General features: G+C 39.1%; 5 protein-coding genes across 7 annotated transcripts; 3 read left to right on the forward strand and 2 right to left on the reverse strand.

The window, feature by feature from the left end:
* Nucleotides 1-1,808: 1,808 nt before the first annotated feature.
* Nucleotides 1,809-3,726, reverse strand: hsd17b1 (hydroxysteroid (17-beta) dehydrogenase 1). Its single transcript, XM_063470788.1, has 6 exons — nt 3,630-3,726; nt 3,202-3,363; nt 2,938-3,117; nt 2,696-2,789; nt 2,420-2,603; nt 1,809-1,961 (listed from the first exon to the last, which is right to left on the reverse strand). The coding sequence occupies exons 1-6, from the start codon at nt 3,724-3,726 to the stop codon at nt 1,809-1,811; spliced, it is 870 nt and encodes a 289-aa protein (XP_063326858.1).
* A 21,045-nt stretch (nt 3,727-24,771) lies between these two features.
* Nucleotides 24,772-36,376, forward strand: stk17al (serine/threonine kinase 17a like). Its single transcript, XM_063472235.1, has 7 exons — nt 24,772-25,098; nt 28,482-28,694; nt 32,129-32,273; nt 33,104-33,230; nt 33,342-33,390; nt 33,687-33,866; nt 34,580-36,376. Exons 1-7 carry the CDS (start codon nt 24,986-24,988, stop codon nt 34,863-34,865), a joined length of 1,113 nt encoding a protein of 370 aa, XP_063328305.1. The 5' UTR covers nt 24,772-24,985; the 3' UTR covers nt 34,866-36,376.
* Nucleotides 36,377-46,504: 10,128 nt separating this feature from the next.
* atp6v0a1a (ATPase H+ transporting V0 subunit a1a) lies at nt 46,505-59,203 on the reverse strand. 2 transcript variants are annotated; one of them, XM_063472236.1, is made up of 22 exons: nt 59,096-59,203; nt 57,880-58,051; nt 57,347-57,425; nt 57,072-57,169; nt 56,857-56,985; nt 55,950-56,032; nt 55,614-55,740; nt 55,447-55,529; nt 55,271-55,364; nt 52,660-52,872; nt 52,206-52,356; nt 51,801-51,940; nt 51,497-51,663; nt 51,301-51,391; nt 51,013-51,131; nt 50,699-50,915; nt 50,488-50,595; nt 50,289-50,396; nt 49,717-49,734; nt 49,105-49,222; nt 48,802-48,973; nt 46,505-47,500 (listed from the first exon to the last, which is right to left on the reverse strand). In XM_063472236.1, exons 2-22 carry the CDS (start codon nt 57,994-57,996, stop codon nt 47,407-47,409), a joined length of 2,526 nt encoding a protein of 841 aa, XP_063328306.1. In that variant the 5' UTR covers nt 57,997-58,051; nt 59,096-59,203; the 3' UTR covers nt 46,505-47,406. The 2 variants fall into 2 exon arrangements, with proteins under 2 accessions (XP_063328306.1, XP_063328307.1); XM_063472237.1 differs by lacking the exon at nt 49,717-49,734.
* Nucleotides 59,204-62,861: 3,658 nt separating this feature from the next.
* Nucleotides 62,862-79,663, forward strand: cavin1a (caveolae associated protein 1a). The gene is made up of 2 exons (XM_063470789.1): nt 62,862-63,668; nt 76,954-79,663. Exons 1-2 carry the CDS (start codon nt 63,168-63,170, stop codon nt 77,716-77,718), a joined length of 1,266 nt encoding a protein of 421 aa, XP_063326859.1. The 5' UTR covers nt 62,862-63,167; the 3' UTR covers nt 77,719-79,663.
* Nucleotides 79,664-80,152: 489 nt separating this feature from the next.
* On the forward strand, nt 80,153-92,216 carry stat3 (signal transducer and activator of transcription 3 (acute-phase response factor)). 2 transcript variants are annotated; one of them, XM_063472238.1, is made up of 24 exons: nt 80,153-80,376; nt 82,887-83,036; nt 83,361-83,604; nt 83,695-83,787; nt 83,881-83,962; nt 84,058-84,158; nt 84,464-84,615; nt 84,850-85,008; nt 85,248-85,340; nt 85,501-85,560; nt 85,672-85,701; nt 85,798-85,891; nt 85,977-86,024; nt 86,202-86,285; nt 86,798-86,896; nt 87,033-87,168; nt 87,265-87,317; nt 87,408-87,502; nt 87,866-88,005; nt 88,100-88,321; nt 88,459-88,501; nt 89,894-89,953; nt 90,816-90,913; nt 91,184-92,216. In XM_063472238.1, exons 2-24 carry the CDS (start codon nt 82,909-82,911, stop codon nt 91,222-91,224), a joined length of 2,355 nt encoding a protein of 784 aa, XP_063328308.1. In that variant the 5' UTR covers nt 80,153-80,376; nt 82,887-82,908; the 3' UTR covers nt 91,225-92,216. The 2 variants fall into 2 exon arrangements, with proteins under 2 accessions (XP_063328308.1, XP_063328309.1); XM_063472239.1 differs by lacking the exon at nt 89,894-89,953.
* The last annotated feature ends 31,475 nt before the right edge of the window (nt 92,217-123,691 follow it).

Here is a 123,691-nt window from a genome sequence, read left to right on the forward strand (position 1 = left end):
GTTCAAAAAACTTTTTAAGGTTTCAGAGATCAAGCCAACTCCAGTCCAGGAAAGCACATGCTGTGCGCACATGATGAACTTGGACTTTAATACAGAGTAATAAAGGTAAAGTTCACAGTGACTGTAGAGGTAATGTTTAATGTAGAAGTAGGCTAGCTTTGGCAGAGGAGAAAAACTAGATTTAGTTTTCATACATTATACAACAGCTGTTGCCTAATTCTTACTACACAGATCTCCATAATACAGCTGACACTTGAAAGTCAGCATGCCTTTAGGTATTGCTGAATTAAGTGGCTATGAGGTAACACAGCGAGAAGAGGTGGTGCAAGATCCAGTTAAGTATCTTCGAGAGTGGAATTAGGGCACTTGAGAAGGGAAGGGTTTAAGAAGCACCATTAGTCTTATTAAGGACAGGTCAGAAACTTCTAGGTGCAGACAAGATAACCTGTCTCATGTTAGAATAGGAACTACTCATGGGCTTAACAACCCCAGACTGAGCCAGACAGAACGAATGGATGCTGTGCCAGCTGGTCCTCCTTCAGTCTTTATACATTTAACTTTACAGAGTTCATTGCTTTAAAAGCTAAACGTCAGTATGTTAAGATTATCCCTGTAATCTATTATAACACAACAAGATTTCTTTATTTTCCTTAGTATTTAAAACTCCTAAGATTTCATTTAAAATGGAAAGCCACTCAAGGCCGTTCTTTGTTTCCCTGATCCTGAAACATAATTTCTATTAGCCTTTGTCTTTTTTAATGTCACTGCTGTTTAAAAATTTCACTGAAATAGTATTTTTTGTACTTGCATTTTAGTAGCTATATATAATCGTTGACAAGCCTGTAGTCAATCAGCTGATAGATATTATCATAAACCCTTTGTAATGGGTACATAAGAAAATTTGCCTACAACATACAGGCTTCTGGGATAAAACACACTTGTTAAATTTCCAGTGTTATGATGTAATTATCTATAAATTAGGTCATTTGTTTGTTTTCTGTGGGAATACATATGATCAGTGGACAGAGTTAGTCAGAACTAGCTGTATAAATGGACACTGTTGCACAATTTGACTGTTTCACATAATCCCTTACATAACAATGAATACTTGTGAAATATGCTTTATGATACTTTATCTGCATTATCAAATAGTCACAGCAGTTTTCCCTTACTACAGACAGAGATAATGTGCAGGGGCCACAATAGCACCTGTAGATAAATTCACAAAAAGTATACAAGACAAATTATTCAAGTTATTTCAGGTATTTAGAAACTTAATTTATTTATATATTCTTTACATATTTATGCCAAAATGGGAAATGTAAAGCAAGCATTTAAGTAAGCTATAGAAAAGAAACATATAGTGTCTGTCATTCATACAGAAGTCCCCTAAATGACCATTTGTGCTTAAAACAGCAAATCAAAAATTGCCTACGAAAACTTTGCACACAGTGTTTTGACTTTTATAATGAACGCAGTGATTTGAAGCACAATAGCCCCGAGTAAAAATATGCAAGCTAGTGTGGGTGGAACTAGAGGAATGCAGAAACTGCTCTATCGCTCAAGCATCAGGCATAAGCCTTATCAAAAATGTCTCCACCAACTAGAACATAGTCTATTTTTACATTTTTGTTTTATGATAAGGAGTACTATGTTTAGGCCTTACACAAAAATAGAACATGGAGTGGATCCTGTGAACTCTACTCTAGACTTCAGGAGTCAAGGGTATTTGAGCAAAACATTAACCCGTGTACATAAAGTAAAACAGGAACAACATTTACACACGAAGTGATGCAGTCGTTACAAAATTATTGCTCCTCAGTTGAGAAAATGATTTTGCTCATAGCACTGATGTATGATTCATCTGGTTCTGTGACCTTCAGTTGGGTTAGAGGTGGCCCAGTAGTGCTGGTGAAGTATCTGAAGGCAGGGCTAGGTGACTGGATGGCATCTAGAAATACCTTCAGGAAAAAAACAAACACATAAAAGTATACATGTTTAGAAATTTAAATAAATTTTATACATATGTGTGGTTAGCACATGAAAGCTCACTCATTTATTTGAGCTCTAAAATGATCAATGTCTGGGTTAAATCACTGAATGATTAGTGTTGAGGGATGTATTAATTTTATTTTAACAGAAAAAAGAAAATGATTCAGTGTATTTTAAAATGATTTAATATTACTTAAACTCCTTTCTTATTTTGCATGCCAGCCTGCAAACATAATATGTTATTTCAGGGCGTGTATTGTGGATGTAAAAGGCCAACTATGGACAACAATTGTCATACTTAAAATGCATTGTCCCTATAAAATTAAGCAAATGTAATTAAATGTTGCCACTGTTTAAAACCTCAAATAGAAAATGAACTCTTTTCATTGTTAATGAAGTTGTGATTTTCTGTAAACATGGAACATACCTTCACAATATCCTCAGTGTCTTGTGCAGCATTTTGGAAAACAGATCTACAGTGCTGCAGGTATTTTTCATACAGCCTTAGTGTCTGGGTATCAACCTGTTGGAGAGATGTATCACCAAGCTCCGTCTTCTGCAGGTTGACCAAGAAGTCGGTGTTGACTGGACCACACTCAATGAGACTCACACTGTAGGATGTAGCATTTGGACTTGACAATTTTATACACACAAGTAGTCTTTCAACTAATAAGACAACATGCAGCCAACTTATGAAACTTACTGAATGTTGAAGTGTTGCAGGAGGATAGCCAAACTCTCACATGCTCCCTCTATTGCAAATTTACTGGCACAGTAGACCTCGTTAAATGGGAGCCCTATAAGAAACTCAAGAAGCTTATTTTGGAAATTTTATGCATGGTAACAAGTATCAACATGATCTAATTATAGGGTTTCCATCAAATCACTACAAAAACTGCACATGCGGAACATTGTTGACATTCCTCAACCATCTGCACTTCTCACCATGAAGGCCTCCGGTGCTGCCAGTGACCAGAATGCGTCCCTGACTCTGAGCCTTCATCTTTGGCAGGAATGCCTGGATGGTCTGGATGGTACCTAGGAGGTTAACCTCCAGGATGTGCCTCATTGAGTTCAAAGACTGCACCTCCAGTGGCCCCATCAAACCCACACCAGCATTACACACTGTAAATAGCGAGGATAAGCACATCAACCCACTCAAATCACATTTTCCAATCCTAATCGGAACACACTGGCATGGGTCCATACCCAGAATGTTTATGCGTTTTTCCACAATCCTATCTCTTGCATCCAGGATGGACTGCCGATCGGTCACATCCATTTGGAGTATGTCCAAAGTGTCCCTGTGCAGGCCTTTCACGCTCTCTAAAAGACGCTCCTTTTTGGACAAGTTTCTCATTGTTGCATACACTGAACAGAAAGCTTCAGTTAATGATGAGTTTAAATGTGTATGTAAAAAGGAATTTACAGAGTAGAACCCCAAGGAGGTGAATGGTTTTCACACAACATTTAATTAACAATGTGCATGGAAGATTCATCTGCTAAGTTATTTGTGTAAGTCACACAAAATTGCATAGTGTACATCATCTTAGTGGTTTTAATGGTTCTTAAAAGCCAGTCTTTAATTTAATGTATATTTTCAAAGAGAAGATTGACACATACACAGCTCTGGTTACCTTTGAATGTTTTGTCTGGGTCTGAGGCAAGCCGGACAGCCAAGCTGAGACCGATCCCCGAGGAGCAGCCTGTGATCAGCACCACCTTTTTATCCATGGAGCCTAACTCACCTACATCAAAAGAGCAGCTGGAGCAAAGTGAGGAGGGTACTGCCAAATGAGCCACGGAATAAAATGGAGGCATGTGAAAACTGTTTTTATGTCTTACGCTATCACAAGGACATTTAAGACTAAACATCTGCCGATTATCAGCCACCTGGAGTCCTTCTATTTTTTTCTCATGTCCTTGTTGATATAGTTTCATTCCCTCCACCTGAGATGTCATGAAATTTCCAGCAATATAAGTGCATGCACGTTTATATAGACTGGCTGTGGAAATATAATAAGTGTGTGTGCATTTGAGAAAAATATTAGTTTAGAGAAAGAACAACATTGTTTTTTAACATATTAACAATGTGTCTGTGCATTTTGAACGGCACCAATGACATGAGCACCAGGTGGCAGCAAAACCCTGTACTGGACCTGTACCACACAACTAAAGCCACACTGACCTCTGGGGGCTTGATCAAGGAAAAGAAACGTAAGGCTCACAATAGTGAGAAAGGGAACAATGGATTTTATTTTAGGACATCAAGTCATCAAGTTTAAGTTTTGTTCATTAAGTGCTGTTCTCATAAGGTCGTTGACTCACATCCTGTTTACAGATTTGTATTGGGAAAAGATCTACCTATTCTGTGCTCCACAAGCTACACCAGCTGATAAAAAAAAAAAAAAAAACTCTCTAAAAATGGTATTAAATGAGCCTTTGAGAGAGATTAGAGTTTTCTTGTGTACTGTTCGCACGTTTAAGGATAAGCTTCTATAATTAGAAGCTGTGTTAAATTCAAGCACAAGGGAAAAATCGAGTGTTTTCATGCAAAGGTGTAAAACCAGTCTAACGTAATCTTCAGTCTTGTCACCTTTGGTCACACGTGTTTGGAAAAGAAGCATTTCCAAGATAAAAACTGCAAACTAAATGGTTTTTTTAATGCTGGAAGGAAATAAACGAGGAAGTACGTATATTTCAATTTCGACAAGGATTCTGTTCAGGTGTTTTATCGTGCAAGCTCTTAACCCTGATGATTAAATTAAGTTAATATTTGCATTCGAGTGAGTTTTAAATAGGCGCTCAAGAAAGTATAGATAAGAAATATTAAAAATTCAGCAACCATTTAGCGATCATGAACTGTCAGAATTTACAAAAGAATTAACATAAATTTTCTTTCTATTCAGAGCCAGCACAAGATTGTTATTAAGAATCATACAGTGTATTCTATTCTACTATTTCTTTAATCTCTCCCTAAGTTGTTATCATAACATTTGCATTCTTTTACAGCTGAGTGTTTCTGGTAAGTCAAAATAACTTGCATCTCTATGGAACATTTCAGCAGGCGGATTTAAAAAGAATTTCTTATGTTGATGGGACCAAACCAAGTAGGAATTTCCTGCCATTTTGTTGCGTTCCTCTCCTTGAGATGGCATCAGCTTGGCTGCTGTCCCAGAGTCTGTGGGACAGATAACAGCAGGCCTTGAACCTCTTTCAAATATCTTAAACTCCCAAGCATTGTTCAAACTCTTGTACTGGTTGACCTCAGAAATTTAATAGGTTTTATTTTGCTGTATGTTTTATGCATGCTATATGCACATATGTTCGTATGTACGTTGTTATAGTTGTTGAATAAAAGGTGATGAGAAGCATGGAACTTTCTGTGGCTGCTATGCGCAAATGCCACTGGAAAATGAAAACTGATTATGCATGCATCTTTTTCTGTCTCCTTTAATCCGAAATGCACAGGCTGCACGTCCTCCATTAGGTGTCTCTCAGTCCACTCTGGCAACGTGGTACATTCTATCTCCCATGGGAGGTTCCTGCTTCACATGGCCTGCAGGCTCCCTTTGGCCCAATAATTATCAAGACAAGGTCTAGTGGAGGTGCACACTGGCCTGGAAAAGCCTTTAAAATGCCTGTTAAGCAGGACCGGCTCACAGCACTCAAAGTAAACAGACTTCTCACAGCTGCTGATGGAAAAAAACAAGGATATCACACATACAGAGCTGTGTCTTTGTGGCATTTTTCGGAGACAAGTAAAGTGCTTGATGGAGAGTCTGCAGTTGAGGTTGCAGGCTGGCCTTCTGCACTGAGATCACAGGGCAAATAGTGAAAGAGCTACTGTATATAGTACTTAAGGGGGAAACGCATGCCAGCTTGCTCCTGTCTGTCTGTTCATGTGCTCCCCCTGCAGTGGACTGAGAGTCACATTGAACTTTGCTGTTCCACAACAGACCCATGTGATGTAGACGCAGCAGGGTTTCAACAGCAGTGAGCGGCTTCAGAACCAGATGGGCTCAACAGGATATCCCATGTGAGAGCAATGAGCAGAAGTGAAAGAGCTGAAGACGTGTAGTGGTGGTTGTGGTGAAACTTAAATGTCACGCTATACCTGATAGCAAGGTTAAATGAGGCTTCACTGGGGGCGTTTAAAGTAAACTAAGTAGCTTTCTCGACAATTTTGCCTCTTTGTATATGTGTAGTACAACAGAAAACCATTTCGATGCAGGTATATTAGAGCTTCCTTACCTGTCATGCCTTTATATGAGATAATGTAATCTCAATAGTTCTCCAAAACAACAGTAAGACAAAAGTCTTATGAAGTTGTCTCGAAGCAGATACTTGGTAAATATTGATTGATGATATTAGGGCGCTCTAAAATTATTACATTTCTTTTTTTGTTTGCTTCTCTGTAGGTTTTAAGGACATGCAAACCTGCTGTGAATCTGATTCTTATATAGGTCAGGGTTTTCTGTGTCATGTTGTCTAATAAAAACTACAGTCAGTAAAAAGTCTTTGCACAGTTGATGCAGATAATAAAACGGACGCTGTTCCTTTGAAGACAGAAATGCCACACAAATTGTATAATTTGATTGGTGTGTCTCGTGTTGTCTACATGCCAGCAAATAATGTGTTTTGATTTGATTTGATTTGAACTTTAATTCCCATGCAGCCACCTGAAAGCTTTTATTTCACTCAATAAAATGTGCACGTGTAAACTACAAAAATAAGTAAACTGTCCGTGTGTGGGAGTCATTCTGGGCTTCTGTCTGTTGCAGTTGGCCTTATTACTCATATGTTTCAGGAAAAAAAAAAAAAAAAAAGGTATCCCCTGTCCTGTGAAACCTACTGCACAACTGGGACCCAAGCGAGAGATCGAATGTATTCCCCGTTCTGAGAATTCATCCAGGAAGATAAAACCCAAACCGAGTTTTTATATTGCATGCCTGCTTAAAAACCGCCAACTGTTGAGAGATGCGGCTTTTGCAGATTGTTTCGTTCTGACAGCCTTGGAGCTCATGGCAGGTTTACTTCTGTAAAGACCAGTTTTTCACAGTTTTTCACATGGTAACGTACTGTAGAGGCAGTGGGGCTTACTCGGTCCTGGTAAAATCATCATAACTGAAACAGGAGAGGATAAGTGGAAAGTATGAAGGGTTTTGAGCTCACATGTACTGAGGCTGAATCAACACATTTTTGCATTTTCTGATGTATAGAAGGTAAACTATTTTAACACAAAAGCTCATTATTTACTATCCTTTAAAATGTATACCGTTGTAAAAGTTTTATTCTTAAGAAATCCAAACAATCGAAAAGCATTACTCGTAAACAAGCTGTACTTCCATAATTCAGTGTGCTTGCTGTGAGTCGAGGAAAGAAATATAGACATCAGTATTTCGGGTGAAGGCCATTAAAGCAAAGGTCATTTCTAAGTTACATGGGAGGACATTATATTTTATACATGTTTTTTTTAATTTCCTCAGAGATTTTGATATCAGAGATCTTTCAGGGTTATTTTTTTTTAAAGTACCCTGCTTGATACGAGGATCTACGTCAGCCGTAACCCAGATGGCCATTGCTTGACCTGCCGGTTTGGCATTCCACGGGACCCATTTGTGTACAAAACCTCTGCAGTCCAGGAAATGTCAAGCATTGTGTCATGGGAAATGTCTTCTTGTCTTGGATTAACTTTTCTAGACATTCTTTTTCGTCATGACATTGAGGACATCCTGTTCTCTTCTGGGCCTTTAAGCACTGGAGTCTGTCTTGGGACTAGACCTGGCAGTGGACTGATATCTTAGTCGCATCTTGAGCAAAATGTCAAAACAGCACAGTGTTAGCGTGTACACTGTGCCTCCTGCAACTGCACCATCATAAAAACTTGTTCGGTCGACAGACACAAATCTATCTGACTTAGTATCAAAAGCTTTCTCTGTTGTGAGATCTAACTCTTTAGATAACATACACAAGAAAATATGGACAATCAAAATGTAGATTTTGATCAAAACAGAGTTTTTAAGAGAAATTCCATATCCAGCTTGGTGGAGATCATCAAACATCAAACTGAAATGAATCATTTCATAAATATTTGGTGAATGCCCTGCAGCAGATATTTCAGCATTTTAAATTCTTGTTCAGCTTGCAGTGTCTTTGCTCCAGGTGCAGCTGGTGAGAAACAGCAAGCAGTCCATGCATCAGTGTTTCGCTGTGATGTGGTGATATAAAGCGATGTCTGGTGTGTCAAGGCATGTAAGTGACTCAGGTATGCAGGTGTATCTCTGATACTGTGCAAAAAGAGTTTGCAGCAGTAAGGCAAGCAGAGAGTGATACTACCACTCTCACTTGGCACAGATGTTTCCTTTTTCCTTCAGTCTGCACTTCCTCTTTCTTCTAATTTCTTTGGGTGATTCACTTTTTTTGACTGAATCATTTCTAAATAATGCTTCTCTATTAGCATTGTTATCACGCTTCCCACACGCACTGATGAAATCAGGAGCACACCCACCCCACACCTGGTTACCTGGACGCACTTTGTTTACAGTTAGCCTAGAAACACTGTAACCAGGAATGCAGGCATTGCATAATGCATTGTGTTAACAAGTAACAGCTCATTCGCAGGGATAGACATGCACACAGATATCACAGTACACTCCTTTTCTCTGAAACTGCAAATGTGTTTTTGCATTTTGCACTCACACGTGCCTCTGCCTTTCTTTTTCCGAAGCCCTTTCCTGTCTGTGTGCAAATGCTTACCAAACCCACTTCCCCTAACTCTCAAATGCACATAGTTCACATAGTTCTCAGCTGTCAAGATGGGCAGTCTTTACACCTGAATATTGAAGTTTAATCGCAAAGTTTGTTTTAGTGTCTGTTTGCGTGTAAAGGGGGTCCTTTTCTGAGCGACAACCATTAACGTTTTATTGCTTTTCTGTTTAAATGTAAGCTCTAGTAAAACTTTGGCACGGAGACAATAACTGTTGCGCTAAGAATTATAAGAACACTCCCCAGGACACGCCAAGGTTATATAATATTTTTTTGTAGGCTTTCAGTTCCTGGGAGCCAAATTTCATGCACCTGTGGCATGCAAACCTCTTAACTATCAGTGTGAGAACGTTATCTATTCTTTTTCTAATTAACATATTTAAATGATCGTGTTTTCTCACCACCCTTTGTCACATTCTCTCAGTATGGGCCTTGCATGTCCCTTGCATGCAAACTACTTCTTGTTATTAAGAGAATAGGGAGAAATGTTGTCTAACCTAATTTTTAACATACCTATTCTGGTTCAGTGTTTTTCTTGTCGCCATGGTTCTCTTTTTGGTGTGGTCCTTGCCTGGTTGTTTATGCCATATTTGAGAAAAGGATTCAGTGAATCAGAGATAGTCATGCCCTCCAATGAAAACAGATTAATCCATTCCCAAATGACTCACAGAATCCCAGTTGCTTAGAGTATAAGGGTGAAACTTGCTTTTCTATATGCAACTATTGTTTTTCTGTTTACTTCCTGTTTTGCCTCCTGTCACAATTTGCTTCATCCTTGTCAGGATATTTTTTTTAATGTTATAAAAGTTAGCTTTATATATAAAATAAATCAGTTTATGCACAAAAGAAGTACCTCACAAACCCTACAAATAATCATGTGTAAAAATATTTTCTGTTATATGCATTTAGAACTTTCCTTTTTAATCTGGCCTATTGTTTCTCAAAGTTTTGTTGTCTGAGTGCCAGTGTACTATTTTTTTTACCCAGCAGTGTTGCTTTATTTAACATGTATTTGTTGAGAAGAGCTGAAATTGCTGTATCACATCATCACATACCTGTGGGTTGCTCCTTGTGAACCCTGGGCTTAGCCTAAAAACTGAGAAGAATCTGATGTCTTGTCAAACAAAAGACTGTAATTAACATTAAAATCCAAACCTTGGACTAAAAATAGGAATCTGAAGAATAATATTGTGCCTTTTATGACCAAAAAAACCTCCTTAAATGAATGTTTGCATCTCAAAGAAACCGAGTTGATTAGACGTGTTTGTTATTTTTTGCCTGAGCGGAGGATGCATTTAGAAAACATTCCCAAAGAACATCTGGGTCTTATCACCTCTTCAGCATCATTTCCTCCTCATAAAATGACCAGGAGCCAAGTCCCTAAAGTATGTTTGTGCTTACTGTAAATGGTGCTACGTGCCTATCACACATAACTCTCTATTATGTCATGTCAGTGGAAACTAATATTATTACTAATGTTAATCTTTTCTACTCCTCCTAATATTTTATCCATGCTTGAAAAATTAGTTAAGCTGGAGTCAAAGGCTGAGGTACAATTTGACAGTGATAGAAGGGGTCACTGTGACATGCTGGTGAATTTTTCACACACCCTTGTTGTAGACAGCGGTTGAATATGTCTTTTAGTTAATGTGAGGAGAGACCAAAGGTCAAAAAAAAAAAGCTCTGGGAAACGTGCTGTGCTGCACGATCCTCTGAGAACTGTAAAACTCATCTAACATGAGCAGATCACTCAATTATATCTGGGACAAATATTTTTGCTGACAGTCTATCTTACTTAGCAATTATTACATAAGAATTTCTGGCCTATAATTTAGGTTTGGAAAGACGACTTCTATGGAAGCAGCAGATAATATAGAAGGAGGAGGAGAGAAGCCCAAAGATATTAAACTTTGTTGCTTACGGTGTATGAGGTGTTTGTTTTTCACGACTTACCACACCTAACAAAGCGGGTTTTAACTGACACGCATGGCATTCTTTCATCGTGGGCATGTTTGGAATGCCACAACCTAATAAGGGCATAATAATGAGCTATACTGAGCTCAGTAAAGTTCCAGCTTCCAGTTTCTATTGTGTGGAACACTATGAACTCACTTTCACATTCTTTCTATATTTACTGCTCATTTAAGGATGGTAACAGGATTAAAGTGTCTGAAAACATGGGTGGTGATCGCATCCTTCACACCCTTGCATACTTACAGTAAACGGCTTGGTTAACACCTGTGTTTCCTGACTTGAGAGGTTCCTTTCATTCCTTCTGTATAAAAGAACTTCAATCACAACAGAGTGACTATAATTTCTTCAGTAAAGTACCATCATTATGTAAACGTACCCAGTTCCTGGAATAAAATGGTCCTTGTGAGTTATAAATATATGAAATTGATTATATAGGACCTCATTATATATTTTTAACCCACGGATACATCAGTTTGCATGTACAGTCACTCTTCACTTTGATAGGTACACCTTGCTAATATCAAGCTGGATCCCCTTTTTCCTGTTCTACTTTCTCATGGCATAGATTCAACAAGGTGATGGAAACATTGGTCCACATTGACATAGTGCTATAATGCAGTTGCTGTAGATTTGTTGGCTGTATATCCATGATGGAAATTGCCAGATTGAGATGATGTGAGTTTTGCAACATGGTGCACAATCCTGCTGGAAGCAGCAAGTTTTTAGCTCTTAGGAGTAGCACCGAGGCTTTCGTTGCTATCCCATGTGCTTTAAGGTTTTGCATGCTGTGCATTCAAAGATGCTCTTCTTCATACCTTGGTTGCAACGAGTAGTTATTTGAGTTAACGTCACCTTCCTATCAGCTCGAAACATTCCTGCCATTGTTTCTGACTTGAGCAGGGTATTTCACCCAGAGAGCAGCTGCTCACTGGATACTTTCTCTTTTCGGGCTATTCTCTGCAAACCCAAGGATGGCTCTGCAGGGAAATACCAGTAGATCAGCAGAATGTTGGTTTGTCAGCACATTGAGCTCTTAAGTCTATCCTGGTGTCTTATTTTTATCCTTCGTTTGTGTTTTCCCCCTGATACCATTAGTAGTTCAAAGTCCATTAAATAACCTTTTTTCCCCATTCTTGTGATTGTTTTAAACCTCAACAGCATCTTGACCATTTCTATGTGCGTAAGTGTATTGAGTTGCTGGAGTGTGATTAGCTGATTAGATACTTGTCCCAGCAAACAGTTGAGAAGGGTCGTACCAAACAAAGTGGCCAGCGAGTCCATGTATATACTGTATATACTGTATTATGAGTCATGCATTTTATTGGTCAACAAACTGATGTTGGAATGACAGAATCTTTGATACTTATCTGATTGTATCAGGATGTTCTTGCACTTTCCAGAAAAAATTATTCGAATCATTTCAGCTTGAGATTCAGAAGAGATAAAGTTGATCAAAGCAAAGAGTAAATACACCTCTGGGCCTTATCCATGTGAGCTTTGAATTAGTTCAATTCATGACTATCTTGGCTGTCTGACTCAAGGCTTAGCCAGATCATATGACTAGTCTGTCTCCACAGTCTTTGATCAGTGGTTTGGATCACAAACAGCAGCAGACATGTTGTTCTCCTCATTAATCTTCCTCTTTAGACAAAGGTGAAAATGACACTAAATAGACTGGAAAGCTCTTGTGTCTGATTTGGGAATGTTATGTTTTTCAGGTATTGTTTGAAACCTTAAATTTCTTCGTCCAAGCTAAGGCAAATAATCTTTCACAGGTTCACACTCCTCATTTAAATGGTTATTGTTTTAAAGACAACATGATATATTAAAAAGACTTCTTATATAACTGCAAAAAATCAAGGAAACCATGAGCTTGTTTTTACAGTAAACAAATAAAATAGAGTTTTTGTTTTCAAATAACTCATCTGTCTTCAGTGCTGATGTATTGTGCTTCTAGTTTCAGTCAAGTTTTAGCTAGACCATGGCTTTGCGTCAGCAGAGAGATTCCTTAAAATCCAGCATATGGGTGCTGCATTCTTATCGTCCCTCCATATTGCTATCGCAACGTTCATGTGACACAAATATTCGAAGCTGCAGTCACAGACTGAGTTGTTTCCTGTCCCCCAGGGGGTGTGAGAAAAATGCTCACTGAGCTGAGAGTTATGGCCAGCGAGGCGAATGTCAGCACAGAGCCAAAAAAAAAAAAAACTCAAAGTGACAATGGTGTCTTCTCTGACAGACGCTTCGCTCAAAAGATGAGGAGGAGGAGCGACAAAAGAGCAATTCAGTTTCTAATAACACAAGAGTCACTGTCTATAACAAATCCTAAGTTGTGAATGAAGATAAGAAGGCGTTCAATAAAAACATGAAATTTCTGGAATAGAAGAAACAGGTGGAGAGATCACTAACACAACATATATACTGTGCTTAAATCACTAGAATTAATTAGCAAGGTTATGTTAAAACCCAACAGATGGCACTAATCCCTGTCTTCATCTGTGGGGTTTCAGGGGTTTTGAATTAGAAGAGGGATTGTCATGGGTGGGTGTTCCATCAATGTAAGGGCACGCCCTCAGTATGGCCACAGACGTTGGCTCGAGGGTGGTTAAATCAGTCTGACTCTCTGGCAGAATGTTTTATGTTCCTATTCAGTCTGAGGAAGGAGCTGTAGACCACTGGACACTCTCCAACTCTCTGCATATTGTTAGGAGGGCCATTCGTTTTACATTTTCTTTTGCCAGTTTCAGTCAGTTAAATATTTCACTTCTAATCCTTCACAGGATTGTAAAACTGCAGCTTCACCTGAGCACTTTAGTGAAACGGCACACAAACCCTATTCCTTCCTGTGGAAAATTAGATTGTTACTTACTTTGGGAAACGTTTCATTCATTAGTGACCGACTTCTTGTCTGATTTGTTATGTGGTCAACTAAAACTGAGGTGGTAAATAAAGAACACAAAGGCCCGAGGAGACACATAAATATCTGGCTGTCGACATGAGCTGTAAGTCATAGTTGTGGGGTCCTTAAGTGCTAAGCTGATGGCCGATGGAAACACTCACAGCGTACATGCACTTTAGAGTACATGCCTCGCTGGGAGGTCTTGTAGAAGTAAAAAAGCCAAAGAAAGATAGTGGGAACAGAATATTAAATTATGAGAGTAAATGAGCAGCTGGATTCTCAAGTCTACAAGGTTCTTGAGCCAAATTGTGAATTCAGCAAAACTGAAAAAGTTTTGGTCGTATGAATGAGAACAAAACACAGGAAACAGTAGCTCGCTACAACAAAAAGAGATGAATGATCTTCGTAGAAAAGGAGGAAGTGGTCCAAACCCTCTTTATCTTGATTTCTTCCATCTGAGACTTGGCAGAAAGTGAAAAAATAGATTTATGAGCTGTGGATCAGGTTCCTGCAGGACAGTTTATATGAAGAAGCACCGACATTTTTGTTGCATAAATCCAATGTATTTTTTTGTGCGTTTTGCTTATTATAAATGTCAACTCTTTTCCATAGAAGACTTGAGTATCTCTTGTGAGATTGCCAGACCCATATAGAGCTAAAAATCACATGACCAGTTGTCCATGAAATGTGCTCTAAAGATAGATATAGATTCATTAGTCCTACAGGATGATTTTGATGGTTCACTTATGCTTCTTCTGTACTTACCATGATGCCAAACACACAGAGAAGAAAAATCCCAATCTAACAGTCAATTTTCCATTTGGTACTTTAACTTTAGGAAAAATGTTCTTATCCTTTTCCTTACAGCTATAAATCCTTTTGACTTTAATGGCCCAGTGACTTTTGTTTTATCAAAGTCCTTCAGAAACATTTTTAGCACAATTGTTCATAAAAAAGTAGCATAAACAAAAATATAGCATACCAAAAATATGAGACGGAAGACGGGCTGATTGCAATTATTGTTTGACATTTTTGTTACTATCCTTACTGTTTTTAGGTCCACTGTCTTATCTGACTATTATACAGAAAGACAAAGCAATACTATGGCAAAATATCACTTAGTGTACCTCAGGTAAAGATTGAGGCTGGTAGTAAAACAAAATCTAAGTGCCATATACACTCTGTATTAATATGGAGAGACTATTTGTTAACCCAAAGCAATTGCCAAGAAACTAGTAGAGAATTCACGATCCTACTTGAGTTATTTTGTATCCCCAAGTCAGAGATATGATGCTTCCCTTGACACTACTATGGCTGTAATCGATAGTTATAAGAGTGGCATGCGTGGCATTTGCAAAAAACAAAGGTTTAATATCATCTGACCTTTGATCCCCTTATCGTGTTCATCACGCAAGTCACAACGAGGCAGCATAAAATACTGGTTTCTAGGTCATGTGATAAAATAAACAAACAAAATACATATATACATATGGAAACACATATGCAGGAGCGAACAAATCAGTAATATGTATAAGCATACCTTCACCCTTACAGTTTTTTGACTATTTTATGGTGTCTGTCATCATTTTTGCTTATGTTTCACCTTTTAAAGATAAAGTATTCCCATAAACTAAAACCACAAACTCTCTCCCCAATGGCATTGTGGTGGGATGGATGTAAGGCCAAGAGGCTAACCTCTTTAAAGATTTACTTAGCTGAGGTTCAAAGCATTTTTCTCCTCCCACACACATTTTCCACGGACAAGAAAGCAAAAAGGGTGCTTATTAGATTTGAGCAGAGTTTGGCAAGTCCCCATATAGTTTTACACTGAATATTATTTACTGGCTGACCTCATCACCTCATCAGGTGACAAACAGGGCTGTGGCGATGCTGTTGGGAAGTGTGCGTGCGTGCGCTTTTAAGGAAGGAGATTGCTGGACTGTCACCATGGATACGCAAACAAACACAGAGAGCTGGCACGCTTCACCAGGTAATCACTAGCACTAAGCCGACCTTTGACCCCTCCTCCCTTGGCTCGGATGACATATGGTCACAACTACCTGCTGTCACGGGAGTCACTGAGCTGTGTGAGCAGCAGTTTGTAGGCTGTGACTACACTGACAGGGCAGCAGATTTAGGTACAAAATAAAATAGCTCTGATCTGCCGTTTTTTTCTCATCAGTAGTCTTTGTGTATCTTCTAGGCTGGGAAATATTTCTTTACACGAAACAAATGCACTACAAACATGTCAGGAAATTCCCTCTGCATGAGTTTGCCACAACAGACAGGATACAAACGTCAACAAAAGTTAGTTGCTGATTCCCTTATAGACAATCTTCCGTCTACAAAAACATCCAAATGCTTATTTAGAATTTGTAGTTTAGAGGTTTATGGATTTAAAAGACACTTTTTCTGTGCTTATTTTCTCTTTTAGATTCTGTTTTTCTTTACTGATGTCTCTGCACGTTTGACGAGCACTACCCTCATTTTTTAATATCCCAGACCACAAACTACCACCGCCACCCTCTCCTCCTATGCTCAGTTGCCAGATAAAATACATTTTTCCATTTCTCTCCTGAGTCAGACATTCTGACATTTTGCTTCCATGTTTCCTTGGTTTGCTGTGTCTTCTATCGGCATCTTCTTCTACTCAGATTCTGACATTTATGTCACCTATAGTCCTCATAACCTCCTTCTAGTTTTATCATTCTCAATCAAACCAAATTTCCGACACCATTTTTATCTTCCATTGCTCGGAAATCACATTTGTCAGACTGTGACTGTTATTTTTTTTTTTTTTTATGTCATGAAGTCCCAACTGAGAAAACAGCTATTTGTTTTGCTTAGAACCCACTCAGATAGGCTTCTGATGGATGGCCATGGCTGCAGAGCTTTGATGACTAATATTTTTCATCTGGTCCATGAAGGTGTTTATTGTTGAATTCTCTAAAGTTATGTTTAATCCTTTATCAAACGAAGCAAGTGATGTTTGGAATAAGAAAGTTCAGTAAATTGAGCTTTGAAAGGATTTATGTTCCTGTTTTTAGATTAATGAGACAATGATGTGGCTGCGAGGGGGGATGATCGAGACCAGAGAAAGAAGCAACAGCTGAGAAAGCCCTTTCAGTTTCTAAGTTGGTCTGTCTGTGCTGTGTTGCTACCTATGGTTAAGCCTGGCAGCATCTGTTAACGCCCACACCCCAATGGCCTTAGGGTGGTGTAATATCTAAATCTGTATGTAGCTATTTTGACCAAACTAGACTGGCATTGTTAAACTGCTTGCAGCAATTTTCATGGGGGTTCAGAAAGAACTCAACAAGCGGTTGCATCTATTCTATACTTTTTGAGAGGGACAAAAAAAGCCAGTACTGTGACTACAGCAATGATTTTTGATTTTGTCTGACCATCACATACAGGTCTTTTTTAATTCATCTGCCTGCATAAGAAAATCAACTGTTTACCACAATCACTGTCTTTACGTGTGAACAGTATCAGACCGGTACACAGTTATAGTTGCAATCCTTTAGCGGATGTGGCAAGAGATTTTCATCTTCATACCTGAGAACAGCTTTCATCTTGTCTGTGTCTCTGCCTGCTCTTCCTGCACTGCTGTTTTGCAGCAACCCACACAGAGCAGAGCACGCTCTCAAAGAAAACAAATCAGTTGCCACAACCAGTCTGCAAAGAGCCAACTGCATATTTGTGGGGATAAAAGATGCATTTCACACTCAAGTTTTCCACTGCAATCTTTGGATCTACAATTTAAACACCAGCTCTACCCTCGTGCCTTAACATCGTGTCATTTTTTCCCTCTTCTGGTCAGGAGAGATGTGTTAAAGCTAGAACCCATATGTGTTGCCCCTTCTAAAAAATCTGAGTTCATTGAATGAATAAGTTTGTTTGACAGTAGGAAGTTTGCTAAATGCACTTTACCCTTGTGGCTAACTGCAACACTAAAGAGCAAAATACAGTGGCTTGCAAAAGTATTCGGCCCCCTTGAACTTTTCCACATTTTGTCACATTACAGCCACAAACATGAATCAATTTTATTGGAATTCCACGTGAAAGACCAATACAAAGTGGTGTACACGTGAGAAGTGGAACGAAAATCATACATCATTCCAAACATTTTTTTACAAATAAATAACTGAAAAGTGTGGTGTGCGTAATTATTCAGCCCCCTGAGCCAATACTTTGTAGAACCACCTTTTGCTGCAATTACAGCTGCCAGTCTTTTAGGGTATGTCTCTACCAGCTTTGCACATCTACAGACTGAAATTCTTGCCCATTCTTCTTTGCAAAACAGCTCCAGCTCAGTCAGATTAGATGGACAGCGTTTGTGAACAGCAGTTTTCAGATCTTGCCACAGATTTTCCATTGGATTTAGACACCAGACAGGTCAGGGATAAAGTTATTGTGAAATTTAAAGCAGGCTTAGGCTACAAAAAGATTTCCCAAGCCTTGAACATCCCACGGAGCACTGTTCAAGCGATCATTCAGAAATGGAAGGAGTATGGCCCAACTGTAAACCTACCAAGACAAGGCCGTCCACCTAAACTTACAGGTCGGACGAGTGACTCTGGACGAGCTGCAAAGATCTACAGCTCAGGCGGGGGAATCTGTCCATAGGACAACTATTAGTCGTGCACTGCACAAAGTTGGCCTTTATGGAAGAGTGGCAAGAAGAAAGCCATTGTTAACAGAAAACCATAAGAAGTCCCGTTTGCAGTTTGCCACAAGCTATGTGGGGGACACAGCAAACATGTGGAAGAAGGTGCTCTGGTCAGATGAGACCAAAATGGAACTTTTTGGCCAAAATGCAAAACGCTATGTGTGGCGGAAAACTAACACTGCACATCACTCTGAACACACCATCCCCACTGTCAAATATGGTGGTTACAGCATCATGCTCTGGGGGTGCTTCTCTTCAGCAGGGACAGGGAAGCTGGTCAGAGTTGATGGGAAGATGGATGGAGCCAAATACAGGGCAAACTTGGAAGAAAACCTCTTGGAGTCTGCAAAAGACTTGAGAGTGGGGCGGAGGTTCACCTTCCAGCAGGACAACGACCCTAAACATAAAGCCAGGGCAACAATGGAATGGTTTAAAACAAAACATATCCATGTGTTAGAATGGCCCAGTCAAAGTCCAGATCTAAATCCAATCAAGAATCTGTGGCAAGATCTGGAAACTGCTGTTCACAAACGCTGTCCATCTAATCTGACTGAGCTGGAGCTGTTTTGCAAAGAAGAATGGGCAAGGATTTCAGTCTGTAGATGTGCAAAGCTGGTAGAGACATACCCTAAAAGACTGGCAGCTGTAATTGCAGCAAAAGGTGGTTCTACAAAGTATTGGCTCAGGGGGCTGAATAATTACGCACACCCCACTTTTCAGTTATTTATTTGTAAAAAATGTTTGGAATGATGTATGATTTTCGTTCCACTTCTCACGTGTACACCACTTTGTATTGGTCTTTCACGTGGAATTCCAATAAAATTGATTCATGTTTGTGGCTGTAATGTGACAAAATGTGGAAAAGTTCAAGGGGGCCGAATACTTTTGCAAGCCACTGTATGCATCCAAGCATGGAAAGAGGAATTTAGTATATGAAGCTCTGCTAAAATCAAGAAATAAGAAAGAAACAGAAATAAAAATGATTTTAAATATTTGTGTGTTATTTGTAGTAAGATTCACAGTATAAGGCACTTTTTGCTTATTAAATAGCAATTAAATATATGTCTCATGCATGCACTGCATGAGACATATATATACTCCCTGGTCCCTTCATTAGTTACACCTTCCTAGTACCAGGTTAGATGACCTTTTGCTTTTAGAACTGCCTTAATTCTTCAACCATACTGGTGTAATAACATCATGCAGCTGCTGCAAATTTATACAAATCTCCCATTGCACCACATCCAAAAAGGTACTCTATTGGATTGAAATCTGGTGACTGTGGAGGGCATTTCAGTACAGTGAACTCATTCTCATGCTCCAGAAATCAGTTAGAGACTATTTGAGCTTTGTGACATAGCGCATTATCCTCCATCAGAAGATGGACACAGTGAACATGAAGGGATGGACATGGTCAACAACAATACTCGAATATTTGCTTTCTTTCAAGTCATGGTGTAAATGAGGCATAACAAAATATTCTTTACAGCATTACAACACCCGCAGGTACATTGCAGGATTGATGCATGCATTTGTGTTGTTTATGCCAAATTCTTACCCAACCATCCAAGTGTTGCAGGACAAATCAAAAGACGTCGCAGCAGAAATTGAGACTTATACCAACAATGGTTTTTAATTTTCTGTTGTCCAATTTTGGTGAGCACATGTAAGCTGTAGCCTTAGTTTTCTGCTGTTCTTCTGCTGCTGTAGCACAGCTACTTTAAGGACTGACATGTTGCCTGTTCAGATATGCTCTTCTGGATATTTTGGTTGTAACAAGATGTTGTTGGAGTTAATGTTGTCTTCCTGTCAACTGAAAGCATTCTAGGCGTTCTCCTTTGACCTCTAGCATCAACAAGACATTACTGCCCAAAGAAGTGCCGCTTGCTGGATGCTTTCTCTCTTCCATACCACTCTCTGTAAACCCTAGAGATGGCTGTGCAGAAAAATACCAGTTTTTAAGCACTTGCTGAAACAATTAGAGCAGCTCATTTGGTACCAACAACCATGCCGCATTCAAAGTCATCTAAATCCCCTTTTTTCCCCATTTTGTTGTGCCCAGTTTGAACTTCAGCAGGTTGTCTTGACCATGTCTAAATGCATTAAGTTGCTGCCATGCTGCATTATTGAGCTGTTGAAGAGGTGTACCTAATGAAGCAGTAAGCGTAAGTCTTAGAAGATTAAAACCTTTGGTCCTGGAGGGAACGAGACTGGGAAATTGTTTATTTTGCTGCCAAACAAGGCAATTTAGAATTATGATACACCAGAATAATATACTGTGTATATGGTTTGCAACAACTCTGCTTATTTGCAGCACCCAAGGGACTGCCTGTTCGACTTAACATAACATTAAGGAATTATTTATTTGTTAAAAAAAAAAGAACTTATCCGCTTTACAACAAGGAGCAAACAGCCAACTAACCTACGTCTACCTACAGTAATCTATCATTATAGAGTAACACAATAACTGAATAGGGGATTTTTGATAAGGCCACACACTATTTCTCCTACAGGCCTGTTTTCTTAGCGTTGTACTTCGACTACAACCACCGCAATGAGCTCTTGATCCTATCCCGATGCCTTATTTTTATCCCCCTTCAGTGTTTTTCTCAGTTGCCAAAAGGATTAAGAACCTATCTTTTAATACCGCTCGAACGTCAACTGTGCACGTCATCCTGCAGTCCTGAGGTGATTGACTTCCAGCACCAGCGTCTGGGAAACCACCGATTCATCCCTGTGAGGAGATGTTTGCATTTTTATTAACCACAGTGGGTAACGCGTTAAGCAACTAAATCATGCAGCGGTTTTGGGCTATTTCGTTTTATGAGGTGTGAGACCTTTGCTGTTCCGTTCACACTGAGGTCACTGCGAAGAGATTGAAGATCGCACCAATCTGTGATCTATGATCAACACCATCACGCTACTGTACAAATGAAAAAGTTAATAAAAGTATGATGTCATGTGTTAAATGGGACTGCTGCTGGCCTCACCCTTCTAGTGATTGGCTCTCTACCCAAGCAAAGTGATGCCTGCTATTAAACTCCTGGGTCAAAACATCAGTTGCTCGCTAAGGACAAATTGCACAACTGATCCGATACATAGTGAAGCCCTGCATAAGTAACCAAAGAAGACAGGGAACGCCTATAGACTGAGGCGAGATTACCCGCCTGATTCTGAAGCCATTCATTATATGGAAACCTCTCTCTGCATAAACAATGGTTTAGAACTAAGAACCATAAACAGAGAATTTAGGCAATAAGCAGTTTTTATCTATGGATTTGACATTTTGCAGCCCACATATACTCCTTTAGTTCTTGTTAAGAAAGCTAATGTCCTACGAAAGTTTGATTCTCATGAACTGCTTGTTCTAGGAAAGAGGTTATCATCAGCCATCAGACTTTTTTTCATTCACAAGTGAAGGCAAATAAGCAAAAGAAGAAATCAAAGAGACTCAACAAATGGTGCATGATTGAGAGCTCTATGACAAAACGAAAAACAGGGATAACGCATCAGTCAGACATTTCCCTCTGCCACATCACGGCATTCCTCATTCAAGTCATCTCTGCCGTACAAGCCAAGGGTGGAAACAGGTTATTGTAGTCATTCAAACAGAAAGGAAAAGTCTGGGATCTTATCAGAGTATGAGATCTTTATATAACTGTACTGCCCTCCAAGCGGTCTCATAAGGGAGCAGCAGAAAACATTCAATAGCATTGTGTCGCTGAGTCACCAGAGAAAAGCATTCATGTAATGAGAATCCCCCTTTAAACGATGCCATAGGCAACAAAAAGAGGAGACAAAGGACATCTTTGAAAATTCTGACAAAAGACAGTCTGTCTCTCTAACACATTTACCTAATGAAGGCATAAATAAAGCTTACCCCGATTCTTAAATGTTCACATCTTTGTAAACATCCTTTTATTTCTCTGGGTGTCCAGGAGCTCCAGTAAGAATCACAACCTCTGCTATCACATCCCTGTTTGAGGATGACTGTCACCTGTGATTTACATAAAAGTGCATTTTTAAAATGACAAGTTAAGTTGGTCAGAGAGAATGTCACTGAATCGGCAGCTCACCTCAACTTTACAGAGCTAGCGGGCTGCAGCTCAGAGCTAAGCTATCTTGCATGCAACTGTTGCCAATCTCAAAGCATCATTAATAACCAGAAAAGTTCCAAAAGCCAAATTTGACTCCCCAATCAGAACAAAATGGACGATAAGCGCACTCAGTTACTTGCTATTGAACATAATTGAGCACATATCCGCTAAAGAAGCAGATCAAAAGTTGGCCAAGACTAAAAGCAGAGCTAAAATTGAGTATCTAATGTACATCCAGCAGATGAAAAGAAACACAGCCACAAATGAACGATAACACTATTGCCCCATAAGTGTGGAACTTGTAAATGAATGCTTGTATTGTGTCAGCGCTACTGTGATTTTAAGAAATGAATGGCAGTGAATGCCCCACCACCACCTCCACCACCAGAGAGAATACGAACTCAGGGGAAAGACTGGAACATGATCACATACCCTTGTGCCCTATCAAGTCCTGACTGGGCCTATTTGTTACAGTGGCTCTGAGAGGGGTTTTTTGCGTTTCCCAGGTCATGGTTGAACTTCTCATATTTATGTTTGTCAAACTGAAGGCTGGCAGTCTAATTTGCTGGTATGTGTTTTCATTAGGTCTCTGGGGCCGAGTAAAGCTCCTTCGCTAACGTGGTTCCTCTGAACTTTGACCCTGGCTTTAATGGGAAGCCTGGCACAGAAAGTGGGGTTAAAGGGGGGTCAAGACTTCAGTAGGTCCACTTAGAGTTAAGGTAACAATTTGAGGAGGCATAACATGTTATGTAACCCTGTCGCTACACACTAATGACTCGGTAGAGCCTGAGGAATGTGGTCTTTCAATAGGTGTCTTTTACATCAGTTTCTGTTTGTGGAAACAAAATTAGCTTTGGTATGGTAAGATTGGACAAATCCTGCTCTGTGTGCTAGATAAGAGCTATGTAGGGCATGTGACCCACCACTGGAAAAGTAATCAGCCACAGGCCATAAAACCAGTACAGAAAAAAACTGTCATACGGTCATTTTTTAAAACTCTATCGCTGATATTCCCTCAAGGCAGAGCAGCTATTAATTTCCTCACTGAAACATTAGGAATGTAGGCTGGTAGGAGTCTTTCAAGGACTTTTAGAGAGGACAAAGCACTGACAAAATTGCTTTCATCATTTATTTTATCAATAGATTTTTTAATAAGTAGGTCCTATATTTGCATAACTAAAATCTAAAATAATAACCAAAATATTAATTGATTGTATAAGTAATGGTACAATCAAACTCCCATGGTTATGAAGTCTTACCATCTACTGGAAAGAACCCCAATCGTTTTGATAAAAGCAAACATCTCACACTGTTTGGTATCATGCTTTTATTTCACGTAGTAGAAACTTAGACCAGAAATACAAAATCCACTACTAGTTCTACTAGTATCAGATGGAGAAGTTGGTTTTTATGTTTTTATCTGTGTGTCGTTTTGTTTACTTATGATTGGCATAGACCTTGACCTTTAAAAGCTATATATGGAAAACTTGCAGGACGCACGCACATTAAAATTAGTGGACTTTCCAACTTTCGGCTGTGCCACATGACCTGATGTGTTATCTAATGAGATGCTTTGAATTCTTGTTGGATGACAGAAAGGTTCAATGACCAGACAACAGATAGGGGGGGGGATGCGGAAAGCTCTCAAACCCTCAGGGTAGCATCATATTCATGACTGAGCTTAAATGTGAAAACAGTCAATCTCACCTGTTCCACAGCCAAGCCCAGAGCAAGTATCGGGAAAACAAATACCAACGACATCAGGCATACTTTAAATATTTTTGAGCGTGAGAGTTTTTGTGTATGTTTGTAGTTTTAAACTATTTGGCTTGTTGTACCTATTTGCTCTGGGAGTCCGTTTTGGAAGTTTTAATAGAAGTAAGTGGTTCAGTAAGCACCTAGGTTTGTCTTATTAATTTGCCCTTGTGTACTTGGACGCTTATCTTTCTTTTAGAGTTTACCTTTATTTTAAGTCTAAAGCTGATATGGTATCCTACGATTAACAGACTCATCCAAATGGCCTTATGTGGGGATATAAAATAGGAGGTTTCTGTTTATATGTTTATTTTTGCTTATACTCGTGTATTTTACAACAACAGGCTACCGTTTAACCTAGTGATTGTTATCAGCTAAAGTCATACTTATACCTATCAAAGCGAAACTAATGCTATAAGTGTCTATTTATACGTACCTGCCGTGTTAAGATCAGGTCACTCACTACCGCATGCTAACCAGCTGGCTTGCACCTTGGGACGTCCTGCTCTGCAAATTCATTGGCCTCTGCTGCTTAGCGTCAGCGCAGGAGGCTGGGCTCTGATGAGGACTTTACTGTCAGGAATGTATAGTAGCACTAAAACCCCACTAACTGTGTCGCGCTGCTGCAGGCATCACCTTTATGTTTGGGACGCACTTAAGCTGGATTACATACCGGTGGTTTCGAACAGCTTCTGTAGCCTCTAACTGACCTTTTTTTATTTAATAATTAATATTATGCGAGTTTTTACTTGAGCTTACAAGAAAGTCGTCTCATTTTTTGTATTTATTTGGCGAGAAAGAACTGTTTCATTACACGGCACGACTTCAATGCCACATTCAGCAACCATGAACAAAAGCGGAATGGTGACAAAAATCAACACCAGGATAAGGACTGACCCGTTCGCTGGCAGCTACGAGCTCGTGGGCAAAGAACTGGGCAGGTGAGTTTGTTTGTTGCCTGAAGGTTTTCGGTTTTTTCCTCCAAGCAGTCATTGACAAAAATCCTAATACCTTCGTGCGTTGGCTGGACGTTGCAACAATGTCTGAACAGATTTAGGCAAATCGCTTAATCATATTAGAGTTACTCTCTGCACGTGTTACTGGGAAGCCTGCTAATTGAATATTTCCAATTGCGCTTTCCATCTGCTGGCGCGGAGCAGCGCTTTGGCACACGCAACGCGTAATGGTAATGCGTTTCTGTGAGTCCTGGCTGGAAGTTGCTAAATAGCTTTGAGACTCTGAGACATTTTTAATTCTAAACGGTGACAATAACGAGTTGTGTGAAAATGCATGGACTGTTCTTATACATTATCTTTGCGATTTAAGGAAAAAAGTTTACGCTTTGCTTATTGTTTCTGCCGAGGTCCCGCGTGCACGGTCCATTATATCCTGGTGTAAGTGGTACTGAAAATGCAAAGCCTCAAATGTCAAGAGTTGTGCTAAAGAGTGGACTTGGAGTAATCGTTCTGAATGCGTGGCGATCTACACTGACATCAAGTGACATATGTGCAACAACTAATGTTGAAACAGATGCGAAAACACAAAGCAAGACTTTCTAATCCTGGCCTATATAGTTCATAGACTTTCTGCTTTCTTGACTATTTTCCTGTTTCATGTACCTGCTTTCCCACAAGTTAAATATGTCTACCACCAGTGCCTTTTTTTTTTTTTGTCTTGCTCTGGCTTCCTCTTTCTTTAGCCACATATATATTTATGTCTCCCAGTTGCTGGTTTGTGGATGCCAGCTGAAATTCCAGATTCCAGCTGTATTTAACTGGGGATTCCCCAATGTGCCAAATTACAATGACTTTCTCTAGTAAGCACTGCAGCATGAATGAAGAAGATGAGCTGTGTTTCGCTCCTTAGGTTTCACTCAATTCAGCAGCTGGTTGCACTCTCTGTTTTTACAAATCAACTTCAGGTTTGTTCTTTTGTACATGCTCAGTAAGTAAGTAGCCAGTTTCTTTTTATAAGACACCCTGGGACATGAGGGAGAGTAGCATGACCTGTCGTGCTGGCTTTAGGCTGCCAGTGTAGTCTACAGCATCCTATAAACTTTTTTCTTTCCATTCACCACCATAGATCAACTTTCACCCCCCCCCCCCCCTTTACTCCCCGTCCCATGACTTCAGATCAACAACAACCTGAGATCAGGCTTCATAATCACATTAGGTGCAGGAATGTACGTAAGTGCCGCATGGCAGGAGATCAGCTTTATTGTACATTTGAATGCCGAACATTTCAACTGTAAATACCAGGCAATAATTCAACATTTGCAGAAAAGAAATGCCTCCTGACCCCTTTTTGAAAGCCTTCTCATTATCACGCTCTGCATGGTTTCCTGCAGAAATGGGCACAAAATATGTTGTGGGCAACCTGAAAGCTGGAAGAGGAACTCAGGTTGTTTCAGACTGTCTGTGAAAAAGGCAAATAAGAGCTGTCATTTTTCATTACGCTTCAGACATAAGTCAGTGAGCCTCTGGGGAAGTCAAAATGCAGACTGCACGGGAAACCAATTTCTTAATCAAATTATCACCATCTTGCGGAAAGGAATGTTTTGTGTCACAGTAAATTTGGTGATTGATAACAGATGAGTTTCAGACAGGTTCCTGAACTGTTTGAACTATATAACTGCAATTGCTGATTATTTGAGAAAGCACTTCTCATTATTAGTCAGAGCATGGTAAGACCTTTCTCTGTGTTAACAGTGAGATGTTGGTATTTTTAATCCAAAAAAGCAAAAACGTATTTTTTAAAATGTTAAATTATAGCGTGATTTTTATTTATTTATTTTTTTAATAACAAAAATATTCTTTTCATCTTCCTGGTGAACATGGCCAGCTACAAGATGGCCTTGTTTAGTAACCTCTGACCTGTTGTCAGCCTTTGAAAGGACCCCCCCCACCCCCACCCCTCCCTGGGCTGCTCATTTCAATAACCACTAGTCATTTCTTTTCACTCTAATATGTAGCACCCAGCCCACAGCTCTGAACTTGGCTAATTAAGGATGAAAAGCCCCTGATGGCTTTTGCCTTTTCAGTCTGAACAATGACTCGTCACTACACTGCGAGACTGGGAAATGGGGTGGCAGCCAGCACACAACCAGACTCCAGCCAGAACAGTAGCTGTTTTTTGGTCAGCAGCACAGTCAGCTTTAAGCAATACTGTGTGGGAGGAAAAATAGCTGGACTAATGTTACACTTCATTTATTTAGTTATCTTCTAGCATCTTTTGTTCACTTTCCCCAAGCCTTGTGTGTTGTGTCTAAAGTGTAGCTTAAGAAAACACCGAGATGTTAGTTAGATGTAGATATAAAGATTACAGTGACTGTCTTCATGTTGCTTGGGTTCTAACTCGACTGTCAAACTGTGAAACCCCCCCAGCGTGTGGCCTGCTCAGTCACATTCATGTGGGTGGTCTTGGTCTCAGGACTGCTGTGTTTAGCTGACTGGTCAGCTTTTGTACGACTGTCAATGCAGAAGCAGTCTCTGGCTGAGGGTCTGGGTGGAGATGTCAACACAATTCCATTTGTCCCTGCTGCTGTCAGCTGTGAAGAAAGGGAAGTGGTGCACAAGGCCTCATTTTCAGCCCGGGAGAGACGGCTGGTGATTGTGTTGGTTTGACCCAAATGCAGTTCTGCATACATCGGACATCCTGCCCTCACCCACAGCTGACCCTTAGCACCTTTTATGACTCTATTAATGTACATTCAGGGGGAAAAAAGTCAATGTTTATTATAATTAAACGTAGATAGTCTTAATGCTGTGTTTTACCAGTGACATTATGCAACCAAGCTGTCACATCTCTTTGTTTTTGCTTGACCTACAAAGTAGCAATACCCTTATCAGAGCCCTGCCCTCTATTCTGCAGCTCTTGCCAAAAGTGTCAGCCTTATCTGCTCTCCTTCAGACCCTCCTGAAGGCTAGAGGAACAGGAGAAAGAAGGGGGATCTATCAACAGAATGCCTCCTTTGCACAGCATATCAGTGGTGAATAACGGTCTAAATTTTTCAAATGATGCCACATAAGCACCTTATCTCTGGACTTTTCCATAACCGCACCCTCACTGTTGCACTTGTAGCCAATTGGTTTGCCTTTCCAAAATGCCTCATGTCTTCTTAGCAGTCAAATATTGAGTAGATTGTATGCAGTTTAAGTGACCTACATTTAACCCAGTAGCAATTTGAAAAGGAAATGGACCCATGTCTAAACAAATTAAAAAACATAAATAAATAAAAAAACACAGGAAGGTGGTTGTGATTTTTCTTCATGGCTAAACACTCTGTTGCTCTTTTTTTTTTGTTTTGTTTTGTTTTGTTTCCCAGGGGAAAGTTTGCAGTTGTGAAGAAGTGCATTGAGAAGGCGACAGGGAAGCAGTACGCTGCCAAGTTCCTGCGAAAGCGACGGAAGGGCCAAGACTGCCGCATGGACATCTTAAATGAGATTGCTGTGCTGGAGCTGGCCAAGGCAAACCCCTTTGTGGTGGCACTGCATGAAGTCTATGAAACCAGCACTGAGATCATTCTCGTTCTCGAGTGGTAAGTCACTAATGTTCTACATCACAAATATTCAACTCTCTTTCCCAAATTAGCAGTGGTTTGGATAGCTAATGGCATTATACAGCAGTAATCTAAATAATTATTCCTGAATCTAAGTGTTTGAGCCATAGCAGAGAACTTGAGGGGGGTGATTAGGTCACCAGGTATTGGTGAAGAGAAAGGTGGGGTACGCTCTGGGCAGGTTTCCCAAGTGTACCTTACAAATAATTCTTTTTCATAAGCACAGGTTTAGTTGGAAGAGCCTCAAATCTTACATACGTCATTCAACATCCTGTGTTTTGCAAGATAAGAACGTCAGAGCTTGGTGCTTCCGTGTGAATTATTAGTTTTTATGCAGTATGGTCGGCTGATTTGCAAGAATAAAAAAAAAAAGAAAAAAAAGTATTTCCTGGCATAGTTCTAGGCAAGTTGCTAGTTCTTAAAAAAAAAAAAAAAAAAACTACGTGTGAAATGCACAGGCTTGCACTAGTTTAACATGGTCTTACCTTAAATGGAAATTCTCTCTGTCTGTAGTTAGACGCTCGTCTCGCTGTAGCGTGAACACCTCAGTTTCTTGTTATGCTAACTGATTGTGATGAAGTGTCACTTTAAATACCACAGTAAAACTGCAGCATGCTTACTGTGTAAAAATGACAACATTAAGCTACCAATTACTCATTTAGATGCTACCGCTTGAATCTGGTTAAGGCAGTGATGACTCTCAAACATGCATGTGAACACAGCAGGTGGTTCACACTGCTGATTCAGTTCCCTAACAAGGTCAATTCAGCATCTGGCTCTGGCCTGCTGTGGTTCAGTATTAAAAATCTTTACGTATCTAGCGAGTGTCATCAAACTCCTTTCATGAAACACTTTAATTAGGATTTAGAAAGATCCCTTAGCATCTTAACCACCTCACTTCCCTCATTACACAAAGATAACAAAGGAGTTTGTCCTTGAATCATGTTCCTGGGACCCTGTTCCACAATTGCTCACTTCTCAGGCAGAAAGCCTTCTCCTGCTCAGGATCCACTCCAGTTATTCCCTTCCCAGACATGGAATGCTTCTGTAGAACAAAAGCTTCTCTATGGGGAAGGCTATGTTTGACCTCTTGACTAAAGTGTGAAAGGGGAAGTAGCACCATAGTTCACCCCTGCATGCCTGCAGAGAAAACATAGCAGGAGGTCAGTCTACAGTGGCCCACATTTCCTCTTCAGCTGCCAAAGAAGTTACACTGGGAGTTGTTGGTGCGCTGGGATTTGAAGCAGCGTATGCATGCACGACATCTTAGCTCTGACAAAGCTTCTTTTTGTTTGTTTGTTTGTTTTTTAAATGTCAGTCATTTTCTGCTGCATGTCCTAAAAGCTACAGAAGAACTAACGGCAAGCGAATGAAAAACTGCATTCACAAACCGTCTGACCTCGGCATGAGTTTCAAGAATTGCAAACCATTTTCCATTTCCTGTGGGTTTAAATGTAAGCAGCAAGCAAAGCGCAGCTCCCAAAAGTAGCACACAGCCATGCCGGTAAAATGTCGTGTGCACACACACTTTTTGTAGCCACAACCACTTCCTTGTCAAAGTCTAATCATCTTCAAAAATACAGCTCCAGCATGCGTCAGTACCAAAGAAACCCCCAGGGTAATGACTAGTTTTAGAGATGATCACTTTCATGAAAACTGAATCACCTCTAAGTTCTTTTTGTGGAGAGTAACTTGAGGTAATCAGTGAGATAGGTCCTCCATGGGGGGGACAAAGTTCTTCCTAAATGCTATGTAACACAACCCAGGCTGTACTGGACTTTAACTGAAACATGCTCTAGGTGACAGAGGGCTATCAAGGAGTAATGAGCCAAAAAGAATGATTACTAATCAAACAGAGGATTGACTTGTTTTGCCCCTTTTGCTTTCTTATCTATGCATTCAGAGTTTGGGTGGGAGTCAGCTGTTCTTAACTCTTGTCTTAAACCAATTATTTAGCTCAAACAGTGTGGCTGTGATAGGTTTGTTCTTTTGGACTGTTGTAGGGATGATGTCTGCCTGCATTCTAAAGTAGGGAATGCATTAACTTCCAAAGCACAGCAACAATATTCAGACTTCAGGGAATTAGCCTGTCATTCTTGGCCACAATATATGCAAATGGTCTTTATTAGGATTTGAAAGCAAGGATCATTAAAGTATCCATCAGACTAACTTAGTCCTTCAGTTCCTTCACCCACATGAAGGCATCAATAGCCAGCTTGCATTCATTTGGTATACATGTGCAGATCAGCGTAAACCTATTGAGCCACTACTCTTAAGTACTCTGGGGGTCATCAGCTGGGATTGACTGTGTTTACAGCAAGCAAGTATTTATTGCTAAGAGTTTAAAAAAAGAATTAGGTCTGAGAGAGGTAGAGTGCCCAAACCCAAAACAAAATGCTTTCTATTTTTACTGCTCAGGTTATTGAAGTTGGCAGGTTGAGAAGGCTAACGGGGATTTTAAGGTGCTGATTATATAACAGTCATGCCCAGGACCTAACGGGGACTGGAAGGTGCAGCTTATGTAACATTTGTGCCCAGGGCTGGGACAAAAAAAAATTTCCTCTGAAGATAAAAAGCATGTCTGCTTTCTAAATCCCCCACATATGGTTGCAGTGTTTTTGGAGGGAGTCAACTGTGAGCTTCAGGCATTGCTAGAACTGATGGAGCACCTAACATAAATCCACCATGTCTCCACATTACTTAACGTTGTTATACAAGCATAGCAGGGCTATGCAGGAATCTTACTATTACTCAAAAATGAGCAAGCAGTTTGTTTCGAGTAAGTGAGTAGAAAACGATGCATGCTGAGGCTCATAAAGAGCGGGTACAAACTTCACACTTCTCTGCTTCTTTCTATTTCAAGAAAATATTTTTACAAAGTGATAAGTTGGTGGGTGTTTTTTGTTTTTTTTGTGTCTATTTCCTTCCCCTGTTTTAGTGAATTTATTTCAGTTTATGAGGTTGTAAAGGAGCTTATCTGAAGCTGCTGATATGACCATTCTTATCTCAGCAATATTCCTGACAAGAGGAAAGTACTCACACAGGCGGGGTACCTAACACTGTACTGATTTATGTTGGACTCGCTTGCAGTGTGTAGATGTGGATGAACTTTGTTTCTCTAACACAAATGAGGGGGAAACGGTTATATAATTGTAAAGAAAGCAGTAATGGCTTTATATTTTCTTTTCCTTTTTTTGTGCGATAGGTTGATAATTTGCATTGCCAACTTATGTGACTGAAACTGTGTGGAAGGGTGTGTTTGTAACTTTCGAGGAGCAATTTATTATTACAAGTGCAAATGAAAGTGAGCCAAGCTAAACTTCACTGGGTGGTTATCCACTCAAAGTTATGTTCTTCTCATCTTATCCTTAGTTTCTTTTTATTCAGTTTTCCTTCCTGTGTTTTTCTTCCAGCGCCGCCGGTGGCGAAATCTTCAACCAGTGTGTTGCGGACAATGACGAAGCCTTCACAGAGAAAGATGTGATCCGACTGGCCAGGCAGATCCTGAACGGGGTGGCCTTTCTGCATCGGAATAATGTGGTGCATCTGGATCTGAAGGTAAATGCGCAAGAAATGTTAATGACAAATATAGGACAGTGCGCTCTCTCAAGAGTCAGACTGGGGAAGATATTATTTCTCTTATGCAACCACAGTTCATTCAGTGCGCCACGACTTTGTTCCCGTGAGGAATCACTTTATAAAAGCATCTGACCTAACTATCATGTTTTCTTTGATGTGTCTTGAGGTAACAAAGGAGCCATCACTGAGATTTTCTTTTCTTTCACGTCTCCTTTCTTTGCATTTCACAAATTAATCATGATGTGTCTGGCTTCTGGTTACACATTACACAATGTGTTCTAGATAAAATTATCCGTTGAGATGCACTAAATTGTTTTAGAAGGGCTTTCAAATGTTTGAGATCTTGTGTCAAACTGTTTTCAAAAGAGAAATCATTCATTATCGAAGCATTCCTGTGGTTCCTCAGCCTTTGCTGGCTCAAGTCTGATATTTGGATTTCTCTTTCTTGTATGTATCCCATTGTTCCAGCTAAATCTGGCATTAGGCCAGCCTGGCCCGGATTTAAGTTGTATGTACACTACAGTATTTACATAGACTAACCATAGAGCCATTTAAGTGTTTGGCAGAAATGCCTTTACCGCTCTTCAGAATTGTCTGATAGGCTTATTGGATGATCTGGGCTCAAAGGCCCAGTTAGCAAGTTGACTGACGACCTAGACCCCTAATCCTGTCAGGATCAGTTTTCCCAAATGCTTTGACTCGTAGATGCGTAATTAATTACCTCAGATGCCAGACCTCAGGCTGCTCAAATAATCAGTCTTTATCTCCTTATGTAACCTTTGCCTAATCCACGTGTGTGCCCTCTCCAGCCTCAGAACGTCTTGCTGACCAGTGCCACACCTCTAGGGGACATTCGTATTGTGGACTTTGGCTTGTCTAGACGGATGGACAACATCACAGAAGTCAGGGAGATCCTGGGTACCCCAGAGTATGTGGGTAAGTCCTGCTTTCAGCTATAAATTACCCAAAACTACATGTCTCTTTTTCTTTTTTAAAATGTGAGCACATTTTAAGGTGACTAACTTTGGCCATGTATTTCTGTTGCAGCCCCAGAGATCCTGAACTATGAACCCATTAGCACTTCTACAGATATGTGGTAAGTGTGCTACTTTAGATAGTATTTCCACTCATGTTAGAGGATGCCACACACAGCTAATTTAATCTAGATAAATATTCAAGACAATGACATCACCTCCATAACGTGCAAAAGACAATTTTGTGTCTAGACCTTTGACCACAAGACAAACCTTACTACATACTTGCATTTAATTGGATCATCATAGAATAGTGGAAGCCAGCCAGATGTGTGGGGCTTTGCAACACACTGCGTAACCATAAACGACAATGACTTGCCCCATAACCACCTTCTCCTTTCTCCTTCCTCTTTACCAGGAGTATTGGGGTTCTGACTTATGTCATGCTCACGGGCGAATCTCCTTTTTTGGGTGCTGACAAACAGGAGACATTCCTCAACATCTCCCAAGTCAACATAGACTATTCACCGGATACATTCGAGGGCATCTCCTCGCTGGCTGTTGACTTCATCAAATCTTTGTTGGTTAAAAACCCAAGGTGAGGCTCTTTTTAAACAGTAAAGGTGAAGATGAATAGATGTTATGGTTATGGCTTAAAGGGGAGAGTTTCCATCAGCATCACTTTGAGCAGATTAACACACCAAGGATGTGAGTCAGGTTCACACCGGCACGAAAGCACACGTTCCCACACGTCTAAATGAGCGTTTGTGGTAACAAGATTTGCGTCACTTGGGCGAGAAGTCGTTTCCTTGCTTGCAAATGCTGGTTGTGAATTTTACTCATTTAGCAAACTTTCAGTTCAGCATTTTTGGATTGACGTTAGATCAAACACTGATGCATGTCTTACCTTTTCCCTGCCTTACCATTTCGTTAAACTCAGCGGAACCTCTCCAAGATCTTTAAAAAAGATACCTTAATGTGTTTAGAAAAGCATCAGCAGACTCTCTCGCTCTGTCAAATGCAGACACACAATCTCCAGTCAGTATCATTTAATTGCAGGAGTACAGTGGCAGCACTGGAAAAAGGCAGATATTTCACCGTCTGAGTAATCGGTTAGAGACGGAGGGGAAAAAATCTTGACAGCAAATGGCGTTGTCTTTGTGGCTTTTCGTGCCCAATGTTGAAAAGTAATTTGGCCAACTTGTAAGAAAGTGTCTTGAGTGAATCTGAAGATCTAGGCAATCAATCTGTTATGTAATGTCTCTGGGATTTTTCCACTCATCCACAGTGTTATTGTGTTTGTGTATACAGGAAGAGGGCCACAGCAGAAGAATGCCTCAATCACCCCTGGCTGAACTCCTGTCCTCACTCCCACCCACACCTCCACAACAGGTCGCCGTCCTCTTTGGATGAGCCGGAGACGAGTCAGTCAGAGTCAGAACCAGAGAGTCCAGCTCCATCCCCTGAGTTAGATGTGATTGGGTCATTTCTCAGGTGCCCAGGCCAAGGTGAGCTGAAGGCGGGCCGTGGTGCCTTCTCTTTCAGTGAGCCTCCTTTCTGCACAAGACCCGAAATCCAGCAGGAGCTCATTTGCTGACTGATGTTTCACAGTTGGAAAGGGACTCGGTAAATTTAAACTCCATGGAGCAGAACCTGAAAACCTTTAAGCCTTGAGGTGCTTGGTTTTGATCGGAACCAGGACCGTGTTTGAGTGGCTGCAGTTTGCCTGGCTGCTCCTACTGCTGCGACGTCTGTGAGCTTGATACCTCTGCCTGCGCCTGTGTGTGTCACTGTGTATATGTTAAATAATACATGCTACTCAGTGCTAGTTAGAATGATTGTACAGGAGGAATATGAGAGGGCTTGAAGATGCAGGACAAAGGAGTGGGAGAAAACAAGGACTTTGTTGAGGACTGCACTGCTGCCTTATGTGACAAAACTGAACTTGGCTCAGCTGAACACTGGCTAGTTCACCCCTGCACACATACTGCTTTATCCCCAATTAGCCTTCGGACAGGGTTTCAGAGGAGAGATGGCCTCCCACTTCCTTGAATGACTTCACTCAGTGTGCGCTCTCATCTAAACAAGTTACGTTTCAGTGACCCAGACAGACCTTCTGTGACGAGTTGAAGAAAGTAAAGCATTCTGACAGGTGGATCTACTTAAGAAAAAAGAATGAAAGCGATGAGCAGCGCCCTGTGCGAAAGCCAGACGTTAACTGTATTGTTTATTAATGTGTGTCTTGTACCATTATAGCCCCTCAAACGGTCAAAGCCACATCGATGCCTGAGGTTAAGATGGATATGGTAGCATTCTTATTATTGAGGACAATCATGAGCACTTTTATTTTGTTATTGGACTTTTGTGTAAAACCAAAGGCTCATAAAGCACAGTTAGGTGTCACACGATGTACTGTACATATTAACCAGTCTCCAACACCCTCTGTTTTTGTCACATGACCTGTTATTTTTTCATTAAGTGCCACCCTTTTAACCTCACTTCTGTTAATGTTACAGTTGAAAGTTTTACCTTTTTTTTTTTTTTTCCTTATTTCTTTTGTCTGTTTTGTTGACCTTTGCACAAGTTGCACATTTTGTTTTCTTTGTTTTTTGTTTTGCTGCAAGGTTGCCATTAGATTTCATGCTTGTCAAATTTTGTGACATCAGCCTTGGAAAGAGGGAATCGCAGGGGCTGAATATATATATATATATTTTTTTTTTTAAAATATGGAACAGAATAAAATAGAATGTCACAGAAAACTGAAACCCCAGATGTCTTTGAATATGTGATGTTTGCCTTTAGAAGCTCGGGAGCAGAGAATTGACATTTTCTCAAAAGAAAGTAGTGAAATGTATATTGAGTTTTGATATTTTTTTTTTTGTTTTGTTTTATCATTGTATGGATGTCATTATATTGTTGTATTTGGTAACTTTGTTAACTTTTATGTATTACTGTGTTTCGCCTCTCGAATTTCAGGAAGGTTTGCACTTGTCCTTCTGGACGTTATGTTAAAATAAATAAATGTTGATGGCTTGCATTATGAAATTTAACAATCATGAGAAATACATTTGAATTTTGTATCAAAATATTGAGTCTGGTTGTTGTGAGTCCCCCCCCCCCCCTTCTTTCTTTTCTTTATCATAGCAGCAATAAGAGAATATGCTTTCTGGAAAAACTAAAAAATGTAATAACATGTTTATGATAGTAATTCAATGAGATCCAGTTAGTCGGCATGAGCTCTTCCGAGAAGGCCGACTAAAAATAAACATTCATGAATTCCAGACAATCGATCTTTATAATCTACTAACTTTTCCTCTTAGAACCATCATCATGACGTCAAAGTTTTTACATTTTTCCAGTATCTTAGTAAAATGAGTGATGCTTTGATCTGTTGCTTTTTTTTTTTTTTTTCTGCTAATCTACAAATGTTAGGGTGCTAACACACTGAACTAAAATAAGAACGTTACAGTATGACGTCAGCATGTTAAATACAGATACTGGCACGGTGCCTGATTGTAGTTTAATGGCCGTTTCTTCTTCATTCTTTCACCTTTAAATAAAACTGGGTTGGGTGGTGAGGGAAATCAATGCTTTCCAAACTGAAATGAAAGAATTGTTAAGCAAAAGGAAGGTCCACTAAAGCTGTTTTTGTCAGTCAATAGAATTTAAATTGCTAGTTAACATTTTTTTTTTGTCTTGACATGAATCACTTGGATTTATTATGATACAGAGCTACATATCTAAACATAGACATGATATATTGTTTGTGAAAAAGTTTAAATATCAAATATTTCATGTCTATCTACACCAGGGGTATCCAACTCCAGGCCTCGAGGGCCGGTGTCCTGCAGGTTTTAGATGTGTCCTTGATCCAGCACAGCTGATTTACATGGCTAAATGACCTCCTCGTGTCTTGAAGTTCTCCAGAGGCCTGGTAATGAACTAATCATTTGATTCAGGTGTGTTGACCCAGGGTGAGATCTAAAACCTGCAGGACACTGGGCCTCGAGGCCTGGAGTTGGACACCCCTGATATACACACTATTAGCACGTCCTATGGATCTCTCTGCTTGTTTGCACTGTTGTTGCTTAGTTACAATCACTTGCATCTAATAACGCATAAAAAACAATACTACGTAGAACAGCAGTGACCAGCCTTTAACATTTGTGATTTAAAAATAAGGTATATTTTCTTCTTGATTCCCAGTTTGGGAACAGCGCTCAGTCTTTGTGAGGCTATCATACTTTGTTATCATCCCATTTCGTATTTTGCATGCTGCTGCTGAACAACAGCCCTTTTCATGCTTTCTGTTGAGCTGCTGTCAGTAGTTCACCTGTGTGTCCTTAAAAAAGCATACCAACACAATTACACTAGCTAAGAGCAGATTTCCTCTGAAAGCATCTGTTTTTCTTCTCAATATGTCTTTCTGCAAGCAGCATCATAAATTTACAAAAAAAGAAGCCCCCTCAGGCTAGTCTTCCTTAAATATCCTGCAGCCGCTGTGAACAGGAAATGCCAGGATTATGTAAAGAGGAACAAAGAGCAATCCGTTCCAGTGTAATATAGCTTCTTTCCCTTTTTTTCTCACCCCTGTGATTGTTTACTTGTGTCAGTTCAAACAATATCCGTGCCTGCCAATATCCCGAATTCTTGCTTTAATGTCTTCTTCCTCTTGTTGTTGGCATTGAGCCAGTTCATCTCCATTGCAGCCAATAAGGAGATAGCAGTACTTGTTGTAGCGTCCTGGTCTGATGGCTCTTGGCTGCATCTGTTGTTTCCCTTAAAGAAAATCCTTCTTCTACATGGAGCTGAGAAATGCCAGAAATGTCTCTAACTGGCCTGCTTTCAACATTGTCCTTCCAAAACTGTCTTTTATGCATCTCTTCCCTTTCATCTTCCTTATGGATTTGTTCCCATACCACAGCGCACACATAAACATACGCACTTACTAGAAGTCACTGATTAAGTGGCTGTTTCCCAGAAAAAAATCAGGTTCAGTTCATGTGACTCTGATATTTGCGGTGACCATTAGGAGATGATTTAAGGCAGATGTGGAGACAGTTTGTACTGTCTTCTAACTTTGAGTGCACTCCAAAATCTGACTGTGTGGCAAACAAAAACTTAGCTCCTACAAATCCAAACAAATATGAAAAGCTGACCAAAGCTTACTATGGAATCCAGATAACCTGCTTTCAGCAGTCTCTGTGGACTGTCACTCAGGTCTTGCTTAATGGTTTTAAATGATATCAGGCAGCAAATGCTGCTTTGAAACACCGAGTCTAAGCAAAATCCATTTATCTATCTTAAGTCAAGCAGCCAAAAAAGATAACATTAAAATAACAAATACTGTTTTTGCTTGCATTATACAAACTTTGACTACACATGATTTTGTTGCCATTAAGCAGGGGTTTGATTTTATGGTAACCAGCTGCATATCCTTAAGACACGTCTGTCAGTGCCACCCACTGTCATATTTTTTCCCTTGAGGTCTGAAAAAATCCAGGACTGGGATTTGCAAAACGTAAATGGAAAGCTGAAAATGTTGCATTCTCCTGTAATGGTCACAATAATCGGTTATATGAGAAAGAATTGTTGACAGCATGGTATTTTGACTGTGGCATTCCCATCCATCTGCAACTGACAGCTTAGGAACACATTACAAAACTGGCATTTGGGAGGTGGAGCAGGGAGGTGGAGGCGCTGGAGCCCGTCCCAGCTGTCATAGGGTGAGAGGCGGGTACCCCCTGGACCGATCACCAGTCCATTACAGGGCTAACATAGACGCCCACATCCACACCTGCAGCCAATTTAGAATCACTATTTGTTTATGTAAAACATTTTTCTCTGACATAGTCAAATATTTTAAGTTATCTGGATGGATGATGGCAGCATGCTGAGGAATATCCTAAAATAGCTTATCTAAAACAAGAGACAATTTTCTAACTTTTAAAGGAGTCCTGTTAATTTCCATACTTGCGCAAAGAGCCACGTACTAAAAATAGACACAGAATAGCAGAAAAGTAAAACAACAGCACTGCAGAGGACTACAAATGGGGAATTTTTGCAGGACTGAGCTACACAACAATGAGCCACAACAACCAGTGAAAGATGTGCGGTTGTGAATGACATTTATGATCTTGTTGAAATGCTCAATATTTTGTTGGGAAACTTTGTCTCTTGGAAGTCATGTGGATGTTACTTTGGCACATGCAGTAGACATTATTACAGGCCAAGCACTCCTATAGCGATGGCACTCCCTGCAGCAGGATACATACTGCAAAACACCAAACCACAAATACTGAGGAATGGCTTTAGGAACGCAACCAAGAACACAAGGTGTTGATCCAGTCTCCATACTCCTCTTAAAGAATACACGTACAACGTCAGAGTTGAAAACACCACAGAGCCCCACTGTCCATATCTGTCCATGCAGGTCACACAGAAGTGTGTGGTTTTAATATTGTGGCATTTTTTTCTGACTCTCTGAGTCTTGCTTGCACCACTAATGTGGGTATTCTGAGTGTGCACATTATCCATCGTGCAATTTCCTTAAATATGCTGTAAATGTGCAACAGAACCAACAAGTTTTGAACTGACATTGTCTGTCTTTTATTACAAAACCTGTTTGGTACACAAGTCCATTTGTCCTGACTAATTACAGAGATTACAGAGACCAGTATTTATATATATTTAGATGTCATACTGCAAAGACTACAACCACAGTACAGTGCAGGACTTTGTTGCCTAGAGCTGCGTTTTCGCAAAGCATTCGCTCTTCTTGGTTTTACCAACAGATTATACCAACAGGTATACGTTTCCATCACAAGAAGAGGAGCGTCCCCTGCACCTCATGAGGCATTTAACTCTCTCAATCCCCCTGAAGTCCTTCTCTGGTTGTCTCTTTATGTCCCCTGGAAATGCCATGCTTTCTCTCTCACTGTCTCACTCGGTCTCACTATCTCTAGATCTCTTTCAGTGAACCATTTTCTCAGAACTTGTTATCCTACCACCTTACATAAGGGGGAAATTCCTTTATGCTTATGTTCCCGATTACTCTGCTATTATAGAAAGTTCAACGCTGTCAAAAAACACAAAACATAAGTAGGTTAGTGTGGCGGTGTGTATGTGTGTGTGTGTGTGTTTGAGCATAATGAAAGTATACATACAGGCTCAATTATTATACATACATTTATTTAAATATAATACTACAATGTCTTTTACCCTGACAAGGCCAAGGCTTGTTAACTTGTTAGTGATCACGATCGACTGCAACTGGTAGTTTCTCTTTGCCAGCATAAAAAAATTTGGATTTGTTTGATTTTCATTGGATTGACCAATACTCAAAACACTGGAAAAATCCAAGAAAGAATTATAGATTCATTTTTGAACAATAGCAAATTCAAACATCATGGTCAGACAAGAAAAGGATTCAGTGTTTTGGCCACAATGACAAGGGATGTGTTTGGAGGAGTAAAGGTGAACCTTTCAAACCTAAGAACACTGTAACAGCTGTCAAGCATGGTGGTGGTAGCATCATCCCCTGGGGCTGTTTTGCTGCTAGTACATTGTACAAATGGTTAGTGCAATGAGTAGTAAGAGGACTACCTCCAAAATCTTCAACTTCTCCTCAAATCAACAGGCAGATGGTTGAAACTTGGACACAGTTAACTGTTCCAACATGAAAACACATGAATACTGTTTTTGAGCTTCTGGGATGTCCTTCCCCAAGCCCCCATCTCAACCGTACTGAAAATTTGTGAACTATTCTTTAAAGCCGGGACTTTGCCAGGAAAACAAACCAATGAACTCTACTGATTCTGCCAAGATGAGTGGTCAAATAAACAAAAGTGTCTGGTCAATGTCCAATCTACTAAGAGACATTAAATTAGCATGACATTCATGCCCATGATGAGTGAATGTAAACCTTTGACTACAACTGTGTGTAGTGTACACAAGTCCAATTTAGAAGGCATAAAAAGCAACTTAAATACTGCTTTAAAATATGTACCTTCTTCTTAATTTCTATGTTGACCCATAGCTCTTGACTCCCTGACTCATACAGTCAGTTGAAGTTGATGAATGAAAGTAGCTGACAGTCACCTAACAAAGTTAGTCTTAACCCCAGAATTATGCAGCACTTCCCAGACATAAAGGCAGCCATGAAAAATGAAAGCCTAAATGTTCCCATTCTAGATGTTGACCAGGACAAACATGGAGAACATTTCTTTCACGTGTCCCGGAGGTGCTTCCAGATGAAAAAAGAAACAGAGAAAAATTTCCAAAAGAGGCAAAACACTCGTAACCGCTGGTAATATGTTTCTCATGGTGGTGCATTCATAGCAGCGAGGGAGGCAAATGCCTTTGGTTAAGCGGAGCTATTTATTCTGTCCCTGGAAACAGCTGAAGAACAACAAAAGTATTCTCAACAAAGAGTAGCATGACCTGATGCTGCTGCCTGTTTTCCTCCCGTCTGCGGTGACTGTCCTTCTTCAAAATGGGGGCACTACTGGCACACAGCATACTCAAAAAGCCACACAATAGGCACGTTCAACTCAAAGAGAACTTTTCAACTGTAAAGCTGGAGAAGAAACACTGCTAAGTTGATCCTTCAGGCTCAGTTTCAGTGTGGGTAAGTGCTTGGAAAGAAACAAAAACATTGCCAATTCTGTTGTTTGGATTTGCAGGGCCCGGTGCGCATGAATGCCCACTCACATGTACTTAGACTGTAGTTATATACACACACACGCACTCACGAGAGTACCCACAATGAACCCTGTCCTCTGACTCACTACAAGTTGGGAGGAAGTCCAGATTTCAAACCGTCCGGGAACAGATTCTGGTGGTCTGGATCTTTTTGAGCTTTTGATTTTCAACCAACAGCACTCTCTGTATTTACTATGGTCCCTGATCAACAAGGTACTGTACATTCAGCACACAAATACAATACATACAAATTATTTGGTTATATTTCATGTCAAACATGGCTCTCTTTCAAGCAAGACTTTAATGATACTTCCAGCCATCATGCATAAAGCTAAGAGATTTCTCAAATATTATCCATCCATCCATTCACTCCGGCTTATCCTTTTCAGGGCTGCGGGGGGCACTGGAGCCTATCCCAGCTGTCATAGGGCGAGAGGCGGGGTACACCCTGGACAGGTTGCCAGTATGTCACAGGGCTAACACACAGGGACAGACAACCATTCGCACTCACATTCACACCTATCAGCAATTTAGATTTTTCAGTTAACCTATCCCCACAAACTGCATGTCTTTGGACTGTGAGAGGAAGCCGGAGTACCCAGAGAGAGCCCATGCAAACACGGGGAGAGCATGCAAACAAAGCATGCACACAGAAAGACCCTGGTCTGATGATGGAATTGAACTCAGGACCTTCTTGCTGTGAGGCAACAGTGCTAACCACCGTGCCATCCCAAATATTATATATTTACATATTAAAAATATGTAAATATATCAGCTTTGACTTCTAGGTTCAGCTAGTGCAGGTGATGGGGTGACTCAGTTCACATGGCTGATACTTCCATACCTCAAGCACCACCGATAACATGGAAAAAGTAGTCTTTTCTTTCAGTACCAAAAAAAAATCACCATAAACATATACTATCACAGAGACAGTAGGTTAGAGATTCTGGCTATGATTAAGCTTTTCAAACTGGAGACATTTTTTCATTCATATTAAAGACTTTGGGAGCAGCCACTGGCATTTTAAGGCTAATTTTGTTTGCTTTGGTTTGGCTTTCTTTATGACTGGTAACTTTTATGAGTTCTGTGGGTGTTGCAAAAGATTTTGAGGGTAAAAGAGAAGAAAACGTGTCCTCTTCTGGAACTTGGTGACATTTTAGTTGAACTTACGTCCTCCAGGAATATTTTCAGGGTTTCCACAACAATTAATTAGTCAAAAAGTCAGCTGTCATATCTTTTTATGCAATTGACAAGTTCTATCCCCCTCTCGTTTTCCATCTCTTCTGGCTTTTTGTGTTACGCAACTCTTTTGCACAAAGGTATGGAGAGTATTTGTAAGTTGCCCTTGTGCTCAACATTGTCATTTATGTGTTTCGTTTTTTTATTGTATAAAGCTTCCGGCCAAATCAGTGTATAAAAAAGTGCCTGGAAACAATAGGTGGAGGCCAGACAGGTCATGGAAAACTGCTTAAAGAACAATGTGATCTGGAGAGCTGGTAATAAAGTCCCAGTAGTGCACAAAAGCAAAAACAGGTTCCCAGACTCACCTAGGCCTCCTACTGGCCTCATGGACCTGTTTGTAGTGGTTTTGTAGTCCTGTCAAGACAGAACAAAACCTACACTTACATGGTAGAACAGATTGTTTCAGCCCTTCAGAAGGATCAGGTGCAAAGAAACTCTAAGTTTGAAAGTCTTTACATTTGCCATGTTATCTGTGCAGGAGTGTCAGTCTTGTTAGTCCATCATTTATGACTGGTGAAGGACATTTTAATGACTGAATACTTAGAGCACAGAACTTATTCTTGGTTGGTATTCTTACCCTGGTCTGGCTCCTGGACCGGTGCCATGTGTCAGACTGTCAGCCCCAGTCTGTTCTGCTTTCTAATTTGCTGCCTCTGCATCTAAATTAAGGAAAAATTGCATAAAATTAATTTCTTTAAGTCATTACATTAACTGTCTGCACAACAGTTAGGCCCCCTGGTGCTTTGATTATTGAGAACCTCTGACTATAGTATTGATAATTTTTTCCATCCCTGTCCTATGATTTATGAACAGTTCTAAAAGTGGAGAAGCTGCTGAGTGCTAATAGCATGTTTTGTGCCGATATCCTCAAATAAAATACATAGTACTTTTTATCACAGCCATCTAAGTCTTTATGGTGTTAAAGACAACATCTTCATGATAATGATATTTAGCTAAGTGCATAATTTTCTCAGTGTTTACTTAAGTTCCTTTAAATCATATTTTAGTACAAAAGCCATGACTAGGGATAGGATTTAGGAAGCAGTATTAGGGTAGCAATAAATAACTCGCTAATGTAATCCTTGAAAGTGATGGAAATGTGTAACAGCAGCCTAAGAGTAATAAAATTGTGTTCCTTTGTCTGAATGAACTTGGATCTTTGTGTTCTTAAGAATACAATAGTAAACTATATGAGATGTTTGACTTTTATTAATTATCTGGAATTCTAACACCAGGCATGAAAATGTGGTTGGAAAACAGAAGACCAAATGACAGTATCAACATTATTCGAGCTGCAGTGTACCAAAAAGGTACAGTGAGTCACCCCATAAAGACGCCGAAGGTGCTGAGAGCCATTCCTGCAAGAACAGTCATACAGCAAATCCACATTTGTGCAATATTATGTAGTTTGGACTTGTTCAGTCTGCAGAGAATCTGCTCAATAATTTAAAAAAATTACTAAAGTGTAGCTAGGTCTTTGCAGTACAGAAAACTGATTTTGTGCCGTAAGATCTTTAGTTGCTGTTGTTGTAGCTGTCTTTTCCTGACTATATCATCAACCTGTTTTTCTCTGCCTGCATCAAGAGGACACCAAGTCCTAGAACAGCTGAAAAAGCACCTCCGGTATCCTCAAGAAAACTCTACTACAGCTCGAGAAGAAACACAAAATTCCTGGATACTTGTTTCCTGCCAAACTAAAGTACACTTATTTGTGCACATGTTTGCTTTAGATAAAGGAGCAAAGTCATAAGCTCAGTCTCACTGCGATTCTAGCTTTGGAACAGCAGAGTTAAATTCACTGGATGTGTAAACACAGCAAGATATCTGGGGCTCTTATGCAAGTTCACTTTCACCCCTGGTTATACATGACACACTGGGAAATATCAAATTAAATGAGTTTTTCTAAGAAGAGGAAAAAAAGAGACAAAGACAAATAAAGAGTTCTATTATTACCCTGGGCTGTTGTATACCAGAAGCCCCCCGCTCCCCCTTTATACAACGAAAGCATGTGAATAGAGAACATGATGTTCCTCACCCCAGAGTGGTGGACGATGTTTGTATTCAGGCCGCTCACGTTGCCAAAAGGATGTGTTAGACTTTGTCTTGGCAAGTCAAACTAAATCGGTCAAAAGTAACTAAGTACATTTATCAACCACTAAAATAAAAAAGGGGGTTTACGTAGAACTTTATACTTCCACCACACTGCAGCCAGTTGCCACGATTAACAGAAAACATAATCAAAAGTCATTATTATACATTAAGACTTGGATTTCCAAGATATTCTACCAAAGATCAACAAACTTATACCACCTTTACCTCATAAAATTCACAAGTGCACTCAGTAATTATATGATTAACAGGCTATTTTACATAAAGTTCAAACAGTAGGAGTACTCGTTAGTTTGATGTCAATACTTTTTTACTTTGAGTATGGTTTTAAAAAGGATGACTTCTACATGACAGATATTTGCTTCAGATAAAGTTAAACAAAATCTTTCAAAATGGGTCAGGACACAAGTGGATACTTCTTTTTGGACTCACGGTTGTGTTTAAGAAGGGGCCAGTTAAAACATATGTTTTCAGTTCATCAGTGCACTAGCAGATACATTTCCTTATGACAGGTAGCATCATTGGTCACAAATTACTATAATAAAACCAGTAATCCAAATAGTTAGTCAAAAACAACTTTAGGTGTATTTATTAGCTCTAGAGGGATCAAATCAATTCTCATTTTTTATGAACTATTTCAGCTGCATATACTGCCCAATAGTGCCACCTAGAGGTTTAAAGTAAAATAAATCATTATACATAAAGTTTGCGATTTTATGTATAGCGTTTCTAAAAACTTTAAAGTCCATACATTAAGTTTGTTATGATTGAGAAAAAAAGTCAAAATGTATTTCTAAATACACATTTAAAAAAGGAAACTTTTGTATGTAGCACTTTATAACAATGTCACTCTATTAGGGCATTAGTACGGTATTAGCAAATGCTTAATTCATCATTTATATAGCATTATTCCTTCTTGTTATGCCATTCATTAAGATGTATTATGACTGATATGATTATACTAGCAGTGATGTAGTAGCAGTGATAGCTATAGGTGTATATTGTGTAACAGTAACAGATGGATAAACATACATGGATCTATAAATAGCATACTAAGGATAATGATATATAAATGATGACCTAAGCACTTTACTAACAAACTTAATAAAGTGCTACCTTTTTGTTTTTGCTCTATTGCTGCAGCAGAAAGTAAGATAAGCAAAAATCAAGCCAAACACCACATTTTAAAGCCTTTTCCACTTTATTGTTCATGTGATGCTTAATCCTTTCTGACAAGATCATGTCTGCTGTATGTGGTTCTTACTGCTTTCTAACTGTGTCAAATCAAAAAACGGAGCATAAATGAAAACATAATACAGGACCCAAAATCAAAAGTGAGACTGATAATGTGCAATGATTTCAGCGCAACATTTCTACAGAAAATCCACCTACTAGGACACCTATAGATTCCCCTTTTGTCATGTAGATCGTCAGAGAGAACAGAGACAAAACATATCAATGGCTCAAATGGATGAAAAAGTCTTTTCATTTGCAAAGAACTGGTTAACATTCCCTTTAGAGCTATAGAGCTCTGTGTGAGGTTATTATGCAGTTTCTTTCTTATTAAACCAAATAGATGAGCTGTGCAGTGCACAAGGTTTTGACTGAGAAATGATTCCAAAAAGCAAAGAAAATTAGAATATCACAATACGAAGACATACAAGAATATCAGAAAACAATTCTGTCATCCCCTAAATCCATCAGCAGCAGATATGAACTTTAAACATGGTGCATATGGTACATAAGTTGCAGTGCAATAAAGGGAAAAAAACCCCCAAATGCATAAATAACATTTAACTAAATAAAATCGATAAAATAATAAGGCCTGACTAAAAGAAGACAACAGATTAGAATCAAGGCTATTAAGGAATGAATAAATAATTATGTTTGAATACATATTCCAGATACCAATTCTAATGGGAAGTTTAAAACACAAGACACGATGACGAGTGACTAAGTAAATAGTATGTAGTAGTTATGTAGCTATGGTAACAAGTAGGTGGAAACTGCATCACACAAAAATCACTATTCACCACCACACAAATTCAACAGATTAGAGGCATGAACTGAGGAAGAGGATTTGTTCAGTCTTCAGCTCTCCCGTCCAGGATGCTTTCAAAGTTGAAAGGTAGGAACTTAAAGCCGTTGCCTGAGTAAAACTTGTTTTGGAACTCCACCCTACGATTAAAGAAATCAATAAAAATCAGTCTGAAAAAAAGGACATACATACTTTCATACAATAACCTTGTCGTGCATACAGTGACGATAGCTGGCAGCTTAGTTAATGCTGAGCAGAGCAGTAGCGGCTGATGACCCCTGCTCTTCATTCCACAGTCTGCACACACCTGCATAAGCTCATGTCTACATCCTGGGACAGACACCTAAGCCTCTTCCCTTCAGGAAAATGATCAGGGTCTATTTTTAAAAAAGGCCAATGCTAAGTGATGGCTGGATGACCTTTTAACTGAGCAGCCATGGATAGCATTCATTCCAAAGCCCGTCTGGTGCGGCAAGTAGAAATATGTAGTATTACATATTGCACATTGTGCATATCTTCCTTCAACACTTCTCACAAAAGTCCTTGGAAACACTCAGAGCTGCTCTTTTCTCAGGAAAAATAATTCAAAAGGATACCAGTTTTTTTTTTCCACAACTAAACAAAACTCATAAATTGACAACATATTCCATAAAAAGAAAAAAAAAAAATAATAACCCTACTCTTGTGCTTAGTTCTGACATACATTGTATATACAGTCAGACAGAATTAGTGTTTCGTGCATGAGGTCTCTAGGCGATTTTAGCAATTGCAAGTTTGCAGTGTGTTTTGTCTACTGAGAACTAAATCTTTGTCAACTTGATGTTCAGTAATTACATGGTTTCCAGATACAATCACTGGAAATAAAAATATTTTGATTGGGGGAGGGGTCGTTTAGTTTCCCTTGCTTAAAATGTAAACAGACTGTCCATGAAGACAATTTGTGAAAGCAGGCTCAGCCAGCATTCCTGTGTAAAGGACAATTATCGTGAAGGCCGGCTGCAACACAGACATGCTCTGTGAATGTGCCGGTGAACTATAAAACCAGCGTGACATTCAGCAAAGCCAGACAAAGACATTTATGAGGAGGCAACAAAGGCTTGTCGGTGCCGAGCCACAGACTGTTCTGCATGCCACGCATAGAGTATAAATGAACAGCACCACATTGACAAGAGCAGACTTATTCCAGGACAGAGGCCAGGAGAGAGAGCAGATGATTGGAAAACCAGTTTGTTAACTTGAGCACCTGGGATGGTCACTGAGACATTAATTGTAGCCTGCAGGTGGAGCTAGAGCTTTGCTTTTGTAGCAGTGACAGTAATTTGCCTTAAGGAGTCCTATCCTTCAACACTAACAAGTTTTCAAAGGTATTAGTGTATGTTTAATATCAAACCCAAGCAAATACATATACAAATCCTAAAAACAACATTAAAACTAAACTTACCAATGCAGTCGCAATGCGTGCAGAAACGCTGACAGGCCTTCCATAATTAGAAGAATAACAACTGTGAGAACAGCGAAGAAGTAAAAGACTATGGCCAGAAGGATGAAGCCTCCAAGGCTGCGAGAATAAAGGCCTGTGCGCATCACCATGGACCAAAGCACCTCTGACAGCTCTGTGTATAAGAAAGTACATACACACCAACTTTACTACTCTGATTCCTTTGAGAGTCAAAGCATTTAGGTGTTAATACAGTGAGCCATTTCTCATACTAAATAACTGAATACTGCAGGTGAAGCAACTTACGTGCATGAGCCAGACTGAGGGCCCAAAGCCTCAGATAGGAAGCAGTGTTGGAGATACAACCCAGGCAATACTCTATGGTGTGAATGGCCTGATGCACTGCCACATCCGCAAAGTTAAACTGTGGGTAAAAGTTAGTGGTTTTGTTTACTCAGCATAAAAAAGTAGAAAACAACATCTCTACAACAGGTCCTGAGGTCCACAAAGGAGAAGTCAGCTTTAATATGTGTCACCAATGATTAAGGGAATTGACAGAAAAGCCATTTTTTATTGTAGATCATCAACCCCAAAAATAAGAAGAGGTATCATCATCATAAGAACCTGTGAACCCAAAGAGTCAGCTGCCCTCCTGATGCCTCATGCACATCACCAAGACCATAGGGAAGCACTGGCCTACTGGCACCCACCACATGACGAGTCCCTGCCCATTTTCAATAGAATACATTTAGAAGTCACTGACCAGACCATACAATGACAAACATTCAGACCCAACTAGTAGCAGCAAGCAATGGTTGACAACAAAGCAGGGGCAGTAAAGGAAAGACTTTGAAGACATGTATATTAACATGAGGGGATAGGGTGCAGGTGGATGTGCAGCATGAGCTCCTGTCCTACCTCTTCCTCCTCACAGGCCTTGAAAGCAGGTGACAAAAGGCAACGCTTGGTTATTGACATCACACACACGGACAGGCAAACGTCAATAAACAGGAAAGTAACAAGAGAAACCAGTTAATTATTTAAAAGGAGAATCGAGTGAAACCAACATTAGCGAATGAGCACATTGTGTTTTCAGATCATCTTAAAATAAAACGAGTAATCAGATTACATAAGAAAAATTATGAAGTCCAGGTAAAATAACTCACTACTCGCCATCTGTTCATGGTTGTGTTAAATCTGTGCAGGAATTACAAGAAAATGGATCCATAATGTCTGTATTCATAATTGATGTTGACAGTAAGGGTGGAAACGGAAAAACAAGGCATCAAGTTTCTGTCTCCAACTAAGGTTGAAAGACTAAATTATTCAAAGATGTGAAAAGATCCTTTAACTTGTGCTTCTCCCGAGTTACTCCAGCAAGCTGCTGTCCTGTTGCTACTTATGCTCTGTATGCAATTATTGTAATACAAAAAAAAAGCCATTAACTTTTGATGTTTGACTCCGTCTTATTGTGGGAACACATCTTTTACCTCAGGTTCATCCTCAGATTGCTGTGCGAGCTGGTCATGCTGGATGATTTCAGCCTCATCCTCAGTGGGCCCATTGCCCACCCTGATTCCTCCAAAGTTCTGTGTACCCTGTAACACAGTGAAACTTAATGAAGTAATCTATTTAAATCTATTATAAAAGCATATTGAGTGACTGTGAGCGCAGACTGTTTTATCTTACCAGATGCTTCCGCCACAAATACTGTCTTCGCATAACCAGAGTTTTTACTATTAACATACAGGGGACACATGCCAAGGCGATTACCACCAAAAGGGATTGTATGGCCATCTACAAAAAAAGGTGGAAAGTAAGTACAAGAGAAAAAATAAGGACAGTTAGATGGATCTCTTCATTCATGACAAAAAGAAAGTTGCAAGTATGCTGATCTCACCTGTCCTCTGTAGAATAGTTTATTATTGGGGTCATTGTAATTGAACAGGAACATGTTAATAAAGGCAATAAGGAGACTGGGAGCATCCCTGGAAGTGCGTGCACTATAGGAGACCCACTTATAAAAGATCAGAATGACTAGGTAACCAAACAGGCTGGCCATGAAGATAATCTCTGGAATGAAACCCAAGTAAATATTCAGGGGCTTGTTGAAATACCTGAGGAAAACCACAAAAAGAATATTAGAAGTGCAAAAATTCAAAAAGAAAAACATAAGAATCAATGCATAATTATACATAGGTATGGAAATCTCACAGGTGGTTGAAGAGACTTAGTGTGACTCCAAACAGCATGTGAATTACCCCCACGATAACAGACATCTTCATCTTGAAGGAGTTGAGGAATGACAGCTTGTTGACAGAAATGCTCCATATCTGAGACATAATGCAATTACGAATTATAAACTATGTGAGTATTCAGGTTAGTTTATGTCTGCCAATGACTGTTGACTTTTGTGGATTTTCTTTGTAACTGTATAGACAAAATAGCTGGCATAGATGTATAAATATGGAGCTCCAAAAGATTAAAAACAAAATGATTTACTGGATCAATGCCAATGGGGTACGGCCCATTGAAGACTCCATCAACTGCTGGGTCCAACTGCAAAACTGTACTGCCATTAAGTGTACCGTCCCTGAACAGAATGAGGACAGAGATCAGATTTCTGAGCTTACATACTGAACAAAAAAAAGAAGTCCCTGTGTTAAAGCTCTTGTCAACTATTACCAGTGACACTTACGTCCAGTTGCCTCCAGCTCTAGGATTGAACATTGGTCTGACACTCCATCCAGACCCAAACACATTTAGGGACTTTGAGAAGCAGTCATTGTAAATAATGCCGGTGTACATTGAGAAGACTCCCATCAGCAGAATTATGTAGCGCCCCCCAAACATCATGTTGAATATCTGTCACAAAAAGATATTGAACGTTCATGAGGAAACTGTGAAAATAAAAATGCACGATGTCCTGTGGAATCAGTGCTTGTGTGTCATCAACAAGGGATGGTTTAGGACAAATGAGATGGTAATGATGGGATCCATACCTCATTATCATTCTTCTGCGCCATCAGTCTGCTTTCTCTTAACACAAGGTATAGAGCAGCACAGGTCATGAGTGTCCCATGGCCCAGATCACCAAACATAACCGCAAATAGGAAGGGGAACGTAATGATGGTGTATGGTGCTGGAGACAAGGAGGCAGGCATCATACGAGGGGGAGGGTGGTGTAGTATGTCAATAAAGAAATAAATAAATGAGTGAAACATGCACAATTTTCCAACATGGTGATAATGGTTGATGAGGCAGCTGAAGTAAAAGCCTTTCATTGACTGTAACTCAATACTTCAGCCAGCTGAGTAAACAGATTATAGAAACCTACTGCCACATTATACAAAAAGGTCCACACAAACCAGCTGGGCATTAACACACAGAATTCATAGTTTGCTTACCTGGGTTAATCTCACGGTAGCTGCCAATTCCATAAGCATCCACAATGTTTTGGAAGCCTGAGGTGAACTTGTTTGTCTTGTTGTAGGTTGGAGGGGTCTGTTTGGTCTGCATTCTATTGAGGATGGAAGGCACAGTAGAGCCGCTCTTCTCCTAAAACCAGAAAAAAAATTTATGTCATGCAACAAAAGTCCTAACTTTAGATCATCAAGTCTGGAACTATGCAAAACTAGCTGTTCCAAGGATCAGATCATGTGCTGAGCCATAACGAGTTCTTGTTATTGTTAAACCACATAGAACAAGACAATATAGCCAAAAGGACTCAACAGTAAAACTAACAAGAAAAACCCAAAACATTTAGTAGAAACTGATTTTTTTCAAACATAAAATCTTCTTCCTTGTAAAAACCTGACTGGCTTGTTTACACCAAATATAAACTGCTCCTCTGTTACTCACCGTCCCCCTACGCAGGGCAAACTGAATGGAGTCCAGGTCTGAGATGGGACACCACACCTCAGCAATCAGACACTTCTGAGTGACATCGATGTTGCACAGGTTGAGGGTGTGGTAGATGGCCTTCATCTTCCTCACCTTGATAAACCAAACTCTTATTGTCTTGGCTGCAGCCTGCAGGACCCTCTGCCTGTGGTCCTCAGTCTGGTTAAGCACCTTTAATGACAAACAAGAGCAGTGATGGCCACAGTAAAAATACATTTTTTTTTATTTTTTTCTTCATTATTTGTGCATGATCAGTGAGATCATGAAGAATTTTTTTGGCCAAATAAATAAATAAATCTATGAATGTCAATGAGACTCCCTAAAAACAGGTCACACAGAAAGCCATCAGCCATTCCTGTCATCATGTCTCAGCAGAAACTGCATCAGTGTAATGGTGGTGCCTTTTTCTCCAAATCAGACCCATTATTAAAACTTCTGAATATAATTATTAGAAACTATCATGTTTTTCACTGACATTTACCATTCATAAAAATACAATAACAGGTGTGTGAAATATAATACCTTGCAGTGTCACGATGATGGTGTGTTAACAATAACCATTGTATTTTAAAAAGGAACTAGACATGGTGTAAATGTGCATATGGTTTTGTACAGTAAAGGTTACACACATCTCTGCACCTCAATACACATTTTCATTTAGTTTCAAGTTCGAATTCAATCGTTTTACTAAAACCAAGGAAACGGTTAATGAAACTACTGATTCATTTTAATAATATTATTTCTTTTTTTTAATTGTTTTCAAGTTTCTATATCTATCACAAAATTACTATAATTGTTTTTGATGACCTTGAAGGTAAAAATCTAATATTACACAGCCCTAATGTTAAACTGAATCGAAAGAAAACAAAAATAGTAGAAATGAATCAGACATTTCTTTTACTGGCATAAATGGTGAGCAAAAGGTCATGCTAAAGAGCAACAGGGTTTCTAATCCATTAAGGGATTCCCATAAGGGAGACAGAATATTCACGGGTACGTTGCTCTATGACTAAGATTAAAAGCCCAGCCCATGACTAGCAAAGAGAAGGCTCATATCTATCTCTGTTGTCTCCCACACCCAAATTCTTGCCTGCTATTGAGACAACACTGACATGCCATTCTGTTACGTGGATCTCATGCCCAAGTAGCAACAAGCATAATCCACAAACACAGAGACTCACATTCCCCCAGCATGCAGAGGAGCAAAGAAGTATCCATTGATTTGTCATGCACAGGGCATGCTGGGTATCAAGCAACTGTCTTGTGCAAGTTTTTTTTTAAACTTCCTGTGGTTTAAACTGTCATCGTTTCATCAATATCCGAGTACATGACACTTGAACTGTGCTGACACATCAGGTTGACAGAGTGAAGTAGCATGTGGGACCTTGGTGATATCTGAGTCTGTGTAACATGACGTAAAACCCCCATAGCACTGCATGTAAAGTGGGTAAAATAAGTATTAAAAATAAACATAAAATGGTCTAATAATTAAAAATAACAGGAAAAAAAAAAGTATGGAACATGCTTGAACTGAGATTTGTTGAATACTTCATATCGAGAAACTAGTCACATGAATTGCTCAGGTAGGATTTTATCAAAAAAGGCCTCTGTACATTTTCCCATTAATCCTTCCTTTAATAATACAAACTTCGCTGTTAGTATGGTGTTTTTGGGATGGTATGCGGTGCCTTTTGACCTCGAAACATGGTGTGTATTATGGCATCCAAAGAGTTCAGCTTTGGTCTCATCTGGCCAGACTGTATTCTACCAGTATTTCACAGGCTTGTCTAAATGTTTATCAGCAAACTTTAAATGTGTTTCAACATGCTTTTTCTTTAGCAATGTAGTCTTCTGTGGTGAGCATGCATACAGGCCATGATAGTCAAGTGCATTACTTATTGTTTTCTTTGAAACAATTGTACCTGCTGATTCCACGTCTTTGTATAGCGCTCCACAAGTGGTCCTTGGCTCTTGGACAACTCTTCTAATTATGCTTTTTACTTTATGACCCCAACAGTGCTCATTGCAACCTTCAGTAGTTTAGAAATTCTTCTGTAATCAATGGCATCAGTATGCTTTGCAACAATAAGGCTGCAAAGGTTTTGAGAGAGCTCACTGGATTTACCCATCATGACATGTTGGCATCTTGGTAATGAGACAACCTATTTTAAGTCATCAGTTGGGATTGAACTAGCTAATATAAATTTGAACTAAGTGGCAGGATTGTTTTCCAACTCTAAAATTGTGTCATTTGCAAAGCAAAAGGAAGGAGGGATTCCCTTGAGCCACTTTGTTTGGGAGTAGACAACTACTATGCGTTAAGAAACACACTGCACTACACGCACAAAAACAAAAACATGGTTTCCTGTTAAAGGACATGTCTCTGCACAGAAAATAACTCACATCCTCATGAGCAAGAGGGGGAAATGTGGTAACGTCTTCACGACAAATTAGAAAGAAAAAATGTCCTGCTGACAGAGCAAAAATGAGAAAAAAAAAAAAAAAAGAAACAACCAAATGAAGCTTGCTTTTCAGTGTTAGTAAGACAGCTCTGAGTATGTGTATTTACCATTTGCAGGTCATCAATGCGAGCATTCACCCCAGCAAGCATCTCTTTCCTCTCCTGTGGGGTTTCTGGACACGGGTAGAGTGTCGCTCTGAATCTAGAAACAGATTAATAAGTAAGCAATAAAAATCTATTGGTCATCGACACTTCATTAATAGTAGAAATGCAAATTCACCTACCCCTCACAGATTTTCTTCACTCGATTCTTCAGCTGGTCTCCTTGGAAAAATATGATGAAGACAGATTTGTGGACTTGATCACCCTGTGGAAACATCACCAAGTTAAGTTAGAAAACACAAACATCTCACCTACTTTCACAAATGTTTCATTTGTGAGCAGCACTTACCGTAGTTGGGTCTTCCAAAGGATCTTCAATATCTGCCTGTCTCAGGAACACATTACCTCTGCAAACTCTCCATAGCATCCTCTCAAAGTTGGGAATCCGCTCCCTGCCAATGACTCCAGCAACAAATCTATAGAATATGTTAGAAAGATTGATTAACTTCAAAGACAAGAAAGCTGAAACAATCATTTTTGGGTGCGGACTGAAGGAATTCTGAACTGAAGATAGATTTCGCATGGATTTCTGCTTTAGGTGACCTTGCATGCCTGACTACGAGGGGCAATCAGAGCTCATCTGTGGGAGGTATTTAAATTGTGCAGTACTACAAAACAGACTCACCCTAGCCTGAGTGGAGCCACTCTAACGGGCTCATTTGGGTCCAGGAGAATGGATGATTCCTCAAGTAAACTGGGATCCTCCATCTACAGGACAGACCACAAATCATTAGTAACAATGGCAACATAATCATTTCTCTATAGTCTATACACACTCATATGAAAATTGCCATGAAATGTTTCAAACTGTTTTTATTTACAGCAATGTTGACATTCAGATGGGAGCTCAATAAAAAAAGGTTTCTCACTCCAGTTAATGGCTGAACATCTTTTTATCTGGCTTAATGATTCACCTTCATCAAAGCTCATAATAACTTGTAAAAGATGACCTAACGTTGTAAGTCAACAGCCAGGTTTGCTTTCAAAGGCAGTGAAGTGGGATAGGTCCTGGCCAAAGGTGAAAAAGCAAGGATTAAGTCTGGCAAATGAACAAAGTGCCTGGAATGAAATCAGTGTCAAGTACTAAACAGCAGGGCGTTTAATGTACAGGAATTACTGTGAATAATCAGTGTAAATGGGTCAGCATGTGAACAGCCGTAAAAAAAACATGAGTGCAAACACTGCTTTACCAAAGCGGCAATAACAGCAATAAGTGCTTCTGTCTGTATGAAACAGAGACCATACCAGGCAGCCTATCAGCAGACTGTAAGCCATCAATGACTTCCCAATTGCCACAATAAATACATTTCTAAAAGTATTGTTTTCACTATAGCCTGTTCTTGGATACAAAACAATAAAAGCCATTTAACAATTTGCTTCTTCCGATGTTACTAGTTAAATACTTGCTTCTTTTTGATTTACAGTTAGCGATTGTAAATTTAAAAGTCACAATTCCCTTTCTGGCTATGGCAGTGTTATACTGACAGGCTGGAGCGCTGCTGTTTTATAGGCCTGTGTGCAGTTAAGCTGACCTCATCAAAAAATTGTTGTGTGCGACGCAGAATGTGCTTGAGCTCGGTCAGTTCCAGGAAGTTCTTCTTTAGCGCTTCTTGGTTGGTGTTTATTTCCTTCAGTTCGTTCTCCAGCTTCTCAAATGTGGCCTATGGGGAAACAATGAGATGGATGATGAGCTGTCTGAAGTAGCAGATGACAGCACTTATGGTTATCTTTAAGAAGCAAAAATCACCTCCAAGTCAATCATGTCCCTTGGAAAAGGAACTTCTGGGTTCTCTCCTGTATCGAGTATTGGGATGTTAGCCTTCTTAATTTCTTTTTCCACAAACCCTATGAGAGAGATGTAAAAGAAGGTTTTCAGAAGGTGTTTAAAACAGGGGTACAAGTGAATGGTAAAGCTTGGATAATGAACTACCATCCTCATATATCTGTATTTTAATACTTTGAGGGGTGGAAACTTAACTAATGCAGTTTGGTATAGAAAAATGAACATTTAAGAGCGCTCACTGAGTTTACGATCCATCTCCTCACATCGTCGTACTTCATTGACAAACTTTCGCTGGAACACATTCACATCAGGATTCAGCTGCAAAGGAAAAACACACAAGGTTCAACGAATATAAACAATTCAATTCAAAGAATATAACCAATAGCTGCCATAATGCAGGTTTTTGTAAACACTATTTAGACTTAATATATTCTGTTAAGTCTAAACTCTGTAATGGGTATAGTTTCTTAAACTAATGGAGACAATTTGATGATACAAGACATGCTGATGCACAGAGCTTCTGTTTTACTGTCCATCTTATGCTCAAGCACAAAGCTTCCCTCAGGACTTGTCAGGAATGGCTTTTCTCATGCACGTATGAGGGTCAGCTGTGAGCACATGATGCAGAAGGCATCCACTCTCTCAATAGTGCCACTAATGATGTTGTTTACGTCACCACATGCATGACCGTGATAATTAATTAATGCGACTTTCAGATAGTAGAAGATAATAAAAAGTAATGCTTTAGAAGTTTGATAAAAAACAGACTTACGTCACGAAACTGGACCATCCCAATCTCTCCCAGTTCACTGACACAACAGTAGGCAGCTTCCGACTGGAGGAAGAGCTGAGCCAGCGTCATCTCTTCACTTCTGAAGAGCTCTCCCATGTTGCTACAAGATGTGAGCACTCAGCACCCGTAAATCCACAAATCACCTCAACAACTATAAAAGATTAGAGAACGCTAAAGCAAAAAATGTAGTGGACCTGAACAGTTCTACATTCTGCACTTTTCTCTGTCACTAATGAGGAAGGCCTTTAACAGCGAGGTGTTAGTTTAACACCAGTGTGCCAAGTTTTTTTTTTTTTTTAAGAAAGAAGAAAAAAAAAAAAGCCAGGCCTCATGGTGATCTCATGATCAGTCCAGGAATGCACTTATGGTCAAAGAGTTTGATCTGGACTACTGCAACACAATAAGAATACCTCATTTCTGCTGTAAATATAAAACACAGGTTAAGAGCCAAGGCCATGAGACAGCACCTCTTAAAGAACGTTTGGCTAAAACTAAAAGGTGAAGATTTTATGCTTTGCAGCTAAGCAGTATAATAACCCCCTGCTGTAAAAACTACCACACAAGGCTTATGTTTGGATTAAAGGGGAGCATGTGACCTGTAGCTGTAGTAAGCTTCACCGACTACAAGACCTCCATCACCGCTGAGTGTACATGTAACTAAAGCAGGTTTGGAAGCATAAGCAACTACACCTTTTAAACGCCTTGCATTTAGCTCAATAATTAACAGCAGAGGCGCTCAAACACGTCAGACAGGTGGTACAACCACCTGACTACAGAGGCTTCACCTATTACAGCCAAACAAGTCAGAAAGCCTACAAGTAGCTGCTTAGAATAAACAAAGCCTTTGTCATTTTTACAAGGTATTGATCCAGCAACACTACCATGACAGAAGAGCCAATTAGCGATGGTGGAGCAATGCAAACACGAGCTGACAGCAGTGCTCAAGAGTACCCAGCGTTACTGGTTAGAGGCTAACTTTAACATTAGGGCAACGACATGCTATTTACTATTATCTACTGACATCGGGCTGTGTTAACTTGGATAACAATTAGCCGAATGAGCAGCCTAGCTAACACTAATTTGGCACACCTGTTGTTCAGCAATTAGCTTCACTTACTTAGCCCACAAATTAATACATTAGCGTTAGCGTAATATTAATAAAATCGCGTATAACCTTACAAATAGTTGTCCTTACTGTTTACGTGGAGATTGTCTCTTCCTCTTTATCTTACAGTTCCCTCTTTGCTGTTTGTTGTGGACTGCTCAGCAGTTGACGGGGTTACTCCTCGACTTTCGAAGCGGAAGTGTCCCGGAAACCTATGACGATCGAAGACGCCGACGAACCATAACCACGTGATCACTATACAACCACCAGGACTTCGTTCTTAAATCTATTTGAAACTTTTATTTTGAATGCCCTCGCCGGAAGTATTGACCTTTTTTTGACAAATTCCAAAATATATGAATTGAGAGTACACAATTATAATACAAAAATGACAGCCTGCACATTAAGAAAACCAAAAGACAGATAAATACTTTAAAAACGTGTAACAGAGACATCAAATGACATAAAAATTATGACATAATCCTTAACACCACTCACATTTTATTAATCACACTGTGGTGGATTTCTCCATAATATGTCTACAAAATTTTGAACTGTAGACTTATTTAGAATATGTGTATGTATATATAACCACGAATAACCATTACAACTGTTAAACACTGTCCCCACTTTTGTATAATTATCTATTTCAGGATCAATTAACACTTATTCCAAACTAGTATATACATTGTGTCTGTGAAGGTTCTCAGTCATCCAGGTCATCGTAGTCAAAGGAGTTTGCAAAGAAAAGCGTCTGGACTTCTTTAAGTTGCTTGAAGACGTTTCACCTCTCATCCGAGAAGCTTCTTCAGTTCTAAGGTCAAATGGCCGAGAGTCCCAGATTTAAACCCAGTGGGAGTATCCCCCCAAAGAGGGACAAAGGACCCCCTGGTGATCCTCTAATCACATGAGCCAAGGTGTGTATATACATTCAAAGCAATGGCAAGAATTCTTGCATGTGTGAGCTCTGTTTTCCACACTCTGAAAAACCAGTGGCCCCCACCCCCACCCCTGTCCCAACCCTTCTTGTGAGCTCTCTTTTAATCTAATTTCTAAATGAATTAAATGGATAAATGGATTCTGTTTTATTGTTGCATTATTTTTTTATATTCCGGGCATTTGTGCTTGTAGATAGCCACATAATGTACTCACATTTATACACATTATGTACACATCATTTTTCTTTTCTTACTGACTGCTCACATTGTTTTTAAGTCACATTGTAACTATCCATTCTTGCAGCACTATATACTATATGCTATAAGCACTTTATCTACCTCTCATTTATGGGCAATTTAGAATCACCTATTAACATAACATGCATGTTTTTGTACTGTGTGAAGAAGCTGCAAACCGACACGACTCACAGTTTTTTGTTTGTTTGTTTGTTGTTGGTTTTTTGCAGGATAAAATCTATAAGTTCTTCAAATAAACCTCATTGAGTTTGTTTGGAAGGGTTTTGTTTGTTTGTTTTTGTTTTTTTTGTTTTTTTTCTTGTGGCAAAGACCTAATTGTTTTTCAGTCAATGTCCTTAACCAAGTTACTCGAGTAAGAGATGGATGGATGAACAGACATCAGAACCCCTGTAAAGAAGTAATTTTGGCATTCATGCCTTGCAGAAGTATCAATCTGCTGTTGTCTGTTTTAATACATTAGTAAGGCCTCCATCGCAACTACATCTGTTCTAAAAGAGCTCCTTAGGAGAGACAGTTTTTCATTTTTTATCAATACATATTATTGTTTTTTAAAGATATATTTTCCATTTATCATAAAAAAAAGTTACAGTAAATGAAGTTCTAAGAATGTAATTTAAAAAAAAAAAAAGAAATCAATGGCTTCAATTTCACTGCCTAAACAAGACCAAAATTGTTGTTATTGATGATTTTAAAGAGGTTCAGAAGGAGTTGCACTGTGCCTTTGTGAACAGAGAGAAAACATCTGATGGGGTACCAAGAGAGGAACTGCGGTGTTGCATGGAGAAGTCTATATTGATGTGGTGAGCTGTGTGGTAGGAGTGGCAGATGGATTCAAAGCGATGATAAATTGTATAGATTTTAGACATTGTGATCTTTAGTGAGAGTAGCGATCAAGCGGAAGACAGCCTGGAGAGGTGGAGCCATACTGTGGAAACAAGAAGAATTAAAGTCACTATAGAATAGTAATATAGAATACATGTGTGTGAATGAGAGGAAGGCAGGTCTAATGATGAACCTACAATGGGTAAAGGTAGTGAAGGTGGAAGAGTTTAAATACCTTTTGCAGTATATATGTTTATATGTGTACAAAATATATTCAGCAATATATAACACAAGCAGAAAATGAAAGGGGAAAGGCTCATTTGTATGAACTTCATCCTGACCTCTGGTGGTCACACAGACTCTAAATCTCAGCTCTTACTTTGAACAAACCAACCGGAAGTACTACTGCGCTATTGCGTGTGAAATAACAACAGTGGCGTACAACTGTTGTTCCTCCCAGAGACCACTGGAGGGAAATGAAAGTGAACCACGTTAGTAAATGATTATCTGAAGTTAATAGTATTTGTGTTTTTTGATTAAAGATAACGTTTAGGACGAAGTTTAAGTTGCCAAAATTGTAAAAAAAAAGAAAAGAAAAGAAAAAAGTCTAATTTCAAGCAATCCCGCAAGCACGTGCTGGCTCGGTACCCGCCTCGTTCGGTTCTTGTTTAAGTGAGTTTCCTTTATAATACTAGTCTCAGGCGGCAAGTGAAACAATTAAGGAAACACATACATAAAGAAAGTATTATTTTCTAGAGCAATTAAGAAATACTACTACTACTACTACTACTACTACTACTACTATCATTATTATTGATGCTGTTGTTATAATAATAATAATTATTATTATTATTATTATTATTATTATTATTATTATAGAACAAGTAGTATAAATATACGATAAATGCTATGATATTCTTTTCCATTTGGCTCGACATGGTATCTATATTCTGAAAAGAAATCAAACAATTTCGCTTTACAATTTTTTTTCAATATTTTGAGTGACTAATACTCTTCATATCACCACAATCAGTTATTGATACAGTTTCTAATAATGCTGTCTTCAAATGATCAGGTGACACAATGGTAACTACTTGAATAACGTTAGGACAACTCTAGTTTTTTCAAGGATTAAACTCAATGTTGTGCAGTGTAGGCCTAAATATTTTCAGAATCAAACAAAACTATGAGAGAATGTGAATTTCGAGGTTTCTCTGTCCTCCTTACATTGGCTCCCTATAAAGTTTAGGGTTCAATTTATACCGCTTTCTATTAGTGAACTACAAGAGCCATCAATCTCTTAGAACAGCTGATCAGTGCTTGTTGGAGATATCTAAGTCTGCCTTAAGGACAAAGGAGACTGTGGCTTGCAATATATGGAACTCACTGGGAGTGAAGTAGTCTAAGCTAATAATGAGAGTGTACAGGCTTGTTTACATTTAGTTTTATCTGTTTATACCATTTAAATAGTTGTATCTTAAGTTTTTCCTAAATTGCACTTTTGTTTTTGAAGCACTTCTGTTCTTGAAAAAAATCTATATAAGCTTTACTTACTTACTCTGTTCAGTGTAGCTGTGATTTAAAACTCTTTCAACTGTGTCACATTTCCCCGTGTTGACCAAATGTTTCTTTTTTTGTGATATCACACCTAGTGGCGCTCACCTTTCCTTTTTCCCTGAGAGCACTGTTATGTCACTGCAAGAGGTGGAGTCTGGAAGTTCTGCCTTGTACTTGGGGACAGAATAGGGTGGAGCCGCAGCAGCAGGGGGAGCTATGGGTGGAGGCTGGGTGTGAGAAGGGAAATCTGTGACTGGGTGCTTTCACAGGGAGCAGAGGCATTTGACTCAGGGTACACATGCTTGAGCTGTGAGAGGCCCTACTCCCCGTGGCTGGCTGGCATCCCGGAGCAGAGGCAGAGAGAGAGAGACAGAGAAAGTTGAATGCGAAAGACTGAGGGTGAAGAGAATTTTAACTGTAAAGCAAACTACAAAGAGGGAAACAAGTGGTAAAGAAAGTTGTCTAAGCGGTAGGAAAGAGAATAAGGGACTAAGTTGAGTGCAGCGTGGCTCCTCTAGATTATTTTTCACTAGGGTATTTTTATCTGTAGTGAGCGTGCAAGCAGTTTGTATTTGGAATTGAGAGCAATGGCTGATACAGGTGTCAAGAAGGAGCATGGAGCCCTTGCAGAAGTGTCTTACGATGATGAAGAGGTCGCTCTGGTGGGTGCCGCCACAGAGCCGGCAGTAGATGACGATGATCCAGCTGAGGCGACCGATCCGGTGCTGGCAACTGGCTCGGGGGGGAAGAGTGAAGCGCAGATGAATGGGGTCATGATTCTGTCTCTGCTCGACAAGATTATCGGGGTGGTAGACCAGATCCAGCAGACCCAGAATGGGCTGGAGGCCCGGCAAGAAACCATGGAGAAGTCAGTGTCAACCATCCAAGGGGAGCTGTCTAAGTTGTCCAAGAATCACATCGACACCGCCAACACTGTCAACAAAATGCTGGAGAAGGTACGCAAGGTCAGCGTCAACGTCAAGACAGTACGCAGCAACCTCGAGAAGCAGGCGGGCCAGATCAAGAAGCTGGAGAGCAACGAGTCTGAGCTGCTCAAGAGACGCAACTTCAAAGTCCTCATCTATCAGGTGAAATGGCATCTATGTGTGTAGATCATAAAGTAATGAAAATTAAATGATGAATCTATTAGATCTGGCTGTTATAAATATAAATATGTACTTGTTAGAGATGTGTTGCATTTCCCACATCACAAACAAAGGTTGGGAAGAAGTGTGAAATTCACTTGAAAGGCTCTCAGAACTACCTTTAGACCTCATCTCACCAGAGAGAGAGAGACTCACACTGCAGCATGAGTTGACCCTTGTTGGAAAAATGAAAAGCGGACTAACAGTTTTTTTTTGGGATGCAGGATGGCTCGCTCTGTGGTTTCCATGACATAAATGTCTGAATCACTTTTTCCTAAACCCTAAATCAGGCTGTGATGTTTACCAACTATTCATCAGCTTTGCTTTCCACTATTTAGAAGCCGTTGAGTAGTTAGAGGTGCATTTGTCCTTCCACAAGTGAAGGGAAAACCAGTAGCTGCCATGGAAAATAAAGACAGGTAGTGACCTCTCACACTCCATGCGATTATCCAGTGAAACCATATAAAGATGAGTGGGTGTAAATAAAAATATAAGGCCCATAAAATATGGCATGAAGGGCTACTTGAGACAGAACCAACGCCCCACCCCTGAGTGCCCAGCAGACGCATAGTTGGCAGGCTGCTCCCATGTAAGATGAAGATGTCGTTTTTATTGTGAAGATTTCCCAGAAGAGGAACACACTTAACATTCATGCATTCACGCTGCACAAGTTCACACTTGACCACATAAGTGATTGAGTGTGAGTACTGGGCCAGGCTCAGTTTTATTTCACGTGGCAAGAGTCAGAAAATATGACATGTGACACTGACCAACTCTTTTTTAGCAAGGCATTTTCTTGTGCTCTTGTGCTGGAATAAATCTCATGACAGCATAAGAAAATTGATTCAGCAGCAGTCACTTTATGCACACAACACCAGAGCGTCTCCTTAAAAAAACATTAGTAATAGTGAATCTGAGGGCTGCAAGCCTCGCGTGAGTAGAGCTTACTTCAGGCTCTATATTGGCAGGCACAAAGTTTTCACATCAGCCTCCCGGGATGTCCACTGTGGGAGCAGGTTACACTACTGGCATCTTGCAGAAATCCAATCATAGATCCTAGACCTTTAAATTACACTACAAAGCAGGTGCCTCCTGCTGTTTTTGACACTGCATGTTGTACTGCAAGCCAGTGTGTAAATTTGGTTGTCTGTGTTGCAGATTCTTTATTTAAATATGTTTGTAAATTTGCAGCTTTCTTTCAAGAAGCTACTAAACTTTTCAAATCAGATTTAAGTAATTTTTTTTGTTTACTTATGATTGCAGACACAGCGTGAATCACCTCTTGCTATTTTCTCACCTGTGACGCACTTATCGCTGGCTGCACTTGATCGTTGTGATATTTTCAAAGCAGTTGTAGGAGCTGGTGATCCCATGTTGCAGTAGCTGTTTTGGGCTCACGCAGTCTATTTATTGCCAGTGAATGGCTGCACTGTGTCCAGTTTAATTGACTGACAGATATTGGCAGCAGTGCAAATATAAAGCTGGCTCGCAGTCAAGTTTCACCACTTTCCACCATCTCTTTGTGTGTTAATGTGTTAGAGTGGGAAAAGTTTAAGATTAGAACTAGGTTAAGGATGAGGTAAGGATTACTGTAAACTATGTAGAGGTTAAGTTAGGTATCTGTGGAATTAGTGTCAGGTAGTGTACCAGCTTGTGAGTGTGTGTAAGTGTTGGTGTGTGTGTGTCTGTGCCAATATCCTCGCTGATATTGGCTTTCACCGACACTGTCAGTGAAGATAGAACGTGAATAAGATAAATGAAACTTTTTCAATGTGGGATTTTGTACTTTACTTACTTGCATTAACTACAGGTTATTTTTCTTGTGTCTGTTTTTGCTGTTCGTTATGCGAATAGCCACATAGTCTAAGATTTCTTGGCCCGAAAGGCTTTGACAGGGATGCTTTAAAATTAAACCTGCAAAGGCGATAGCTTTCAGGATACCCTGGTAACAGAAGGGTGTGACGGTGAAACCAGAGGGGTGGGGAAGCATTCAGCTCTTTACTTGATTAAAGAGCTGAGTACTTCCTGCTTGGGTTGGCTGTCGTTAAGGAAGTAAAGCCGGTCATCTACTAATTGAAAGGTTGGTGGTTTGATCTCTGGCTGCTCAAGTCTGCATGCCCAAGTATCCTTGTGCACGATACTGAGCCCAAAGTTATAAAGGTACAATACTGCATATCACAAATATTTAATAATAAATATAATAATAAAGTATTTAGGCCTAAATATATTTTTGTTGATGAAGTTTCTTGTGACAATGAAATATCAGACTCACTGGAGTCACACCTGAGCAGATAAATCACAAAAAGTCCTCATTAACTCCAGAATTGCTCTAATTAAAAGACAGCACTTTCTTTTTTCAGTTTACAATTTAAACTATATCCCATGGACAACTTATGCACAATTCTGGGGTTGTTTTAGATCCATGTCTGTGAGGGTCTTCCTTTTCTCTCAGCGTAAGACACACCTGGTTAATCTGTAGGCTTCAGATGACCGGTGTTTTCAATGAGCCTCTTTAACACCCTTTCTGACTGTTGCATTCGATATTGCTGCCATTTGTGGATCGCATGTCACGTCAAGAAGAGCAACTGTGAGCCCAGGTTTATTTCCTCATCCCCATTAATCTCATGCAGCAGGCATTTGACTATTTTAGTGCATCCAACCAAGGCACACTTCCTGTTTTTTGTTTGCTGATTGCAGTAGCTGTCAGAGGAAATAAACCCAGAGCCAAGTGATAATTTGATAAATCTAGACTGTAGCTTCTTAATTAAAGCTTTGTAGTAGCTGTAATGTTAGAGCTGTAAATATTCTCATTTTTAGGTGGATTTACATTCCAGTAATGATGGAGTTGTACTTTTTGAAACACAAAAAGAAATTAGCCTTTCCTAAGCATGATTACTAACAAAAATAAAAGTAAAGCTTTCTTAGCTTCCTGCTTTTTTCCCAGCTCCATGACAATTATAAAAGAAACAGGTATTTAGGGAGAACCTTCAGGTCATACACAAACAGAGCAGGCACAGCTATGTCAGTTTTGTAGGCCTTTAGTTAGCTTAGTCAACGGTGTGTAGTTTATTTTACCAAGGGACCACATGGGAACTTAAACTGAACTTAGTTCTACTAAGTTCGGGCCCCTTGGGAAATTGCCCACTCCTGGCTTAAGCAGTTGCTTTTCAAAACCCTTAAAAGGTCCTACCACTGACTTAGCCCTACACTATGTCCCATATGGTCGGCCTAGGCCAGACCTTCCCAAAGTGTGGGACTTCCAACAAACACTTGTTGTAATGACTAACTACTCCTGACATTTTGGAGATGTTAGCTCCTTATACAGTAAAGTTACAGTGGGATACAAATAATATCAGGCTGATCCTGCCACGATTTGTTCCCCCGGTTCAAATCACAGACACACAGTATCCCACAGTTGTTTATGTTTTTAAACCCATTTTGCACAGAGATGCATTTTTGAAAAATGTATTATAGCAATGTTGAATATTATTACACAGGAAAAAACAACTACATGTAAAATAATCACACCGTGATGCCTCTGCCTTTCTAAATGGAGGGACAGTAACTGCGTGTGTATGTGTAAGCGTGTAAAACCTGAAGATAGAGACAAAATACTGTTAATCTGACTATCTGCAATTCATCTCACCTAAACAATAACGTGGCGCACAGAGTGACCTGAAAAAAGGCACATACCTTTGACATTGCGTGACGAACTCTGTATTCCTCGTCTACACGTAAACGCAAAAAAAGGAGTTTTAAAAAAAATCTCCGTTTTCGGTGATTCCAAACGCCGTTTACGTGTGTAGGAAACAGCTGCGTTTTCAAAAATACTCGTGTAGGTGTGGACGTCACGTAAAAGAGTTAGTAGTTTATTTTCTTACTACCTGTAATTTATTGCAGATTACTTGTATTTGCTTAATTGTTTACTAAATGTTTGAGGTGTGAAATAAACCGCAATGGAGCAAAATATGGGTGTGTGTGGTTGGAGGATGTGCGCGTGCGTGCGCGCGAACATTTTTTCTTGTAAAACAAAGGGGAGCCTAGCAAAAAAAGTTTGGGAACCACTGGCCTAGGCAATACTAGAGGACTAGTATCGAAGACGGGGTCCTGCTGTGTCAACTTCAATGGATTTGGTGTCATTTGATGGAAAAGAATAATTAGCATATCTACATGCACAGCAAACCAATCATTTTTAATCAGTGCTCTGGCATCTATCAAGTAAATACAGTTTAATGTTAATGGACCGATCATGCATATGTGCACGGTCACTCCCAAAGATTGACCCAGGAAAAAATGACATGTACTAGTAGGTATGCAACATTTTGCAAAGTTTTACTTTAAATGTGAAAAGTAACCATGAATTTTAAATTGCTGTAATTCACCCAATCATATCTCTGTGTTTTGTAATGCTCATTATCTATGTAATTATGTGGATTAATCTAGTTTATGCAATATGATAGGGTATGTCGGTCAGAGTGTGAGACAGTACTGCTGTGTGTCTGGAATTAGGGTGTGTTTGGCTGCAGCTCAAGGACAGTGATATCCATGTGGTCAACTCTATCAGGGAGATGTAAGCTTCTCGGTTACAGGCTGCTTATTCCACACTAGCCCCACAGACCTTCCAGAGCTCAAATCGCAGCCAACAAGCCTCACCACCAGCATAAGCCTACTTTTCTCTTATAGCTTTTCACCCTGCCCAGACTGTGTAATAACCCAGTTCAATTTACTCCAAACATAGCGATTCAACCAAAGCTCTTTTGCTCTTTCAGCTCAATAAATCTTTGTTTCTAGGTATAAACTGGGTCTCAGGCTCATTAAATACAGGGTTGTTGTGAAGTACTTAGCAGACTCTTGCAGGCAATAGCAACAAACTCTACCAAAAAGCACTCAACCGGCAGCACAAAGTTAGTGTTGTGATTCATCCTGCTGGCATCTCGCTGCCCCTCCTGCCAGCATACTCACTTGTTCTCCTCCCTCCTCAGTTTCTCTCCCTTATCACTCTCCATCAACTCTGCATTAGCCCTTTTTACTCCCACTCAGACTTCTAATCCACATTTAAACGTCATTCACTCCTCTCAGCCTCTCTTCTGTCTGTCTTTCTATACTCCTCTACCCAGAAAGATCCTGCCGACTCTACGTTTAAGTGTTACATCTGAGCTACAAAGATGAACTCAGTATTCAAAATGTTCATATTTGTAGTTTCCCTTTTGTGACTTCATGGAGTCAGAATGCTCTTGCTTTAGGCTTTTCTTTGCCAAATTTGGACGTACTCCTCTGATCGCTCTCTCTTTCCTTCTCTCACATATTTCGTTGACAACAGGGAACAAATGAGCTCAACCCAATGAGTAACAGTAGCTCTTTTTCATTCTGTTTGGAACTCCTTTTTATTTTTGAGCGTCCTAAGCCATTATCCTTTTGCAGCAAAAATACTGCTTTGTCATCTGTGTATCAGCTGGCGTCCTCTGCTATTGTTTGGGTTGTCTTTCTGTTTTCTTTGCTTTGGTTTATTTTGCAGGAAACTACATAAATATACAAGATTATGTTGAAAAAGACAGTTATTTAGAACAGTTAAGACTGGCTAAGGACTAGAGGTTGGGTAGAATAATTGGATAAACGTTTGACAAACAAACATACAGGACATTTCCTCTCTGATCTACTTTTTCAGATCAAGTGTACAACACGATCCGGTTTCACCAGAAGTTGAGGTTGGATTTGCTGAGAGTGTTACTCTATCCCTTCCTGTGCTTCTCACGCTAAAGTATACAGTTTATACAGCAGAAAGAGGACCGCTTGCTACTTCAACATGTGAAAACAGTGTACATGTATATATATAATTATGAATTAATATATTAAATATGGCTGATAATTTTGCCTGTCATTGCTTAAGTTAGCCGCTGTGTCAGCTCAGTCTTACACAGCACTTACAGAGAATATGTGATTGACAGGATGTAGTGCACTAGGGAGATTTTGACATAGTGCATAGTGATGTTGTTTAAAGGAAATGGGGCTAGTGTTGTGTTACGCATGAAAACCAAAAAACCCTCACCATTACCTGTGACATCAGTGTGTATACGTATCAGCATTATCTTTATATCTAATGTTTTCGTGTGAGCTGTTTGCCTTGCTCTGCAAGAGATCATTCTGTGTTGCGTATTTTAAAATAACCATATTTCATGTGTCCTGAATTCAAGCCACAGCTGCCTTCCCATCTCACCAAACATCCCCATCCTACAGCAGCAGACATGATTTACCAGCTGGGGCACTGATCAGGCCACCCCTCAATTTTGTCATTTGTAGTTGTCATCCAGCTTCTTGGCCAGCTAACAGACATGTGTCCTCATACCACATCACAACTTGGTGGAAGCTTCTGATACTCTCTGGGCTGTTTATTCCAAGATTTGTAGGCACTAGGCACACCCTTCATCTACAAGAGCACAGCCAAAAAAAAAAAGTTGGCCAAATGATATGACTTGGTATATTTAAGGAAACTGTTATGTTGCCTGTTGCTATAAATACACCAGTAGCAATGCAACGACATGCCATAGTGTCCTGTTTCATTGAGTGGGTGTGAGTTTAACAATGTGGAGTACCATTTGATTGATAAATTGAATTACAAATGGCAAATGTGGATGTTTCTCTTTGTATTTCTTGTAATTGTGTATATGCTGTCAATTGTATATAAGATTTGTTCAATCGAAAGCTTTCCTGTTGAATATCGTTCACACATCTTTACTGTAAGTGGACACTTCACGACTCCTTGCATATATAGGTGTCTCTTAAAGACATATAGATATGTTTACTATTAATATGACCAAATGTTATTCTTGTAACTTAACATGAGTGCGTGTGAAAGTAAGGTCTGGACTGTGCAAACCTTCAGTCTAAAGTGCAACAGTCAGGTTTCCCAATGGTATGTTTCACTGCTGCTGTGACGGCTTGCTCTTCTTGTCACTGGCATGTGAATTATAGGCTGTCACTCGGTGTGTGCCAGGACACCGTGGGTTTTGTGTACCCTTGGCATTAGATTTTGCATGCACATGGATGTTTTGGATGATTAATCTATAAATAATGGAAACAGTACTTAAATTATGTTATCAGTGTAAGAGGCGAACTTTGAAGGTGAAATGTGCTTGTAAGCTCACATATAAGTACATAATTAAGACTAAGTGTACAATAACATTGATTAGTTACTGACTGCAATCCCATTTTTAATATATCATCATTATTAATTTGCTCTGAATTAATGCCAGAGTCAGTTACTGATTTGGTTGAGTGCTGCATTAACATGAGTAAAATACACTTACTTGATTATAACATTACATAATATTATAAAGCGGTAACTGGAATTTTTTTGCAGAAAAGAATAAGGTTACAATGATAACACTGTCACTTAAAAAAGACATGTTCATAGTAGATTATGCAAATGCATGCATACACACAGTGAACATTTTAAAATGTAAGATTTGATCATTTCTAAAACTACATCCTATTCTTACCTTGGATATAATACATTTAGATATAATACCATGTTATATTATACATTTCCATCTCTGGCTTTTAGCTCGTACAGGGACGTAAATGGAAAAGTAAATGTTCCATCTTTGCATGAAACTAACCCAGCTGGGATTCCAGTGGTTTCACGGTAATGGATGTGGGAAGGCTGGGCTGGGGAAAAGGGCTTCCCCATGTATGAAATAACAAATTACTGCAAGAGAAAAAAAACAAGAAACTCCCTTCCTGTGGTATAAAATATAACATGGCATTGCCGTATTGACTGCGTGATATAAAGAAGTCCTCTTTTTTGCAATGAATGTGACTACAGACAGAGCTGAAGTGGCTGTTTTTTTCCTCATAACCCACAGGACACTTTAACAAGATGCCGTCAGGGCAAGTTGTTTAAAAGGAATAGGGGAGCTTCATGAAACATTGTATTCTTAGTCACAAACCCCAAACTGCCTGAAGTAGAACGCAGCTAATCTAGTCATCTGTGCATTGCTTCAGCCTTATTTGGGAGAGCGTGGGAGGCCTCAATATTAATGACCAGAGTACATTAATGTCCTTATTTTAACCTCCACACACTCGGTGGGGATCAAAGCATCGTGATTCACGCCATTGCAACGCTCTAACACACAAACCTTCTACTCTGCTTCTTGTCAATCTTTCATTTAGCCTTTTTCAGTTCTCGGGGGGGCATACGGGTCAATGAGATCACTCATTGTGAAAGCTAAGTGCACAGCTGCAAGGACTGCTAAGGATCAGACAGCTGCTCCTGTGACTCACTGGAGAGGCCTTTCATCACACTGCCTCAAAAGGATTGGTGTGTGTCTGTTTTTCACTTGAGTAGGTGGATCAGGGTTGTCTGTTTTATTGGCATGGGTTGATTATCTAACAATAGTCCGGCTTGCTACATTTCCAAAGGCAACATCAGTTATTAATGAACTGCGTTGGTTTTTTAAATCTGACATTTATCATAGGTGCAAGTAGGGAATTAAAAAAAAACAAATGTTTGCAGTTAATCAAAACAGAACAAAGCCACAAACACCTTTAGATTATGATTACACATACCACAAACTGAAAGCTGCGCATCCACCTTCTAGACACGTGCTGAGCAGAGAACACAGTCACTGTGTTGTGCATGTACAACACTTCTGACTTTTAATAATCTTGGCTTGGCAAAATGATGCTAAAATCTTGTCAGCGACACAATAAGTATGCAAGAATGTTAAACACAGTGGGTTAGTAAGGGTCTTTTAGCAGATAGAGAGACAGCGAGATGCCAGCGGCTTTAGTCAGAACATCTGTTGTCTCAGTATAGTGCTAATTGAGGACACTGCTTCCTCTGTTGTCCTTGGTAACAGACTGTATGAGTCAGACTAGTAACATTAAACCTCTGACAATTAAAACGTGCTGCTGTTGTCATGTAAACAGTTTTAATTAAATTATATTTTAGGCAAGTTTTTAACCTTGATTAGAAATATTCTTGTTGAATTTTTCATTAAAAACCAATTTCCTCAAAGCCAGAGGGTTTGATCTCCCACAGGTGTAATGATTCTCAGTGTTTTAATCTTTTCCTGCTTCACTTTTCTGTTTCAACTGTTTTTCCGTAATTGATTTAGCTGTTTTCCACCTTTTTCTTTTTCTAGGATTCACGACATTCGTTGAGTAGAGCACACTTACTCAGTCATTTTTCCCCTGGAGCTTGTTAGCAAACACACACAGAAATACAGTGCTCACTTTTCCACAGCTATTAAGTGGAAGGAGTGAGGAAGGTAACACAGGGACGCAAATGGAATTACTATATTTGTCCTCAAGCTCTTAAGGGGCGTGCACACAGGAAGAGACAAACAGCAATGCCGCAACTGTTAAGGAAATCACTCAAAGTCCTGTACAAAAACTTTGCTGCAGTGGAGTGTTTCGTGTTGAGTGATTCGCTTTTTATGTAAATCAGTGTTAATCTCTCAACTTGTAATCTCGCTCTTAAACCCAGACAGGGTTTATCACAGTTTCCATAGAGTGGGCTGTATCAGGTTTTCAGAATGTAAACAGTGAAACTTTCCCATGAGCCTAGAAAGGCTAATTGAAGATTTTATAAATGTGAAGTGAGACGCAGTACTCAGATTCATCATTATAATTTCTAACAGAGTTATACTTAGAGCTCACGTAAGCTTGTGACAAATAGATTTGTATATAGTATGTGTTTAAGTCGTAGACTAGGTTTGAGGAATAGTCTTAAATACTGAAATGTTGATCTCTAACATGTTGCAACTAGACCTATAGGCTATATCGCAAAAAAGAGGCATCCATATAAAGGGTTTTTTTCTTTGTTTGTTATATATTTATGTTTAGGAACCACCTTTAAACAGACAATCGTGCATTGCAGTATTGGCCAAAATGTAACTGGTTGAGATACACTTTCTAGTTTTAAAAAAAGCAGCTTTTACGGTAAATATTTAGGACAGAACAAGACAAAAATGAATAAAAGAGAATAGAAAATGCTGAAGGAGCCAGCCCTTCTCTTTGTGTAACATGTTTTTTTTTCTCTATCAGTTTTAAGTAAAATATTTGTCATTTTTCTCACAAAAGTATTTCGGCCAATGATTTGACTTGCTTTACATAGCTCTAGTGAGGTGCAGTATAACAATCAGGCTCTTTCACCATGTTATGTATGATTTCACCTGTTTCCTGCCAGGCACTGCTGTTTTCCATTGGCTCCACACTTTCTTTTCAAGCGCTCAGTATAGCTTCATGGGAAAAACTGTGAATAACAGTGTCTCTGTTTCTGTCGGCTTACATTACTCATACTTGCTCTCAGATACGCCATCTTCATGCCTTTTCTTTGTGTTATGTCAAAAGCACAAGACATTAATAATATATTGTATATATTTGCACATAAAAGTTCTGCAGGAAAATCTGAGAAGGGGAGGAGGAGCTGGTGTATACTTTCTAAGGTCACCTAAATAAATTAAATGAATTTAATTAAATGAGCACATTTAATTCTGTGTGTGGCTATCTTGAAGTGTGTATATAGAAGTTGTCTTATATATGAGGTCACATTTTACAACAACAAATGGGAATCTGTTGCAGTATTATGTGTTTATGCGTTCAAAAATATATTTAATTATCATCTCATTACACAGCCCTACTGTGCTCACTGAGCAAACCTGCAAAGCATTTGCAGTATATATTTTAGTTTAAGAGCAATATGCTCAGCAACTGCCGAGCATGTGTCAATATATTGTTGTAGACATGTCAGCTGTTTGTCCAGCTAAACTTCACCACACCACCCACCAGAGACAGCATGGGGGGGGTGGGGGGGGGGGGGTTGCTATGGTGACAGAGCACTGTGTTTATCTGTTGCTGTGTGGGAGGGGAAGGGAGGGAGCTTCTTGGTGGTGCAGTAGTCAGTAGCCAGAGAACAGTACATGGAATCCAGAGAGCGGGAAAGGCCAGCCTAAAATAAACCCACACAGAGTGGGTCGAGCAGGTCTATACTATATACAGTGCTGAATATGGTTGCAATGTCCATTTTATGATAGGATCGCGTGGCAGTATTTGAATGGTGCAGAGATATGTGCTACTGATGTGATCTGACAGGTGTTTGTCTTTTAGAAGTTAGGAATAAGAGCTGATAATACAGGTCACTTAATATTTAGTGTTATACTAGTGATATTACAGTTGTTATATTACAGTAGGAAACTATTAATTATCAAAAAACTATAACTTTCAAACCTTAAGCCAACTTAGAGCAGGGATTCTTAAAATTTTGATGACCATGTGACAAGTAAAGGAATCAAAATACAATTTAGGGCCACACAAGAAAAAAAGCCCCTGTGTTTGTAATGTGTTATTTCAGAATGGTGGTTTATGCTGGTAGCTAATGCTAATGCAGTGTACTTCAGCTTTTTAAGTCTTACTGACCCCTCAATGTACTTTAGATGTCACATTTATGCAGCATTTGTCCTATGTACTTCAAGCACTTTATCTACATCACATCAGCAGTCAGTTTAGAATCACCAGTTAACTAAGGAAACCCATACAGGTACAGGGAGAACATGCAAAAAGCAAGAAAGAACAATGAGTATTCTTGCTGTGAAATGACTGAAATGCTATTTACTCCACCATCAAGTTACCTAAATTGTCATTTAAAGCGTAAAAGGGCGACTACTGCCTAGGCAGTATTCGCATTTAAGTGTATGCATTGTAATTATAGCAGCTTATAATGACAGTGACTGACAAATTATTCCCACCTTATTGAAATGTTTCTTTTTACAATTTTCAAATAAAGATGTGTCATCCCTCATAGTGGAGAAGATAAACACACCTTTGCTACATGCGAGCAGCGCTGTGTCTGTTTCATGTGAGTCCATGTTCTGCAGGATAATTATTTGTCTGATTGTGGCTCTTTAGTGGACTGATATTAGACAAAATAGATATGAGGACTTTTATGCCTCTTAAATTAACTTCAGATGTAAACACTCATTGTTATTTTAACCTAGATGTCAGACTGTGAACATCCTAAATATTCCTAAATATCTATGTTGGTCTCATGAATTACAGATTTTTTTAATGTGTATCTACAAAGTCAGTAACTATAGTGATGGTGCACTGAGGTGTGGTTCAGCAGGGTGGGACGACTGATCCCTCTATCAGTAACTGACAGTTGGGGGAATCACATTTCTATCATAGTACTGCTCCTCCCTTTGTGGATATCTGGAATGACACTGACAGTGTCCTGCCAAACAACATGGAAATGTGGTCTACTTTGTTGACAGATGTAAAATAAAAAATTTAAGAGAAAAAAAAACCAGAAAACCTTCTCATAATGCTTTGATTTAAGGTTTTGTTTTTGTTTTTTTGTAACTTGTAGGAGGGTATTCAAATAGATGCACATCCAAGTGGTTTGACAGGGTGATACCTTCCTGTGTAGCTTTGCATAGAGCAAATACTATGGTCCTGCTTCTGGGCTTACGTATGCAGCAATTTCTGGTCATCTCTGAAACTGCTGCACTTTGCATTATGTGCTAAACCGAAACTATTCTAACCACTAAGTATTTCCAGTGAAATTTAACCACCAGTCTCTATTCTGCATTTTATTATCAACACTTTATGCCGACCAAACACAAGTTGAAATTGTCTACTGAGAGATTTAATTGAAGATTAGGTCTTCAAAAGTGGGTTCAGACTTTTATACAGAAATGATATGTAAGTGGCAGGAAGTAAACCTGTGGTTAGATGAACAAATTGTGAGCTTCAGTTTCATTATGACTAAAGTTGCAGATAATATAGGATTCCTTTCAAGTTTTACTAGTGTTTTAAAGACATGCCATATAATAACTGTAAATATGCCAGGCTACATTCTTTTATCTTTCATAACTGAAAATTTAAAACCATTTTGTTTGCGCAGTTTTCAACATATAAGTGACACCACTAGATGGCACTCCACACCAGCTGCAAACAGTGACATGTTTACACTGACTACTTGCATGACTCTGCAGAGTTTCAGGCTGATATTTGCAATTCAGTTGCACACCCAAAGCCCATTATCTTAATTTTGTATAGGTGGTACATTTGAAAACATACTTAAACACATGCTATTTTTACATCATTCATGCCCACTGAAATTTTTGTAAAAAATTGTTGTAAAGCTTGTCTAACTCAGTCTCGCTCACTCTGCTACAGTGGCTTAATGCTCTTCCCTCTTTCTTGTCCTTCCTATTTTGTCCCTTAGGACCAAGTGAAGCCACCAAAGGCATCCAAATCCAAGACAGCAGAGGCGGTAGAAAGTAAAACAGCGGAGGGTCTTGAGCAAATCCCTGAAGAGGGACAGGAGGGACTCCCAGACAATCTTAATTCGGATGAAGAGGTGGTGATTGAAGAGGAGCTCATAGAGACTCGTACAAAGCGTCTCCAACGCACCACAAAAGAGCAGGTCGATAACATAAAGAAAGCCTTCTCCAAAGAGAAAATTGAGAAGACCAAACTAAAAACCAAGGAAAACTTGGAGAAGACCAAGCAGAGAACCCGTGAAAACTTGGAGAAGACAAGACAGAGAACCCGTGACAACCTGGAGAAAACCAAGCACAGTCTTGAGAAGAAGATCGGCAAGCTCGGGACCCGCATGACCCCCAACCAGGAGCGCAGGGCAAAGATAAAGAGTTCCAAAGAGAAGATGAAGAAATCACTCACCCCTGACCACAAGATGTATGCTCGTTCCAAGACTTCCGTGTACCGCGTTCCCCCTTTTACCTTCCATGTTAAGAAGATCCGGGAAGGGGAGGAGGAGGTGGTGCAGAACACGGAGATGGTAGAAGTGAGCGATGCTGAGGTTCAGCCAGGGGGAGAGGAGAACGGGATGGGTGTGCACGTGGAGGTGGAGGAAGGGGAGCTTGTCAGTGTAGACAGCCCCGAAATGGATACTCTGTTGGAGGTGACTGAAGACTCTGACCTGGTCAGGGTGGATACAGACCACCTAAAGAAAGCCCAAAGTGAATAGAGTCTCGTAGCTCCACAGGGCTGTGAAAGAAATTATATAAAGATGAAGAACGAAACAGAATACTGATAAATGAATATAATCACAAAGACACAGTAGGGACTTTATAGATGATTACAATCTGTGACATCTTATTTGTTTTCTGTTCTCTTTGTTTTGTTCCCAACAGGGATAACTTTCATATTTGTTCATATTTAGCACTCAAATAATGGAAAGAAAGACAAAAACAGAAATTATGTTACAGGCTGAGTGGATATGCTACACTTAGAAATTAGAGTATCTGTTGTTTGTTGTTGGTTTGATTAATTGTGTGGCTAAAAGAAAAACAAAAAAAATATTGTGATTAAGAGACAATATTTAGTGTGGCATTCACCTTAACAAATATGGAAAAATGAAGTTCTTGGCAAGGTTTTTGTTGTAATGGACGGGTGAAGTGATGTGAATGTGTAAAGAAAAATAAATGTAAAAGTTGTAGACGGATTCTTCTACAGAAGAATTAACAGGTGAAGAAAAGATCTGTTGCACTGGACTTAAACTAAGGCGTTTAACTAAACTGTACTCCATATTTCGTAAGATTACAAACATTTTCCCAAATGTTACAATACAGTCTTTCTCATTGTTAAGCACTTAAGTGTGAATGGCTGGAAATAGATGTGCAATTTCTATTAATATATACTAGGAACCATGAACCTGTGACAAATTCAACTATCACAATGTTTAAATGCATAACACCACACTAAAAAGCAAAATATACTGTTGTATATATGGGGTGATAAAATTTTCAGCTCAATTTTCAGCTTTCATTCATATTGAAAAATGAATAACTGAATGAAAACATTAATAAGATTCGGAATGTAACTTTTGCTATAGTAAAAACAGTGTTTAATGAGGATACAGCGTTTGGTGTATCTGAACACGTTCTCACTAAGCTGCACATATTGCACTGCTGCACAAAGGGGAGGAAAAAAAAGATTGTATCACCATGGTCACAGCTCATCACAGTACATTTTCATGCCTATTAAAATTTCTCAAAGTAATTACAGACAGAAAAAAAGATGGTCTAAAGAGATGCAAGATGACAGTTTAATGACTGCTGTATGTAATATGGAGAAGCTGAACTATTACAGGAACATCCAAAGCAAAAAACTAAGAAAATCTGGTCATAAATTTTACAATTTGGTTGGCATGAGATGGAGAAAACAACCAAGTAGTAATGAATGTAAACTGGATGGCAATGCACAGTCAGTCTTCTGATTTTGTAAGGCCGAGCATATCGCTCTCCAGACAAAAACAAGGTGAATGTATGTCTTCCATTTTGCCTCCCTGGAGACTTGAATGACCTTGATGTGGTGCAGACACACACACAGAGGCCTACTGTGTAGCATCGACCACCATTAAAGTAATCAATGGGCGGGGAAATACAATTAAGGAGAGTGCTTGGTCAGAGCACTGCACAAACCAGAGAACATTGGGAAAGACAAAGGGGGTGTGTGTCTGCGTGTCTATGTGAGGGAGGGAGAGACTAATAAATGGGGACACGTATGTGCATGTCACGTACCCAAGCATGAAGCTGAAATAACAACAATAAAAAACAATAAAGAAATCAGCTGTGGGCCTGTGAAATCACATGGGCATGTTATTTTCATAGCATTAGCCTTTTGTTTATTTTATTTTAATTTTTTTGTATTTTATTTTATTTTATTGGCAAAGACAACCTGTACTTTATCCATAATACTCGCTGGTTCCTTTAGAAGAAATGTGTGTTTTTGTCACCCTGTTTATTTTGTCTTGTTTTAAGCTGCTGGTTATTCAAAAAATGAGCTTCAACATTGCTGCAACCTTATGTGATATAATATTACTCTTGGTGTTATTGATTTATATTCAAATAATGACGCTTGACTGATTATGTTGTGTTTAAGGCTTTTTATGCCTAACAAATTAAATATAAATAAACGCCTTACTAAATAATATGTAGTGCCTGGCATCATTCTTACGAACCTGGCTGATAATGTTGTCTTGTTTGTCAGTTCATACGTTTATTTGTGTTCCTTCACCTACCGTGACCAGAGGGTTGAATTATGACTAAAGGTAAATAATGAAGCGCTCTAGTGTTATTAAACTCTCGATGACGTCGGCACTGCCGGTAATTCAGATGACTTCTAGGCTGGCTGTTCCGTGAAAATGTTTGTGCTCCCTCCGGTGCTGCCCAGCGTAAACGTCTACTCTGTGGCTTACCCGGGGGAGGGTGTTCAGAGCAGAACAGCTCAGTTGCGACAGCGGTACAGCGGACCTCCTCAACCAACCTCAAGCTAGTGTCCCGCCTCCTTTGCTTATAAGCTACATTGTGATTGGTGGCAGCAGAGTTGCAGACCACTATTGGCGGCTGGAAATGTCAGTAAAATAGTTTAAGGAGTTTGGCTGGCTGGAAAGTCTGCAATGTAGGGGATGGGTTGACTGAAAGATCCGTACTTGCGACGAAGAAGCGTTTCTCGTGTTGGGAAGCGAATATAAAGACTTACGGGGGTTTTTTCGAGCGCTTTCCGTCGTTTTTGTGGGTAAAATCTTTACGAAAGTTGCCACTGACCGTTATCGTCAGTGTGTTTTATGAGAAGGGTTACTGTTTTGGCGGAGAAACTTTCTAAATAAGTGGCATCGAGCCAGGTAAGCAAATATAAATCGACTTCTGCTTTTGGTGTAAATTCTATATTTTTAACGTAATGTTAATGCACGTCTGCTTCTAATATCGACAACGCTGCTGGGGTACACTTGCAGTACTTTATAGGTTCTTAGTTATTCACGTTGGAGAAACCCCCTTTGCTTACAGCGATACATCATTTATTAAAGTGGTAATAACGTTTTTAGATGTGCTTACAGTTCTGCTCGTTTCTTGTAAAATGTATATTATAGACGTAATATTTAAGAGTTTTTGTGTTTGTGTGCTCTATTTTTCCCGTCTACTCTCTAACGCCTCGTTTAATAATGGCAGTACATCTGATATGCTTTAAAAAGGGAAGGTGGGCTTTAACGGGATGCCCCTTTGGACCGAGGAAAATTCAGTTCAGTCCTTTCTGTTTTCTTTAAGCTGTCACGCCCATCACCATGCCATCAGTTGGACAGCACACCCACTACCTAGCCTTATGATTCAAGGCTTGCACTCAATAAATTGGGCTTTAATTGGGGACAGTGAGTTAGCAGATTATTAAGTTTTGGCGAGTTTTGACTATGGACGCACATAATGATCAATCAGTATTTTATTTATTTATTTAATTATTTATTTATTGCCTAATGACACATGTAGTTGTAGTATTGTTTTCATCCACTGCCAGTGAAGGTTGACATGCTTACTATTTCTCGTTGTTGTCTCAAGGAAGTGCTTCCTGGAATATCATAGGTATGAGTTTTAATGAATGGCACTTTGCTTTACCGTTTGTGCCACTTACTTCTGAGCATAGGGCAGTGGACAAGCTGGGTAGACAGGTTTTTTAATGATAACTAATTCTGAGTTGTGGATTTTAATTTGAGAGCTTTAGATTTAGTTTTAGAGCTCAGACATTGATAGAGGTGTGAAAAGAAAAGAAAGACAAAATGTGTGAGACCTAAGCAAAATGCCTAAGTTATGCAACCAACAGATGGGTTGTTCAGACTTTATGGATTCCTTTCATCTGACATAAACAAGCTGCTTGTCTAAAGTTACTCTTGATTAAAATTAAAACACAACTATTTCTGTAACTGCACACGTATAATTCTGCAGAGATCTCACAGAAGGGCTTAGTAAATGTCAAAATAGTCCAGCCATTTCAGGAGAAACAGGATAAGTAGGTAGGTTACACAATAAACGTACAACTGTGCCTAAGGGTTATGGTTAAAACTTGAAATACTGTTTGTTTTTTTGTTGTTGTTGTTGTTGTTTTAAATTGAGCTGATAATGACTTGCCTATTCTTTGATTTGATCCTCTCAGGGGTTTAACATGCCCAGAAATCTACACCATGCATGAAGGCATCTTTTTCATATGATTTGGAAAGAGGAACATGGGTCATATGAAAAATGCAACATTTGTGGGACAGTTAGTTATGTGCCTTCACTGCTTAAAATAGCAACGCAATATTAGTGAGGGTTAGTGAGCATATTAGTGATTTTGTTTTTTAGGGGTTTTTACCGAAACTAGTGGCTTTCCTTGAACACTAATTTCAGTGAATGTTGGGAAATCCACTTTCTGTTGATGTTTTAAAATGATGCTTTTGAGAAGGCATTATATTACTCTGCACTCACCTCCATGTGTATGAATATGGAACCTATGTAGTGTTGATTTGAATAATGCTAATACCTTGACAGATGGAAATTCAGGTCCGTGTTTTAACCTGTTCAGACAATGAACAGCATTATTTCGGTGCTATGCTTTCTGTCAGCAGGAGAAAATCTTTACATTTGGAAACAGAAAGTGAAGTTTTGTTTTTTGTCAAGTACATTTCTGTGTCAGCAGCTACCAAGCATGAAAGCTTTGTTAAACGTCTCTGCCTATATTTTAAGTCGAACTTTAAGTGTTTTAGAGAACACAATACACACATTCAGTGGAAGGATGTTACTGCAACACTATCTAACATGTTATGTAAGGATTAAACAAAGGAAATGGCTTCCTTTTGGATTTATTGAATGTCTGGTTATTGTTAGTGTACAGTAGAAAATTCTTCAGGGAATGGTGTAACCTTTAGGTGAAAATATGAGAAGGCTAGCAGAACCTCTCAAGTGGATCTGATGGAAAAATTATAATTACATAACCTAGATAAGATTTATATCTGATATCATTTGATTGAAAATAAATGAAAGACTCTTACTCAAATTGCAAAGTACAGAAAGTGCAGTGACATACCTTCGAGGCAAAGTTACCACCAAAGATCATTAACTCCTGTCTGCTCAGGGAGTTGACAGCTGTTCATGTTGGCCTAAATTTCTTGGTGGAGGCGTAGTGTTTCAGTGAACAGGAAGTGACTGTACTGAATAGGAAGCCTCTTATGGGCCTGTCATCGTTTTCAGAGAAAACTTGATATTTAGCTATTTCCCTACAGTTAGTTTTACTGATTCTATCAGGAACTGTGGCAGTATGTATTATCAGTTTGTATTTTCATAGAATTTTTGCAGAATTTATGTTGTCTCACTCATATTTTTTATGTAGGCCAAAGGAGGTGAGTGTCAAGATGGCCCAGTGGAACCAGTTACAGCAGCTGGAGACCAGGTACCTGGAGCAACTCTACCACTTGTACAGTGACAGCTTCCCCATGGAGTTACGACAGTTTCTTGCGCCTTGGATTGAGAGTCAGGACTGGTAAGAAATAATTACATTTCTAGGCTCTGTTGTGAAATTACATTTTAATTCATGTAATTTTCTCTCCCTTTGGATTGGGAGATGGCCACTCATTATGACTTCCAAAATGTCTTTTGGCTTTAAAATTGTTTTTATTTATTCATTATCACCCTCTTCTTTCCTTATAACACCACCACAGGAATCAGAGTACTCTGATATAATGTGTCAGTGTGCTTGTTAACTCGAGTACTCATTCTTGTGGCAAATGGGGATGAGTTTGACCTTAATGTATGAGGAAAAATTAGAAATGAGCACATACTGATCACTTTACCTGTCGTTTACAAGGGCTTACGCTGCCAATAAGGAGTCACATGCTACACTGGTGTTCCACAACCTCTTGGGAGAAATAGATCAGCAGTACAGCCGTTTCCTGCAGGAGAACAACGTGCTCTACCAGCATAACCTCCGCAGGATTAAACAGCATCTGCAGAGCAAGTACTTGGAGAAACCAATGGATATTGCTCGCATTGTTGCCCGCTGTTTGTGGGAAGAACAGAGGCTGCTGCAGACTGCCACCTCTGCTACACAGGTTCATACAGCAACATTGACCTAGCTTCAGACTTTATGATGTATATAGTTAGTACAATGGCTCTACGTAGTATATCTTTTATTCTTGCAGGATGGCCAGGCAGCCCATCCCACTGGAACAGTAGTGACAGAGAAGCAGCAGATACTGGAGCACAATCTTCAAGACATCAGGAAGCGGGTGCAGGTTAGATCCCATTAAAGAGTCACTTACTGTATATTTACGTAATTGGTCTTTCTTGGCATAAATGTATATACATTATCACCCATTTCTCCACAGGATATGGAACAGAAGATGAAAATGCTTGAAAACTTGCAAGATGACTTTGATTTCAATTACAAGACCCTAAAAAGCCAAGGAGGTATAATTATCTTATTATATTTTTGATGTAATTTTCTTAGCTGTGTCACCTGTATTGACGGCTAATGTAACTGTGTCTGTTCACCTTCTTCCCAGAGTTGTCCCAGGATCTAAATGGAAATAGCCAGGCAGCTGCAACGAGGCAGAAGATGGCCCAGCTCGAGCAGATGCTGAGCGCCCTGGATCAGCTCAGGAGGGTGGGTTTTTAAACTTTATTGACTTTAAGCATGTATTATGTCAAGTGCTTTAGGTAACATCTAGAAAACAAGGATATTCAAAACACATTATAATGCCTTATAAATGTAAACCTTTGTATTTGTACATTTCAGGACTTGCAAAAATGTATAAAGAGGCATTTTAGGAAGTAATTAAATTCATCAATGGTGAAAATAGAAATTTGGCTGAAAAATTCTAAATGCAAGATTGATCAAAGTTTGGACCATAGATGGATTATAACTCTTTATGCCAATGTTTAATGTGTGCTGTGTTTGCTTTGTTATAGCAAATTGTTACGGAGATGGGAGGCTTGTTGACTGCCATGGACTATGTACAGAAGAATCTGACAGATGAAGAACTGGCTGACTGGAAGAGAAGACAGCAGATTGCTTGTATTGGAGGCCCTCCAAACATCTGTCTCGATCGCCTTGAAACTTGGTAAACAGTTCTGAGAACTTACCCCTTTTTTTTTTTCAATAAAAAAAGACTTAAAATTGGAAACTGGTGCAGAGATTAATCATTGACAGTTTATTATTAGATATGTTCACAGTAGGTTTCGCGTCATAAATAAATGATTCTGGCCAAGTGACTGTGGACTTTGGCCTCTGCTCTTCTTACTCCCTTCATATAGACATGTGTCTGATTTGCACTTTGTATTATTATTTTAATCAGGATTACGTCCTTGGCTGAGTCCCAGCTCCAAATTCGTCAGCAAATCAAGAAGCTGGAAGAGCTTCAACAGAAGGTGTCCTACAAAGGAGACCCCATCATTCAGCACCGGCCCGCACTTGAGGAGAAAATTGTGGACTTGTTCAGAAACCTAATGAAGAGGTACATTTGATGTTTATCTACTTAGACAGATTTTTGTCTTAACTCGATCTGCATGGATTTAAGTTATTGACCTGTTTAAGGCTTCCCATAGCCTCTCACAGTTTTTATATTGTAAATATGAAATTTCAGAAAAATTTAAAATTACTACTTAGGGGACTTACACCTTTAACACTGCTCATCATGTATTGATGTGATGCTTTTCTAGAAGTATCTGAAACATGTTCTGCTTTGTGTTATAGTGCTTTTGTGGTTGAAAGACAGCCTTGCATGCCCATGCATCCAGACAGACCTCTGGTTATCAAAACAGGCGTGCAGTTCACAAATAAAGTCAGGTGAGATTCAGGATTACAACACCGGATTGTACATTTTTATACTTGGGATTATACATTTTATTGAAACATTTTTTGTTTCCTGTATACAGGGAAGTGTAACAGTCATTTTAATGAGTGAATGAATTTGTTCTGTCTTGTCTCTTTTCTCACATTTTTAAAGGTTACTGGTAAAGTTTCCTGAGCTCAATTACCAGCTGAAAATTAAAGTTTGCATTGATAAGTGAGTTTATTTATATATTTTTATCATCCAACATTTCTGTTAAGTTTTGATCACTAGGATAGAAAGACAAAACAAATTTACTGCTTTACTCATTGCATCTCTATTTTTCAGGGAATCTGGTGATGTGGCTGCAATTCGAGGGTAAGACTTTAAAAACAAACTTTCAAACCTCAGAGCTTTTAATGTGTAGTATTTTAGAAAAGGTTCTTACTTCGTGCTCTACTATGATTTTATTAGATCACGAAAGTTTAACATCCTCGGTACTAACACAAAAGTTATGAACATGGAGGAGTCCAACAATGGTAGCCTGTCAGCGGAGTTTAAACACTTGGTGAGTCAAAAGTTTTACCGGTTGAAAGCTATGAAGTAATCTGATAAAGGCCTTCTGTGGAGCACTGACTTCCTGTTTGTTGCAGACCCTGCGAGAACAAAGGTGTGGTAATGGTGGACGGACCAATAGCGATGTAAGTCCTATTTCTTGTTGGACTTGTGTAATGTAGTGAACAAACTGCTCGTTTCAGAATCTTAGCTGTATTTAGCATGTGAAAAATTCTGCTTTAACCTGTAATTAACAGTCCTCTTTATCTCGTATACATATAGTTTTATAAAGAGATTTAAGTAGGTTGTTTTTTGTTTTCTAGGCCTCTCTGATTGTCACTGAGGAACTGCATCTTATCACGTTTGAAACAGAGGTCTATCACCAGGGCCTTAAGATAGATCTGGAGGTGAGTACTGCCACTGTGTTTCATGAAATGGAACATATTTCTGCTTTCATTATTAACCCAAGCAACACTAATAATCAACAAAATTCGAAACACTCCCAAAGCATAATGCAGTTTTGTTATATGACACCCAATACAAAGTTAGTCACCAGACAAGTTAGTCATTTATGAAGTCGTCCGCCTCCAGTCACCTTCATCAACACTGCTTCTACAAGGACTGATTCTGAAAACACAAAATTTCTTCTGTTTGCCCTTTTTTTTGACCTGCCCACAGTTAATGGCAGGGTCACTGGCACTGACGATTTACGCTGATGCAAATTGTGATTTCTTAGAGAATCATATTATTTGAATTTGCAGATCCTTTAGTAATGTGTTAATTCTAATTTAAAATTAAATTAACTTTCAAGTCTATTTATTTTTTAATAGCTAATAAAATATATGAAAAACAACATCATGTATAAATAACATTTGGATGATGGATGTTGTGTTTTTTTACACACACCATGTTTCTGCAGACCCATTCCCTGCCTGTGGTAGTTATATCAAACATCTGCCAGATGCCAAACGCCTGGGCTTCAATCCTGTGGTACAACATGCTCACTAACCACCCAAAGGTAAGACAGCACCCTCTGGTGGAAAGGGACTAAACTCTGCATGAGGTGAATCTTAACAGAGCTGAAGATCTGTTTGAATAGAAAGTAGGAAATGTATATATTTTCAAAACATTTTGCCTTGGGGTTCTTTGCACAGAACGTGAACTTCTTCACCAAACCTCCAGTGGGAACATGGGACCAGGTGGCTGAGGTGTTGAGCTGGCAGTTCTCTTCCACCACCAAGAGAGGCCTGACCATTGAACAGCTCACCACATTGGCTGAGAAATTACTAGGTTAGATGACAAGCCCTAAAATATCCAAGTCTTTTTAGTTTTTCACGATTCTTTATATTAACCTGATCTGATTTAATTCTTTAATTATCTATATAGGACCATGTGTCAACTACTCTGGATGCCAAATCACCTGGGCCAAGTTCTGTAAGGTACTACAACAAATGGCACTAAATTGTTCAGCGTTATTGTTAGTGATATTTTATTGTTTTGTATGAGTTTTTTTTTCTTCCACTTCACAGGAAAACATGGCAGGCAAAGGCTTCTCCTTCTGGGTGTGGCTTGACAACATTATTGACCTGGTGAAAAAGTACATTCTTGCGCTGTGGAATGAAGGGTGAGAGGCCATGCTTTGTTTACAGTCAAGCCTTTTACCTTCCTTTCATATTAGAAAATTTTTTAACATGGAAGAGACTTTCTTTAAGCTGTAAAGCCTGAACCATGAAATAATTGCCAGAAATTTCAAAATGTTTGATACTGGAGTGTATCATTTAACCTTATGACACATTTAAACAAAAATATTAATTATAAATTAGTGCATACATGTTTTAATTGGTATCTTTTTTTAATATAGCTGGTGTTTTTGTTCAATTTATTTAGGTTTTTCTGACAAAAAGAAATTTGAAAAACTCATGTTTTAAATATTACCAACTTGGTGTTACAGGGTTAAGAGTATTTTCATTTCTTCATATGTCTACAGGTATATCATGGGTTTTATCAGTAAGGAGAGGGAGAGAGCTATTCTGAGTCCAAAACCTCCCGGTACCTTTCTGCTGCGCTTCAGCGAGAGCAGCAAGGAGGGAGGCATCACCTTTACATGGGTAGAGAAAGACATCAGTGGTGAGTATTTCAGAACTTCATGCTGTTTTGATGATCTTTTTTTTTTTCATGTGCTCTTTTTGTTGTGATGTTGAACTTTCTTGTGTTTATATAGGAAAGACCCAGATCCAGTCAGTGGAGCCTTACACCAAGCAGCAGCTCAACAGCATGTCGTTTGCTGACATCATCATGGGCTACAAGATTATGGATGCCACCAATATCCTGGTTTCACCTCTTGTCTACCTATATCCTGAAATTCCCAAAGAGGAAGCCTTTGGGAAATACTGCAGACCAGAAGCAGCTCCTGAAGCCGAGATGGGAGGAGACTCAACAAGCAGTAAGTTACTGCCTTGTTCTTCATAGTCTTTATTTAGTTAAAAAGAAACTCAAACATATTGCTCAGTATGTTTATAACAGCATTGCAAGTGTTTGGTTTTTTTTAAGTTGTTTTGTTTTTAATTTTTTCCCTAACAGCTATTCAGCCTTATTTGAAGACAAAGTTTATCTGCGTTACCCCGTAAGTATCTTCCACTCCCTTCTTCCGTATCTCAGAGTGATAATATTTACAGGATGGTCGCATGCCAAACAGTGACCACCGCTTATATTAGTTCTTTGTACTTCTTGTTGATGTTTTCTTTTGTGAAGACTGAGTGTTCCTGATTAAGACACAGATTCAGACTGTTTCACATGGCAAATGTTAATCAAATGTTCAGGGAAAAAAACAACATAGAGGTTTTAACTGTCAGTGTGAGAAGGAGGAAGGAGTAATCATAATGTTCAGAAAAGGGGTTGTGAACCCAGGTATTAGATTCTGTAGGGAACTGGCTTAGTCTGACTTTGTACATGGGCCATCTGGCTGTGTATTCACTGAGCACATGTGAAAGTAATTTATTTTCATTTTCGACATGCGAATAGCCATGTCTCACACTTTCTGTACGCCATCATCTGACTCACTGGCCATTTCCAAATATTTAGTATGGATTTTTCTCTTATCATATATAGGGATGGGTACCAAAATATGGTATTAAATGGGCACCAGTGCTGAGCGTGAAGTATCAATAACCTGTAATGTTGTCAGTTCTTCTCTCTGGAGAGATCATCATGTGTTGTAGTCCCAAGCGAGAAGAGCGCTCTCTTCCTTGGAATCTATAAATGAAGGGCAGGGGCAGCCCCAGAACTGTGCACACACACCCACAGATAGCGTATTAGTGATGGGGGTGGGAAATTTAAGCATTCATTTTCACTAGAATTGATATGGAAAGTGCTCATTACCGTAAGTACAAGAAAGCAGATATGCCAATACATCAGCAGCAAAGAGCTCACATATAGAGTTCATTATAACTCAGTGTAGAATAATGGAGAAGTTGTAAAAAGTAACCACAACCCAGCTAACTGTGTAATCGTAGATTTGTTGATTAATATTAATCTCAAATGGTTAGGGTTTAGAGCATTCGCTTCAAAGAGGTGTTCACTGTACTGATAACAGTGGGGCAAAATCTAAACAATACCCATCCCTAATCACAACTGATGTTGCTGTTTATTAGACCATATTTAGACCTCAAAATATACATTAAAGTCTTAAGGATGAATGAAAGGAAGCACAAAGAAGCATTTTAAACTTCTAAATTTGTAATTCTACCAGTTAGCAGGGAAACAACTTCAATGGAATTCCCATTTTAGAATATTCAGTATTCACGATTAATATTTATTGACAATCATCAAATCTTTCCTGAATGTCTGAGATGAGCACAAAATGAGAAAGACAGAGGAGTTGGACGTTAGCTGCAGGTGAGTTTTATAGAGTGAGGTCGACTGACACGAGGGGAATGTAGAAACAGGTCATCCGCCTTGTATGCTAGTAGGTTTGATGGTGAGGTTTGCTCAGTGAGATCCTGACCTGTCTCCGTAGGTGTCCCTCCGTCTTCATGGACTTGCCGGACAGTGAGCTGCTTGGGAACGGATTCCCAGGGTAGGCCACTCGGGGGGAGTTGGCATGTAGGGCTGTGTGTGCATTTTGTCACTTTGTGTGTTTGATGGGTAGTAATTTCACCTACATAATTCCTATTTTTGAGTCCAACATACAGGCATTGTTCCTAGTTCTAATACAAAAGTAGCTCCCTGCCTTTCATTAGTCTTTCACTTATTTCACCCCATACTCTTGTGTCCTGCAGGCATTTCTTTATCATTCCTCATCCACATTATTTTGTAGGGCTCCGAATTAGATGTCATAATAGTTTGAGTGACAAGTGATTCAAATAATATAAAAAGGTAAAACATTCAAAATCAGTTCCATGATAAAATGGACAAGGCTAAAGCCATGTGAGTTTGGTGGGAGAAAAAAGACAAAAAGGGGACTTTGTTTTTTGTGAAGCCTTAACAAAAGACTGTGGCCTGTTCGATCCACTTAATCCTTAGCTGTCATTAACATCCGTTCAGTTTGCCTTCTGTTCAGTTGAGCACAGTACTGCCTGATTTAAAGCAAAAATAAATAAATAAAAATTAAACATCCTTTGCGTTTAATGACCTATGCTGTTTATATACATTTAAAAACAAAATCCCTTGCCCTGCTCTTTTGCAGTGATTGTGTGCACAGGCCAATGCTAAATCATCTGCCAGAGTGTGATGAGACAGAAGGAATGACTTATTTACTCAATAACCAATCTTTTGTTTATCAAAGCAGAATCACAGCTCCTTTTTTTTAACTTCTGATAGCTGCATCACACTTCCTCATCACTTTTCTTACCACAGATAGTATTTCATATTTGATTTGTGTAGCCATCGCCAGGCATAGTACTTAATATTATGCTCTTTATTCTGTTTGTTTTTCACAGCACAAACTCTGGAAACACCAGTGACCTGTTCCCCATGTCACCCCGGACCCTTGACTCCCTGATGCACAACGAAGCTGAAGCTACTCCAGGGCATATGGGTGAGTCTACTTACATGTACTACAAACACACACACATTTTGTACATTTATAAATGTATTGTATTTGTACATTTCCAGGGCTTTACCTCCTCACCCCAACACTTATTTATCTTTACAACCATGTGTCAGACCCTTTGAAAGGACTTGGACTTGCCAAAATGTCCTTATGTTCAAAAGATGTTTTTACTATAACTATATCGTTAAGCATAAATGTACTTCATTCAGCTGAAATATTAATTGCTTTATTCTTGTTTATTTATTTAATCTGCAGATTCACTCACTTTGGAAATGGATGTAGCATCGCCTATGTGAAAAGAGTCATCGAGTACTTCAGTCACTTCCTTCTTTGTTGGGTTTCATATTATGTTAGAGAATTTCTTGATTCATTTTTCTCTCCACACATAGTGTGCCTGTACAGTTTAGTTCTTTTTCTATGTAAAAATTTCTCACTTTCACACAATAGGGAAGGCAGTTGGTCTTGTAAGGTTTTCTTTTGAAACAGAATTGGCACTTACTCTTTTTTTAATGGTTCTCCTTATAATTAATAGATATTTTTTTCTTTTTTTTCAAGTACATTAAACATTTAAGCACGAGTTATAGGTTGTTTACTTTTAGAAAAATTATGAATAATGTCTTCTTTTATTTGAATGACAAAATGTAATGAGAGTAATTGTTGTATAAGCTAGGCTTTTTCAGTGTCCCTGCCAAACGCAGCAATGGTGTCGTTGTTTCACCCTATCTTGATTGTATAAAACGGTTTCTGTTTCATTATGCTTTTTACACAAATTGGAATATTTCTTGTATTTGTTTCAGCCAATCGGTGTGTAAAGGGACAAGAAATTTCTGACAATTGTGAAATTATTTTCATGTAAAGTTTTTTTTTTTTCTCCTTTAGCATTGTGAGAAGTTATGAAATGCAGTTTTTGTCAGCTCACGGTTTGAAATGTTTCGTTTTAATATTGTACAATTTAAGCCACATGTTTCTTTGTCTTGTAATGAAGGCGCCTATTAATGGTGCCAGAAAGACTAGCACAAGCAGCAATCCCTCTGTAAACCTTCACAACATGATTTTGCTTTGTGTAACTGTGACATTTTGGTGTCAGACCACAGGGTGCAATGCGTGGTGGGGTCATTCAGTATTTGGCATGGTATTTTTAGTGGAATAGACAACTCAAAACTGCGCCTGTTATTGCCACAGTGTAAATCTGCTGTCAGTTTGGCAGTTTTATCAGCAAGAGTTATAGAATGAGAAAACGGCATTGTGCTCAAAATGTAAATAAACCATTTTAATTAATTACTCCTCAGCCAGTAGTGTTGTTTGTTGTGTTTGAAGGAGGAATACCAGTAAAACAGCCTACGCTGATCTATAAATGAGTGTAAGTTGTCCACAGTTGCTTTATAGTTCATGGAAAGCTCCTTCATTTCATTAAAGCACCATCTTAATTGCATAAGACTAATTGAGGAAGCCAGTAACAATGGATGGTGTCATTACCCTATATTTACTTTTATTTATGTTTTATATTGCATGTGAACAATGCTTCAGACAGGTGTTTAATATCCTGGAGAAGTGCTGCAGGTATCTCTGTAGCTGATAGTTTTATGCTTAACCTTCGCCAACTCCTTTTTACACATCACACACCTGCCTGAACTAAAATAACACTTACACTTGAGAAGTCCACACAGTTATTGTGCCAAAAATGAAGCACTTGGCACTTTGTCCTTGCTGAAACATCAGAGGTTTTCTAAAAAAGATCATAAAGAAAGGTTGGCGCTAAAAACAGTCAAGTAATATAACCATAGACTTGGGAGTAAAAAGGATACTTTTCACTTTGATCTGTCCAATAAAGTCAGATCAGTTCTGCAACCCCAATTCCAAAAACATTGGGTTGCTGTGTAAAATGTAAGTAACAATTCAATCTTTTAAACTCATTTTATTCACAGTAGAATATATAAAACATCACTTTATTCACTTGGTGAAACATCTGGACACAGGCCATTTCAGCACCTAAAAACACCTAGAAATATGTAAGGCTTTCTCTAAAAACCAGTGTCTGTATGGGAACGTATGTTGCTTTAAAACCCGTCTATACCTTTCACTCCGATACCATCAAAACTGTATCCTTTTGGACTGAGCGCTGATAAAAAAAACTGGATGATCCTTCTCCTCAAGTATATGACGTACTTTTCCAAAAAACAATTCCAGATTTTGATTTATCTGACCACAGAGCAATTTTCCACTTTGTCTCAGTCTATTTTAAATGAGACTTCATTCCAAAAAGATGGATGTTGTGGTGAACTGTGTTCACAGACAAGGATTTCTGGACTTGTTCCAGTGATTACAACACAGAATTTTGTCTGTTTTTATTGCAGTACCCCCTGAGGGCCTGAAGATCACAGGGATCCAAAACTGAATCTTGTATGCAGATTTATCCAGATTCTTGCAATCTTATGAAGATATTAAAAGTATTCACAATTTCACATCCAGGGAAATTATTCTGAAATTGACAATTTCAAAAATTGTTTGATGCACTTTTCTGCAGATTTGTACACCTCTTCCCATCTTTGCTTCTGAGGCATTCTGCCTTTCTAAGATGCTCTTTTTATAGCTTACTTATCGGTTGCTAAATAACCTAATATATACCGGCGCCACAAGACAGGCTGTGTAAAGATGCTCCTGAGACAGTCCAGCACATAATAGCAGGGTGCAAGATGCTAGCAGGCAGGGCATACATGGAACGCCACAACAAAGTGTCCGGCATATTATACAGAAATATCTGTGCCTGGAAGTCCCGAGGTCGAAATATGAGGCGCCGCTGAGGGTGCATGAGCGAGCTAAGATCCTGTGGGACTTCCAGATACAGACGGACAAAATATGTATGTGTGTATATATATATATATATATATATATATATATATATATAAAACATATTTCTTAAAATAAACAATACAGCCTGTTTCAGAAGTACTGATTTTGTCATGTGTAGCTGTGTGGCAGGCAGAGGCAGGACCCAAAAGCAAGACTCTAACACGAAGGGATAACTAAAAGAGGCAGCTTTTATTTGCTGCAACATAATACTCAAATACTACATGCAAAAAAACAAAACCTAACACTGGAAACTGAAAACTAGAAACTACGAGCAAGGGAGTAGCAGGGGTAACAAGACACATGGAGAGACACAGCAACATGAACAACACGACAACAAGCAGAGGAAGAAAGAGGACATAATTACACAGAGGATAAGGAAAGTATGGGAAACAGGAAGGGACACAGCTGGAAGTAATCAGACACAATGAGCGAGGGAGGAAGCGAAACTGAACTCACTGAACACAGGATGAGAGACTGTCAAAATAAAACAGGAAACACACTGAGTCACAGAGTAAGAGACAAGGGCTTGACACTGGGACCGAGGGAGAAACAGACATGGGTACAAGACAGACTGAGGAGACAGAGAGGGCGAGAGACATGACGAGCTGGGGAGAACACAGAGGGGACAACCAGAGCACAAAAGGGAACAGACTCAATGAGCAAGAACCTAAGAACTAGAAATACAAATGACTAAACTAGGAAGAGCAAGGAAACAGAACCACGAATAACACTAAATCAAAGAATCTGAATTAAACCAAAAAACACATAAACACTGGGTCACAGACCCAGGACCATGACAGATTCAGAAATACTGATAGTTTAGTGTTTTGTAAAGGTTTATTCTGTAATTAAACTTTAGGGTTTTTAATCATGAACTAAACTGCTTGTAATAAGTTTACTGGGGCACTTAGAAAGGCGTATATGCTGCATCGACTGGGTAAGCTATAAAAGCAATCTTGAAGGACTGAAGGAATGTGGAGTACACACAGATGTGTGTAATAAAAAAGCAGGCGTTAGTAACTGCTGACTTCCACTGAATTGCGTGTGTTTCACTGTACTACTATTGTGTGTATTGGTTGTAGGTCAGAGTGTTATAACTTGGGACATTTGAAGAGAACAGAGCAATCTTATTATAATTACTAACAAATATGCTTTCTCTCTACCTTGGTAAGCATATGTCTGCTGTGAAAATTAAGGAGACCCTTCATTATAGAATTGTGTATCATTTTTAGTTTTCTTATTGCTGTACACACTCGCTGGCCACCTTGTTATGTACACCTGTTCAGTTTCTCATTAATGCAAGTATCTAATCAGCTCATCAGATGGTAGCAACTCAGTCTATTTAGGCAGATATACACGATCAAGATGACCTACTAAAGTTCAAATCAAGCGTAAGATTGGGGAAGGAAGTAAATTTGAATGTTTCTTGGTTGCTGCTGCAGGAGATGCTGATGTGAGTATTTCAGAAACTGCTGATCTACTGGGATTTTTCACACGCACTCATCTCGAGAGTTTAGAGAGAACGGTCTGAAAAAGAGAAAATATCCAGTGAGCAGCAGTTCTGTGGGCAAAAGTATCTTGTTGATACCAGACGTCACGGGAGAATACCCTCAATACTTTGAGCTAATAGGAAGGCGATGGTAACTCAAATCACCAAATCAAGCGATGCAGAAATGCACCTCTGAACACATAACACATTAAACTTGGAGGCAGATGGGCCACAACAGCAGAAGACTAGACTGAGTGCCACTCCTGTCCATGAAGAACAGGGAAGCATGGCTACAATTCGGGCAACAGAAGATTGGCCTGATGAGTCTTGTTTACTGCTGAAACTTTCAGATGGCAGGGACAGACTCTGATGTAAACATTATTTATCAATGGTTTAGATTAATGGTGTAATGATTTGGAAGATATTTTCTTGTCACACTTTGGGGCCCTTAGTGCAAACTGAGCGTTGTTTAAATGCTTACCTGAGTATTATTGCTGGTCATTTACATACCTTTGCCTGTTTTCAGCTTGATAACATGCCATATCATAAAGCTCAAATCATTTTAAGTTACTGTATTTTAACTGTCACCAGATTTCAGTCCAATAAAGCACTTGTGGGATGTGGTCCAGTGCGAGATTCGCATTGTGGACGTGCAGCCAACAACAGTGAGTCAGTGAAACATCCAAATCAAAAGCATATATAAAGATAAAAATCGTAAGTAGCCGCTTAAACAATGCTTGATGAGGGAACCACTCGCTCTAATTTGCAATCCTGACACTGTAATGTTCAACTCAACTCAAACAGTCACAAGCCAAAGTCGATGAGTCCAGCTACCACAGATAAAGAGAGAAAACTCACCCAACACAGTGGAAACGTGTAAAACATGTTTACGAGTGAATTTCAATGTCCAATAAGTTTGGCTTTAAAATTCCAGGAACTGCTTCAGGGCCACAAACAAGTAAGACTTCATTGCAGAAAATATACTCCAAGTGTACCAGTATTAAGGGAATACCAGGAATACCATAGGAAACAAAGACAAACTCCAGATAAAAAAGACAATAAATAAGTGTTTTAAATCTCCACGAAACAGCTGAACCCTCTTTTGATGAAGAAAAAAAAAACACGACGAAGTGCATTTGATGAACTCCTTTATCGAGTGTAAGTAGATTAGTGTACATGAATAAATCCGAAACAACCATTTGGCTGTACAAAATATTTAAACTCATGTTTCTTTCCTTCTTTTAGATGTACTGATTTGCTTGGCACTATGAATAAATAAGACAAACTTAGGCAACCATTCTAAAAAGGGCTGAACATATTTGAATGAAACTGTGCCAGGGTAGGTTTTAACAGTTGTAACAAACAGCAACCTATTGTACATTTATACAGCCATAAAAAAAGACTTCTGTGAAGTCATAAGAGATGAGCTGTTATCTTACTTCCCATTTTCAATATGAGAGTTTTTCACTCAGTCTTTGATGAAAGATCTCTCGGCACATGATTGCTGGATTTCCCTGCCTGGAAACCCCACGTTGTTTTGTTTGCATCTTCAAGTGTAACAATACGAATGTGAACAACAGCCCTGCCACCGCCTGGATTCCCAAGGGTCCAATTGCAAATACATGACAACAGAGAGAGACAGCAAAACAAACAGAGGAAGGAGGCATTTTCTAGATCACTAAGTCTCTGCCATGCTGTCACACTCGGTTACTCTCTGTCTTGTGTATATTTGGTTAGCCTTGAGGATAGGAAATGAACACAGGCTGGTTTGAGGAGATGAGGGGGTGTTACGATGTAGAGCTATTACCGACAGCAGCTGCTGACTCAGCTGTCTCAGGAAGCAACTGTCACCCTTCAATTCTGGACCGCAGCCAGTCAATCTGGAGAATCAATGAAGCTGTATGTGTGGTGGCTGGTGTGTGTGTATGAGAGAGAGAGAGTGCTAAAAACGATGACACTCTGACAAGCAGGTGAGAAAATGAAGCCATTAATTTCTACAGCATCACAGGGGATTTCTCAGATTATACTCAGCCACAACTGAAAAGCAAACTCTGGAATTTTTCAAATTAAGTCATAGGTAAAGAATACTGTAACAAAGTACATCTTTACAATTAATGTACTGGATTAAAAAAATTTTTTTAAGAAGAAAGTATTCATCAGTGTATAGCTGATAGACTATCTGATAGTTCCTCCTTCTTCTTTTATTTTTTGTTAGAATTAAAAACACAGAAAGAACTGAATGACTTAAAAGTTTTTACACATTATTTTCACAGCATTTTCAGACCAAAAGTTGAAAGACAGTATTTCACATGCAGTAACCTATGAATATATGGATTTTGGTACTTCTTATTTATCTATGAGATAAATAAAGTAGCTATGATACACTTAAAATGAACAAGTGTTTGTTCTTCAGTGATGAGCAACTGTTCACTTGATGTCACCGTTTTCTTTATTTAGTGCCACACAATAATGTGTGGCTCTCTGTTAGATGGCTCCCCGAGGCCACACTGTCCTCTAATTATTTGTGGCAGGTTTATCTTTGGTCTCTGCCACCTCCTGTTTGTCTCAGCCTCTCAGCCCACAGCCTGTTAAATTGATAATAAAGAAACATTTAGTTAAGTATGGGGCAGTTTAGTTTCAGAAAAGTACATTTAAATATCCATTTAAGCCCTTATACTAAAAATACAGACAGCTATGAATGATGCAAACAATATATACGGTTTTTTTTTTAAGTTTCTTTCGCTTTGTTGTTGCTGTTTTTAGAACATTATGCTAAATTCTCACCAGCAGGTGTCGCCATTCTTCAATTTGTGGGAGACTTCTTGTCGTGTGGGAGATTAGGCAAAATCTAACCAACGGATCTACACGTATAATGTGTAGCAGAGAAGAGCTCTGATTATTATTGTTATTTCCTTTGGTATTTTTGGTTCTTAGGTAGGCGATCTTTACATCCAATATGTACCGTGGCCCAAAGCATTGTTCCAAAGTTGAAATTAAACGCCGTATTGAGTACCCTAGCTATAAAATCAGACTCGATGAAACATGTACATAAAAAAAAACAAATCTGAAGTTTCAACATGGAGAACACAGCTGTAACAGATTTATTTTGTGTGTGTTTTTACTAAATGACAAAAAGCTTTCAGAACCTCCCGAAATCCGTCATCAGGGCAGAAATCAGTAGAAACTGTTACTCTTGACAGACGTGCAAGAACCGCCGGAAGTGGGTGGTTTGTCAGCGAGCGAGAAAGACACACACACACACACACACACACACACACACACACAAAGAGGGAGAGATAGAAAGAGAGAGAGAGCGCGCAGTGAACTGTGAAGCGAACTGTTGGGAACTGACTGACGGAGAGGTCCATGTTGTAGGTTGCACACGTCTCTGCAGCCTCACCCCACATTTTATGAAAAAGGACAGCAACTTCAGTCGATCCACAGAGGTGAGTGTGACAGTTTTATTCGCTTGAATGTGCTTCTTTTTCTCCCCCCGAAGAGGTGAATGTCCTCGCCTTGTCCCACTGAAGGTGCCCGTTGCGAAAGAATATTGTGACAGCGCTTTGTAAACAAACTGCGAGTGCGGCAGCGCTTCTCCGTCTGCAGACGTTGTGAACCAATTTGGATGCCAGTGATATGAATTGTGCTGGAGTAGGCTACTTTTCTACATTTTATTTTTTTTAAATTTTGGGGGCTTTATTAACGCGGATGAATCAACAGGCAGGTCCCCCTGCGCGCGCGAACATTCCCAGTAATATTTCTAAATTCTGGCTGACAGCGTCTCTGTCGAGCCAGTGAGTTTGCTGTCATCTTGGCCTACTACTCAGCATATTATCTCTCTTTTTTCCCCCTTCTTTTTGATGCTTGTATATTGTTAAAGGTGTAAAGCTCTATTTATGGCAAGCAACCATTTCATCTTCGCTGCTGTAATGGCAGGCTTTGACGCGCGGTCATGGTTAGCTTTAAGTTTTCTCTATGGTCAACTCTCCCTTCCAGCCTCGCATATAGTACTGAGCAAAAAAAAAAAAAGGTCTTGAGCTACCCCTCATTTCTTTAAGTTTTTTTTTTTTTTTTTAAGGAATAGGTGAAGCAATTTCCTGAAACGTGCAAACATAAATGGAATCACAGTACATAAGACAAAAAGAAAACAAAACCCCCCAGCAAAAAACAGTTCTGATGAGCTTGAAAGTCAATATTTGGTATGATCATCTTTATTCGTCAACACAGCCTGAACTCTCTTAGGCAGCTTTCTTTTTATTTCTTTACGTCGTATTGAGGAGTAATTCTCCAAGCTTCTTGAAGACTATTCCAAAGCTTTTATTTGAATGTTGGCTGCCTTTTTGTTCCATTCTCTTTCAAGATGATCCCACACTGCATAAATAATGTTGATGTCCACAATCTCGGGATTGCAATCCATGACTGATAGTGTTCCACTATGTGTGTGTGTGTGTGTGTGTGTCTGTGTGTGTGTGTTTTCTATTCAGGTATGCTTTTACTGCATTGGCAGTGTATTTGGGATCATTGTCATGTTCAAAAATGAAGCATTTGCCAGTCAGATGCAATCCAGATGGTATTGCATAGTGGATCAAAATCTGATGTTATTTTTCTACATTCATAATTCCCATTAGTTCCCATTAATTTTGACAAGATCCCCAGCACCACTGGTTTAAATGCAGTGCCAAACCATGACTTAGCCTCCACCGTGCTTTCCTGATGTCTGTAGACACTTCACACATCACACATCATCTGCTTTCAGTAATTCTTTTAGGCCTGTCACGCCTTCTTTTATCTTGCACTTATCTATTTTCCTCAAATTTTTTTAAGACACACTGCACACCACATAGAGATATACCAAGTTTATAGCTAATAGCTTTTTGGGAATCAACTTGTTGGTGTTGAAGAAAGAAAAAAGTGGGATCAAACTTTAGGCACTTTGCTAGTAACAAAGTACCCAAAGGTATAATTTAACTAAGTTGTTTGTTATGTGTAGATGCAACACTGGTTCATCCCTTGAGTTAGGCGCCTTTTTATGCTTGAATGATTAATAGGTCAGTGTTAAGTGGCTTAAAAACCAAAAAAACAACACATTACTTTGAAAATGGTCAGATACAAGGACTAGACTGAAAATAGGTGAAAAAGCTGCTCCATAACATAAGTGCTCTATGCCAGCTTTGTACTAACTGCCATATTCACATAAAAATTGAGTTACAAATTTAAAAGGTGCAAGGACATTTTGAGCGTGCCTCCATAATTCATTTCAGCTCTCCCAATTGTTGCTGTAAAACAGAACATTTTTGACACTGTTTGCTTTTCCTGTTGATATTTAATTTCCCAAAAGCATGAAAGGATAGTGCTTAAAGGTCAAAACAAAGCTGCCAAAGGCATGCCTTCTGTACCAAGTCTACAGTTTGTGCGTCTTGCAAACAACATTAAAATGTCACTGTTTCTTTGTTGTATTTGTGTCATTTTCAAGAATTCCAGATGAGCTTAGCTGCAAAGATTATACCATCCCCTTATCTTTTGTCACTTTGTTGCTCCAGTAAGACCTCATATTTTTTGCCTTTGATAAACCTGTAACATTTTTTTTCTTGACAACTGGGATGACATTGCCTTTGCTTCTTGTGGCTCGGAGTAATTGAGCCTTGTGATAATGCCACCATCCTCCTGTGATAATGTCTTCTGGAAGACGCTATGACTACTCTTTGACTTCTCTCATCTCAATACAGCAGCAGGAGTTGGTAGCTTGTGCATCATTTTAATTAAGAAATTGGCTTGAGGTGATTTTTTAGTAGTGCTGGAATCAGTTGGTGAAAAAGCAGCTGTTGTCATAATTGTTTAGCTCGTTTTAGCTCCTTTGCATTTGGGAAAGAACAATTTCAAAACATAAACCCAACGGCAGGGAAGCGGAGATATGAATTGTTTACGTGTATAATTTGTGGATGTTTTGGTATTTCATGTGTTGTTGATGTTTACACCTCTCAGTGTATGACTCAAACTATTTTCCTTGTCATTTTTAGTTTTATTATTATTATTATTATTTCTATTCATTGTAATATTTTTAGCCGTTTTTCCATTTCTGCTCTTTTAGTCATGGAAAAAAATTCAATCAGTCTGCAGGAAATAGTGGTCAGTATTTTTAGCCTTTAACCCTGTTGGCAAGAACTGTGCTATGCTGCCTGCTCCCTACATTGCTCCTGTGCATTGTGCATAGGAATGGAAGTTTTTCCTAAGTTTCTTTGAAAAGGAAAACATTTTCAGTTGACATGGGAACATGGCATGTTGGCCAGGCATGAGTTGGCTGGTACACGCCGTCCCTGACAGGAACCCCTGATGAAAGAGGGATGGCAGCAGGGGAGACAGGAAAACTCAATGTTTTGTCCTATAAGCCAACTGTGCCGTGTGGTCAAAGCATCCTTAAGCTTGTCTTTGCCTCTCCCTTTTTCCATCCCCACTTTCAAGTATAGAAAAAACATTAACGTAAGTAGAGAGGTTAGTTAGGAAGGATATCACAAAGGACTTGTTCTAAGCATTGACCTCATGAGTGGCTGGAAATGAGAATAATAGGGCAGTGGTTTTGATTTGACTAAGTTGGTGAGTCAGAGCTGAGGTGTCAAAGATGTCAATTATGCACTAATGATTGTGATAAGCGTGGAGCTTCTTGTCACTATGAACAGAGGAAGAGAGTGCGCAGAAGAATTACTTGAATGGAAAGAGGGTAAGAAGTTCCTTTGCTTGTGGTCCAACTGTGTGTCGATGAAAGTGACCACAGCCATTTAGTAATGTAGTAATAACAGTTACAGACAAACAGGGATGAGGGGAGATTCAGGGTGAAAGAGAAAGGGGAAACACATTCAAAGGGAAGTGATCAGGAAGTATGTGGTGACATGCTTGCTAACCCCCTCCTCCTTCAGCTGGGCTAACACTAATCCATTAGTCACGTGACCTTGAGCTTTTAGCCCAGTTTAGGTCAGGAGTGCTCTGATCCATCTGTCGAATGGCATTGCTGTTTGTTGGCATCCACAGCATGTACGCTATGATCCCTGCCTGCCTCACACAAGACTCGTTTGATTTCCATCAGCTAATTACTTCTGCAGGATTTTATCAGCAGTTTCACAAGAATTGCCCTCCCATTATCAGTTATTCTTTTGTCTTTCATTTTGCCTAACTTAAAATGAGTTGTCTTTTCTTCAGTCCTTTGAATAGGTGGGGGGGAAGATGATGGTCAAACCTTGTAGACACCAAGAAACATGATAATGCTCTGGGTTATTATCTCAGTGACACATCAAGAATAGAATGACTACTCGTAAGTTTGCACTGTGCCAAAAAAGGCACTGACAAGTCGTAATAGCAAAGTACATGCATTGTATGAATTCCAGTGAACGCAAGCATGCAGTGTAATCTGAGCATACTTCCAATTTTTTGTTTTTATTTTACATTACGTAAGAAGATTTCGAACAGAGTTCAATCCAGAATACACCTAACAGATTAATGGTCTGGATTAATCATTTTCTCATGTTTACACAATACTCATTTGGAGGCTAAACACACAGGAGCAAAAGGCACGTCTAGCACATAAGATTCTAAGTATCCAATTAGTTTTAGGTCTCGTGATAGTATACGTTACAAGTGCTGACAAATATATTCCAACTCCCCCCAAAGTTAATTTATTAGAGTATGGCAAATGTTGCAGGTGTTCAGCAGTCATATCCAGTGGTTTGATCCAGACTGTTACTTTTCAGTAGGGAGACATACACAGCTGAGGGTTGGCAGCTTAGGAATCCGAGTGAGTAAAAAAGACTTTGACATCAGTGAGCTCTTGTAAATGGATTCTTAACTCGGAGAAAACTGTGTTTGTGGCAAAAACCGCAGGAATAATATATATAAAAATGCAAACCCTTCTCAGTGTGCTGCTGCTGTGTTAATGTAGTTGTTTAAACATATGAAAGCTTATTGCAATGTTGTCACTTGGTATTGATCTCCCACACTGCACAGCCTCTTTTTATGTTTTATGTATGCCTTAGGCTCTGAGTCATGCTTCATTTCTCATGCATGAATTATGTGGATGAATAACTTTAGTTGTGCCCTAAAGGACATTGTATCATATGAAGTCTTGAACGCGGAAAGAGAGGAATAGATGCTTTGTTTAATTATCGAAAATGTGCACTAAATATTGTCAATATTCGTGATAAGTAGTGCAATCTTCTATCGTTTGAATTGGTAGTGCAAAGGTATGAACATAACCAATATACTCATGAGCAAATTAACAAGCGCACATAATAAAACTGATCAAGTTTCGAGTATACTTTGTCCTGACAAATGATGTACAACAGACGCAGGATTATATACCAGACCTTTCCATATTCTAAAAAGTTTTTATTAAATATCTGTTTGCAGTCTTAACTGTTTATTTTTGGCAGCAATGCTATTTCTGTTGTGGGTCGTGACCTGATACAGGTGACCTGCTGGCCTACTTCTAAGAGGAGTGTAGATTATCACCCAGAGGACCACTGAAAACATATTTCTATGTATCAGCTGGTTGAATGTCTACATCAGTACTGGTGCAAAGGAAAAAGACTGTAACTATGTTGGAAATTTCTAATGGGACCAGATAGTACATTTTAATGCAGCAAAGTCTCAGGTAATGTAAAAAAAAAAACCCAAACCAACAAAAGAAAAGAAACTTCCTCTGTGTCAATATAAAGTCTTGCAGTAAGGATTCAATTGTTTATGTCAGTATTACTTAGCATAACATTATTGTAGACTCCTTTCTCTGGTGTGATCTGTTATTAAAATTATTATTATTAGATCTGTTATTGTTCTAGTATTAAACTTGGCAAAGACAAAATCCTCCTCAGCTCATCCTAGGGCTGCCCTTTTTAACATCCCAGCACATATCACTTTAATTAGGTGTCTACCCTGAAATGCATTGTAACCTGAGGCCAGGTGACCGCATCTCTTACCACAGAGGAAGCAGACAGCAGACAGGAAAGAAAGTGCCAGGTCTCGGCGTGCTGTTAAACATCATTTTTCATGCCTTTTTTTGCCTCTTACAGTCACGTTTTTTTGTTTTTTTGTTTTTACAACGTTTACAACATCTTGAGAGCTGCTGTTAAGCATGTCATGGCCCGAATTCTGTAGCAGTTCAAGACCTAAAAGTAAACTCCACTCAGCAGCTACGGTTAAGACAGATCACATAGATCAGAGTTGAAGTGACAATGGCAAGGATAATTAGGCAAACTAGGTAAACTGCAGCAATCAATTATATTGAATGGCTTATTGGCATACAATTAGATAGCACAGACAACCAGGCAAATTAAATGTAGAGTTGGTGTACAGTCAGGACAGCGGACTGATTAAATACTAAAAAGTCTCACAAAGCCTAGTGCACATGATTGCACTTCATTGTAATCTTGGGCAGAAAACACCAGTAAAAGACATTGCACAAGACGTTTTGCAGTTAGTAAAGAGATGCCTTTCTTAATTTAGTACTGCAACTTCTTCTTCTTGTTGTTGTTGTTATAACCTTTATATGCAATGAATATAAAGGGTAGATTTTTTTTCTAAAAGAAACAATACTACTTTTTACACTGCAAGTTATTGATGCTAAAAACAGGTCTTCAGTAGTGTCTGCAGAGAGAGATCGAGCGAGACACGTAGTATTTTAACTGAGCTGGATGATACCTAACTGCTGCTGCCACCACTGCTGTGTTCAAGCCTATTACAGGCTTACAGCAAATGAGACATATTGGAAACCCAACTGGTAGCGCACAGATAAAGTTTGTTGGGAAGGAAGAAAATGTTGGAGACAAACAGGACAATATACTTAAAGTAGAAAAAAATATTCTGCTAGTAGATGAAATTATCTTAGCAATCGCTTCTACAGTGGCAACACACAGATAGCTTGTGTATGCACATGGGAGACACAACATAAGCAATTAAATCAGTTATCATTATTCATGAGCCCTGTTTGAATGCTTTTCTGTGTCTAAGCGTGCATGTGTGTGTGCTTTGTCCAACTAGATTGAGGTCATGGATGCTTTCTAGTGTCTGGGGAAAGGGCTAACATCTGCACAAGATTACTGTAAGGAGCATTTGATTAAAAAGTGATTACAATGATAAAAAAAGAAAAAAAAAGATTTCTCAATTATTGAGGCTTATGTTTCATTTATATTTGATTGTATAGTGGATTAAAGTGTGTTGGATTAGAGTAAAACTGGGTTGAATGTTAAATACCGATTATTACAAAGAAGACCAGATCTCTCTATTATTTAACAGTGTATATGAATTTCGCTGCCTTCTCTGATGTTTTAGCATGTTTAAACTATGTAATGTAACATGTATACACCAACAAAAGGGAGAAGTAAATGTTCTCTGTCTCTTTTCTTGCTTGTAGAGTCACTGGCACAGTATAATGCAAAGTCGGTCTAGATTTGTAGAGCTGTTATCCTGTATTGATCCTGTGGATTCATCCATGACCACAGCAGAATATCCCTAACAAGCCTCTTGGATGAGCCCTGCATGACATCTCCAGCTGACGCCACCACTCCTACAGCAAAACAAATCATCATTACATCGGTACTTTCGGCGCTTTATTTAAAGAAAGGTTGTGATGTAGCACATTGCATTCTCGTAATTGCTGGATGTTAGCACAACAAAGATTCACTTCCTCTTTTATTTTTGGGCGCTTGTGCCTGTAATATCTGTGACTTAAAGCAAATGTTTAGCGTGTTAGTTTAGTTTCCACAAAACAAACTGTTGGTATTTAGGTCAAAGAGTGTAACTACATCTATTTAAGATTACATTCAAACCTTTTCTCAGGCTTGTGTAACGTTTCAATTGAATATTTGGCGAGTATTAACAGAAAAACATACAAGCTTTTAGTCTGTTTGATATAGTTGATAATTACGTGGCAATCAATGTTTCTGTCCGCTTTTGACCATGTGAGTTAGTCACATGGACTCTTAAAAAAATACACTGAGACATGGGGTTAGGGGAAGATATTGCACTATGGCTAATGATGTGTGGCAATACCATCAAATCACATTTAACACTTTTTTTGGTCATTCTCACATGATCTGTTATCCTTTTTCTTTGCTTTACACAGAGAAAAGCATGAGGCAGTATGTGTATAAACTTTAAAGCTATGAATTATATATTGACAAATATTCCCTTAGTTACAGGTAATGTAACTGCTGATATTCTCTTCAAAATTTGAAAGGCAACCTACCTATAGAAATTTCCTCTACATTCACTGAACGGGCATGCAGGACTATGCTGTATTTGTAATGCAGCACACCTTTGTCATTCTACATATGTTTTTATTCAGTCTTTCATTTAGTGATCACAGATTGCAGGTCACATTTTTCTATACTGTTCTTTTCAGTGTAGCTTATACTGAAAACTGTCTTCATTCGACAAAGTTGACTAAAGTCTGATGGTCAAGTGCAATAATGGGGAATGAAGGAATTATTTTGCCCAGCGTAACAGGATTAATCATCTAGCATTTGCTGCTGTGATGCTTCTGCAGGCTGGACACTACAATTGTATTCTCGTTAGTATTAGATGACCATGAATATAATCAGGAAGGATGCCATAGAAGGAACCAAAGACGTGCAATGAAACTTAATATGAGATTAGTTGTTGTATAGATGAGGTATGTCAAGGAGTATTTTAATTATGCATGATCAAACACAATGCAAATGTATAGAATTCACACTGAATTCAGAAAAGTGTGACCAAGAGGGAGGATATAGCTGTGGTACTCTGTATAACCTCTGTGTCCATGTTTAGCTTATCCAGATAATCCCTCTGCCACTACCGTAATCACTCAGACAGCTAACATGTATACAGGATCGTAAGGTTGGTGCCTTTGTTTTTCTATTTTAATATGGCAGAGGTGAGAGCTCCATCCTGTTTTTCTGTTTCTAAAGGATGGTATTTCTATCAAGAGCAGCTCTGCCACATATAGCAGCAGGCCATTGTGATGGTAAATCCCCATATGTCCAAAAAATACTATCAAAATATATATCTGAAAGTTGTCATGTGTCAAGAGCTATTCTTTTAACATGCTGTGTAAATAGTACTACATATATATATTATATGTATAAGAGAAAAATCGCTTTTTTTGCAATTCTGGTGGCTGGCCATTAACAAGTATCTAACAAACTGACATCCTGGAAGCACTAAATGTATTCACAAGAAAAGGATGGATTTCCTCTGGGAAAACATTATGGCTCATACACTCTTCTCTCTCGTCGACTACAAACAAACACTCCCTCTACTGAGTGTGTCGTGCTTTTTGATAAGCTTAATCAAGAAGCAACATTTTATACTACTTATATAAAAATACTTATGTATTTGTGATTTTTGGTTATGTTTGAATTTAAGATTCAAGAACATTTAATTATCATTGTCCATCCATCCATCCATCCTCTTATCCAGGAAGTACCTGGAGAGGACTCATGCAAATTCCAGGAGAACACACTAACTCTGCACAGAAAGGCCCTGGCAAGATGGTGGAGTTGAAATCAGGATCTTCTTGCTGTGCTAGCCACAGCGCCAACGTGCTGCCTAATTGCTTGTAGTGTCATTGGCGCAATATAATTTGGTAAATTGTGTAATGCATTGCACAACAAACCTGCAGGAGTTCCCAAACACAGGGTTCTGCACTGGGACCAATACTTCTCATGCTATTCATACTTTCCTTAGGCAGCATTATTAAAACAAACTTCATACACTACATTTGCTATACAGATGATCTCTGGCTATATCTACCTGAGACCAGATGTCACCAATCACTTTGTTAAAGTACAGGTATGTCTCTAAGGTATTTAAATCTGGATTAGCTGTAATTTTCTACGTCTAAATTTGGGTAAACAGAGCTTAGTGTGCTTGACTGTCTAAATCTCAGAAATGTGGTTTCTAAACTGAATTTAAAGCCCTTCTTTAAGGGAAGGCAGTTTTCAAAAGTAGAATGGGAAGCAGAGTTTTTAGATCCCTCTTACCAGTTTAAGAAAAACTAGTTCTTAAATTTCCATTTTAGCTTACAGTTAGTACTAGAGCATGTGACCCTGAACCATCCCTTGTATAAGACCAGGCTGCTTGGTGACTTTCCAACCAGTCCTGGTGGATGGCTGCCTCTCCCTTAGCTTAGTTCTGTCTTAGGTCTTTTCACACTAAAAGTGTCTTTTTGGGTTTTTTTTACCCTTCCCACAGCTGTCAAGTGCTTGCTCTTAGGAAATCATTTGAATGTTGGGGTTTTCTCTGTAATACTGTAGGGTCTTGACCTCACAGCACAAAGTGCCTTGAGACCACTATTTTTGCACCATATAAATTAAATTAAACTGAACTCAATAGAAATGATCTTCCCACTTTTTTGTTGTTTATTTTGTGGTTGGCTTACAGCCAGATTATCACCATCTTCTGGCAGCAGTATTGTAACAAGGATGGGTAAAAAGAATGCTATTTGAAGATAAAAATAGCTGCTGACCATTGTCTTCAATGAGTACTCCCTGACAAACTGTGGTCTCCCAGTAAGATAGTCCATTATCCAGGATTTTAAGTCATCTCAGTCAGTTTACCTCTGAATGAAGGGTTGGATAGTTGGACAGTATAAGAGAAATCAGAGAATGTGATTCTGACAGTACCACTATCCTAAACCAGATGAGAGTAGTCCCTGTACAGCAGATAAAGAATAGCATCTTCTACACACGCCTTCATTTGGTAAGCAAATTGATATGGGTCTACTGAATGATGGACCTGAGGTCTTTTGAAAATGTAGCTGTAGCCTTTCCAGGGTTCATGATGTCAAATGTTAGTATAATCGGCCTGAAATCATTCATATCACTGGCATGTGACTTCTGGGCTTGTATAAAGCATGGAGTCTTTCCATAGGTCAGGACTTTACCCGGTCTCAGGTTTGTGTTGAATGTATGTTGAAATCTCCTCCAGTTTGACTGCATGTGCCCTAAGCATTCTTGAACACACTCTGTCTGGGCTAGTAGACTTATTGATGCAGTCTTCTCAGTCCTCTTTTGTCCTGATCTGAGGTAATAATAGAAGAAAGAAGAATTTTGAGGTCCTGGATGTGCTTCTATGTCTGGTGGGGGAGGTCAGTTGGTGAGAACTGTTTGTGTTTCTCCAGATGGTTGGCGGAGTTGTGGGGGTGATAACAGGCCAGGTGGCATGGACAGGGCAAGCCTGTTTAAAAAAAAAAAAAGAAAAAGAAAAAAAAAAGTGGCTAAACTGGTTTGCAGCACCATGGCTGTTCTGTGATGATTTTCATCTTTTCCAGACCTCCTCCACATTGTTCTCCTTCAAATTCTGTTTCATTTTTCTTCTGTATGATTCCTTTGTCTCTCTCAGCCTTAGATCCACCTGTCCGTGTATCGGCTTTGTGTGGTCTCTTTTTACTAATGAGGAGATCCTTGACACAGGAAACAAGCCTTGTTATTTAAAAAGCAGCAGTTTTATTGAAAACTAAAACATCCATACAGAAGTGGATGTAATCACTGGTATAATTTGAAACCTCCTTTGTCCTCAGTCTTTTAGCATACTCTAATCAGTAGATTCAAAGCAGTTCCCTAGAGCCTTCTTTGCTCGGAAGACCGTTTTCTAAGGTGTGGTAGTGGGTTGCCTCTGCACTGGTGGCTTGAACCTGAGGTTCAAGACCAGGTTTTGAACTGATTTTCCTAGTGGGGCCAGGGAGTGATTCTGTTTTCATTCATCATATTAGCATACAAGAGATCTCTTGTTCTGTTGTTCATGGTGCGGCTATTCACAGGTCGGTAAAAGGCAAACCAGGCTGAGTATTGTCTCACACAGTCTCTGCAAGCGCCCATGAAGGAATGTAAACGCCAACACCAATAACAATAGCGTGCAAGATCTCCATCAGCATGACATACAGTCAGAGACTTACAACCAACAGTTTGATATCGCAACGGCAGATCTTGTTTACAGTCACATACCCTGAGTTGCACCACCTGTTGTTGATAAAAAACGTGCGAGAACCCTGCCTTTGCACTTTTCACTTAGCTTTGGGTTCCTGTTTTCTCTCCCAACAGATCAGCATTAGCTGAATTTTGGTGAAGCCCATTAAGCTACACTGTAGCTCTTTGGATTCCTCACTTGGGCTGCCAGCTTGTCAGGTTTATTAACCAATGAGTTTACATTCCTCATGACATCTGAATGAATGGAAGCTGCTATCTCCACTGCTCAGCAGTATCATAGCCTTGAGCTCTGCTGCCTTAAAAGAGTCTCTTAATTCCTGTGGTATGGATTAAAGAGCTTGTGGTATGTCCCATTGTTTTCAGTGAGCAGCTCGTCTTTGGTATAAACAGTAATATTGCTACTGATTCAAAGTTGTTATATCCATAGCAAGAAATATATATCAAAGTTGTAGCTAGAGAGTATCAAATAAAAGGTTTTTTTTAAAAAGTAAGAAAATATATTAAACATACAGAGCTACTGGAAAAGCTACTTGTGTGGGCACCACAGAGCAAAAGTTGCACCTTTTGAAATTTATTGACTGAAGCACTGAATCACAACTTCACTTTGATGGGAAATGTTCTCCGTTTCTGGTTTGCGTCATAATTTTGAAAGTTTAAATTTTCACGACCACTCAGAGAACAGTTTGCCGACCAGTTGGTGCTTCCATGCAAATTATGGGCAAACGTGACAATCTGTTATTGAAAAGTTTAAACTTTTTAAATTTAAAATCCTGCACTGTATATTGCACCTTTTTAAGTTTCAAAATCTGTTCTCTTTCATAAAATGGTGCTAGTGCTGTTGTTGCTGTGGGGGCAGAGCTCTCTGTGGAGTAAAGGTGGAGTTGACCTTTACTGAAAGCAATGAGCTTGCCATGAAGGGAGGGGAGACACGGTAAGGGAAGCAACTGTGTGTGGGGGTGTGTGTGGGGTCAGGGCTGGGCAGAGGTCTGGTGAGTGAGTTAAGATACTGTGTGTGAGAAAGTGCAGCTATCTGACCTCTGACACATGAGGAGCTGGAAAGATCAAAGGTAGAGCTCTTTAAAGTTACGTGCATTGGTGTTTACAGATGCACTGATATAGAGGAAAACAAGAGGGTGAAAGAGAGGAGGATTTACCTTCGAGCACCAGTAAAGCTGTACTGGATATAGAGCAACAGTGAAATCTAAAAAAGGAATTCAGTAAAAAACCTATTCTGAGAAATGAATTCTCAAGGATATTTTCATAGATGCTGGCTGGATTGTCGTTGGACTAGTTCGAAGATGTTGCAACAATACATAACCCGTATTTGTCTACCACCCTCCCCCTGCTACACACAAATACAGCGTGTATGCACACAAACCCTCTGCTTGATTCTTGCAACATGATGTGCCTCTGAGATTGTGTAGAGGTCACAAAGTCCCTTATCATACCTGGTTTTTCCTAGTGTATCTTGAGTGATTCTTGAGTGATTTGATTTCATTTGAATTACTTCATAAACGTGGATGAAGCAGGAAATGAACAAGAACAGAAGCTCTTGTGTTTAAAAATAAAAGACAAATGCTGTAGAGTTAGGATGTTTAAATACAGATGAATTTGGTGTGATTTAAATTTCTCAGGTAATTTTGTTATAGTTATAGAAGCTAACTAATGTGATCACTTCCAAATGCCCCGTGATAGACTGTATTAAACCAATTTAGCTGCCTATTTTTTGTTTATTTTTTTGTTTGTTTTTTTCTTGCTGATGAAAAGCATTGATTGAACAACCTTAATCTGATCATTTTCCTCATGGATGCAAACTCATGCAGTGCATAGTCGACTCCTAACAGCTCCCCACACAACAGGAAGCCTGAGTTCATGCCAGTGAGGGTTATGAAGCAAGGCCCTCTTACCATACATCTGTCTACAGGGAAATTACTTGGTTACTCATAGTCAGTCAGGTTGGGCTAGAGAGAAGTGTTATTTATTAAATTAGACAGAACAGAAATAGCCTGCATGATAAACTGCATGAATGAAATTAGGAAGGAGCTGCCTTATCAACATAGGAAAGAATGGACAGGCAAACAATGGAAACGTCAGTGTCATTGGAAATGCAGTGTTGTGTTTGGTCAAATGTCAGATCAATAAGGTTCTGTATTTCATCATTACAGATAGCAATGGCAGAGTGCATAGCTTATGTTTGCAGTTTCTTTTGAGCTGTGATGTGTTTTGTTTTGTTTTTTTAATTTTTTTTTTTTTTATTGTTTTATTACCTCCACCTAAGGGCAGGATATGCCTAGCGCTGAAATCCGCTCTGGCTCCTACTTTTATCCCCCGTCTCTACTGACCCACTCCTGTTTTCTCATAAAACTACTACAAAATGTGCTGCTTTTATAGGGTAGTCTGCAATTAATGAAAAATAAAGAGAAACTAGACAGTAGTACACAAATCATTGCATATGTGTATATGCATTCAATCTTGATAAGAGTATTCATATAAACTATTTATCTTTGTTTTGAAGGAGAGCTCACAGTATAACCAACACATAACATAATACCTGTGAAAAATGTTAATTCACTTAGACGTATTCATGTTGAACCCCCCCAACATGCATGCATCGTTTTATACAGTTCTTCTTTGTCATTTATTAACTGCCTAATTAAGTTCTCCCTAAAACATTACCCCACCCCCCCCCAAAAAAAAAAGAAAAACAGCTGTCAAAATTAATTTGCCAAAAGCAAGTTTTCACTGTATGCACTACAAAGACTTGCGTACCCATAACACAACGGTATTTTTAACCCAACCCATATTTTTGTGACCCAACTTTTATTATTTTTTGTTTAGAAAGCACAGACAAGCGATGTTATCCTGCTTTATTAGCCATTCCCGGGGGAAGGTACAAACACCGTGGTTTGTTTAATGTGAAAATATTAGCTAAATTTAAGAATAATGCGTTATGTAAAAATGTACATCGAATATCGAGAAAACTGTCATCACAAGGATGCGAATGAGAGCATCGTTATTAACGCAAACTGAGAAAAGGGAATGTCAATTTCACAGCAAACAGGCTAAGAAGTAAACAAGATGAATTTATGTATGTTCATGTATGTATGCATATGTAAGTATCTAAGTGGGTATTTACATTAGAAATCCTCAGTCCAGCCATTTGAGATGAATACTGTCAGGTTTATCCAATAACGATAAAATAGAGTTTTCTATTTCGTGAGATTTAACTCACTAGGTTTCATTTCCTTTGCTCTCTTACAATCAAATAGCTTCTGAACATCTATTCTCATCCTCTGGTAAGTCTGGGGGGTTTAGGTAATACAGTCATCTGAGGTCTTATTGCAGCTATTCAGGGGCCAAACAGCCCTTTTTTGGGGAATGTGCACCACCCGGTCCTATTTAGAGACATAGTAGGCCTTTACGATGTTTGTCCACTTGTCAGTTTTATTTAACATGCTATGTGGGAAGACAACAAGAATGGTGCCAGAGGGGGTCAGTTGGCTGATGGGTGCACAGGAAAGCCTGATAAGCAGGATCAAAGTGTGGGAGATATTTGTACCCTGTTATGTAGGAAAACAAAAGAAGCAGAAGTTTTTCTGCATTTTTTAAGCATGTTTTCTATATGGCATCTATATTTGTGCTGCTGATGACAAATATTATTTTAAATGATGAATATATTACTGTTTTACGACAAATGGAAGCTTTTTGTAAAAAAGTCATTTGGACTACTCTGTCTAACTAACCAGTGTAACTATAATGTTATCCTTTGTCAATGACATTTTTTTTAACATATCATTATTTTTTATTGATATATTCTTTATTTGCCTTTTAAATTCTTTTTTATATATATATATTTTTTGGTAGACGCCAGCTGAACTGAATTTTAAGCATTTCCCTATGTATGTGCCAGGTACTAATTTGGCTTAGCTTTCTCTCCAGTGTCCCTGTTAGCAGATCTGGAAAATGAGTCGTGACAAGGCCTCCCCTGACAGGTCCTGCATATGAAGAATAGTTTCAGTGCCAATGTGCCGCTCTGCTACACTAGCTGAAATAAATAATTGGAGTCTAATTAGAGATTTACAGTTGAACAGTATTATTTTTCAGGAATTCTGTTTTGTATTGGGCAAATAACTATCTAGAACAACTGCCAGAAGTAAAAAACAAAGATAAAATCATCTTTATCTTTGTTTTTTAATAAACAAAGATAATAAACACTTTAATAAGAGTGTTATCTTGGAAAATGTATAGACCGCAAGATTAATTGTGACATGTCTATGAGACAGAATGCACTTTATTGTCAATTCATGCAATGGCAATGACACAGCAGCTGAGATTTAAAAACCACCATGTTGCCAAAAGCAGATTAAAGTTCCCACTGAATGTGCTTGATAAAGACCTCGAAGGGATGGGACATTATGACAAATACCCTAAATGCCCTCAGCTAACATACGGACCAGTGATCTTATTTATCTGGATCTGTTGCATGTTCATTGTGTCCAATTCATGCTGTATGTAGGTTAAGCTTCGTGCTAGGTGATTATTTGGGAAAGGGGTTTTCTCCAGTTGGCAGAAAACCTCTTGTTCTCTGCACGCTGTCAACCGTAGCTTGCTATTTGTATTGAAGCGCTTTTCTGTTGGTAACAATGGCTAACAAAAGAGTCTTAGTCAATAGCCCACTCTTTAATCAACAGTGGTGAGCTCACAGGAAATGAATTTGAAGCAAACATGTTAAGGTTATAGTCTTCAGGGTTACTGTGTCCAACAGCAGGATGTTAAATCAATCAGTGATACATGGACAATATTTGGATGATCTGATATTTGAATTCAAATTAAATTTACTATGACAACTTGGAAGAACGGCTTGTGTTTTTCTTTATCTGGTTTCCAAATTTTGCACAATATCCAATGGCAGCCTAGTGTCTTCCATTAAAAGTTTTAAAAAATGTTTCCATGAAGCACAACATCCTTCAAGGAACCCATATTAGTTCACAAATCTTGCCAGACCAGAGTGAGCAAAATACAATTTGTGGGCTGGCTTAGCAAAGCTAATGCATCCTTCTGATAAGTGTTGCTTATCGGAAGAGCATCATAGTAGTTTGTATGTTTGTGAACCCAAGACGTAGTCTGTCATAGTCTAGATCGTAATCATCTTTTGTTTTCTGTCTCTTTTGTGATTTAAAAACTCTGGAGAGAGATTTTAAAATACTTTAGTTAGACCTTGGTCTCAGGTTCTCATACTTGAGAATTTGCTGCTTTGTGATCTACTTAATTGTAAACAGATGTTTTTTTTTCTTTTTTCTTTTTTAGAAAAACAATGTTTTCATCTTGGACACTTGGACACTTATCATTTTTGTCATTTTTATTCTAAACATGCGATTCTTTCATTCCTTTCCATTTTATTTTATTCATTTACTTATTTGGTATGTGGTTGGGAGAAGAGAGTAATAACAATACCTAAGTAGTTTATTATTGTATAGTTAGTCTTAAACCTAGACGAAAATTCCTCAGTGAGTTTATGAAAATGGACCCATTTTGCTACTGTTCTGTTATAAACACTCATTACACTGAAAAATGCGACATTACCAATTATTTCTGTAATGCAATGGATGCTAGAAATGCATTCTTTTATTCCTACTACAATGATTATCTTAATGATTAATATTAGATATTTTATTTTTCCATTTTGGACTTCTTATTTCTCAAACCTTTTTTAGATAATATGGCTAAAATGACAGGCTTGTATAAAGTTGTGTGGTGTTTCTGTAATCAGGTCTCATTCATTCACTATAGTTCATGCCAACACCCCCAACATCTAGGCGTGGGTTGTGGCTGCTGATTGGCTCTGAATGTAAAGGGCGACAGTTTGAGTCTATGACCGGTGTCTGTTTTTCTAAGTCAACTGCCACTACCCTGCTCTGATGTCTCGTTATAGCAGACTGCTGGACAGTGACAACTGACTAGCTGGTTGCCCCTGCTGTGTGGCTCTGCTCAGTGATTTTCTGCTGCTGGGTACTGCACCAAAAGTGGCTCCACTCCAACAAACTGGCATTCCTACTTCCCCTTGCAAAAGTGTGAGGCTGTGTCCACATTTAACTCTCCCTCTGGGCTTGATATTATATAATGTAATCCACTGGTGCTTTGTAGCTGAGACCCAAATGCATCAGTGCACCCATATGTGCAGACATAAACACCCACATTCACTCTGTATGAATATTGACATGTAGCATAGGCCACATTCATCATTCAGAAGAGGAAAAATTAGATCGTCACTGTAGTGGGCAAAGTAGTGACAGATAAGACAAATACAGAAGTGACAGCTTTTAATAAACTAAAGAAGTCACTTCTCTATTTTATTCTATGCATTGCATTCTTCTGTTATTTGCTTTTCACACTTTGAAATACTTGGATAACAACAAGATTTGTAACTTGTTGTTTTCTCACTAGATGCATAGATATATTACTGTCAAGTTATCTTATGTTCACATAGAATATGAATTATGTCTTATCTCTAAGCTCCCACTTTGTCACTGCCCATAAGGAAACATTGACCTCAGCTCAGCAGGGGGTGGGGATCAGTGACAGTGTCTGCAAGGAGTTCCCGGGATGGAGTTGGGGCTTTTAAAATGCTCACAGCATATGCAAGCAACAACATAACTGTCAAGTTATGTGAGCAGAGCACTGACAGCTGAAGTTCACAACCGCCACTGAAAGGGAAGAATTAGTGTGTCTATAGTCATTTTTAGCAAGTGTGGAAGTTGTCTAAACTCTTACAGTTCTTTGTAGAGCATACAGCTATTTTTTCAGTACAAGACATTTGTATTTACTAATGAAAATATGTAAATGTAACATTTTTATCTACTGTCTTGACAGGATTTTGTGTTGGCTGTGCTGAATTCTGTGCAGAAAGGATTGGAAGCTACTCCATCTGTTTAAATATTTTCTGTATCTTTTCCTACATCATAAAAAAAATGCACACAAACAAGCACATACCGTTGTTTCACATGTGCATGCTGAGCGGTTATATACACAAAGGAAAAAAGCAAATGCTCCAACAATCCTATACTGAATTGATATAGAGAGACCTGAACTGCATTCATTCTTGTTATGAAAGGGAGTATTCCACGTGACCAGCTTTCATTGTGAATATTTTTGTGCTTTGTGACAGTTTATTCTGTCAGAGCTCAGCTTTGCACCCAATTGACATGATGAAGCTTATCTTGCACTTGAACAAAAGAGAGATTCAGTCTCAATTGAAGGTACTACAAAGCTATTTCCTTTTCACACAGGTTTCAACCTTGTCACCTCAGATACCTGGACTTGATCTTAGATGCCTGTTCACATGCTTGGAAAGTGTGAGGCGGCAGAACAAAGTAGAACGTTAGCTGGTCAAACTCTGGAAGGATTTTAGGGCAAGGGCTTTTAAGTCTATTGAGCCGGCTGAGCACAGTGAGGTTGCGCTGCTAGGGAATCGGCACGTACAGCTGCAAATTTTTTGCAAGGAGCATTCATCGTCTCCCACTGAAGTGCTGGATGACGCTGAATGCTGCATATGTTTTGTTGCAATTGTGTTTTTCATATTAATTCTAAAATTACTCAACCGCTATTGAGTGTCAACATATTTCCTTGATAATTTCTGTATATATACCTTTGTAAATTATAAGCATATTTTGAGTTAAAGTGTACTTGCTGTGTACTTGAAAAGCTGCTTTGTTTGAACTAATGATCAAAATAGCTTGAAAAGATATTACAGCTTCTGTAGCAGGTCATTTACTTTAAATAGTCTTTTGCTTTTGCAAGGTTGCAAAAGGCCTCAATGGCTGCATGTAAAGTAAGCCTTCTCTGCTGTTGAGACACGGCTCACAAGAGACCCGTCTGCGAAAAGCTCCATAAAGAAAGTATCTTTGACTAGCTAAATCTAGTAGAGTTTGTTCCCAAACCCCAAGTACCATTTGCTTGTTAGTTTGGGGCAGGTCAATGACACACAGCGTTATTTTAGAGGCATGACAGCGCAGTCCAGCAGGATCGGTTGGCTGTGGTGTACTATGTCTCCCCGATTCATTTCACTTCACACTGACTATTGCTTCATCAATCAGACTGCAGGCTGCACAGCTTATGTCAGTAATGCAGAAATAACAGATTGCTAAGGTCTGGATTTTAATCAGAAAAGAAAGGTAGGTACCAAGCACAGACGCTGCAGTGGGTCTCCTGTAACTGAGACCATTGGAAATATATATACTGTGCCATTTTCCAGTTTAAGCTGAGCGAGCACCTTCACTCCCATGCCAGTTATTTTCCGATCCCTTCCGATCCCCTTATGTAGACCAGATTTTTCCCTATGTTTGTTTGGTGATAAATATTGTCCCTATGAGGATCATTTTTTGCTGGTAAAGAAATAAACATGCTAAAATGGGGGAGAGGAAATAGCTGTACCACGGCATTCACATATATTAATTAATGTAATACATCACCAAAAAAATAATATTTTCACAGTTAAATTTTATTTTAGTGGCTCTATAGTGTAGTGGTTTACAGATTGCCCTGATTCGATCCTCCCTGGTTCATCTGGTATAAAAATCGACAAAACAAAATCAAACATGTGGAGCTCTGTGCTGCAGTGACCCCTTGTGAATAAGGCAGCAGTTGAAAGTAGTTGTCACTAATCATTATTCATTTGGTTATAGCACTGAGGCGTCTTTTTATTACATATACTCTTTATTTATACATGCCCATGCTACAGTATTGTTTGCTCTGGGATTTTGGTCCATTGTTAGGTGGTTGCTAAGCAACGTGATAAAGTCATAATTTATCGTGGCTAAAAAAAGGTTTGGAATTAAATGACATGTTATTACAGTGAAATTAAAGTGTTACACTGCTTTTCTAAGCTGCTATAGGTTAATAAATGCTACAAATAGGTCATGTTAATGCTTTGGTTGGCAGTTGTTAGGCAACATGCTGACGTCATAATATCTGATATTGACAAGAACTTTCAGACCTTCAGATGTACCTATTGGCTGTTTTGGTGCTCAACTTGATCGTGTTTACAGGCAAACAAGCTGAAATTTCATGTGTTTTAGCAAGATTTCCTACTGGAAAGTTGACTTCTGCCATTAATCCCGTTTCAGTAAATGCACTATGATTTTCTCAGCACCTTTAGCATCACACCATTATCCTTTACTAATGGCTGTTTTATTTTAGATTTCTTTTATTTTAAAAGCACATTCATGCGCTGAATAAGAGCAGAGAATTCTCTGAGGGAATTTGCTACAGAATGAGAAAATTCCTAGACAACAACAGGGAGGTGATCGATGCAGACATCAAACTTGTCCTATTCCCATTATCTGTACCTTTCTGAATCCCACAATGCCACAATGCCAGCTGTCTGCAGACAAGCAAACCATTGTACTCCTCTTTCTAACAAGCAGTCTTTCTAAAAGCATGTCTGTAGCACTTTTCATAAGAGCAAACCTCTACTGCAAGCCTCTTCATCATACCAAGACATGCAGTCTTATATCTAGTTGTAAAGCATTATTGCTTTGCTTTTGGGCAAGATATATACTATGCAACAGAAAATCCTGTAATAGCTTTAGGATTGGATTAAAAATCTTTTTTCTTACTGGAGAGGATTTCTGAAAATCTGTGTCATTATTTCCATGTATTATGTCCGTCCCAAAGCAGCCCATCCTTAACAAAGGTCAACTATTGAAAGTTTATCTTCAGACAAGATAACATCTCCAAGGTTCTGGGGCGCGTTGTTATCTCAGACCACCAGCATGTTTTCTTTGATCTGACTCCCTGTGGGTCTCCCCATATGGGGGTGGGGGGAATGACAGTTTTCACTTTTCATTTCTGCCTCAGCAGATGACCTTCTGGTTACTTAAAATAGTGAGCCCTTGTCTGCTTTAAGGGCGAGCATCATTGGGGGGATTTTCCTAAAGCTTTGAAAATTGTAGTCATGTGCAGTCATGTATGTGGAGAAATGTGTTTCATCCCTTATTACTTAGAGCTGAGATGTTTGAACTGTAAGCCATGAAAAAATTATTGCATTGAAAGTAGTCAATAGGAGTAAATACAAGTATAATCTAGTGATTTTCAGCATAGTTTTAATGTTTTTTTTCCCCAGTTTGCCAAAATGTCAAAGAACAAAGGCCTTATAAAGCAGGGCTGAGGTGGGCTCAAACTGCCAGACTTTGAAAAAGCAAATGATTTCTGGTTGCTTGATCCTGTTTGCAGAGTGTTGACAACATCTACACAATACACCCTGCAGGGCATTGATCACCTGTGTGAAATGGCTATATAATGCCTGTCAGAGATTATCTTCTCTTTTTCGTTGTAGCGGCTCATCATCACAGCAGCATCCCGAGGCCTCCAGTTCAGCACCACGGGTAACTTGCTACCTGGGGGCTTTTGCAAGCTTCTCTTTTATCTCTACGCAATTGCATTTGATCTCATAGATTAAAATATGTCTGGGCGTGTCTGTGTTCTTTAGATTGTAATAGAAAAGAAAATATTTCCGCTCAGTACAAAAGTGTGTGTATTTTAAGATTTGCGTCATGAGACTGATGCTTCACAGTCAACAAATCCTTAACTATTGTTGATGATCGGGATTTGTGTAGAACTTCAGTGCAAATTTTAGTTTGTGTTTTGTCATTTGCAATGTTACTAGTGGGATTTTTTTATGTTTCAAATTCTGAGCATTATAATTAGGGTATGCTGTATGTAACCTGAATTCCTTCTTTATCAATATTATAATATAGTCCAAAAGATCATGCTGCAGCTGCAGACAGCTGTTGTGGCTCTTTAAATGCACATTTTTATTTTCTATATTATCATTTATCCAAGCCACAGCATCCTTTATTTCTCTTGGTTTTTCTGTCCATCTGCTGTGCAGACTTGTACACATCATCTTCTAACTTGCCCCAAGTAGTTGATGTTTGTGCTAATCTTAAATATACATGCTTTCAGATTATCTTTTCTACATGACTGTGAAACGGTCAGTGAGACCACAGTTTTCTTTCTGTCTGATTTGTCAGTTCTGTGCCATTAAAATTTTTTACTTAAATTCTAAAATTCTCTCAGTTAACCTCTTATAATTCTTAAATTTGAGACCATTCAGTGTCTGTGTGAATTCCGAGGTAGTACTGTGTGTTCCAAAGCAGTTCCTGACAACTTTGTTTTTGTGTTGCTTCTGCGAAGGAGTGACAACAGATTATTGGCTAAGAGTGGAGAAAATCAAGACCATGATAACTTAATTAGCTTAGAGACTTTACAAGCTTTCAAATACACACACATATACACACAAATTAACTCTTATGAGCTTATTCTGCTGGACGTTTTGAATGGTTGCTAGCAGAGTGTTAGGTTATTTTGGCCTTCATGCCAGTGATGGTGGCAGACACGCTCAGCTCTGGTCTTGTTGCACGAAGAAATAACAACAAGATCTTCTGACGTAGTGGTTGATGGAAAGGCCTGCAGGGCAGAAATGTTCAGTTTCTAATGTGATTTAGCCATCAAATGTGATCCTTTTTTTAAGGGTTAATTGAGTCATGTGAGGTGCATTTAATTAGAGTTATCCGCATTCAAACGTGAGTTCTGTCATCAGCCGACAAAAGTATCCAAGCGCTTGCAAACAAAAACACGTGACTGAGCTAATAAATGATCTCCCTTATGCTGACAGCGTGATGGGATGTGGGTTGGAGCATAGCAACAGTACCTCAGGGCAGGTTGGACGGCACAAGGATCCTCTTGTAGTCGCCATTCCCTCTCTGTGAGCCGCTGGCACATTTGTTTGTCATGCGCTTCTCTGTGACAACAAGTTTCCCATGTCTTTTTCTCTATTCTTTGACTTTGTGTCTTCATTGTGAATTAACAGAGAGATTTGTTTTACTCTCAGCAAAGTCCCTTTTATGTGTTTGATAAATGTTTTACACATCCACAAATTGGTCCCAGACCCAACCCCCAAACCAATTTTTAAGACAATCGTTACACTATATGGCTATGTCTGTTTGTGTGTGTCTACACACGTGTGTGTTGTCCTCTTTTCAAAACAGAAACTTTGATTGCTTGCATTTGATGTGTTTAGGGATATCTATAAATTCTAGCTATCAAAAAAAAAATAACATGGGTTACACTTTCTCCAGGTGGTCACTGCATTAATATTTGCAGTTTTTAAAAAACTACCTATGAATTAATTCAAGTGGTCACATGTTTGAGACTCTAAGTGCTTCACAGCTTTGACTGCATTTGTGTTGTGTGTCAGCTGAAAATGCCGATGAGCTGTACTTTGGCTGGCTTAAAGGGTTTGCGTGGAGGAGAATAACTGGCAAGATCCACGATAATGATGTAATAAGGATGTTTGGTCTGGCTGAGATAATGGATTTCATCTTGACTCCTGCTCTACAGTCTGCCACATTTCAAGTTTTTGCTGCTTTATAGATCCATGTTTCTGCCCTGCTTCTTGCCCTTTCTGCCCTTTCTCATCTTACTATTCACAAAAGCGTTGCTCTGATGACATGAAGGATCTTTTTTGTTGTTGTCTTTTTTACTGCAGGTGACGTGTTTGGTTAAGGTGATTTGGTTCTTATATTGGGCCACAGTAGTTGTGGAAATGTATACCGCCGTGTGTTTCTGAATGTAATACTGGATCGAAGTTATGGGCAATGCGGTTTTACTGTGACGTGTTATTTATAACTGCTGGCTAAGAGTGGGTGTTATAACGCATAGTCTCTATGATGGAGCAGCTGGACTGTGGGGGAGAAGGAGGGAAAAGGATAGAGGATGGGAAGCATAGCCGAGAGACGGTGGAGAGAGCAAACATTAAAGCTGGTTGTTTATTCGGGGCCTCTATTATTTACCTGGACAAATAAAGTTATGTGTATTCAGTGCTGTTGTATAGCTCTCCTCCTTGGGCAGCCTCTAGAATCAAGTGTGTCTTTATTCTGTTTCGTGTTTCTTTGAAAACTGCATGTCAAAAAAAATTTCTAAGTAAAAGAATAAAAGTACTCATCTATGGACAGGTATTTAACAGTTATGCTTCAGACTTTGACTTTTGACAGTTTCAGCAGCACAATTGACAACATAAAAACTACAAAACAGTCCCAGCGAGGATAGAAATGATTTTTAAATCATTATTTTAAACTGAGCTGTAAACAATTTTTTTTTCTTACAACTGTGACTGCATTTGTGCTATGTATTAATTTTAGACATCACAAATTTGTACATCTACAGTTCTGTGCAAGAGTCTTAACCCACCTCTTCTTTCTTTATCGTTATGATATTGTAGCAAAATGCGGAATATGTGCAGTTATTTACACCTATTTTCCTGCATTGCATCGGGATCATTGCCATGCTGAAAAATGCAGGCACTGTCAATCAAATGTTCTCCAGATAATAATGCATGATTGATCACATCCTGATGGTAATTTTTTGTGGTCATATTTCCATCAGTTTTGAAAAGATCCCCAATGCCACTGACTGAAA

The sequence above is a fragment of the Pelmatolapia mariae genome, linkage group LG4, assembly GCF_036321145.2.
Source record: "Pelmatolapia mariae isolate MD_Pm_ZW linkage group LG4, Pm_UMD_F_2, whole genome shotgun sequence".
Classification (NCBI taxonomy): domain Eukaryota; kingdom Metazoa; phylum Chordata; class Actinopteri; order Cichliformes; family Cichlidae; genus Pelmatolapia; species Pelmatolapia mariae.

Excerpts from the sequence above, each read along its gene's own strand:
- hsd17b1 (XM_063470788.1), bottom strand. The coding sequence starts at position 3,726 with ATGGATAAAAAGGTGGTGCTGATCACAGGCTGCTCCTCGGGGATCGGT. Across the intron at positions 2,790-2,937 it reads CAGCACCGGAGGCCTTCATG|GGCTCCCATTTAACGAGGTC; the intron begins GTGAGAAGTGCA and ends AGTTTCTTATAG. Across the intron at positions 1,962-2,419 it reads ACACTGAGGATATTGTGAAG|GTATTTCTAGATGCCATCCA; the intron begins GTATGTTCCATG and ends TTTTTCCTGAAG.
- stk17al (XM_063472235.1), top strand. The coding sequence starts at position 24,986 with ATGCCACATTCAGCAACCATGAACAAAAGCGGAATGGTGACAAAAATC. Across the intron at positions 25,099-28,481 it reads GTGGGCAAAGAACTGGGCAG|GGGAAAGTTTGCAGTTGTGA; the intron begins GTGAGTTTGTTT and ends TTTGTTTCCCAG. Across the intron at positions 33,231-33,341 it reads GGGTACCCCAGAGTATGTGG|CCCCAGAGATCCTGAACTAT; the intron begins GTAAGTCCTGCT and ends TTTCTGTTGCAG.
- atp6v0a1a (XM_063472236.1), bottom strand. The coding sequence starts at position 57,996 with ATGGGAGAGCTCTTCAGAAGTGAAGAGATGACGCTGGCTCAGCTCTTC. Across the intron at positions 55,530-55,613 it reads CTTTGGAAGACCCAACTACG|GGTGATCAAGTCCACAAATC; the intron begins GTAAGTGCTGCT and ends ATGTTTCCACAG. Across the intron at positions 50,397-50,487 it reads ATTTGTGGCGGAAGCATCTG|GGTACACAGAACTTTGGAGG; the intron begins GTAAGATAAAAC and ends ACTGTGTTACAG.
- cavin1a (XM_063470789.1), top strand. The coding sequence starts at position 63,168 with ATGGCTGATACAGGTGTCAAGAAGGAGCATGGAGCCCTTGCAGAAGTG. Across the intron at positions 63,669-76,953 it reads TCAAAGTCCTCATCTATCAG|GACCAAGTGAAGCCACCAAA; the intron begins GTGAAATGGCAT and ends TTTGTCCCTTAG.
- stat3 (XM_063472238.1), top strand. The coding sequence starts at position 82,909 with ATGGCCCAGTGGAACCAGTTACAGCAGCTGGAGACCAGGTACCTGGAG. Across the intron at positions 85,892-85,976 it reads CAGCGGAGTTTAAACACTTG|ACCCTGCGAGAACAAAGGTG; the intron begins GTGAGTCAAAAG and ends TGTTTGTTGCAG. Across the intron at positions 88,322-88,458 it reads GGGAGGAGACTCAACAAGCA|CTATTCAGCCTTATTTGAAG; the intron begins GTAAGTTACTGC and ends TTTCCCTAACAG.